The sequence below is a fragment of the Grampus griseus genome (genome assembly GCF_964374135.1).
Source record: "Grampus griseus genome assembly, chromosome: 10".
Taxonomy (NCBI): Eukaryota; Metazoa; Chordata; class Mammalia; order Artiodactyla; family Delphinidae; genus Grampus; species Grampus griseus.
Genome location: NC_139004.1, coordinates 1771374 through 1913915, shown reverse-complemented (window position 1 = coordinate 1913915; position 142542 = coordinate 1771374). Strand labels below are relative to the sequence as shown.

Genomic DNA, 142542 nt, shown 5'->3' with positions numbered 1-142542 from the left:
AACAAGAGCGATCCTGCCGGCAACATCTTCATCTCCCCCTTCAGCATTTCATCAGCGCTGGCCATGGTCTTTCTGGGGACCAGAGGCAATACCGCAGCGCAGATGTCCAAGGTGAGCAGAAACTAGCTCTCCCAGCTGGTGCCTACCGCACAGACCGTACCAGAAAGTTGTGCCTTTGAGCTCTTGCAGCGCGTTTGTACAAAACTGTATTTCGGTGTTCAGCATTGTGTGTTATATTATACATTATACTTCATGAAGTCAGACTTTCAGAAAAAGCCCCAGGAAAAATCCACTGGGATGCAGGCTGTCATTCATGACCCAGTCTTTACTGAGCACCTGCGATGTGCCAGGCTCTGCTTTTAGTGGGACTGAGGACGGAGCAGGAAGAAAGCCGACAACCCCCTGCCGTGGGCTGCTTCCGTTCCCGCAAGGAGTCTGCAGGGCTTTCCTGTAAGCCACGCCCTCCCCCGCCCAGGACTGTCCAGTTTCTGCTTTGCCTGTGATACTCAGCGACTCCCGTAATGTCGGCTGTGTCTTGATACTTTTGAGCATAATGACACCTAGTCGAGAAGTCAAGGGGACACGAGAGCCTGTGAGTCCGTGTTCCTACCCCTGGGCCTGGCACCAGGTGTGCCCTGGTGGGCTGTGACCCCCGTTCCCGTGTGAACAGTAGGGCCCTGCAGGGAGAGGGGGCGGGGATGCTGAGGGTCCTGCCTGTCCTTGGTGGGTGTGGAGGGCACCTGTGTGCGGGGCGTGCTTTATGCTGAGTGGGGAACTCTGGCTTTCCTTGAAAAGAGGGGTGAAAGTGAAGGTCTTTCTCACACACGGGTCACAGATTACGCTGCAGTTAGAGCCAGGGAAGGTCCAGCCCGGATCCACGTTTATGGGCCTGTTCCAGCTGCAAAGCTGCTATTTCTGTACTTTAGGAAAAACCAACCTTTTTCATCACTGCAGATACAAAAGCGTTTGAAAGTTTTTTAGAATCCACTTTAAAAAGAACCCCGGTTCTAGTCATTGTTAGTCGTCCCCTGCAAGGTAAGCTGAGCTTGTGTTTTGAGGCTCTCCAGGAACTTTATAAGCTCAGTAAAGAACAGTCTTAAGTTTTTACCCCCGTTTCCAGTAAAGAGATCCGTCACAGCACCCCCACGCACATTCCACATCTCAGTGAGTAAGCGGCCTTTGTACACGGTGGCGGTTCTTCCTTGTGCCTTAAAAGCAAGGAACCAGCCCAGGCCTCATAAAACCAGAAAGGGACTCTAGATGTAACTGATGTATGGGAATTCAACTTTGCCCCATGTTAAGTTTAAGGAAATTATTTTTAAGTAAGTGAGTTACTGATGCCAGTACTGCAAGGAAAAAAAATAAAAACCTCTCAATCTGTACCATCTCTGTGTTCTTACATAGCTGATGATTCTTATCTTTACTGTTTATTTCTGAGAACTTTAAGTAAAATTATATTTGTATAGAATATACATATGAACTTACCACTTCTGATTTTGGGGAAAAAAGCGACTTGTGTAAATATTTAGCTTGTTAAGCACTCCTATTTGTGGAACTCTAATTATACCAAAAAAGTGATGGGAAAACGGTTTCCAATGTCCTTATTATGTTTCACCAAGCGATACATTTTGGATTTTCTATTACTTGTTCTCCAATGAAAAATGGAAAATGAAGATGGCTGGGGATCATCAATAATTAGTAATATTAATTTGATTTGATGGAAGCAAATGCCAAGGAACCAGCTTATAATTTCAAAAGAAATGGTTATAGAAATAATGTGTTCTTTCTTTTAGGCTCTCTATTTCAAAGAGGTTGAGGAGATTCATTCGGGATTTCAGAGTTTGAATGCTGATATCAACAAACATGGAGCTCCCTACATTCTGAAACTTGCTAACAGGTTATATGGAGAGAAAAGCTATGATTTCCTCCCTGTAAGTACTTTGCTCTTCATGTTCCAAAACTCACTAGACAATGCAGACTCTTTTCCAGCACAATCAAGTCACAGAAGTCAGCTTTAAGTTTTATAAACATTCAGCAAAATCATCCAGAATGAAAACACGACAGACAGTTTTCCCGGAAATGGATGTGATTTCATTTTCTAGTCTCCACAGTGAAAAGATTGACCCTGGCTGTTTTGCTAAAGCAAGAGTGAATTCCATGATTCACTTTCAAGTACAATCAGTATTTGCTTGTTTATGAAAATGTTAGTCAAGGGGTAGAAAAGAATTGGTAAATTTTGTTTTATTTTATTTGGGCTGTGCCACGTGGCATGTGGGATCTTAGTTCCCTGACCAGGGGTTGAACCCCTGCCCCCTGCAGTGGAAGCACAGAGTCTTAACCACAGGAGCGCCAGGGAAGTCCCCAGGAGTTGGTAAATTTTATACAACACTGAAACTACTGAACTGTACACTTAAAAGTGCTTAAGGTCGTCAGTTGAATGCTGTGTGTTTTTCACTATAGTAAAAAATGTAGAAGGGTTAGAATTTTTTTGTTACAATGAAATATGCCTTTTGGGACAATTTCTGTTGCTTTTAAGGATTTTACAAAACGATTTCTGTATGGAGTAGGAGTTACTCACATTTCCTTTTTCTTTCCTTAAACAGGAGTTCTTAGCTTCAACTCAGAAAATGTACGGTGCTGAACTGGCCAGTGTGGATTTTCTGCAGGCCGCCGAAGACGCAAGGAAGACCATAAACGAGTGGGTCAAAGGGCAGACGGAAGGTGAGTGAGGGCAGCCCTGATCGTACACACTGATGCTTCCTTTCGTCCACCCGCCTGGACCTTGCAGGTGACTCCCTCTCCCCTTCCCTAGCCCCTCAGCCTGACCCTGGGGTCCACCTTGCACTGCCCAACTGCCCAGGGCCAGACAGGGCCAGGCCTTCCTTTCTTCTTTCTTCCTTCTTTCCTTCCTTCCTTCCTTTCTTTTTTCTTTCTTTCCTTCCTTCCTTCCATTTTAAATAAATTTGTTTATTTTATATATTTATTTTTGGCTGCGTTGGGTCTTCGTTGCTGCGCGCGGCTTTCTCTACTTGAGGTGAGTGGGGGCTACTCTTTGTTGAGGTGCGTGGGCTTCTCACTGCGGTGGCTTCTCTTGTTGCAGAGCACGGGCTCTAGGCGGGCGAGCTCAGTAGTTGTGGCGCACGGGCTTAGTTGCTCCGTGGCATGTGGGATCTTTCCGGACCAGGGCTCGAACCCTTAGTCCCCTGCATTGGCAGGCGGATTCTTAACCACTGCACCACGGGGGGATGTCCCCAGAGAGCTTTCAAATGTAGGAATTCCTCAAAGTGGAAATGTAAACATGATTTAACTGAAGATGCTAAATGTTTTCTACCCATAAGTTCCCCAAACTACATTTTAAAATGAAAACTAACATTGAACGAAGACTGAAAGAGATGAAAATCTTGTGAATCAATATTTACAAGCTACTGTGGTCATAAATACTTTTCGCCAATATCTTGTCTAAGACACCAGGGTCGGGAGGTGGGGCTGCGTCTCCTCAGGCTCTCTTTCTGGTTTGTGTTACTGTCGTAGTCACGGAACGGTTGAGGCACCCACAGGACACCTGTGTTCCTTCCATCAGGGACTGTCACGGCCATGCCACATCATGAGTGGGGCCTGTGTTTCAGGGGAGGAACTGTCCTACCTTTTGAATATTTGTTAAAAGCTTTCCTGTGAGAGTTAGGCATCTAACTTGGAAGATTTGAAGAAGGGAGCTATTTATTAGTGACAAAACATTTTGGTTAAGAAATTGTTCTTTTCCTGAAGAAGAATGGCCAGTCACAAAATGAGGCCACTACTTATCCCACGTTCCAGAAAAGACGAGTTTTCCTGGTTTTAGCCTTTAAACAATTGACTTGTTTTGAAGCATCGGCCCTTTGGGGGCAGATTGTGTCCCCCTGATCTGCCCCTCGAGCTGGTTTATTTAAAGTAGAAGCACCCCGGGGGCTTGGCTGACTTAGTACCATGTTAAAGGAAATTAAATAGAAGGAAGAATTTGAGTGGCATTTCATTGCTAATCAAAGGTCAGTTCAAATGTGGAATTCTGATAGGTGGATTTTTAAAAAGCTAACTTTGTCTTTTTAGGGAAAATTCCCGACCTGTTGGCCTCAGATGGGGTTGATAGCACGACTAAGCTGGTGCTGGTGAATGCCATCTATTTCAAGGGAAACTGGCAGGAGAAATTCATGATGGAGGCCACAGAAGATGCAGCTTTCAGACTGAATAAGGTGAGGGCAGGTGACCGTCTAGAAGACTGTGCACTCTAAAGCCACGCTGAGAACAATGTTAGTGATCTGTGTTTTAATTGTTTAGAAAGACACAAAACTAGTGAAAATGATGTATCAGAAGAAGAAGTTTCGGCTTGGCCACATCGAGGACCTTAAGTGCCGGGTGCTGGAACTGCCCTACGAGGGAGAGGACCTCAGCATGGTCATCCTGCTGCCGGATGACATCCTGGACGAGTCCACGGGGCTGAGGAAGGTGCGCCTCCCCACCCCGAGTGATGCGCGGACCCTGTGTGTGTGTGTGTGTGTGTGTCGGGTATAGGTGCTTGTACTTTGTTTAGTGGGGTGACCCGGTGTTCCTTCCCAGTTTCCCATCACTCCTTTGTAAATTAGCCCATCCACGTGTGCCAGTGTGAAGCTCCACATTTATTTATTTATGTTTATAGAGACTTTTATTATTGAGGTATAATGACATGTAACATTATGTTAGTTTCAGGAGTACAACATAATGATTCTATAACTGCATATGATGTGAAAGGGTTACCATAATAAGTCTAGTTAACATCCATCACCACACAGTTATAATTTTTTTTCTTGTGATGAGAACTTTTTTTTTCCTGTGCATATAATTTTATTTTATTTATTTTTTTATTGTATGTTTTTTAATATCATTATTGCAGTATAATTGCTTCATGTTGTGTTAGTTGCTGCTGTATAACAAAGTGAATCAGCTATACGTATACATATATCCCCATATCTCCTCCCTCTTGCGTCTCCCTTCCACCCTCCGTATCCCACCCCTCTACGTGGTCACAAAGCACCGAGCTGATCTCCCTGTGCTATGCAGCTGCTTCCCACTAGCTATCTAGTTTACGTTTGGTAGCGTATACGCCACGCTACCAAATGCCACTCTCTCGCTTCATCCCAGCTTACCCTTCCCCCTCCCCGAGTCCTCAGGTCCCTTCTCTAGTAGGTCTGCGTCTTTATTCCTGCCCTGCCCCTAGGTTCATCAGTACCGCGTTTTTAGATTCCATACATATGCCTTAGCATACGGTATTTGTGTTTCTCTCTCTGACTTATTTCACTCTGTATGACAGACTCTAGGTCCATGCACCTCATTACAGATAACTCAGTTTCGTTCCTTTTTATGGAAGGCCCACATTTAAATGTTCAGCTACTATCGGTGCACAACGTGGCGGGAACATCTAAGGTACAGACCGAGTGGAACGCTGGCCAGGGGCAGCTCGTGGAGACTCCCTTAGATGAGCTTTGGAGGCCCGTGCCATAAATGGGGACTGTTTCATTAAAACAATTTTTTTAAATGAAAAACCCTCGACCATTATAGTTTCGCCATGTGCTGTAAAATCTGGTCATTGTCACCCCAGTTCACGTAGGTTGTGCATTAAATGTCCAACTGCTACATGACAGGAAAAGATCCACGTGCCCCGTTAGTCTGAGAGATAAGCCCGCTGCCTAACCTGAACTTTGTCTGCGGTTTCTCTTATTGTAATTTAAAGGCAATCGTATCTCTTGCCAGGGCCAGGAAGAGGCAAAACTGTGAAGAGTGAGGTTTTGCTTCAGTGTCTCTGGCCTGTTGTGTGCTTTTCCCCTCCCCCACCCCTAACCAAACTTGCTGTTGGATGGTGTTTATATTAGCCATTTGCAGCTCTAGAGCATAAGTTAAAACCACTGTGTTCCTTCTTTCAATTGTATTTGCATACTTGTCCGTTCCTGATTATCAAAAAGAAAGTCTGGAATGACCAGCACCAGTAGAAAAGTGGAATGTGCGTCTGTGCCAGGGCAGTAGCAGTGATAATAGTAATGACAGTAGCTGACCTTACACAGCACTTGTGTAGGGTGACTCATTCAGCACTTACAGCGCTCCAAGTATGTGCTACTGTTATCCCATTTTAGATGAGGAACTAGGGCCATTTCTGTGTTTACCAATGAGCTACATCTATCAGAGATAACTTCCGCTGTGTGAGGTTCCCAGATAAACACAGTGATCACTGGGGTTCAGAATAAACAGAATGAAATAATGGAAGAAAGCTTTAAAATACCCTCTTGCATCACGCGACCAATTAGGGCAATTTTAGCCAGGACGGCCCGTGACCCATGTGGCAGGGGCCTGGTGAGTCCTGGGTGGATGGGCCCTTGGTGGCTGGGAACGCAGCTCTGTTCATTATCACCAATAGCCAGAAAGAAATGAAATCCTCCAAATGGAATCTCTGTTGGTACAAAACATGAAGGAAGCTAGGGAGCCCGTTCATTCAAACAATGCTTCATTAACTTCCTTCTATAAAATGATTTCAGCTCTTGTTTTTGCCCATTCCGAATCCAGATTGAGCAACAGCTGACTTTGGAAAAGCTGCGTGAGTGGACCAGACCCGAGAATCTGGATCTCTTTGAGGTCAACGTCCAGCTGCCCAGGTTTAAGCTGGAGGAGAGCTACGAGCTCAGCACTCTGCTGGCCTCCCTGGGTATGCAGGATCTCTTCAGTAGCAAGGCTGACCTGTCCGGCATATCAGGAGCCGGAGGCCTCTCTGTATCGAAGGTGGTCCACAAGTCCTTCGTGGAGGTGAACGAGGAGGGCACAGAGGCGGCGGCTGCCACCGCGGTCACCGTCAGCTACTGCATGCTGTTGACAGAGGAGTATTTCACCGCCGACCACCCGTTCATTTTCTTCATTCGGCACAATCCGTCCACTAGCATCCTGTTCCTCGGCAGACTTTCCTCCCCGTAGAGACTAGAAATACAAGGTCAGGCTTGCAGCATTTTACCTGCCCTTTCAATGGTGACCATTTTCATAGATCTTTACCAGTATAACTGCTATCCAAAAATGAATCTTTAATCTCCTTTGTAAGCTCGGTCCTGTTGGCTGCTTACACCCATTAACTTGGCATGGGTATCTGTTCTTCTTTGTTTTTTTTTTCTGCGGTACGTGGGCCTCTCACTGCTGCGGCCTCTCCCGTTGCGGAGCACAGGCTCCGGACGCGCAGGCTCAGCGGCCATGGCTCACGGGCCCAGCCGCTCCGCGGCACGTGGGATCTTCCCGGACCGGGGCACGAACCCACGTCCCCTGCATCAGCAGGCGGACTCTCAACCACTGCGCCACCAGGGAAGCCCTCTTCTTTTTTTATGCTAAAAATATCCAGTGATTTCTTTTGAATGCATCAAGTTAAAAAAGCAAAGAAAAAATCAGATGTGTAGATTCTTGACAACGTAGAAATCTATGAAGTTGCTATACTTTCCTGAGAGCCGGGGGGAACACGGTCACTCTGTCATCTGTTTTATAGATAGACCTTTGGAAGCCGTAATATAGAGATACCCTGATTGTTGAAGGGCGGCTTAAAAACAGATATTCAATTGAAATACCGCAGAGCGCAGCAGTTAAGGGTCTGCGTTATGAAGACAGACTTGCCTTGGCAATGTCTCTGAGCCTGTGTTCTGCAGGATTTGTATCCCATTACAGCCCTCCAGGTGTCAAACTATCAAAGAGCCACCTGGTGATAACCTAACCCCTCCTTTTTTTCTGTTCTCCCTTTTCCTTCCTGATATGAGTTGGTGTGGGATCACAAGGAATCAAGCAGTAGGTGTCTCACCATGAAAGATGCCAAGAAATGACAAAAAGAAAAATGTCGTAGGAGATACTATTAAGCGAAGAGGTGGCGCAGAGATCTCATTGTTAACCGGCTTCTGCCGTGTTTTCTGATAAAGGCTCTTGACGTCCATAGTATGGTAATGGTACGGCTTTATGCAACGCTGTGGTGGGAGATGGGGTGAGGCTGCACTCTGATTAACATAACCCTTCGTTAATGCACTCCTTGGAAGGGGGCGTGAAATGCTGCACCTCTGTGCTCCCATAAAGCTGGTGGGCTGGTTAATAAAGTTTCCTAAGATGCTGCAAACCAGACTGACCTCAGTCGTCTTCTTGTTTCTCCCTGATCTCAGACAAGCCAAGACTGCAAAAGGGGGTTCTTGGCCTGACCAGCGATCACGTCTGTCCTGATAGGGAGTGACTCCACAGCACAAAACAAAATTTCAGCAAATCTCATGTTGGCAAGCATTTCTTCCTTCTTTTTTCCTTAAGATACTTACTAGCACCTGCCATGTCCCAGGTCGTTTTAGCTACAGGGACAACAAGAAAAGCCACAGTCACTGCCTTCTGCTACGCTTTTTTTGTTGTTGTTTGTTTTGTTTGCAGCACGCAGGCCTCTCACCGTTGTGGCCTCTCCCATTGCGGAGCACAGGCTCCGGACACGCAGGCTCAGCGGCCATGGCTCATGGGCCCAGCCGCTCCGCGGCACGTGGGATCTTCCCAGACCGGGGCACGAACCTGTGTCCCCTGCATCGGCAGGCGGACTCTCAACCACTGCGCCACCAGGGAAGCCCTCCTCATCCTAAAATCTACTCAGTGATTTAGACTAAATCGTGTTAATTGAGTTACATGGGCTCCAAGCCCATCTGCTCAATCCTCCTTCTTGTATTTGAGGGAAGAGGCCCATGGACTACCAGTCAGTTGTTGAAATCAGAAAAACTAGTAAATTCAAGAGCAGAGACTAGATGCAATTCTTTCTTTCTTTCTTTTTTTTGGCCTCCCTGCATGCAGCAAATGGAATCTTGGCTCTCCACGCAGGGATTGAACCTGGGCCCTCAGCCGTGAGCGTGCGGAGGCCAAACCACTGGGCCACCAGGGAAGTCCCCCAGTTCATACTTTACGTGGAAAACGTCTGCTTCTCATAATGGTGAAGTAGGTAACTCAAACCTCTTAAGACCAACTGAAAAAGCAACCAAACAAAATTAGCATCAGCCCATAGGAGGAAGGTTGACATGATCATCACAAATTACTGGGCCAAGATCCAGGAGAAACAGGTGCAGTTGGAAATCACTTTTGCCCCATGTGCATTTCCCAATCCAAAAGAGATAAATGAGGTGTGAAGCAGGGATTCTGGCAATGTTCTAGGCTAGGCAGGCTGAGTTTGGATCTGTCAGGAGCAGGGGCCCCGTTATACTTCCTGTGCTTTCGTTTGACACCCTACAGGTATGAGTGAACCGTTTCGGAATGCAGCCCTGCTATAAGTTGTCGGACAGCCTGGAAAATTCCAGCCCCTAGAATTGGATTACATTCATCCTGGTTTGCTAAAACCCAGAGGCATATGGCAGAAGCAAACAAAAATCATCTCTGGGGAAAGATTACCCATAAACCTCAAATTATTTTTTCTAATCAGCTTTTCTTATACAACACCCAGCATACAAAGATAACTGAATGGGTGAAGAGCCATGACAATGTATATTAAAACCAGCAAAAAAAGATAAAAAGCAAAAAAACAGTCCCCCCCCCCAAAAAAAACCCCCCAGATAATAGAAACAGAAGTACTGGGGGCTCCAAATATTAGAATCATCACACACAAATTATAAAACAACACGGTTTTCTATGATCAAGATGACAAAAGACAAGGTTAAACATTTCAGCAGAAAACTGGAAACCTAAAAGAGACACTGCCATCTTTGAATAAAAATGAAATAGAAATTCCAGGGCTCAAATAGACAGTAATGGATGAAGAACTAAATAGATAAGATTTATTAGCAAATTAGATATAGCAAAAGAGAGAAACTGAATTGTCATGGTCAGGAGAAATCATAATTTCTTCCGGAAAGAAAAAATAAATAAAATCCAGAAAGACGAAAGGATGGAAAAATACAAAAGGGAAGATAAAAAACTCCAATGAGTCAGTAAGAAGACACTCCACAGGAAAAGAGAAAAAAAGAGACAGCGTGGGGCAGAATAATGGTCAAAGAGCTAACTATCAACATGAGGGTTCCAAACTGATACGACATCAATTCACAGATTCTCCAAGTCCCGCTCGAGCCCCAAGCAGGATACTACAGAGAAACACATCTCTAGATGCGTCCAGTGAAAACAGCAGAAAACCAAAGACTAAGAGATGATCAGAAAACAAAACAACCAAAGGCAAAGGACAAAGTACCATCACAGGAGCAGTGGTTAGGAAGATAGCGCATGCATCAACAGACATGATGAAAGCCAGAAGATCACAGAACGATTCTTTTAATATGCTGGCGAAAATAACACCAGAAAACCCTGCCAACCTAGAATTATTCCACACCCAGTAAAAATATCCCTCAAGATTTTTTCAGACAAACAAAAACTGAGAGTTCACCACCAGCAGACTCAAAAACAATTCTAGAGTATATTCTTTATGGAGAAGGAATGTCAGAGTTATAGGAAAGAATAAAGAGGAAGGAAAAAACTGAAAATATGGTAAATTTAAACAAATATTGACAATATTAAACAACAGTAATAATGTCTATAGACCTTCAAATATATACAGAATTAAAATATAGCATAGCAGTTGGGGAAGAAAATGGATGTAAAAGTCCAAATGTCCTTGCATAGTCTGGGAAGAGAATAAAAGTATAAGTACAATTACATTAGATTTTGTTAAGTCAAGGATGCATGTTGTGCTGTCTAAGGTCACCACTAGAAGAACAGCAAACGGGTTTATAATTTCCCAAATAAACCAGAGAGGAAAAAAGGAATAACAACGAATACACAACCAATCCAGAAGGAGGAAAGAAAACAGAGAAAGAGATACACAGAACAGGCATGACAAAGAGCAAGATGGTATATTAAACTCCAAATAATTAAAAATGGAAGTTGACTAAATGTTCTAGTTAAAAGACACAGATGGTTAGGCAGGGTTGAAAACACACTAGATGGTGTCTGCAGGACATATATCTATAACATAAAAATAGGATTTGAAAGGAAAAGAATGGAACAGAATATCATGCAAATGCTAACCATAAAAGTAGAGGTAGCTAAAAATACTAGGCAAAGTAGTTTCTCTTATTCCAGAGATAAAGACAGACGTTTCATAATGGTAAAAAGATTCAGCTCACTAGGGGAACATAACAATTCTAAATTTGCATGCACCCAACACCACGCCCTCAAAGTGAAACTAGCAAAAATAGAAAGAAATAAATGAGAAATCGGTCTGCAATTTGAGAAGAATGTATGTTGCCACCATTTATACAATAATTTAATGAAGATTCTCGCTGATACAGTAACTCGAGAAAAATAAATAAAATATATAATGATTTGAAAGGAAGAAAATAGTATTTTAGATCTTTTTTTAAACTTATTTATTTACTTATTTATTTTTTGGCCCGTGCCTCGTGGTTTATGAGATTCTAGTTCCCCAAACAGGGATCGAACCTGCGCCCTTGGCAGTGAAAGTGCAGGGTCCTAACCACTGGACAGCTACGGAATTCCCTATTTTAGATTATTATTTTCATAAAAAGTCTAAATTATTAGAATTTAAAAGTGAGTTAAGTAAGATGTCGCTGGTTACAAGTGCAATTTAAAGTTGATTTGTATTTCTATGTAACATCAACAGTTAAAAAAAAATTTTTTTAACAGCATTTACAAAACTGTCAAAAAATGTTCAAGTGACTGGTAATAAAACCAACAAAAGATGTTCAGGACCTCTATAGTACAGAAAGCTATCAACAGTATTGAGAGAAAATAAAGATTTAAATAAATGGAGAGCTATACCATGGTCATGATTCATTATTTCAAAAGTGTTGACTGATCTACAAAATCAATGCAAGCCCAATAAAAAACCCCAGCTTTTGTTTTGTTTCACTTTTGGTGAAACATGACAGTTCCTTCTAATATTTATACAGCAATGTAAAGGGCCAAGAATAACAAAGGCAATCTTGAAGAAGAACCAGAAAGGCAGACATACTTAATCGAATCAAGACTTACCTAAAGCTGCATAAATAACATAGGGCGGGTTTTAGTGCAAAGATGGTCAGAAATAGAACAGATCAGAGAGCCCAGAAACAGCTTCACTCAGCATGAGCCCTGCTTTATGATGTGTGCCTCTCGTCCCAGCTCAAAACAGCGTGTGTCCGATTCTACTGGAACTATTAGCAATGCCCTTTTTACTCTCAAAACTGTGGCACAAATCCAGCACCCTGTCCCCCTCCAGGGTCACTGCCAAGAGCCGAGATCTCGGCACAAAACTGTACATCGGTTGGGGATAAGAAATATACTGGAGGATGAATCTGTCATTTAAAAAACCACTCGGGACTAAGGAAGGATCTGTTGTACTTCGACCTTGGAGAGGTCGATGGCTCGTAGACATGTACAGGTTACAAAGTATAAAAGCATTTCTTGCAGGGTTCTAATCACATGTACAGAATTGCGACACCAGATCCTTTCTACCTGAATAAATAGTCAGTAGCTGGTGTGACGGGAGCCCAGCCTACAGGGTGTGGACAGAGCGTGTGGAGTGAATGAATCTGTCAAATTACTCTGCCAAAAAGGATAATTTGTAGTGTGAAATCCCACAAGTGTCATGGAACACAGGTGATTTTCTAGCACACAGGAGACAGCATTTAAAAAACCGGCCTGCATAGCAAGAGGAAGTTACTGAAAGAGTTTTTTCCGGAACTTCTGACGACAACCCTTCCTTTATTTTGTAAATCTGTTATAATAAATTCTGGTAGTAAGAACTTTTGCTTCAGCAGATACCTAAGAGTTTCCCGTCAATTAGAAATGTAAATGTTTTATGATTGCACAATATTTTAAAAAGTCAGTTTTCAAAGAATAAATGCATCACAAATTTTAGTCTTCTGTGAAAATCTGATACATTAGCTGAAATACTTAGGAAACTGGATAAAAATTTTCCCATTTTTAAGTAAACCCAGATGTTTTCTATAAAGGCAAAACAGTAGATACTTAAAATTTTCGATTGCTTTCATATGACCTAAATATATTAAAAGGTAAGGACTTACGTGCCTTTTAAACTTATTAATTTCTTACTATATTTTATGTCCTACACTACTTGCTGTTGTTGCCTGCTGAACTAATTTTCAAAAATTGATGATTTTTTTCATCATTGTGGGTTTTTTAAATTAACATACGTTAACTCCAGAAATACTGTTAATCTGGAACAAGATTCACAGTCTTCCCCTGAACAACAGCATGAGGCACCTCTTCCGATTGTTCAAATGAATTCTCTTTGCTCTGATTTCAAAGTCATTCACTGTTAATTTGCGTTCTCTTAGCGTATGCTACGCGCTAAGCTCCGAACCAGGCCCTAAGGATGCCACAATGAACCACCCAAACAAGGTCCCCGCTCTAGGGTAGCTCATGTCCAGTTCATAACTCTGGTAAACTGACCCCAGTGGTAGCTGCAGTACCGATCTTTTAATGTCACTATAGATTACTTTTGTTTGTTCTAGAATTTTATATAAATGGAATCATAAAATATGTGCTTTCTTGTGTTTGACTCTTTTCACTTAGCATGTTTTTGGGGTTCATCCACGAGGTCCTATGATTCCACAGGACCCACAGGGAAAGCGCACCCAGCCATTCGTCAGGTGGAACATGAGAACCCAGTGTGTGCCTCTCCTTGTCCTGGTGGCTGAAGACAGAGGATAAACAAGGCGGCGTGATTCTCTTGGAGGTGGCCATCCACTTAGGAAGACAATTACCACAAGGAAATCGGCGCCACAAAGCCTGAGAGCTGAGGACAGAGGCAGAGGCACAGTGTCGTCAGAGGGGGAGGTGATCAGTGACGCCCCGGGGGTGGGGGTCAGGTGATCCTGGAACGGGGCGACTGTCCACGCAGTACCATCCATTCTCTTCATTGCTTTTGGATAATGTTTGTTTTGTTTAATCATTGCAACCATCTATTTTCCTAACTAGGGATCACCTTTATTTGACTTTAGAAAGCTTATTAAGCTTTTGAAAAATGTCTGTATTTTGATAAATGCCATTTGCTAGGAATCAACCAGCGTAAGTAGGACAGCTCAAAAATGTTTCACGAGATGAGCTCACCCACGTATTCAGCACCCAGAACAAGAAGGAGAATTCTCCCAGCCCTCTGGGTGTCACAGCCCTGCCAAGGTACCCTCTCCTCTACTTCCTAAAGACCTAGAGGAGTTCTGTCTGTATACTCTCGGAGTTTCCTTCATGTTACATGTTGTGGATATATGGACATTGTGTGTGGAGCCTGGGATGAATCTGTTTTGAATGACAACTTGCCTTGTGGAGAAAGCCCCACTCTGGAGGAATGAGGCTCTGCAGGCTTTGTGTGCACATGTGATGATAACATATGCCCCCAATAAACAAGGTCCTAGCACAGGGAGCTGTTCAATATCCTGCGATAAACCACACTGGAGAGGAATATATGCATGTGTAACGGGGCCACTTCGCTGTACAGCAGACATTAACACATTGTAAACCAACCTGACTTCAATACAAATTTAAAAATCTATTCATCAGATAAAGTATTTGGCTTTTCTATCCCTAGCTGGCTCTTCTCTGTTAGGTGTTAAGAAAAAGCCTCTCATCTTGAGCAAGGCTGTGACCAGTTACACAGGAAACCGCTGTCTTTCTGAGCGGTTCCACCACAGTTTTGTTATGACAACGAATAAAACTCTTGGTAAGGCCTCTTTGCGTGCTGCTTTTTAGAAGAAATAAAAGTAAATCAAAATCAGCATGGACATGGAAAATCCCAGTGAGGGAAAGCCGAACGATGGCTTAATTTATATTGCTAAGAACCACCAACCCAGCGATCAAGGTTTCACGTGGGAAAACCTCAAAGAAGAGGGACGGGGCCTGTCCTCCTCCACCACGTCCCCATGCACCCACCCTGCCCACTGGCACAGTCCTGCCGAGTTCCAGCCTGTGACCTGGGGAGATTCTGCTTTGACGTGATTCCCGCAAGGGCCAAACTGTAAGAGGAAGGTAGTGTCTCACTTTAGAGTCACGGTGCTCATGGGACGGGAACTTCTCCAAACTTGCTATGAGCTTGCTTAATCCCCTAGACGATCTGATGAGTTGGGTATAACCGGTATCCTCATTTTACAGACGACAAAACTGAGAGACAGAGACATCAGGCAAGTCAAGGGTCGCAGAGAGCCGGGGTTCAGGCTGGAGTCTGGCCTGCAGGGCCCTTCGCCCCTGTACTGCACTCGGGATAACGCAGGGCTGGGATGTGCTGACCACGACTTACTGCTTGTCTTGAAGGTCACTGGTCAGGCGGAGGTATTAGTGCTCCTGTGTAGCGACGTTTGAATGTACTGGGCCGGCGGCCGGGGACCAGGAAGGAGCACGGCAGAGTCCTTGCTGTCAAGGAGTCCTTTTACGGAGGAAAATAGGAGCACGAGGTCAGCTGCAGAGGACTCAGAGCACAGAGACGGGGCTCTACTTCAAAGGGCAGACCCAGAGAGCAAGAGGAGGTGGGCAATGGTACATCCATCATAGGAGTCACATCCCTCACCTGGAAAAGTGATGAATGAGGCCCCTGTTCCATAAGTTTCCCCCAAACCCTAACATCCTGCCATCTTCATGCCTGGTCACCATCCTGCTCAGGAATGGGCCCCACTGGCCACATGCTGGTGATCAAGTCAGCAAGACTGTGCCAGGCTTGCAAGGCAAGATACTGGGGACAACTGGGTGCTTCCTGTGACTGCAGTTCACTGTGCTGAGTAAAAATATAATGTGCAGACAGGGCTACGACCATAAGAAAAACAAAAGCCACAAAATGTTCCAGGTAGCAGGGACACTACCCTCCTCAGATGTGCAGACCCCTGGGGCCTGTGTTTACAGCATGGTCCACATTCATGGAATGGAACGAGGGAGCCGTATGCCTTCGTTCTCTGGAAGAGTATCTGCTGTCGCCCACTCCTGACATCGACGCTTTCTAGCTCAGAGCTTTACGGGCTGTTATCCAAGATTGCTTGTGGGTTATTATTGAAGATGGCTCTGTCGCTCTGACAACCAAGCATGTTGCCTGGCAACCGTTTTCTTGTTGATTTCATATCTCCTCTTATCATGGTTTCTATATCTTCAGCAAATCTATCCCTATTCTGCTCCCTCCTACTCAGAATAAGTCTCTTTACATTCCTGATTACCAGGCACAGAAACAGAGTGACAGACTCACCAGGCTTAATCCTGAGAGGCTGAGTGAGTTTCACTGCTATGACTGCGTCTCAACTTTGAGTTTGAAGCATTGCGGGAAAAATCCCTGCTGACTTTTAAAATGTGACCTGTGAGGCTGGTGGTGGAGCGCACAGCTGTTCTGGGGGAGACGAAGGTGAAGTTCACGTTGGGGCTCAGGGTCACGCGCTGTAAGGAATTTGGTCAGAGCTGGATTTTCCTGGGGAATAGGAGGAATGTGGTGCTTTGAGTTTTCAACACAAAGCAACAAGGCATGTTTCCTTTTTCTAGTGGTGAACACGTTGGCAGATTCTTAAGCAGTTGTCATTCAAACTTGGAGGGCGCTGAGCATGTACTGTACCTGAAAGAGGGCCGGTCTGAGCCAGGGAGACATGTGACCATCTGCAGCTGTTCCTGGGGGGGCTCCACGTCCTCTGCCCCCACAGACCCTCTCACTAATGCCTGAGATTCCATGGCTAAGTTACATCCTGTTGCCTTAAAGAATCAGGCGTGCTTTAAAATAAAAATGCTTGCTACAGGAGTAACTGTCTTCAGGCACCACTGATGTCCTAGTGAAGATCAGTCATCACATTTTGTAGGGCTGAGGGTCTGAGAACAAGCTTGATGGGAGAGAGACCACGAGAACACTGGGCTCTGGGGAAAATGACAAAATAATGGGCCCCAGTGGGTCTCTGTCTGCAAGGACTATGAAAGTCTGGGGGCAACATCGTCCTCCTCCGTCGTTTTTTGAGATCTCAATCAAATGCAGCCAGGGTCGTCAGCTGCTTCTCTCCTGCATCTGTCCTCAGTGATGTAAACACACCTCCTCATACACCTGCCTCTCTGTGTCTGTGTATGTTCTCCATCAGGGGTCTTGACCGAGGCGGTCTTGCCCCCAGCCCCAGGGGCATGTGGCAACATCTGGAGACATCTTCTCGGGGGAGGTGCCGGGGCATCTAGCGGGGAGGTGAGAATGGCCTACAGTGCATAGGACGGCCCCTCGCAGAGAACGATCTGACCCCAAATGTCAACAGTGCCGCACGCGGTTGAGAAACCCTTCTCCACGTGGAAGCAGAGCTGTGCCCTTCCTCGTTCCAGAATGCTGGTTTCTACACCCGTACCTGTGGAAATACCACTCAACCTTCAAGCCCCCTGTCGATACGCCTCTCCCTCACGAGCCTTCTCCTGATACACTGACGTTCTCACCCGCACGCTTAACCTCTGCGGCTTCCTTTAACACTTACCAGATACTTCTCTGAATCATCACTTGTGACCCCGGCTTAAAGCTGCTAGTAGACTGTAAGCTCCTTGAAGGCAAAGACCCATTTCTTTCTTATTTCTGTTCCTTCTTCAGATCCTAATAATACAACTAAAATACAAAACAGACCATGAACGGTACTATAGTACCGAAGATGCTGTATGAGCCCTGCTGGAGTGTGAAGGACAGAAAGATGGATTCTGATGGTAGGAGACGGCACTGAACCAAGCCTGCCTATTACTAGCAGATTTACTCTCTGACGTAAAGCGCCAACTCTTTCCCAGTTACATGAAGTATTTTAATTACGAGTACATTTGGCCTCTGCCATTAACTTACCTTGGAAGTTCTCTCACTGATTTTGATATTCCCAGAACTTACACGTTCAATCTCTTAATGAATAAATGAGTGAATACAACTAGGTAACCAGGTCCAGTGATCACAAGGGGTGTAAGTCGAGACGTGATGCCGCGAGGTCTCTGAAGGGCAGGCTGGTCCCCACTCCTTCCTTCTCCACTCTGGACCTTTCTCCAGAGAACCCGGAACACCTGTAGAAACTCGGACGGAACTAGCTGGTATTGTAGGAATTTGATTCAGTGAATCACACGCTTACTGGGCGGAGGCCGGTCTCAGGCTAAACCCTCCATGACCATAACCTACTGTTATTTATTTTAATGCGTTTTTTTGTTTGTTTCAAGCAGCGGTATTATCAGGATGACTGAATTAGGAAATGGTGTTTGTTAGGCGTATTGATGGAGATAGTTAGGATAGAACAAACGATCCATCAGAATAACTGACTTTGCTCTGTTCTTTCCCCTCCACAGCTGAGCCTCTGTCACGCAGGCAGAGTGACAGCTGGTGATGCACGATTACTGCAGGAAGTGGATTAAATAACTCAGAAGGACTTCCCTGGTGGCGCAGTGGTTAAGAATCCTCCTGCCAATGCAGGGGACACGGGTTCGAGCCCTGGTCCGGGAAGATCCCACATGCCACGGAGCAACTAAGCCCGTGCACCACAACTACTGAGCCCGCGAGCCACAACTACTGAAGCTCGTGTGCCTAGAGCCCGTGCTCCGCAACAAGAGAGGCCACCGCAGTGAGAAGCCCGCGCACTGCAACGAAGAGTAGCCCCTGCTCACTGCAACTAGAGAAAGCGCGCGCACAGCAACAAAGACCCAATGCAGTCAAAAATAAATAAATAAACTTATTTAAAACAAACAAAACAAAAAAAACCTCAGAAATTCCTTTCCTGTCCTACGATGCCTGTGAGACAGCACTGATTATCTACAAGTGATCTGATCTTAGGGCTGAAACAGACTGTCACCCGGCTCTACGTAATTATGTGTTTTAACCACACAAGGAAAAGGATCTCCAGCACTAAGTCGTAAGAAGGAATGTCTGGCACACCTGGCTTCCCAGGTGGAAGGAAAAATCACACCTGGACTGGTCCCAGCAAACAAACAACACTGGCCACTTCTGAAAACAGCCAGGATCAGAAAGAAAAATCTGTACTTTCAGTAGAAAGGGGTGTTACACGGGGGTCTTTCGAGAGCTCTAACGAAACACCTTCTATGTGCCAGGCGTTTCAGAGTTACTATTCTCACTCCCCTCTGCCTTCTAAGTGGGACCCCTCAGCTCAGCTTCACCGGGGAAGAGGCCAAGGTGCAGAGTGCACACTTAGGGCACCTGAGTCCACCCCCAAGCTCCCCTCACTGGCCCTCTGCACCTCGGGGTGAGCGGTGGGGTGTCGGGGCTCGGGGCAGGGCTGGGTGGACAGGCCCTGGGGGAACAGGGACCGATGCCAGAGGGGTGCGTCAGCCAGCACCGGCTGCTGTTGACAGATCTCAAAAAATGACAGAGACAGAGGTTCCCAGCAGATGTTATAGTTCTTGGAGACAAAGACCCTCTTTTCGGCCCCCATTTCAAAATAAATTAGGAGCCTTTTCAATAGGAAACTGGAAATCCCAAGTTACCAGTGAAGGACGGGTGTGAGGTCTCAAGAGCCGCCGTGCCCCCTGCCCCCTGCCCCCCGCACCCTGCGTCAGGTCCGAGCCTCCATCCTGCCCACATCCCAGCCGCTCGGCTTCCGGCCCTCCTTAGCCCTACTGGCCATCATCACAACTCTTGCTGCAGGTTGTTGAAACCCAGCTTCACCTGGTTAAGAGGAAAGAAGAGGGGTGTCTACCGGCAGCTTGAAGAGATGGCCAGGGTGTGTCCGGGGACGCAGCTGGACCAGGAAACACCTGCACTGCGGCCCGGAACGCGCCCAGGCTGCTGTCCTCGGGGTCAGCCATTTCCTCACCCTGCTTTCCACACTGGCACACCTGGGCATCACGACCAGAGGGGCGCCCAGGCCTGTTCTCTCTGGCCCCAGGAGGAGCTGGGCCTGGAGGAGAGGCGCCCACCAGGCCACTGGATGGAGTCTCGCTCCCAGCAACCCTGCCATCACACGCTTAGAGTTGAGGCAGCAGGAGGTTCCCACAGGGAGGGGTGGGCGGGTCGAGCACACAGGATTCTAGGTGTCCACCCAGTGTCATGACACCAGAGTGTCCCCGAATAACTTAGAATGTCATTTCTCCATATGCAGTGGGTGCAGAAATCCCGAGAGACCTTGTTACAACCCAGATTCCTGGGCCCAGCCCTTAGAGATGCTGCTTCACTGGGCTGGATTCTCTGCTTCCTGCACTTCTCACGGGCCCCAGGGAGGCTGTGCCGGCCGGGAGGCTCACCCGAGTGGCCCTGACGTAGAAGGCAGAGCTGGGTCTGCAGAATCCCAGATGACGCGCCATCCGCCCCGGGATGAGACGCCACCTCCGGGCAGGCCTGGCTTGGGAGAAGGGCTGCAGGGAGCTCCGAGCCTCTGTGCCGGGACGGTCTCTCCCCGGTTCTGCCTTCGTACGGCTGTGACGGTTACCTGGCAGAGGGGCTGGAGGAGGTTCCGGGTAGCAACCGGCCTCTGGCCTTCCGTGGTTTCAACACGCTCGCAGCGTCCTATCCCAGGAGCGGTGGGGTGTGGGCAGACGGGCGAGGAGAGACCGGCTGTGGCTGCTAAGAGGGCAGATGAAACAACAGCAGAACTCCGTCCAGCCTGTGCCCTCAGGGCTGTCCTCCCTCGAGAAAGAAGCAGCCGGCTCTGCAGGGAGAAGAGGCTAAGAACCGGAGGACGGTTTACCAGCTGGGGTTCCGTCCATTCCTGCGCGAATGTCCAGCGAGCAAACGAAAAACATCTGTCTTCCAATCGTCAGGCCTCTGAAACCTTGCCGATGATCCCTGACCCTTTCCTATATAAATGGCAAGAAGGGTCCCTCACTTTTAGACAGCACCTATGTCACCTCACCTGATTTTCATAAGAAACTTCCAAAGTAAAAGAGAGCCCAGCGGCCTCTCTTATCCTCACTTTATTTATTAATTTTCGGTACGCGGGCCTCTCACTGTTGTGGCCTCTCCCGTTGCGGAGCACAGGCTCCGGACGCGCAGGCTCAGCGGCCATGGCTCACGGGCCCAGCCGCTCCGCGGCATGTGGGATCCTTCCGGACCGGGGCACGAACCCACGTCCCCTGCATCGGCAGGCGGACTCTCAACCGCTGCGCCACCAGGGAAGCCCCTGTCCTCACTTTAAAGCTGGGAAAATTGAGGCCCAAGGGAGTGAAGTGACCTGCCACCGGCTGGACAATGGCTTTGTCTCAAATCTAGTTTTCCCATCATGGACGGAGGCTGGAATTGAACGGCTCACCAGCAAAATGCGGAGTTTCCTTTAGGTGGCTTTGTGACGTGAACACAAACCACGCATCCTCAAACTGCGCGTGTTTTTAGAGGTTGTTGTAACCCATCCCCCTTCGAGGAATGAGGAGCCTGAAGCTGGGAGAGACTAAATGATACCCTGAGATTCCAGAAGCCGTCCAGCTCTGTCTCACGATTACGACCTTGAGCATGTTCATTATATCCTTTTTATTTCACTTCATTAGAACATGGACAGGTAAGGAAGCACTGGCTTTGCAATCAGTTTATTGCTTCAATAAAGATACTGCAAAAGGGACATGGGTGGTCCTGCTTTTAGTGCAGAAGTAGAAAATTCGTACCATATCCTACACGGTCACTCCCAGCCGTTCCCCAGCTCAGCGAGGCAGCCGGGAGAATGCCCCCGACACGGTGATCCACTCCCCGAACCAGGGAGAGTTCGCACCTGCCCGGCTGAGACAGAACCACGCCTCCTAAATGTGTCCAGTACACAAGTGCTTGCTGAGAACCTCCGAGGAGCCAGGCGTCGTGAGGTTACCACCGTCATTCCTACAGCTGCCCTCAGGAGGCTTAGCATCCGAAGCCGAAAGGCCAGAACCTCTGCAGCGCCAGCTGCCAGGCAGGATGTCAGCACAGGGGGAGCAGAGTCTGTTCTAACTGGATGGTTCAGTGAAGCCTTCACATTTTTGCTGGCTTGAGGCAAGACTTCAAAAAATAGATAATGGAAGAAAGGTAGGATTCCAACTCAAATACTTTCTGCTCCAGGAAACGGCTGAACAGTTAGAAGGTGGCCGGTTATGTAACTTCCCTCAGTAACTGAATTACCAGCCGGGACTCCGCCGTTGCTGAAGCAGAGGCTGCCCGGACCCGGGCGCCCCAGGCGTAACCCCTGGGGAGCAACCAGGCATCTTCCTCCACGCACTTGGACTCAGGCTTTCGATGCCCATGGGCAAGTGTGCGGTTTTCCAAGCCCTCGGCCCGAGAAGAGACTTCTTGTTTTCACAATACTGGTCTCCACGGTGTGACACGGAGGAAGTGTGGCAGCGAGGAAGTGGCAGGGCGGGCGGGGACCTGAGGGCCGCAGGCTCCTATTCCTCCGTGAGAAGCCAAGTGAACAAAACCCGCGCTCTACAGTGGGAGTGAAAAGTTAATCAAAGTCGGCAAGCAGCACAGAAATCGAGTTGCTTGAAAATCTGTCTTCCCGAGGGCCCAGCTGGCCACCGTGGCGCCTCCGTGAGCAGCAGAGAGGTGCCGTTTCCTCTGGCGTCAGCCGACCCTCCCCTGCCTGGGGGGGCCTCGCCAGCACAACACACGCGAGTCCATTTCAAGGTGGATGATTTAAACCAGCCCCGCTGGGGAAAACCAGCAGCCGCGGTTTGACGGGTCCGACAGAAGGGAGGTGGGCAGGCCCAGGTGACACGGGGACTTGTCCTCCCGAGTCACCGAAGTGGTTGGAACCAGAAAGGAAAGATAAATGAGTGTCCAGGTAGGAGGCAGGCGGGGGCAAAGGCAACAGTGCAGTTGTACCCACATCTAGGGGAGCCCACTGGCTACTGGAAACTTCCTCCTGGGCACTGATGGCGGTGGCGCGGGGGCTCTCCAGGTGTGGTCTGCACGCACCGGCAGCACCGGCCTCACGGGGAACCTACTAGAAACACATTCTCAGCCCCACCGCAGACAGACTGAACCAGCATTCTGGGCTCTGATGCGCACAGGAGTCCGAGAACCAGGGGCAAGGCGGCTGAGCACTCAGGCTGCCTGGGTTTCAACCCGCTCTGTGGCCCCGGGACGGTCACTCAGCCTCTCTGAGTCCCAAGTCCTCTTCTAGATACAACACAGACGAGGCTCAGGTGGTCATTTGGGAAACTGAGATGATAAATGTAAAACCCTTCCAACAGTGCCTGACGTACAGCAGGCAGCACACACGTCAAGTGTCCCTGGAAGGCTGCAACCCTCCCTATCCCCGGGCTGGCCTCCTGGGCTCAGCCCGGCCCCTCAGGGAAGGAGATGAAAGGAGCTGCAGGCCGGGCGCTGGCCTCGTACCCTGCGCGGTCCAGAGGGAGAGCAGTCAACATCCAGCAAGAGGAGCAGCGCTCCCTGAGCTCTGAGCACGAGGGCACGGGCTGTGCGAGCACATCCGGGTGGGTGTGCAACTGGGGTGGGGCCTGACGTGGCCTGAGGGGTCACAGGCCTCCCGAAGGGAGTGACGTTTGAGGTGAGATCAGGAGAACGAGAAACGCTCATAACTCACCCTTCTTGAGCAGATGGTTCTCAGCAGGTCATTCCCGCTGCGATTAGGTAGTATTTTGATCCCCATCCTACAGATGAGGAGAGTGAAAACAAAGATGACGACCCTGACCGAGGTCACCCAGGGGAGAAGTGGCACAGCCAGGACTCGCACCCAAGCAGACAGATCTGAGCCCTGGCTCTTCACCACCTGGGGGCAGGGGCTGAGGGCAGGGAGGGAGGGAGCGAGGTGGGAATGCTGCTGCACGGGTGGCGGGACCCGATGGGTGAGACCAGGTGGGCAGATGCGGTCTTGGGGACTAAAGCATGGACTCCGTCTTTATACTGAGAGTGTGGGGAGTTTAGGTGGGCGGGGGGTGGGGCGGGGAGGGGTTGGTGGTATGTGATCAGACCCTTCCCTGGGTGGGCTTGAGGGCAGGGGGAGGGTCCAGGTAAGGGACGAGGGTGGGGCAGTCCAGGCGCTGGAGAAAGTAGCCCGAGGTCCAGACCACATCTTCCTGGTTCTTAGGAGCCCGACGTCACAGCCCGTGCTCTGCGTCACACGGAACAAGTGGCCCCTCGGGGTTCTGTGTGCAGCCACTGAGAGTCACCGCTGAGGCCAATTCCAGGACGTGACAAGCCACACGGCGAGGCGAGAAAAGGCAAGCAGGCTAGGAGACGGGTGACGCTGCTTCCAATTCTCTCACACACGTGGGAAAAGATACCCCAGAGACGCATACTAAAAAGCTAGCAGTGGTTACTGTTGAGAAAAAAAATTAAAGTTGACTTTTATTATGTTTTTTCTGTGTGCTTTCTTCTGGTTTTGGCTGCATCTCCTCTCGTACCTTTTTGGCCACGGTCACATTGCCAAGTGTGACGGTACAGATAAACAGTAAGCTTTTTAAAAACCTGGTGATTGGCCCGTGAGGTCAGCTACAAACGCTGAACCAGTCAGCTGAGTGTGGTCACGGGCACCAGGCGGCCGCTGTGCTGAGACCGGCCATCGCGGTGGAGCCCGCCTCCTGGTGGACACACACGTCGAGCGAGGGCAGCCCCGCCCCCGCCCCCCCCCCCCCCCCCCCGTCAGACACCGACATAAATGTCTCAGTGACAGTTTATTCACTCATTTTGTCAGTCAACAAATACACACTGACCACCTTTTAAATACACACTGACCACCTCGCCCGTGTTTATATTCCCAAGCATGGTGGGAATATAAAACCGCATTTAAATACTGTTTATACTAATGATGTTTATAATAAAATCATGTTTAGGAATACAGCTTACGCCTGCTTCTGTTCGAGGCTTTTGTCTCCACCTTGGTCCTATTCCTCGGAAACTAGTACGTTTACCTCCATGCTGTTACTGAGAAGGGCAGATTTTTCTTGGTACATTTCCTGATTACAATTATAGTCCAGAAGCTACTGATTTTCATAAATGGTTTACATCTGACAATTTTCCCGGTCCTATTATTAGTTTTCTCAAGGTACACAATCAGGCGGAACTTTGGTTCGTCTAAGATGTAGTCGCTACGCGTCTGGGCTCAGAGATCTGTCCCTTCTAGGTGTGCCCGCCCCGCCGTCCCTCCAGACCCACGCTCCAACCCTTTCCGTCCTGTTTTACCAGGGAGCATCTGGCAGGTTCTGCAACGGGGGCACCAGCGAGTCAGGCGGTAGGGCGCGGGGTCAGGCACTCACCTCCTTCTCCCACCCTCCCCCCACTCCTGCCAGGACGTGCAGCGGAGGCTGAGTCCCCCCTGACCCCACCCCGTCTACGTACGGCCTGCCCACTCTGGTCAGAGGCCAGGCCTTGAGTCCCGACGGTTGTGAGCTGCAAACCTTAACTATCCTGAATATTAGTCACGGCGATGGACTGACCCCATGTCTCACTTCAAGTCCTCCCAAGCCCCTGCCCACCGTGCAGTAAAGGGGTCGTACGCTGGACACACAGCAGCACAGTGCCGAGCCCGGGGACAGGACAGGCACCTGGCAACGCACTGCGCAGGTCCCGGCGGGGACAAGAACCCACCTCGCTTACGCGGCAGGCGTCTGCAGGGCTCCAACGGCACTGGTCATCCTCTCCCACTCCAGGAGGATCTCTGAACTGGACCCCAGTAGAGCTGGGGGCCTGGGTCCCACATCACACGCAGAGACCAAGGGGACACACACACACACACACTGCTCGCTGGGAGACGTCTGCCCACGTGGCACCTAGAACGCAGGGAGCAGACTTTTCCCCACTTGGAGAGAGAACAGAAGAGGTTCTCTGGGGCTCTAACCAGCCCCAGAGGAATAGCCCTGAAGACCCTGGCTTCCAGGGTTTCCAACAAATGGCTCCTTGAGGATCAAAGCCACACCCCGTGCCCCGTCCCCGACCCATGCTCCGAGCTTTCAATCTGCTCTCGAGCTGAACGTGAGCACACCTAATCCGGGGCTGCTGGACATCTGAGGAAAAAGTGCTGCGAAAGAGGCCAAAACGAACAGAAAAAACCGTGGAAGCAAAGAGAACATGCAGGGAGAAAATTAAAAACAAACTTGATATCCTCACGGAGATAAGTAATCACCAAACACACACAGGCTACAACAAAAAAAGACATTACCAAAAAAGTGAGCTCTCGGAAATTTATAGCACGATGATGGCAAAGAGGAAAAATAAAGTTGAGGAACTCAGGGAGAAGAGCAAAAAGACAAACGATGGGAAATGAGGAAAGAAACATACACAACGTCCAAAGAGCAAAGCTCCAGCGGCTATCCAGAAAAGACGGACCAGAGAGGGTGGAGGTGAGAAGAATCCACAGGTGAGAGCGGGCCTCTGCGTCCGAGGCCCCCCCATGAGCTGGGGGACCCAGGGCAAGTTAGCCTCCTTACCCCGAAAATGTGAGTAAGGGTAGTTTACCGGGTTATTACGAGGATTCAAAGGAGCAGTCCCTGCAAAGCGCTAAGAACCAAGCTGGTGCCTATCATGACCTCAGTAAACGAAAGCCACCGCCAGCTCCTCTTTCACACATACACGACCTGTCACCAGATTTTATTGGCTCGTCCTTCAAGCGCCCTCACCACCAGACCAGCCGCACCATCTCCGCCACCACCGCTTGCGCACCAGCACCGCCCAGGCTTCACAGACGCCGCCTGGCCCTTGGCCGCCCCTCCTCCCTTCCGTCCTCTCTCCGGGCCACAGCACAGGTGACCCTCACGACACCTAAGTCCCACCACATCACTCCTTTGCTAGAAACCCTGAGTAGAAGCCAAGTCTCCCACGACCAAGAAGCCTCCACACTGTCATCTCCCGGCGACGCCACTATCTCTGCTCACGTGCTGGACCGGCCTCACCGGACACCGAGCCGGCCAGGCACCTTCCCGCTCAGGGCCTGTGGACTCGCCCCTCCATCAGCCTGGCAGGCCCTCCTCCGGGCCACACTCCCCCTCTCGTTCTCGCGGAGGTCTGCTTGGCCACCCGAACATCTGGACCACACCCGCTCCTGTCTTCGTCCATCCCGGGGCAGCACTTCTTCCTTAGCACTTATCCCGCTGCCATACTGAAATGCTCTTTTCCACGCTGTTTCACGAGCACAGGATTGTCGTCTGTTGCTGTTGTTTGTTCACTTATGTTCCCAACGAGAGCCCAGTGTGAGGCAGGCACTCAGTGTTCACTGAATGAAAAGAAAAGAAACTTTCCCAGGACTCAAAGACCTGAGCTTCCAGACTGAAAGGCTCCACCTAACGCCCAGGAAAATCATCGCAAACTTTCCGACCCCGGGAACAGAGAGAGACTCGCTCGGCCTGCAGAGGTCAAACTTCTCGACAGCAACGTGGGCAGGAGGGAGGCAACTGGCAAACGCTGCCCACCGAGAACTTGTTCCCAAACCACCAGGCGAGTCTGAAGGTAGAGTAAGAGCACTTCCAGACTCTCAAGGTCTAAAATCATGTTGCCTTCCAGGCATCCACGCTCCTTAAAGCGACTGCAGGATCTGCACCACCGGAGCAGAAGGGAGAGCACAGGATCCTGAGGTCAGATGTGACACACGGATGGAGCAAAGGTGCCCAGGAGGGGTCACAGCGCAGGGGAGACCACCGACAGACGAGTAGATGGTAGTGTCCTTGGGAAAATGGGTGTCAGAGGAGTTGGAGAAGAATCAGTGAAACGGAGCAGGGCCCTACGGTCCTTCCCCCCACGTCCTCAGCCTGCCTTTTGTCTGGAAAAACTTTAGGCAAGGAATAAGCTTAATCAGAGAAGCGAGAAAACGCAGAAACAAAGAAAAGCGGCCAAACAGGACAAGACAATAGTTGAGTCGTTAAGCGCAGTCAAGGCCCTGTAGGTCCTCCTCAGGGGCCACAGATGATATTCTGAGCCACATCCTGTGAGCCATCTTGCAGATACTGAAACCCCACCAGGTGGAAGAAGTGAACTGCATGACGACCAGACTGTAGCCGCGACACAAGCTGCCACAATTCTGAGAACTGGCCTCAAGGAAATGGGAACCAACCGACCTTGGAACTGAAGACTAACTGCACTTCATCAAGATGACGCCGGTCAGAGCACCGCGTGGCCAATATCAAGACGCCTGTCAGAGCTGCCTGTGCTGTTTCTGCGTGTAGCCCCCTCCCTCCACCTATAGAAGCCCTTGCCCCCTGACTGTCAGGGGGGAGTCGGCCTTTGGACACGAGTTCACCCTCCCCCAACCCTGGCTGCCGGCATCGAAAATAAAGCAAACTTTCCTTTCCACCAACCTGGCCTCTTTATTGGCTTCTGCACAGTGAGCTGCTGGACCCCCCTTTGGTTACATCAGCAGTAGATACAAAGGAAACGAAGCTCTGTATGTGTGTGTGTGTGTGTGTGCGATGTGTGTTTGTGTGTTGTGTGTGTGTGTGCGATGTGTGTTTGTGTGTTGTGTGTGTGTGTGTGTGCGATGTGTGTTTGTGTGTTGTGTGTGTGTGTGCGATGTGTGTTTGTGTGTTGTGTGTGTGTGTGTGTGCGATGTGTGTGTGTGTGTGTGTGTGCGATGTGTGTTTGTGTGTTGTGTGTGTGTGTGCGATGTGTGTTTGTGTGTTGTGTGTGTGTGCGATGTGTGTTTGTGTGTTGTGTGTGTGTGCGATGTGTGTTTGTGTTGTGTGTGTGTGTGCGCGATGTGTGTGTGTTGTGTGTGTGTGTGTGTGCGATGTGTGTTTGTGTGTTGTGTGTGCGCGATGTGTGTTTGTGTGTTGTGTGTGTGTGTGTGCGATGTGTGTTTGTGTGTTGTGTGTGTGTGTGTGCGATGTGTGTTTGTGTGTTGTGTGTGTGTGCGCGATGTGTGTTTGTGTGTTGTGTGTGTGTGTGTGCGATGTGTGTTTGTGTGTTGTGTGTGTGTGTGTGTGCGATGTGTGTTTGTGTGTTGTGTGTGTGTGTGCGATGTGTGTTTGTGTGTTGTGTGTGTGTGTGCGATGTGTGTTTGTGTGTTGTGTGTGTGTGTGTGCGATGTGTGTTTGTGTGTTGTGTGTGTGTGTGTGTGCGATGTGTGTTTGTGTGTTGTGTGTGTGTGCAATGTGTGTTTGTGTGTTGTGTGTGTGTGTGTGCGATGTGTGTTTGTGTGTTGTGTGTGTGTGTGTGTGCGATGTGTGTTTGTGTGGGGTGTGTGTGTGTGTGTGTGTGTGCGCGTGCGGGGGCATATTTAGCTTTAGCAAACACTGAGGCAAAACCGGATATATCATTTAGAAACACGGGGCTTCAAGAGTCTGGAGAAGTGGGGAGGCCCGGGACGGGAGGCTGCTGATTCTTTCAGAAGCCATTTACAATCCTTCAAAATGGTTAAAAGTATAATTTTCGAAAGATACACGGACTTCCAAACTTTCCAACGTCACCTATGAAAATGTTTCTTTCACGGCGTTTACCTACCAAACTGTGATGGTGACAGATGCTGGTACCTTGGATCCCAGGTGGAAAAACAGGCAAAAACTGAAGTACTTTGAAATAGTTTTATTGGCTCATAAGACCTTTGCATATAAAAAAAATACCCAAAACACTATGCAGTATTAAATCACAATTACATTTCTTTGCCAATTGAAACTACCCAGAATATACATCTTTTAAAAGAAAAAAACCCTACAGAACTGAATTCTGAAATGACATTATGACTTAAATACTATGACAAAATAGATAATCCCTCCTAACGTTAATTAATTGCACAAAGCTGCCAGACCGTTTCATGAGCATAATGTCGCACAGGGTGCAAACGAACACAATTTCGACGCCACACGTTCGGCTGAAGGAAGCTTCCCCCCCTCCAGGAACGCTTACACCTCTGGCACGGAAGGTCGGCCTGTTGTAACGCCCGCCAGGCCACCCACCGGCGATCCAGGGCCTCCCCTCCCTGGCCCAGCCTCCGAGTCAGCACCGCCGCTGCTTAAAGAAATCCACGCCCCTCAGTTCCTCGGGCAGGTAGTCCTGGTCTGCGGGCTCGCTGTACACGGGGGTGTACTTGTAGCCCTGGCCGTAGCCTAGATCCTTCATGAGCCTGGTGGGCGCGTTGCGCAGGTGCAGGGGGACGGGGGGCAGGGGCCCCTGGTGGCTCCGCAGGCAGGCCTTGACGTTGTTGTAGGCGCTGTACACCTCGATCGACTTCGGGGCTCGGGCCAAATAGACGACGCACTGGGCCAGGAGCACCTGGGCGAGAGGGCACCACTGTCACAGGGGCGCCGCCCCTGGTTAGTTGTGAGAAGACCCCCGCCCCATCCCCGCCCCCAGGCTTTTACTCCCCCGCTTTGCCCACAGTCTGGATCACCTAGGACAGAAAGAAGACATTCCTGCTTGAGGCGAGAGGCTGAACCAGACCACTGGTTTTCTTTTTTTTTTTTTTTTAAACTGAAGGAACATTTTATCACATGAAATTTTTCTTGAAAGCCGAATATACAGAGCTAAGCAGAAGCGGCCCTGTTTGTGGGTGAACCTGCGGAGGTTTCCTGTTTGGCCCCTCTGACACTTCTGTCCCCAGGAAACCCCGGGCACCTCCTCGGCACTCAGGACTCCCCCAGTTTGAACACATGACCCTGCTGACACCCGAGGTCCTCTCTCTAGAGTCTTAAGCTTCTAAGATGCGAGTGAGAAAGCCAAGCAGCTTCTTCAGCGTCCCAGGCACCCACGGTGAGGGACCACGAAGGGACACAGCGTGAGAGCAAGGGACCGATCTGCAAAGAACGGAGCGGGTTCCCTTACCTCGCACTCGGGCATGCCTATAAAGTGACAGCCTTGGTAGGCGGCGACTGCTTGTGTTAATGCAGACGGGTCGGCCAGACCTGCCACACACACAGAGACAAAGGCACGTGTAAGTCGTAACGCACACCCCCATCCTGACCCATCACTGCCTGCAGACTTTGACCAAAAGAATCCACTCAGCAAAATCTGATCTCACTAGCATACTGGAGACATTTACTGAGTGGGTACTGTGCAGAGTCAAGAATTGTCTCCTCATGGATAAAAACTCTACAGCTAGTAGGAAAAACAGGAGACTACGTACAACCCACATAAGGAGCCGAGGCCGTGAAGACAGCCACAAGGACGGACACATTAAAAGCAGAACATTTACTAAACCAAAGCAAGGTAGAGCTTTCTGGTCGTTTTCTTTAAATAGTGTCCAGAATCTTCCATCTCTTTCTCAGGAGCTGTCTGATGGAACCAGAACACCTGACTGCAAAGCAAATTTAAAATGTTTCTTTTATTTCAACACAGGCACCTCAGAGAGACTGTGGGTTTGGTTCCAGACCACTGCAATAAAGTGAATACCGCAATAAAGCAAGTCGCATGAAATTTTTGGTTTCCCAGTGCACATAAAGGTTACGTTTACATGCTACCGTCACCAACGGCATTATGTCTAAAAATACTTTATTGCTAAAAAAATGCTAACCATCATCTGAAGCTTCAGTGAGCCAATCTTTCTGCAGTAGCGGCATCAAAGATGACTTGTCACACATCTCCATAACAAAAATATAACGGAGGTGAAGAAGTGTGAAATACCACGAGAATTACCGAAGTGTGACAGAGACGCCATGGGAGCAGCTGCTGTGGGAAAAAGGGTGCTGCCAGACCCACCTGACGCAGGGATGCCACAAACCTTCACTTCGTAAAAAACGCACTATCTGTGACACGCAGCAAAGTGCAGATGAAACGAGGGGGCCTGTCCTCCTGCGTGGTCCACACCGCAGAGGAAGCAGAAAACGGTGACTCTGGGAGACAAACACCCCGAGCACACCCCCCGCCCCCCGGGAATAAGCGGCTGTGCTCACACTGACTCTCCCCCTCCCCACCTGCCCCACATGGAGCCAAGGGATTCCCAGGCCGAAAGGCAGCAGCACCGCTGGGCCCGGGCCCCCCGTCACTCACCCACGTCCTCGCTGGCAAATCTCACGAGCCGCCGGGCCACGTACAGCGGGTCCTCGCCCCCCTCCAGCATGCGCCCCAGCCAGTAGAGGGAGGCGCTCGGGTCCGAGCCCCGCATGGACTTGTGCAGCGCGGAAATGCAGTTGTAGTGCTCCTCTCCTGGACACCAGAGAGCACCGCTCAGCTGTGGCGGGACGTGGGGTCCGCGCCCACACGCCATCCGAGCCACGCGCTGCTCTCACTCGGCTGACTTCAAGGAAGCCTGAACTAGCGCGGGGCCCAGGAAGGCCTGAGGAGAGCGAGGTGGGACAGCCGCGCTCAAGCTGCCCGGTGACCGGTGTGGGACGCTGAGCCTGGATGTGGGCGCGAGGCCCGGCAGTGCGGGCCCGGCCCACCGCAAGACACGGAGCACGCAGGACAGCTCTCCTCCGCCCGCTTCGCCGACTGTGAGCAAGGAGGCGGCCCCGATTCTCCCCCGCTGCAGAGGTCCTCGGGTCTCACACTTCTACTAGGTCCACGATGAAGGTAACACGGTCGAGGCCACGGGCTCTGGAGCCAGGCGGCCTGGGTTTAAATGCCAAGCGCACCGGCCACGTGACCGTGGGCAAGTCTGACCCCGTCTGTGTCTTGGTCCCTCACCTGCAGAATGGGTGCAACACCAGCTAGCTCACGGGGCTGTATTCATAACGGCCGCCAGGCACAGGGCAAGCGCTGTAGGCACGTGTGTGAGTTGGACGTTCTACGCTAGCTTCTATTTCTGCTTTTACCATACACCACTTCACAGCCTAGAATTCCACACTATCTGTGTAGAACCTCAACCTCAACGCAGGGCAGAGAACCTGTTCTCATTTGGAAATCTCTTCACTCTGACACAGAAATATCGGAGCTAGCTACCAAATCCCATATATGCTAGATGACATGAAAAGAAATAAGTAAAATCCTGGGGGTGGCGGTCTTTGTCTCAGCAGAGTTACAAAAAAGGCCAAGAGTACCAGCGAGCAGGTTCCAGGGCGAGGCCGCTATCATCCGTATTTATGGAACAAAGCCCGTGAGAGGATGATTCTCTAGGTTCTGAAGTGTATTTGTGTCTGCCGACCCACTGTGGGTGGGGATGTGACAGCGGGGGCGGCACGAAGGGGAAGGCTTCTAGAATGTGCAGGTTCTCAAGGCCTGGCCCAGGCGGGCAGCAGAGAGCTGTGGAGAACGGGGGTCCCCGTTGTGCGTGGCTCCCCGTGATGGAACATGACCCCGAGAAACAGGAACCCCCGGCTGGGATGTGTCTGACAGCGCGCGTGCGTGTGTGCGTGCACGTGCGTAGGTATGTGCTGCAGGGATGAGGCTGGTGACCGTGGGGCGGGCTGGCGTGCAGGCAGCGCCGACACGGGGGAAGGTCCTGTCCTCAGGATCCGTCAGACTTGGATTTGAGGATGAGTTTTAGCACTTGCTTTGTGAACTCAGGCTTTGCCATCTGTAAACTGGGGTAACATTAATAGTTACCTAACTGCCTAAGGTTTTGAAAACTAAAAGACAAACTTCCACGTTAGCTACCGTTACATTAGATGGCAGCTCTCTGGTTTTTAGCTGACAGTCTGATGACACATGAGAGCAGTTCCACGGGGTCCCGTCAGAATGAAGTATCACCTTAGTACAGCCACAGAGGAGGGAGACCAGAGCCTCCAGAAACAACGGGAGCCCAGCACGCGGGTGCATCTCCACCTCTGGAAACTACATTTCAGTCACGTCGCCAATCCTTACGCCTGGCCAGAGCGAAGCCATGCTCCACACCCGGAACGGCTTCCTGTCCAGATTTTCTGAGCAGTCATACCACTTCGGGGCACAAAGTGCTGGGGGCTGAGATGCCTGGGCTGCAGCGGGACGGAGACGGGAGCGGCCATGACAGGCCTCCAGCACGTCCCGAGTGCCCCCAGTCGGCCGAGGCGCTTCCCAGAGGCCACATGGCCCGCTTGGTGGCCTCATCAGGAGGCCATGCCCGGAACCAGTCATCGCCAAGCTTCCCCCATGCCCCGCCCCGGACAGCTGAAGGAGCTTCCATCACCAAGAAGCATCTGGAAGCACTGCAGACACGGCATGCAGTGACAGCTCGAGCCATCAGCTTCCTCTCAAAGGTGTAGAAGGCTACTCCGGTTCCTGCCGCGGCTGCCGAGAATCACACAGACCCAGGTCTACCCTACAGCCTCATCTGCAGGAGACTCTCTTCAGCACCTGCGTCTTTTATAAAAAGACACAAACGGGCTGTGCTTACGACATTTAATATTGCCAGGTCAGGAATTTAAAAAGAGCCGGGATCATATTTGGTACCTGTAAATACGGTTCTATGAAAACAGATAAATACACACGTCAACTTTAATTTTTTAAAAAGCTATTATGAAATGAAAGCACAAATTCTATGTAAACTTAATTTTGCGTGAAGACTCTAAGAATTAAAGATTCTAACTCATTTAGCTAACTCTAACTGAACTGAGCTTCTGAAGTTAGAGGCGCACCCAACTTCCCGCAGTTTCATCCCCGCTCTCAGGGCCGCCCTGCTGTGCACCCGAGGAACCGGGAAGCAGGTTTGCGACACGGGGCTCTGGGCGGGAGGTGCCTCTATGACCAACACGGAGCTGCCCGGGGGCCGCACAGCTCGGGCGGTCACTCACCTGCTCGGTCGTACAGGATGTGAGAGCGCTGGAGGCCTTCCTTCACGTCGCTCTCGGTGACCAGCACGCGGCTGGGAGGGTAGCTCTGCCCGCTCTTCTTCCCGAACGCCTTCCTGGCACTCAGCCTGGCCAGCACCGCCAGCTGCAGCCCGTTCAGTCCGGCCCGCGCGTCCCCGTCGCTCAGGCGGGCCAGTGTGTCCACTGCCTTGTCCTCTATGAACACGGAGGGCCTGCAACACCACCGAGAGCGCGTCACACGTGGGGGACACGCTCACCCCACAGCACTCTGTGACCTTTTGTCCCTGCAAGGCCACTAACGAGGCACCCGAGGTTCAAGCCTCTGCCCTGGATCCCAAGCCACTGTGTTAAAGCGGGTCCACGGTGTCACACGGGTTGGCATCAAGACTGAGAACTGCCTTGCCCTGGAGTCGCGAGGTGATTTCACTGGACGCTCTGCCCTCTGCATCCGTGGGTTCCGCATCCACGGATTCAACAGCCTTGGATGGAAAACGTCAGGGGGAGATTCCAGATGGTTCCAAAAGGCACAGCTTGAATCTGCTGCATACCAACAACTATTTACAACAGTCTACGTGTCACTTACATTGCGTGAGGTATCACAAATCCTCTAGAGATGATCTGAAGTATATGGATGTGCTCAGTCCCTATGCAAACACTACGCCATCTTGCAGAAGGGACCTGAGCATCCGCCACCCTCGGATTTTGGTATCTGCTGGGGCAGGGGCCCTGGAACCGTTCCCCCGCAGATACTGAGTGACAACTACATAGGCCTACACGTGTTCCTTATTTTACAAACGACCCACCAGGTCCCCAGCCCCTCTGGGCACAGCAGGACCCAGAAGCAGGGCTCTGGGATTTAGGCCTGGGGCATATGCTGCCACGGGGGTACTAAGCACACGCGGACCTTCGTAAAGGTGGTCTAACCACGACTCCTTTTCGACTCTAACTGAACTACTTTTCCTATTCCCAGTCTAGTCACACAAGATGTGTGACACATCTAGTTACCTAGAGGGGTCTTACTCTTCCCGGCTAGGTGTCAGCTGCGCGTGCGCAAAGCAAAAAGTAACCGTTCAAAGTGACGGCTCACCCGTGTCGTCGGCAACCTTCATCAGCTGCTTGAAAAACAGCTCCTAGGCAGCCGCTGGGCTGGGCCAAGGCGGGGAGTGGGAGGTGGCCACAAGAGGGGCCCAGCTTGTCTACGAGGTCCATGCAGAGTTCCTGACCACACACCCACCCCCCCTCGCTCTGGTGAACAGCCTGAACGACCCCGGTCTGCACCTCACTCCCTGACGACCCCGAGCCCCTGCCCCCTCACCAAAGCCAAGCCTTCTGGGGAACGCCTCCCACCCCAGGGGTTAGCTGCGCTGTGAGTGACTCTCCCAGGACCCCTCACAGCTGCCTGGGCCCCAGAGCCGTGCGAACCGCCTGCAGGGCCCCCTCTTCCCTTCCTCATCTGACACTCACCACACACACCAAGGCCACCTCACTGGCTCTTTGTAAAGCTGACGGCCCGCTCCTGAAGCAGATTTTTTTTTTTTTTTTTTTTTGGCAGTACGCGGGCCTCTCACTGTTGTGTCCTCTCCCGTTGCGGAGCACAGGCTCCGGACGCGCAGGCTCAGCGGCCACGGCTCACGGGCCCAGCCGCTCCACGGCATGTGGGATCTTCCCGGACCGGGGCACGAACCCACATCCCCTGCATCAGCAGGCGGACTCTCAACCACTGCACCACCAGGGAAGGCCTGAAGCAGATTTTTGATGATTTGGAAAAAACTAGACAACCCACACTAAAGAGAATGTGTTGCACAGGCCCACACCAGAGGGGGTGTGGCAGCCCAGGTATGCCTGAGAGGGAGGGCAGTCGGGGCTCGGTGACGGCACATCATCTGTGTGTGTGTATACACGTGTGCATGTGTGTATACATGTGTGCGTGTATATATGTGTGTACCTGTATACACGTATGTGTACGTGTATGTATATGCATCTGGGTGTGTTTGGGGGGGGCAGGGAGACCCAAACGGCCTGAACATCTCATTTCAGAACTAATAAAAGGCTTCCTAGCAACAAAGAGCCCGCAGGGCCACCTGCAGGAGGAAAGGGATCGAGCCGCAGCCCTGAGCGAGCGTCACCTGGAGCCGGGCCATTTGGTGGTGACATGCCGTCTCTCCACCCCCGCCACCGCCGGGCCGCGAGGACGGAAATCATGTTTCATTCTTTATGAATGTGCACTCCACATCTGCACAACGAACGGACTAACTTCAATCTTCCCACAATCTCAGAGTGAAACATGTATTTTTAAACATGGTGACACATGGAAAGTACAAAAAAACCAAAGCCATAAAAACCCCTTATGCGTACCACCTAGAGAATGACAGCTACCAGGTCATTTGCTGGATCTGCTCTATGGGCCGTCCACCCACGTCTCTGTCAACCTCGCTGGACCTGGGTGGTGTGACCTGCAGCTCCGGACACACCGGCTGGCAGAGAGAGCCTTCTGAACACCTTGTGAATTTCTATCCTATAAATATCCAGTCTCGTTTTTAAAACAAAATTGGGGCCATACCATATAGCGCTTACAATCTTACTAAAAAAATTATTATTTTGAAATACAAGCAAGCTACTCAGAACTCTGAATATTACTTGTTTACCAAATGGGATTATAAAAAATGTAAACACCAGCAACAAAGGGGTAAAGTCCCCTGTTGCTCTGCCACCTTCAGGTCAGGGCTCTGGTGCACGCACCTCCCGCCTGTGTGACTGTCCACCGGATGCACCGAGAGGCATGAAGTGCTTTGGGGCAGAGAACAGGCAGACGGGTGGCCTCACACCCCGGCCCTCCCGCTGCTCCCGCGTTTCCACACCTCCGCACGGGCCTCGCTAACTATGAGAGAAGCCGACTAGCAGACTGCGAGCTAGCCTTTAAAAACGGGGACGAGTTTTACGTGGGTGGAAAAGGAAATCCTTCCTTCGCTGTTTAGACTCTTAACCAAAGTCCACACTGTTCCACTGTCACCCTGTCCATCAGGTCTGGAGTCAGGGGACGGGAGGGCACCCCCCCGGCCGCCAGTGCGCCACAGCCCCTCTTCCATGTGAGCCACACCCCAATTTCAGCCCCGCCCAAAATGAGTCTTTGTAAACACAAATGAATCTGTCAGCACCTGGGCTCCACTAACCAAGGTGCCACTTGGGACAGTCACGCGCCGAGTCTCTGATGGGAACCGGCTGCCAAGAAAGCCGCACAGGACGGCCAGAGGTCCCTACCGCCGCCAGTCCATCCCAACCCCCGCCGACTCCAGACGGCCAGAGGTCCCTGCCGCCACCAGTCCGTCCCAACCCCCGCCGACTCCAGCCAGCTTCTGAAGAGGAATAAATGCGCCAGAACACCTTGAGATCTCAGGAGAGGGAACGGAGGAGGGTCACGCGAGAACAGAGGCAGGGACGCGTGCACCGCCTTTGGCAAAACCCCTCAACAAACAGTCACTACTGCACAGATCACGGGGACCGTGCTCCGGCTCGAGAGTTTAAGGCTATTGTAAAACGGAAGCGTACACTTCTACAATGTTTTTCATTTGGAAGTAACTTTCCAAAGTCATAAAAGAATTAAAGGAGGCACAATCTACCTTGGGTAGATTGCCTGAAATTGCACAGCATCCCACAGAGAAATAAGCAGTAGACCATAAACTATATCGTTATAATGTGATTCAAAAAACGGTGCCATAATAAGGGAAAAAATGGTTTAAGTGCACTGGGAAAGATCACATTCCAAAGTAATGAGACCCAGAGAGGAAGGAAGTGACAGCCTTGTCCTCTAGCTGGAGAGCAGCATGGGGTCTGAGCCGGAACCTGGGCGCGAGCGGCAAGGCCAGCGCCATCCTTCCCCCTTTCCTTCCAAGGCCTGCATCTTTGTGCACCTTGTTTTCCTGCGACCTGGAGGATTCTACAGCTGGATGTCTAAGCTGCAGGAGGAGTGAAGTAAGTGAAAAGACGCCTATTATTTCATGCAGAAGCACATACGTGGCTCAGTTACCCGCTCCCTGAATGACAAAACAATGCTCTGTGACTCTCTAAGGAAAAGGAACACTCCACGGTCAGGGTGACAAGAGCGACGTGTGTCACGTTACAGAGAACTTTTCTAAAATCCAGGTGTGTGGATCTCAGCACAGATTTACTGACTCCACAGCCTCCAGGGCCTGACCCCGGGCACATGCCTTTTCAAACTATATCCCTGGTAAGCGTGATGTGCAGATCTGGTCAAAAGACACAACTGCTAAATTACACATGGAAGCCTTTGGTTCCTAATCCTTTACAAATTAATACAGTCTGCCTGGACACGAAGAAGCACAGAGAAAGGTTAGAATGTTAATACTCACCAGCAGCACTTTCACTCAGTACCAAGGAGGTACTAAGTAACTCCTTGAACTTCAGGTTCCTTCTTCCAACTGGGTTAGAAGCACGCTTTCAAAATCCAGCTCCATCATTCAAGCTGTGTCATCTGGGGCACATGACTCGGCCTTTTTGCGTCTCAGCCTCCTGAGCCAATGACCTATGATGTCTCCCAACTTAACTTCTTGTCAGAACTGCTAACGAGTAGACCCCTGATCGTCTGCACCCTGCCTGCTGCTCTGGTCCTCGTTTCACTTAAACTACGGCATGGCCGTGATGGGGAGGGGATAACCTGACAGTCATCCCGTGAATAAAATAAATAAATGACCCTAGATACACACAAACATGGCACAGAAAGTTGCAGACACATAACGACAGCCAGTACATGCACAAAAAACACACACACAAAAGTCAGGATTGTTTCCCTCTCAATTTCCCTTTATCACTCGGTTCCGCGAGTCTGCAGTGGACGTGCTGCTTGGAGGAAAGCTGGACTGGACGCACAGAGCGGGCAGCAGCCCTGCAGACCCCGGCGCACGCCCCGCACGCAGAGGCCCCTCCTGGAGCTCCCACCGTGGGTGGCGGTCCCGCCTCGGCTCTACCCTAAAGCCACGCAACCTGAGTGCTGATGGGGTCCTCGGCCACATCCAGGGCTCTCACGAGGCACCACATAGCTCCTCCGGCATCCAAGACAGGAGCGAGCGGAGGAGGCCGGACACACGGGGAGGGGCAGCTGAAACCCACGCCCCGAGCCTGAAATTCGGTCTTGTGCTTTAATCGTCACAGAGGAGCAGCCCCAGAGCAGTGGAGGTGAGGGTGCAGGCGCCAGCCCCAGGCAGATGGGCCTCGCCCCCCAGCGCTATGGCTGCTGACGCGGGACCCCGGGGCGGCTGAGGAATGCGCCCTAATACAAAGAAGGTAAAACCTCTGCCCCAGGTAACCCAGCCAGTCATCCACGATACACACCCCGAAGGCATCATTTTCAGCTAAAATTTCTTTACTTTCACGGAACTGAGTTTGACTTCTAGAGTGCTCAAACGTCATCCTAAAAAGACTTAAGGAGTTTTATGGTAATATTTATACTAATTCTTAGTGTCTTAAAAAGAAAAAAAACTGCAAGAACAGGAAATTGGGATCTGAGCATAAACTTCAAAAGATTCATAAGGTAAGTGTATCCTGTAAAGAAAATAATCAATAAGGCTTCTCATGGTCAGTCTTCCAAGCCTTAAAAAAGAAGTGTGCTAGGAAAAGACCCAAATCTGTCAGCACAAAAGCAAACACCCAAGAACTAAAGCAAGAGGCTAAACAGTTAAAGCTGGAAGAACTACAGATGAGCCCGCAATGGGCTCTAATGCGCATGTGAAAAGCCAGGAGCCCTTTGCAGAGACAAAGCCACACCTGTCTGCCTGTCTGTAACCCAGCACTTCCCTCCTCCATTCCCTTCTCTCCTAGGAGGACATTTCTCCACCCCGCCCCTCCAGCCCCAGCCGGGGATTCTCCGGGAGGTGTCACCCCAGGGCCCTGCCAGAGCCGGAGTCACTTACTCAGAGCCGCTGTTGCTGCCGTGGCCCAGAGGGTCGGCAGGGCGGCTGGAGTCCAGGACGTGGATCCCCAGGGAGTTGATCGCCCGCATCAAGACAGTCACCACAGCCTCCACCGGAAGCTTCTCGAGAACGATAACCCGGCAGCGGCTCAGAAGAGCAGCGTTGACCTGGAAGGAGGGGTTCTCCGTGGTCGCCCCAATCAGCGTGATGGTTCCACACTCCACGTGAGGAAGGAACGTGTCCTGATCGTGGAGGAAAACAAAAGAAATTGACCCCCGTCGACACCCTGCAGGATCCTGGGTAAGTCGGCTGTTCCTTCCTTTTCCTAATTCTGCGCTCAGGATTAGGTTAGGAACTTAGACTCACCGTGAGTCCTGACGTTTAAACACTTACGAAAATTGGAAGCTTGACCCAAAGTGGTGTTTCTGATATGTATAGCTCATAAGTATACCAACAATTTCATTTATCAGATAGAGGAAGCATTTTCTGGTCACCAAAAAAAAAAAACGCTAAGAAAAAGTGAAGGGACACAGGCAAAGGAGAAGGGCTGAGGGTCTAGGCTTCTGCGGACGGAGAATTATCATCACCCCCAGCCCCGAGCATTTATGCAGTGACCTCACGGGCTTTACACTCAAGTCAGCATTCACAAGGACCACAAGAAAGTAAAAAGAAGTGAACATACCTGCTGGGACTTATTGAACCGATGAATCTCGTCAATAAAAAGGATGGTTTTCCTCTTGAAAAAGCGCTTCTCGTTCTGAGCTTGTTTGATGACGTCGCGCACGTCGGTTGTCTTGGCGCTGGTCGCCGACAACGTCACGAACCTCACGCTGTGTTTCTTGCTGTTGTTAGCTATGATGTGGGCCAGCGTGGTCTGCGACAGAGGGCAGAGCGTGGAAGCTGGTGAGATGGAGGGACGCGCACCTAGGCTGCCGCGGCAGCGTTCACCCGCGGCCTGAACGCTGAGGCGCGCTCGGCAGCAGATACGCTCGGAAACAGCGCAGCGCGCTTCCAAGTGGAAAAGAATGTTACAAAGAAAACAGGAAAGCAGCTGAAAGTTCGCCGATCCTGATCTCCTCTCCTTGGTGTCTAACCCCATCTGATGGCTTCCTGGGGACGCTAAGATCTCTGGAACCCCCGGAAGGAGCGGCCACCTTGAGGCGGCAGAGCCTGGCGACAGCCGTGACCTCTCCCAGCCAAGGACACAGCATCACGGACGGCTGAGGCGCAGACCCACGGGGCTGGCGGGGCCACATCCGAAAGCTCCGCAGGGCAGCTCAGAAGAGGAGAGCCAGCCCTTGAACTGAGAGCCCAGTGATGACCCCCGGCGCTCAGGGCGACCCCCGCCCCGTGGGACTGTCCACTGAGGACAGAGACGGAACAGCAGCACCGCGACCCTGTCAGCGCTTCCCGGGAAGCGACGCCCGGCGCCTGGCATTTAGTAGGTGCTTGATAAACACACACACGCTGTTATTAACTTTATTATTACTGTCAGCAGTGAAGTATAGCAGTTAAGGACGGAGGTAAAGAAAAACGGAAGACCGTGTCACGAGGAGCAAATGTGCTCCTGAACGAGTGGGAAGGGGGCGTTCTGTTTTCTGAAGTCGCACAGCACCATCATGCACTGCGGCTGCTCCTCTGCAAGCCCGGCCACAGGCCACATCTGCCTCGCTGTGACCGGCGACCAACCACTACTCTGAACGGTTCGGCCCACTGGCTCTCCTGCCAGGCATGCGCTCTGAGCGCCCCTCCGCAGGGGCGTTTTTCTTGCCATCTGCCTCTACGCCCGCCACCTGATTAGCTGTTCTGACCGTCTTAAGAGCTCTAGGGAATCACTAAGAATGCTACCGCGTGCTGCCATGCTTCCTGGGTCAACTCCGATTGTTCCTGGCTTCAGAAGCTCCAGTGCAAACAAGAAGGCACACCACGAGCAGGACGCACTCTAGGAACTGGAATAAACGGAGATGCGATTAAGCTGTGGGAGACGAAGCTGGAAAGAACAACTGGAGGAAATCCGTAAGAGCCCTTGTGCGCTGAGGGCTCTGGGCCCGCTCACAGCTCTGAGCCCCTTCGTGCCTCGTCCTGGGCTTTGCTATTCGCTCCCTCGTGCTCCTCTCCTCCCTTTCCCTGAAGACAGGAAAATATGTATTTCAGCACCTCCTCGCTTTCTCTTTTTTCCGTCTAGCTCCTGTCTCCTTAGGGCTCCTTCCCAGTCTCCCCAGCGCTTTTCCAGTGACGTGTTCTCTAGACCCCAACATCCTAAGTGCCCTCCTCTGGGCTTGTGCCCGCCCCTAAGAAAACACTGGCCACCAAGATGCACCGATGTTGCTTCTTTAAAGGATAAGCCATCCTAAGGACAGTTATGGAAACGGCGGATGAAGGCGGCTCGCAGGGGCAAGGAGTTCTCCTGTCAGTCCTGTTAAGCGAGCACAGTCTCAAGTTTTAACGAACACCCGTCTGCTGAAAAAAACAACGGCTACAAGGAGCCGGAAGCAGCACAACAGAAATTCTACAATTCCCGGCTGCTGGCTGCACACCTGACTCCACCCGCCCCCGGAACAGGATGGACCACGGCTCTGGGCGGCCCGCCACGGGAGTCCCCCGATTCCCGCGCACCCCCCGCATTCAGACACCTTCACTCTGTTAACGCCCGGAGAACGCGCCTGCGGCCCGCGGGCGCTGCGGGGCGGGCGGACGCGCTCACCTTGCCGCAGCCCGGCGGCCCCCACAGGATGAGCGAGGGCACCTCGTTGGCCTCGAGCAGCGAGCGCAGCAGCGTCTCGGGCCCCACGGCGCGGCCCTGCCCCACGAAGTCCTGCAGCGCGTCGGGCCGCATCGTGTCGGCCAGAGGCTTCCCCTGCAGCAGCTGCCGCACTTCCTCGGCCGCAGGGACCCGGGCGTGCGGGCGGCCCCCCGGGGCCTCGAAGGTGGCGGCGGCGTCCGCGTCCGCGTCCCAGCGGCCCGCGTCGTCCTCGCCATCTGCGTCGCCCGCCGCCTCCTCCTCCTCCGGCGCCTCCGCCTCGTCCCAGCTCCGCGGGGACGCGCTGCCCGCCGCCGCCGCCGGCCGCTGCCCCGCGCCCTTCCCGCCGGGGCTGCCGGGCCGCGCCACCGGGAAGTCGGGGATGAGCCGCGCGCCGCTGGGCGTGGGCGGCGCGTCGTAGCTCTCTCGGCTCTCGGTCTCGCCGCCGTCGTCCGGCTCCTCGGCCTCGCCCTCGCTGCTCTCGGCCGCCGTCGGCGTGGCCGGCTGCTTGAGCGCGGAGCTCTCGGACGGCCGGCGCCGCTTGGCGCGGGGCGGCGCGGGCTCCGCGTGGCCCGCCGGGTGCAGCAGCAGGCAGCGGTCTAGGTGCGAGTTGATGTGCGCGGCGGGCATGGTCTGCTGGCACACGGGACACTGCACCCGGTGCAGCTGCGCCAGGAACGGGTCGTCCTCGGGCCCGCTCACCTCCATGGCGGCCGCCGCGCTAGGCCCCGCGCCGCGCGACCCTCGCTCGGGGAGGCGGCAGGACGCGAGCGGGCCGGCGGAGGGCGCCGCTCATGCCTCACGTCCGGGCTGCCCGCGTCGGCCCGCCCTCGGCCGGCAGCCCCGGCGCCTCGCGCGGCGCGCCGGGAAGCAGAGTCCGCGGCCCCTCGCCCGGCAGCCGCTGGCCACGGCCCGCGCCGCCTGACGGGAAACGTAGTCCGCGGCCGCTCGCAACGGTTCGCGCGGCCTGTCGGGAAATGTAGTCCACGGAGGTTCGCTTGGCCGCCGGGGGCAACGGTTCGCGCGGCCTTTCGGGAAGTGTAGTCCGTGGACGTTCTCCCGGCTGCAGTGCGTTCCCTTCCGGCCGGCCTCGCGAGAGGCCAGCGGGTTGCGCGTGCGCAGGCCTATCCTCCGTGGACGGGGCGCCGGCGGAGCCGTGGAAACGCGCCGCGGCTGCGCGAGGGGAGTGGCTTTCCGCACGTGGCGGAGGTCAGGGGGCGAAGGGCAGGGGGCGGAGAAATGGGAGAGACGCGGGACGCGCCGGCGGGGAGCAGGGATGTACGGAGCAAAGGGAACACGAAGGTCCTCCGGGTGGGCGTGTTCGCCTGGGCGGCGGCGGCTGCGGCCGCCAGAGACAAGGAAAGGGAACCATCCGCCCCAGATTGTTGGCCTTTTACCCGGAACGCGCGCTCGCACACGTGGTGTCTCACGGCCGTTTTGTAGTTAAATGTTAGAAATGGCCGGGCATCTCGAGGCGGCGTCAGGCTCCGCCGCGCGCGCCGCCCCCGGGCCGAGCGACGTCGGGTTGAGTCCCGCGAGGGGTCTGGCCTGGGGCGACGGGATGACCGTCTCTGACACGCGTTCCTGCTTTTCTCTAAACTTCTCCTTCAGAAATGTGACACAAACCTGCATTTTTGGTATTTAAAAGAAGAAAATAGAAGGGGAATGAAAACAGAAGTGAGACAGTTTTAGAAAAGAAGGGACTTTCCTAAAAGTTGACAAAACTGGGATGTTTATTTAATCTGCACAAGAACATCTCCTTGGAACTTACCCAAACGCAGACCCCTAAGGGTTAAATGAGCCTCTTCACATGAGATGATTTTACAAAAAGGAATGCCTCACAAAGAACTAGAATTAGGTAAAAGATAGTATGAAAGGAAAGGGCAAAGGAAGTGTTTTTTTTTCAGTTGATACTGGTTGTGAAGCATGTGTCCCAACCTGCTGGCAAGTGTTGAGAGGACTGAAATCTGACTTTCTGATAGTTTTTCCAACTACGTATGTTAGGCTCAAAAGTAGTATTAGTAGGGGCTTCCCTGGTGGCGCAGTGGTTGAGAGTCCGCCTGCCGATGCAGGGCACGCGGGTTCGTGCCCCGGTCCGGGAAGATCCCACATGCCGCGGAGCGGCTGGGCCCGTGAGCCATGGCCGCTGAGCCTGCGCGTCCGGAGCCTGTGCTCCGCAACGGGAGAGGCCACAGCAGTGAGAGGCCCGAGTACTGCAAAAAAAAAAAAAAAAAAAAAGTAGCATTAGTAGAAAAGGTAAGTAAGAATGAGTTGTGGAGTCTTTTATTGTTTGGCCATCATACAATTTGAAATGTAGGATCATGAGCTTTTATATAGCCTTTTACTTATCGCCCAGAGCATCCAGCCCCCGAACTTCACAAAAGCAAGTACTTTGCGAAGAGGTTTGCGGGCGGGGAAAGAAATCTTCTCTCCTTGTCTTAGGGTTATTAGCTCGGGCCCTGTGAATGTAACCGACAAAAGACAGATTAAAAAGAAAAACAGACTGTGAACATTTGCAGCGCCCCTACACACGGAGTAACTGGTGATGGGCGGGCTTACGTAGCAATTTATCAAAAGAACAAAACATTTGTAGAGAAGCCACAAGACAAAGGAAAAGGACCTTGAGTTTCTAGGGCGGCCAATTGTGGGAAGGCAAATATATGGGAAACTGATGGGAGACAAGAACTAGTTAGTAAAGTTGGTTATGCAGATTCCTCCAGTGCCACCTCTGGGCTGATGAGGGTCTAGAGTTTTCTCCTGTGATTGACTTCTGCCCTTTCTGGTAGATTGGGGGCGGGGGGGACACCTTTGCAAACTTATGTCCTGCTCTTAAGAAGTAGGGAGAGAGCAGCGAGCTTTTCTTGTATCAGCTTAATTGCCTTTAGCTCAATATAATCCTTATGCCAAACTGGCACGGTTTGGTGCAGCGTATTCTGCTGCCCATGAGGTTCTAGGGCTGTCCTCAAAATGAGTTGTGAGGGAAAGTGTTACTAAGTGTGGAAATATACACTACGTATAGAAGCAGATGGACATGTGGTCTCCTCTGACACAAGCAAAATGTTTTAAAATAATGACAACAAACTGGGCAACAACTCTGAAGCTTCCTGAGTCTTTTAATAAATGTAAAGCTTAAAACTTATTTTTTTTTAGAAATGATATATGCTTATTATGGAAAATCTGCTCAGAGATTCTCATTGTTAATATTTCAGCACCCTATTCCAGTCTTTTAAAATGTATTTCAAAAAGAAAAATATATCTCAGGACTACACTGGGTATTTACATATAAATGTAAACCTAATATATATTTTCAAAAGTTTTTACTGTAATGGGAAAATATTCATTGCATAATATGGAGTAAAAGTTAGAAGATACAAAGCTATATAGTATAATCACATTTTTATTCAAGTGTTCTGCTCGTATATATAATATATAAAAGAAAAAATAAGAAAAAGGAAACATATGAAGAAAAGACAAAACTCTCCATACACGTATATGTACTTTACTCCCATGGTGTCATACATGAATAAAATCGCACCATTTGGATAGACTGTGAGGTGAAAGTGCACTGGACTTGCCCTAGAATCTGGGCTTGAGTTGGACATGGTGTGACCTTGGGCGAGCTCCTTCCCCTCCCAGACTCAGCTTCCAAATCTAAGAGGGGAACAGTAACGCCTCCCTCTCAATCTGTTGTGAGAATTAAGTGATCTTATGAATGTAAAGGTGTTTAGTACCGTGCCCAGCACAGAGTAAGCCCTCTATTACTCTGTTTTCCTGAACCCCAGCTCATCCTGCCTGAAGTTCAAAGTTTTCTCCACTAGATGGTGATGGTAGAAAAATAAAATGAGTAAACCATACCAGCCTCTAACCAGATTTAAACTTTCTTTTTAAATCAGCGTAAATACAAATAAGTGTAAACTCTGTTATAAGGTTGCAGGAAATGAGTTCAGTGTAAAGCAGTAAGCCCTCGGCTTAAGTGTCCTCCGCTAATCCCTCACTGCTTTCTTGTCTTCAGCCGGACTTGGCGCTCTCTTTGAGCAGTGTAACCATGTCTGTTCTCTGCCCCAGAATCGCAATGGGGATGACAGATGCCGTGTGTGGCTCAACTCTCAGATCAGCCATCTATTCAGTGGCCACCGGGAAAGTCTCAGCCTCGTGCAGGTCCCGCGTGCTGCCGTGTAATACGCCTCCTAGTGTTATCGAACCTCGGGCGTCATCTTGGCCCTCGTAATCATACCCAAGGTATGTTGGACATTTTGAGTTCAGTTAATCCCACCATGATGCACATCCCTGCCATCTTTAGTCACCATCCTAAAAGTCAGCCCCACGGCCGTCTGTTCCCCTTCCTGCTTTGGGAGTCCTCTTACCTAGCCTAACCTCATATGCCTTTCTTTTCCTGACTTTCCCTTGTGTCCCCTGGAATCTATGCCACGTTTCTATTAACTTTAGTAAATTGAATACATTTTCTTGCTACTGTAATAAGACTGCCTGATTGTTCTATTTTATTACTGGTCTTACTGGTATAAAAGAAGTGCTTTGACTTTTATAATTTATTTCATATTTGGCTTTTTGGGGGGAAACTCTTATTAGTTTTAAGTGATTTTCAATTGATACTCTTTGTACAAAAAGAATACATCTGAACTTTGTCATCAGTTCTTGGCACTGAGCTTCAAAAATCCTTGGAATTTCCTGAGTGACTGGAGAGCCAATGAGGCGACTCCTGGTGGGTCCCCGGAGAGCTTCAGGATGGGAACTGCTCACCAGAAACACCAAGCACACAATTAGAGGTTGGAACTTCAGGCCAGCCATCACTGGGGAGGGGAGGGATGTTGGAGATGGCCTTCAGGCACATGGCCGGTGATTTAATCAATCGTGCCTGCATAGTAGAACCCCAGTAAAACCTCCGGACACCAACGCTGGTGGAGCTTCCTGGTTGGTGAATATGGCAGTGGGGGTGGGAGGAGCCCTGTCGCCATGCAGAGGGCATGGAAGCTGCGTCCGGGATCCTCCAGACCTCGTGTTATGTGCATCCTTTGTTAAAAAACTGAAATGTTTTTCAGTGAGTTCTGTGATTTCTTCCAGGGAATTATCAGACCTGAGGCGGGGGGGTTGTGGGACCCCCATCTTTGTAGCCGGTTGGTAGGAGTGCTGGTCCCTGAGCCTTGAGGCTGGAGTCTGAAGTGGGTCATTACTGTGAGGACTCTGCCCTGATCCGTGGGTTCTGATGCTAACTCTGGTAGGTGGGCGTCAGAGCAGAATCAAATTGCAGGACACCCAGCTGGCGTTGGAGAGTTGGTATCAGAACAGTGCTTTTCCTCTTTCCAACACATTTATCTATTATTTTGTTTTCTTTCTGAATTTCATTGGCCAGTACTAGTTATTATTACACTGTTGGAGAAAGCAGGTCTCTTCACCTTATAAAGTGAACAGTGAAGTGACAGAGCCAAAGTTCTACTTCAATCCCTGACTTTAAAAAACTTCTAGTAAAATAGAGAAAGGTACCTCCTTAACATGATGGTTTTTGTTTTGTTTTTCCTCAAACTGGCAGCCACCATCATATTTAATGATGAAAACACTAAAGATATTCGTCGTTTCTTCCCACACTTCTCACCCTGGAGAGCTTTCCAGTCCTTTGCTGCGTCTGGGTTACTACTTACTCTTCAGTTTAGAGAAGTCCTGTTAATTGTCCCTGACCCTCCAGGCTGGTTTGGTCCCTTTGCTCATTTGACACCTTGTCTGTCCCTTATGACAGATGCCTCATAGTATTATAACTGCCCATTGCATGTCTGTTTCCACTCCTGCCCAGCTTCCATTATAGGACAGTGCAGGCCCCATGCCTGACACGTAGGGAGCGCTGGGCTGGGCTTGAACGGGACCCGTGACTGGCAGGTGTCAAGTGCAGGCTTCACCCTTTCCCCTGAGGTTCACAGCAGGAGCATTCTGTTTCTTCCAGAAAGACCACCTGAATGGGGCTTTTAGTTACGGAAAGATGAGATGAAGACTTTCTGCCGACATGGAGATATTTAGAGAACCCTTCCATAAAGAGAAAGGGCACTTTTTGGGAGGCGAGACTAAGATGGTCTCCTAGGAACAGTGGAGAATTGCCACTGGGAGGAAAGACTGGGTTGCTCTGGGGAGAGATGGATTTTTCATAGAAGGAAGAAGAGAAAGTGGAGGGTGAGCCGTGACATCCGTTTCCTTCTTGTCCATCAAACTGAATTTGAAACCCTACGGGGAGAGGGCTGAAGACCAGAAGATGAGCTGATGTTCTGGGCAGGAATCTAGATCTGGAGGACCCAGCAGCGCTGCGTTGGAGGGGAGGCGACATCCCCTAGTTCTGCCCTCCCCCGCTCAGACCCTGGTGCTCGCACCGAGGCCTCATCATCAGTGCCGGCGCCCAGGCTTCTTCCAGGAGGGTCTTGACCATGGTCTTCGCCTGGCAGGGCAGGGGGACCCTGCAGACACACGTGAGGACTGCAGCCCATTCCAGCAACTCTTCGAGGAATTTCCAGAAATGAGTCGGGGATACACTGGGAGCTGCTAAGCAACTGGGTAGTAGAATGAGGCAAGGGTAAAGAGGATCTCAGAGATGTTGTTGAAGAAGCGTATTAAAAGTTAGCGTGGAGTCCAACGGGTGATCCCGTCCGAACAGAATAAGTGAAAGAGAAAAAGCAAACCTTGGTTTCTACCTTACACCACAGGCAAAACTTAATTCAAGATGGCTCATAGGCCTTGATGTAAAGGCTAAAAGTATGAAGCTTCTACAGGGAAACGTGGAAGAATATCTTCATGGCTTTGGGGTACGTGAAGGTTTCTTAGTGAGGGCGTAAACAGCACTGATCATTAAAAATATACATATGAATATATATGTATAAATTGAACTTAATTAAAAGTTTAAAAACATCTGCTCTTCAGGAGACATCTGTGAGGATGGAATATTACTCAGCCATAAAAAGAAATGAAACAGAGTTATTTGTAGTGAGGTGGATGGACCTAGAGTCTGTCATACAGAGTGAAGTAAGTCAGAAAGAGAAAGACAAATACCGTATGCTAACACATATATATGGAATCTAAGAAAAAAAAAAGGTCATGAAGAACCTAGGGGTAAGATGGGAATAAAGACACAGACCTACTAGAGAATGGACTCGAGGACACGGAGAGGGGAAAGGGTAAGCTGTGACAAAGTGAGAGTGGCATGGACATATATACGCTACCAAACGTAAAATAGATAGCTAGTGGGAAGCAGCCGCATAGCACAGGGAGATCAGCTCGGTGCTTTGTGACCGCCTGGAGGGGTGGGATAGGGAGGGTGGGAGGGAGGGAGATGCAAGAGGGAAGAGATATGGGAACATATGTATATGTATAACTGATTCACTTTGTTATAAAGCAGAAACTAACACACCATTGTAAAGCAATTATACTCCAATAAAGATGTTTAAAAAAAAAAAAGACATCTGTGGGAAAATGAAAACACAAGCCATAGTCTGAGAGAAAATATTTGTAATACATATATCCGCACAGGACTCATTTCCGGAGTATATAAAGAATTATTGCAACTCAATGAGAAGAAAAAATACCTCCATTTTTAATCTTTTTTTTAACATCTTTATTGGAGTATAATTGCTTTACAATGGTGTGTTTGTTTCTGCTTTATAACAAAGTGAATCAGCTATACGTATACATATATCCGCATATCCCCTCCCTCTTGTGTCTCCCACCCTCCCTATCCCACCCCTCTAGGTGGTCACAAAGCACCGAGCTGATCTCTCTGTGCTATGCGGCTGCTTCCCACTAGCTATCTATTTTAAATTTGGTAGTATATATTAGTCCATGCCACTCTCTCACTTCGTCCCAGCTTACCCTTCCCCCTCCCAACACCTCCATTTTTAAATGGGCAAAAGGTATAAAAGAATACTTCACAAAAGAAGATATATGGAAAGAAAAACACATGAAACAGGCACAGTGAAATGCACATTAAAACCACGGTGAGATGCCACTACACTCCCTCTGGAATGACTGAAAATAAAAAGACTGACAACATTACATGTTGGCAAAGACAAGGCACAGTTGGAACTCAAAGCATTGCTTGTGAGAACATAAAATGGGAAAATCATTTTGGAAAATCATTTGGCAGTTTTCTTAAAAAGGGAAACACACCCTTGCCATGTCATCCAGTAATTCTGTTCCCAGAGAATTTACCCGGGAGAGATGAAAACATGTTCAAAGTGTGTCCACAAAACGGGTTGTATGCAAATGGTTAGCGCAGGCTTATTCATAATAATCCCAGACTGCAAACACTGCAAACGCCCATCAACAGCGAATGGAAAAACAAAGTTTGGTTTACTCATACAGTGGAATTCTACTTGGTAAAAAAATTAAACTGCCGACACACAGAGCAATGATAAATCTTAGAAACATTGTGCTGAATAAAGGAAGTCAGAGACAAAACAGTATATGTGTTGTATGATTCCAGTTATGCGAAATTCTAGACCAGGCAAAGCTAATCTGTAGTGTAGAAATTATATCAGTGGGTGAAGGGATGGGGATTATTGGTGGCCAGGGCATGAGGGAGTTTTTGGCTAGTGATAGAAATGTGGTATAAATTGAGGAGATGGTTACACCATTGTATGCATTTATCAAAGCTCATCAAACTGTACCTTTAAAATGGGTGCAGTTTATTTATGTAAATTATATCTCAATAAGATTGATTTTAAAAACCACAGCAAGATCCTATTTCCTGCCCATAAGAATGACCAAAATTCACGTGACTGTCAATACCAAATGTTAACAAGGGTGCAGAGCAGCTGGAACGCTCACGCATCGCCGGTGCATTGCTGGTGCAAGCCTAAAATGGGCTCTTTGAAAATCTTGTTGATTTCTTATAAAATTAAATATTCACCTGCCCTATGACCCATCAGTTGTGCTCTTAGGTATTTACCCCAAGGATACGAGACCATGTGTATAAAAAGTCTTGTGGAAGAATGTTTATAGACGCTTTATTTGTAGTAGCAAACGAGCAAACAAAAGCCGGAGACAATGTAAATCTGCAGGTGATGGATAAACAGATTGTGGTCTGTGAAATGCTACATGAAATTAGAAGAGGATGAACTGGAGACACATGCAAAACCACACATGATTCTCATAAATACTATGTTGAGTGAATGAAACCAGACACAAAGAGCACAGATGGTGAGTCCATTGGAAGGAAGTTCAAGAACAGGCACGTCTAAGGAAACTGGAGTGTTAGAAGTCGGTGTTGCTGAGACAAGGGCATTGGCTGACAGGGGGCGTAACGGAGATGTCCCGCATCCTGGCTGCGATGCTGCTTAGCTAGGAACACACATTTCTCAACACCATCGAGCTGTAGATCCAAGCTCCGTGCGTTTCACTGGTAGCAAATTTCACCTCAATTAAAAAAATTAACTCAAGGGGTTTCCGTTTCCAATAATGGCAGCTAGGAACTTCAGATCAACACAAGTAACTGATGAAAACACGTAAAAATGCTGAAGCAAATGGTTTAGAAATCTTAAAAGTATCAGAGACCTGATGAAATAGGAACCACCTGGCAAAAATCCAAAGGAATCCAAATCCAAACAGGCCAGAGGGACCTGAGCGCCAGAGCTCCTTTTGCCCCGAGGGCTTTTGCTAATTGTGCGCACCGTGGGCCTGGCCTCGGGTGGCCTCTGCAGGCGAGGTGACAGTCATGAGCCCAGGGTCTACCTGAGCCAGGGGTCTAACCTCAAGTGGAGGGGCCTAATAGACGTCCCTTCGTGGAGCTGTTACCCGGGGCCGGCGCCCCCTGGCAAGGCTACCCAGAAGTAAACCTACCCCAACAACTACTTCCCCGAGCACCACACTCACTCTTCTTCTGACGTTGTTAAATATTCTTCTGCACACGACCTAACGGAAGCATAACGTTCTTCTTACGGGAGAACCACAGCTATTCAATCACCTTGGACTTCGGCTTTATTTCAACGTTTTAAATGTAGTAAATAATGTCATCGTGTATTACTTCAAAGGTAATATTTTACAATTCTATTTCTTAGGGGCAAAAGTCTTAGAAATGCAAATGGGGTCAAAGAGAATGGCCAAATTGCCCTCCCTAAAGATGAGGGCATTTACATTCCAACCAGAAGTGTAGGAGCGTGCCACCCTGTGCCCGCCCAGGCTTCATTTATGCTGGAAGTGTTTCCCATATACGAACTGGGACTTACAATGCCCTTTTACCATTTTACCAGCTGCCATGGTCCTTTTGTAGCACGAAACATCAATACTTTTGAATATGTAGCATAAAACCTAAAAACCTATTATGAACCATTACATAATAGCCAAATTTATCTTCTACCTAAAGATACAACTTTTACCTTTAATAAGAAATAACCCAAACCTGAGAGTATGCGGAGTTTTCACCCACCTCCCCTTCAGCCACTATTACCCTCTCTGCTGTAGCATTTCCCCATGGAAAATTTCTCTACTGAACCTTACCCTCTTGGGAAAAGCAGGCCAACATTTGGTCAGAAGAGCATGTCTTGGGCTTTGCACTTCTGTAATTTCATGCCTTGTTCCTGTCATAAGCTTCTTCTAGCTCCTAAAATTCACTTCCAATTTAGAAGGTAGAAAAGGATTCTCAAGAATGGAAACATAAATATACCCTTCCTCAAATTCCAACTGGAAAAAAAAATGATGATTCATGCTGTAGAATGGAATGTTTTAAATTTGAGCATGAATGCTCTCACTTTTCCCAATTGTTTAGAACAATCTCAACAGAAGCATGAAGTTTACCTTACAGCAGGCATTTTATTTTGTTCTTACATTTTCAGACTTAATGAATTAATGGGAGGGAGGTACATTTGTGTAATGGGGGAAGGATCAGAGAGAATCCTATGGTGCTGGGTTGGAATTAGGAAACTATAAGAATGAACTCAGGATTTAAAAAAATTATATTTCCAGCTCTGTCCACTGCAAGGACTAGAAGCAATGACACCCCAGCAGCAAAGAGCACTCCCATTGCCCTGGTCTTGGTTTCTAAATACCATTCTTCCCTAAGAGGAGCCAGGGCTTCTCTGAGAAATGGCAGATTCTAGAAACAGGGCAGGAAAATTACATGGTGAGCTTCGAACATCTCATTATGCCAGAAAGCAAGGAAGTGCGCCCCCAAACAATAGTGATATGTCAGAAGTACAGAGGCTCCCATTGACCAAATCTGGGACAGTTTGAGCATCCACATGACTGACACGGGGAATGTGTGTCATGTTTAGAAATGATACTAAACAGGGACGGGGATCCGGATGGACTGGAGCACTCTTCTTAATAGAATATAATACCAGTTACTAAATGTAGAAAATCATACAATTAGAGAATTACCACTGAACAATCACTGTGGTAATAACTGATTCATGCAAGAATGGATACTAAAGTCATGGAGTGATAGACTGTTGTGGAACAGGATACCCATAAAAATCTCATAGGTTCCTTATTAATTACAAAAGAAATAAGGGTAACTTTACTGTGGGGAAATCTGGCAGACACCATCTGAATCAGGATACCAAATTATATGAATCGTGACACAAGCTACATCACGTACCACCTACTGAGACATTCCCAGAAAGACGCACCATCACTGATGTGGTTTTCATGATTAGAGGTTTACCTGGTTCCAAATATGAAGAAACAATCAGGCAATTCAAATTGAGGGATATTTTATGAAGAAATTGGTCTGAAGTCTTCAAAAATATCAGTGTCATGAAAGGTTAAAAAAAAAAAAAGACTGGGTTATTGCTCCTTGAATAGATAAAAAGAGACTAAAAAGACATCTCAACGAAATGTGCTTGTGTGATTTTTGGTTGGCTCCTGTCTTTGTTCTCAAGGAGCCATATGCCAATGTATTTAGGGATAAAGTTTCACAAAGTCTGTAACTTACTCTCAGAAAAGAGAGAGACAGCAAATATTGAAAACATAAACATTTGGTGAGTCCACGTGCAGGGTGTATCGATATTCATTGTACTGTTCATGCAAATTCTCTGCAGGTTTTAAGTTCTAAAAAAATAATTCAGAGAAAAGGAAACATATCTAACAAAAATTATATAGAAGTCGTATGAGCTTTGGAAACGTATTTATGAATTTATGAATAGGATTGCACCGTGTACTTTGTTCCTATTGAATATCACACATGGTTTCTAAGCAGTATATTAACTCAGGGACATGTATTTACATTTTACAAGAAAGTAAAAAAGGCTATAATTAGATGAACAAATTGTGCAACCATTGTAGAAGTAATGAACAGAAAACACTGTTTAGTACTTCTGAGGAGACTCATTTTTAAATGGCCCCAGCTATATTTTTATCTAATTGTTTTCAATCCTCCTATTTTATTTTCATTTTTTATTACACAAAATTTAGCTACTTACTCACTGTCACTTGGACATTCTACGGGTCTAATATCAGCTAGGTTGTAAGCAAGTCTGAATGTTCCGTAACGTCACTGTCCTGCCTTGGAGTTTCCTATCTCCAAATAGAAAGTAAGAGGTAGAAATTAGTTTTAAATTTCTGTTCATTTTCTACTAATTACAAAATCATACACTATGTGGTATTCCTACCCAGAGAAGAGAAGAGTGAGAGTCTTAACTCTTTCCCACTCACCGTTTCCTCTTCCTTTTCTCTGGCCCCAGGTGACCCGGCAAGCGTCGGGTATGATTTATGACTGCTTGGATCCAGCCTGGGTCACCTGGAACAGCCGGCCATAAACTGTTCACTGGTGCTTTTCTTTCTTCTTTTAACAAGTTTACCTTTCATTATTCATATTATTGGGTTTTCTGCTTTCTTAATTACTTTATTGAAATGTAATTTACGTATCATAAAATTCACCCATCGTAGGTGTACAATTCAACTACGTGTTTGGAAACTTAATGAGTTGTTCAAAATGTTTTTGAACCTTTCCATCGCCCCAATACGATTCTGTTTACAGTTAATGCCTGTTCCTGCTCTCAGCCTCAGGCAACCTAAATCTACTTCCTGTGTCTATAGATGTGCCTTTTCTGGACATTCCATGCAAATGGAACTTTACAGTATACGGTCTTTGTTTCTGGCTTTTTTCTCTTAGCACAATGTTTTTGTTTATCCAGCTTGTAGCAGGGATTTAGTGCTTCATTCCTTTTTATCGTTGAGTAGTATTGCATTTGAGTGGATGTATCAATTACCTTTCTCCATTCACTGAATCCATTGCTGGACATTTGGGTGGTTTCCAGTTTGGGGCTGTTGTGAATAATGCAGCTGTGAACATTTGCATGGGAGGCTTTGTGTGTTCAAATGTTTTCATTTCTCTTGGGAAGATACCTGGGAGAAGAATTGTTAGGTCATATGGGGAATAACTTTTTAAGGAACTATTTCCCAAGGCAGCTGCACCATTTTACACTCCCTCCGACCTTTGTGCTGAGGGTTCCCGTGACTCCACACCCTTACCAGCATTTCCCTTCTGCTGCCTTTTTATTATAGCTCTTCTGGCGGGTGTGAAATGTTATTTAATTGTGATTTTAACTTTCATCTCTCTAATGACAGATTTCGGAGCATTTTTTATGTGCATATTAACTTCTTTTATTTATCTTCCTTGGTAAGCTAGTCTTCAAATCTCTTGTCCATTTGTAAAATTGGGTTGTCATCATATTGTTGATTTGTAAGAGTTTGCTTCAGGATATGAGTCGTTTATCAAATATCAAAATCGTTTATCAAAATGATTTCACAGTATTTTCTCCAAGTCTAGCTTGTTTTTCCATTTTCCTATGGTGTCTTTTGAAGAGCAGATTTTGAATTTTGGTGAAGTGCAGTGTATCAGTTTTTGCTCTCACCAATCATACTCAGTGGTGCTTTTTGAAAGGAAGAAAATTCAGTAGCTATGTGGATAACAGGGATGCCTTTCACCTGCATTTTGGTGTTTGTGAAGATTGCTCCACTTGTGTGTGTAGACGTTTAAGAACCCTTGTTCTGAGACATTCCGAATGCTGTGCACACGCAGAAACCATTAGCGTTGTCCAGGCTGCTTTGGACGCCGACCGGCACACAGAGGCACTGGCAATGCCTGCCTCGCCCGCTCCTATGACAGCACGGTCTCTTGCTGGTCAATGTCCCTTGAAAAGCATCACAATTTCTATGGCTCTGTGGAATGCTGTTTTCCTGAGGTTAGTGGTTTTTTTTTTTTTTTGCGGTACGCGGGCCTCTCACTGATGTGGCCTCTCCGGTTGCGGAGCACAGGCTCCAGCGGCCATGGCTCATGGGCCCAGCCGCTCCGCGGCATGTGGGATCTTCCCGGACCAGGGCACGAACCCGTATCCCCTGCATCGGCAGGCGGACTCTCAACCACTGTGCCACTGGGGAAGCCCCTGAGGTGAGTATTTTTAAAAAAGGTTTGCAATTCCAGAATATGAGGGCAATCCAGGAAAAGTACCGCTGGGGCTGCTTCTAGCCTCACTGTGAATTTTTCCACGCCTTAGAGCGGGGGTCCCCGTTAGGAACGGGGCCGCACAGCAGGAGGTGAGTGGCGGGCGAGCGAGCGAAGCTTCATCTGCCGCTCCCCATGGCTCCCCATCGCTCGCGTTTCTGCCTGAACCCTCCCCCACTCCCCGGGTCCCTGGAAAAATTGTCTTCCACGAAACCCATCCCTGGTGCCAAAAAAGGTTGGGGACCACTGCCTTAGAGCATCTTTAAAGATGTTCCAGTGATTTTATGGGTATGGACAGAGGGTGCTGAGGCTAGGTGGGTAGACCACAGTGGGTATGCATGCACTACCTGTTCTTCTTGGTGGTCAATATTGTACCAGGCTGCTTGTCCTCTGTGCCGCCAGAAGCTAGAAATAGTGTGACACAGCAGAACTGCACTTCTGTCGTTTAATATTAGAAGACAAGTAGCATGGGTTCTTTTAATTGACTTTTCCTTTAGGACAAATAGACATAATTAAAAACCTTCTCTCTAGTAATCAATTGACAGATGCTTATTGAATACATATTGTGCTTGAAACTTATCTGCGTGTGATGACTTCCAACCTGGACCTCTCCCCTGAAGCCTAGATTTCTATATCACAACCTGTTCAACTCGGACGTCTAATAGACCTGTCAAACACTGAGGGCCTGACTTTTCCCCCCCAGAGTTACTCCTCCCATGACCTTCTCCATCCCAGTCAATGTCAACTCTCCTTCACGTGCTCAGGAAAAGAGATGGAAAGTCATCCTTGCCTACCATCTTTCCTTCACTCCCTGTATCCAATCCATCATAAATCCTAGAGTTTCTAAATGGAATATGAAATCCTGGATGAGATTCCAACAGAGAAAAGGGACATTAGGGAAGAACTCATTAAGTCTGAATAAAGTATGGAGTTGAGTTCATAATAACGTATCAGCATTGATTCATTCATTGTGACAAGTGTACTATACCCATGTAAGAGGTGAAAAATCCGGGAAATTGGGTGCAGAGCATAGGGGGACTCTCTGCTATCCTTTCACTTTTTACCTTTTCTGTAGATCTTAAACTACTCTAATATAAAAAAAAATTATTAAGGAAGTACGCAAAGGAGCAGTTTCTGCTGACTTCTAGCTGATTAGAGCCTGCGGCTGGTTTGCTGGAGCCGAGGGGACAGAAAGTCTGCTTCCACTGATTGGATGGTCTGGGTAGAGGGTACTGTCAAATTAGCCAAAGGCCATACACATGGTTTTCTTTGGGTGTGGGGATTGGTCACCTTATCAGTACTTTTTCACAGTTTAATTACTCCAAGGAAAATTGATAACCTCAAATAAGTTCAGTCTTTTCATAACAATTGTGTCACATAATTTATCTTTCACAAATACATAATATTGTTTAGGTATTCTTCCTGAAGAGCAAAGTTCTCTAATCCTAGAAAAATACCTAACGTTTGGCTTTTTAAAGATCTTGCTATAATTCTTTATATGCTACTCAAAATGAAAACGTATTTTTATTTTATATGGAATACATTGATCTGAATTAAAAGTAAGGACTTTTTTTTGGAAAAGCAAGAGGGCACTAGAGGCTGGTGTTGGGTAGGGAGTGGAGGGGTTGGCAAAGGCTCTGAAGAGGTGAAAGCTAGAGAATTGCAGGATCGCTTGTATCATCCGTTTGATTTTCTGGGGAATCAAGGCTTTATGCAACTTCAGGAAATCCAGGCATCCGCTGCTGTTGGGATCAGGCAGGTGGTTTGCCGGCACTGGATTCTCTTTCCTTGGCCTGTGATGGAAGGCAGGGGAAGGCAGAGTGTTGCTTGTAGGGAGAGTTTATTAGTGTTCTTGTGAATCCCCTTCATGCCTGTGCCTTTGAACTTTCCCTGCAGCTGTAAACAGCTGGAGATGTTGCAAATAATTTTAAGGACTTGCAGAGTGCTTTGGCCATCAGAAGCTCTCTCCCACTGTAGTTGGATGTGTTCAAAGTGTAAGGTGGGCAAAAAAGGTGGCTGTGCGGTTCCCTCACCTAAACCCTCTGGCTGGAAGCGTGCCCTAAATGCCGAGTCTGAAACGGGCAGGAGAGCGGGGCGTCTGATGGCAAAGACAAATGCAGCGTTGTAGTCCTGAGTGTGTTGCCACCCTGACGGGACAAGAAGGTGAAGGTGATATTTCATCCACTGTTACGGTCTGTCCTCTCCTTACCTGACCTCTGAAATGGAGCCGTCAGCTTTGAAAAGCCTGGTGTCTAAAATTAATATTCTTCCCCATCTGACTAAGAAGGCAACAGCTGAGCAACATGAGATCAAGGACCATCTGAGTTTAAACAGGGGCTCAAAGTGGCATTTGAGAGAGAGGATACTTCCTCTCAGAGTGGACACTTGTCTTTTCAGAAGACTTACTCTGACAGGGAGTCAAGACTTTTACCAGGGAATTGCACAGTTGTTTTGAACTCTGCAAACTCCATTTTATCTGCTGGAACTTATACTCTGCACTTGGAATGGTCTGGACCCCAGCATGTCCTCCTATAAATGGTAATTACTCTTATTTTCTGTCTTTCTACATCACCTTAAACAACAAATTGTACCAAACTCCAGGTAGAGCTTAACGTTTAATATTTTCTCTGCAAAATTTTTATATCTTGGACCCAAGCTTTTGTTTTAATATGTTAATTTTATGTGGCTTCCTGAGCCAACTTGAATACCATCTACAATTACATATTAGATTTTAGTTGTAGTTTGTCTTAGACGTAGTCATGAAATCCTTATTTTAATAATAACTGTTTTCAGGGCAACTTGTAAGAACACTGATGACGGTCTATGGTGTATTTTACAGAGCTCTGGCTGACCCTGCTTACATTTGAGTGTGTTTAAATGTAAGGTCTTTGTGTGGTTCAGTAGAAGTTTGTAGAGCATTGGATTTTAAATAATTTGTAACTCAAGGTATTATTTTTACTAGCTGAGTTGAGAAAATGAAAGACGACGTTTTGTGGAGCTAATTACAGATGATTTCAAATTGAGAAAAAGCTGGAAGAAGCAATTTCCAGAAAATCTCCAGCAGGGGGCCTCAGGAGGGAACTGGCCACAAGTTCTCATCAGTCTCCCCTGATGATCAGGAGATGCACAGGCACATACATCGCGTGGGTCTTCAGTGTCAGAGCAGTAGAACATGTATCACCTACATTCGTAAGGGAAGTAGTTCAAGGAAAGCACAAGGGTGTGAAATCTTTGGTACTTAGCTGCTAATGAGGATGCAAAGAAAGGTATCTGGGAATCTTAATCTGTGTGAGAGGATTATTAGGAAACACAGTTCTTTTTAAAATAAGCACCAAACATTTTAAGATGTAGGCAGAGAGGGGCTCTGGAAATGGCTCATTTGGTGGAGAGCACTCCTCCGAGGGCACAGAATTCCCGGGGGGAGCGCCAGAGAGCCCCTTCCTTACACAGCAAGCCCTTCCCACCAGGGCCAGGAGGAGCAAAACCAGCAAATCCAGTTAAACCCAGAGAAACTTTGTATCCCATACTTGTACCAGCCACTTAACATAAACACTTATTTTAGGTAATGAGGGAAAATTGTAGTTGCCCAGTGAAACTTAAGGTGGCGTCTTACTGTTTGCTTTTGTAGAAAAAAGTGGGGAAAGAAACCTTTTTCCTTTCAGAGTTCCAGCATTTGAAACTCAGTATTGATATTTGCATTTCTCTTCCTAATTTTGGGTCCCTTCTGTTTAAATAGAAGCGACTTCTAAATTCCCAGTGGTCATTTTCCCCCAGAGTCAAATGTGTGAGTCGGTGATGAGAACTCTGTTTCTCCTCCTTGCAGTCAAGGGGAAGGCAGACTCAGAAGTCACGACTGCGTCCTGATTTACAAATCGGAGGCGGAGGGGCACGAACACCACACACCAGACAGGAACTTAGTCGGACTCACCACCAAGATGCTGAAAGTGAAGCGGCTGGAAGAAATCAGCACGTGTTACCACAGTGACCAGCTGGAGAAAATGGCCTTTTTTCAGTGCATGGAAGAGGTGGAGAAAGTGAAGTGTATTCTGGAAGAAAGTTCTAGTGAACAGGATTCGAGATCTGGGAAGAGTGAGGTAACTGTGCTAATTTAGTCTCCTGAAAAGTGTCAGTTCTACTTTATCTTTTCTCACATAAAGCAATACCTGTCGCCGTTTATACGACCGTTTTCTGACTCTGTTTGGTCACTTGAGTAGAGTTAAGGAAACTTCATGAACAGGCAAACTTCCATTTGTTTCATGGAGGTTTGCGTATCGGCGGGTGTGGGAAGTCAAACTTCCATTTGTTTCATGGAGGTTTGTGTATCGGCGGGTGTGGGAAGTCAAACTTCCATTTGTTTCATGGAGGTTTGCGTATCGGCGGGTGTCGGAAGTCATTCGGAGGCCTTTGAACGTGCACCTCTCCCTTGCAGGCAGCTCCTCAGCCCGGTGGCTGGTCTACAGGTTACGATGGTGAACGTATGCAAACACACATTTCTTAGGAAGGATGGTTTAAAAGGATAGGTTTGGGCATGAAATCCAGAGAAGCACTGCGAGGGCCACAATTGCCCTGCAGAAGTTTCTAATTTCTTCAGGACCCTGAGGTCCTCGCTGTTGACAGTGGCGGTCAGAGTCAGGGACAAGCCCTTGCCGACGGCACACCTCATGCAGAGCCCCATTCTGGCCACTTGCTCTTTGGGGCAGTTACTAAAGCAGCCCAGGGGCTGCCTGTCTGAATAGTGGGGCCGTAGCTGTTGGAACATTGCATGTATGCAAAGCACTCAGCACAGGCTCTGTCACCAGGGTAGGCGTTCAGTAGGTGTCGGCCAGCAGCACCCCGTCCCCTGTCTGAGCTCGCTGGGTCTCCCTCACCATCCACGGAGCACCCTTCCTGCCCGCCTGGCGTAGGCCTCGCTCTAGCACCTGCAGTTGTTTGGAACTTGTTTGTCACCCTTCTCTGGATGCCCTCCTCAACGTCAGGACTTCACCTCACTCCACCTTGCATTCTTGGCTGCTTTCCTGGTCACGGCACCAAATAGGCCCCAAGAATGTTTGCGGAACAAACAGGTCTATTTACGTGAGTCCTGCATTCTGGTTGAGGGCTGGGGGTCATTATGTTCAATAATCAGAGCAAGTGATCCTTAGGTCGGTTTGGGGTACGTCCCTCTTTGTCTGGCTACTGTTCTGAAAACCCCTGTCCAGGTAGGAAGGGCATTTCTAACGATGCAGTAGACAATGAACTAAAGCTGTTAGATGTAAGGGGCGGAGGACTCTTTTCATCGTGAATGTGTAAAATGTGCTGGGTAGAAGAAACGAGTCAGGTGGAAACGTGGGTGTTTTGAGACTCCACTTTCCTGATGAGCTAACATCTTGTTCAGCAAACACCAAGAAGAAACTTCCACGGGCAAAATTTAAGTCAGATATGAGGGCTTCCTCATTAGAGCTGCTTACAATACAAATGCATACAAATGAATGAAATCTTCTGTTCACTGATGTCTGTAGAACAGAGGAGACACAATATTCTTACAGGATAACTGGGAAATAAGCAACTACTGGCAATAGTTTCTACGAATTTGATTATGTTTCCAGGACTGTTTTTCTTCAGGTTCTGTATATAATTTTTGTAAGTAGAGGCCGTATCTTTAAAGAGCGAAATGGTGCTTAGCAGAAACATGAACATTTTTAGGAAGAATTGTTTTTGTGATGAACCACTCCAGAATATTAGAAATCAAATGACTGGGAAGTTAAATATTTTAGGATATTTTTGAGGGAAGCACTGAGAATGTTGTTCCTCAGAGACCCTAGAAGAACGTCCTTTGTGATTGGTCTGATGTCCCCTGTGTCACCTGGGCCCTGGTGTGGACCCTGCGGTCACTGCTGTGTGGAAGGTGGGGAGGAATGACCGTGTGTCCCATTCAGTTTCTTCTTGGTAAATGGCTCAAGGCCCAGAGATGTCGGCAATCTCCCCGGCTCTCTGTCTCGCCTTGTGGAGGACGGATGGGCACATGGTCGGGAGGCGCGGAGCTCTTCTCTCTGCGTCTGCCAAGGCCCAGGCCCCGGCCCCAGAGGCCCTCACTCGCCCAGTGGGTGGATGCACGGGCGGCCAGCAGGCCTCGCAGGGGTGGGCAAGGAGGGCCTTCCAGCGGCTCGGATGTCCTCCGGAATGCAGACGGAGCTGGACTGACTCGGCTCAGTCTCCTGCTGGGCCACGGGAGATCTTCCCAACACCACACCCTCCTCCCAGGAACCATAAAAATGCTCGCATCATTTTCCCACCTGGCCCCCTTTCTCTTTACCCCTCCTCTCCTTGAGAAGCTTAGCTCAGCTAACCGTAGTCGAGACCCTCCCTGCAGTGCACTGACAAGAATTTACACTGAATTTCAGACACTCGAGTGACACGCAAACTGTTCTGAAGGCTTGAGGCTCAATTTCTTTCTAGAAGAGTCTTTTCTCTCCTAAGAGGAAAAAATTATCTATGCATCCAACAACTTATGTTTGTTAACATCGTTTGGTGAAGCCCAGATTCTTCTTTTCCTGCTCTTAACCAGGTTTTTCTATTTCACTCATTTTTCTTCCTCTGGGTTTATTTTGAACTCCCTTCTTTTCCTCTGCTTTATTTTTTGTTGAATTGATTAAATTCCACATACTCTACTTTTCTACTATGTTTTGTTCCTTTTGTTTTCCAACTTTCCTTTTGATTCTGTTTTCAGTTGACTTTTCTCATTCTTTTATATTCCAAAGGCTGTTCAAAATCACCTAAATAGTGTAGAATTTTAAAGGCTTTTAGCAGATAACACTATAATAAACTAGATCTAAAGCCACATAATATGGTGTTGAAATAAAGTAAAACTTAAATAACTAATGTGGCACATATGAGTGATGAGTTTAATAGCTACTGTGTGTGTACCATTAACTTGTAAATGATAACGGCTCTCATAACTATAATTAGTATTACTTTTACACAGTCAAATCCAGGTTTTCCTCTTTTGTTCATTCTCTATTAGCTATATAAATAAGCCCTGTGCTGCATTTCCCTCAGATCTAATTTGCTGTTTTGATACACACACACAAACACACACACACATTCTCTTTGCTTAATGGAAGGCCAAGGAGCTTCCGTTCTCAGACAACCCGAGGCCAAATCCCCGCGGTTCCGTCCGCCTTCCTCGCCGCCCCCATTTGCTGTATGCATCCCTGCTTTTTGTGCCCGGGGTTATCTGTGCTCATCTCCTGTCCTCTGGTTTCCCCCGCTCTCCTGAGACCCCTAGCCCTCCCAGGCACGGTCCCGAGGGGAGGGTAGAAGTGAGGACGGTCCCAAGGGGGCGGGATCACAGCCCCTGGAATGTTTAACCGCTCCAAATGCACCAAAGACCAGACAGAGCAAGGTAGCCCTCAACAGGGTGTGAGCAGACTAGAGTGCGTTGGGGCAAAGCGTGACGGCAGTTGGCACATTTGATCGCAGGCGGCCTTTCCTGCCTAACCGCTATGAAATTGGACCCTCAGCGGCAGCCACGGTGACTATAACTTAGGTCTCAGAATAGCGTAGCTGCGGGTGGAGGGGTTGTGATTTTAGGGCTGCGTGTCCCCACCCCGTCTCTGTGCTCCTCGCCGGACCGCGAGGGCAGGAGAAAGCTCCCTGGCGGCGGCCCAGTTTCCGTGGTGCTAATTGTCCTTGAACTGGAGACGAGCACATTCTCGGGGGTGTCACTTGTCGCCAGCCCGTCTCCCTCTGCCGCTGCACCTGTTTCAGGTCTGTCACACGGGCCATCCTATTTTCTCCTTTTAAAGAGGCAGATTGCCCGCTGATGGCGTAACTGGAAGAGTCTCCCTTGGGGCCCTGCAGAGCCCTGCGGCTGGGCAACGTCTCCTGCTCAGAACAGAGTTTTGCTTGGGAACGTGCTCGCGCTGGGTCGGGGAGGGAAGGCAGGGATGGACTTCTCACTTAGAAGAAAAGACGTCTGGATCGTAGGCAGCGTGTGCCTTCTCTCGTCTCCCATCCTCTGGCGTGTGCTCCGGTCCGTGATGACACGGGGAGGTCGCAGACAGGCGCCTGCCCTTGAGGACACGCAGGTAGTAACGTCGTCACTTTTAACTGTGGCGGATCTGTGTTACTGTCCTATTTGAGTGTTTCCAACCAGGGAGTGGGCTTGCCCTGCAGAGGGGAGGCATGTCCCGTCTCAGTCCTCGCCCAGGACGGCCTCCTTGGGGGTTGGGATGAGGAGAGGCAGGTGGCACACTTCATATGTCAACCTTTCCACCAACTTTCGGGGAATCTGGAGACAGCCATCCCTGACGTGCACTATTTTTGTCTGTGAGAGCTAAGAATAGTGTCAGCATCTCTTCTTCTCTTACCTGTTATGTGACTTAGGAAAACAAAATAGCACAAAAGCAAAGCATTGTTTCCCCTTACAAAGAAGCCTATGCAAAAGCAGTGTCTGAAGAGTGATCACCTCTTCTGACAAAGCTACCGAGCACGGCCTGCCGTGACTTTTCCTTTGAACCGTTGCCCCATGATGCCTTTCCTGTGATGCCGTAGCTGTCCTAGGAATGGAATTCTGTCAGGAAAACAGTGGAATTCTGTAAGCATTCAGATTCTAAGGAGTTTAGCTCTTCCCAGTAGAGGGTATTCATATCTGGGAAATCAGTTCTTTCTACATATTTAACTCTTTTATCAATTAACATAGATGAATTATTTTTAAGACGATATAAGGCAGTTTAGCAAGTACTACAGGGAGCGTGTTGGATCCTTGTTCCCACAGGAAGTGGACTGACAACAGCGTCCCCCATCTTTCTCATCACCATCTCCCCCATTCCAGGGACCCCTCCCATGAAACCTTAATACCACAGATGCACTGTATTCATGTTCGTGTATTATAGGTGTATCTGTGCTTTGCACATAAGAAGAGTAAGATTTTTTTCACCCCTCCTAAAGAATTAATTTTTACCTCCTTGGATATTCCCTGTATTGAAAATGCCTTAATTTATGGTTAAAAAATTTCTGCAGGGGAGTTGGGTGATATATCCCTATACCCGCATATAAATGCCTGAGTTATATCTTATTCAACAAGAAACCACCATGGGGACTTCCCCGGCGGTCCAGTGGTTAAGCCTCCGCGCTTCCAACGTAGGGGGCCCAGGTTCGATCCCTGGTCAGGGAACTAGGATCCCACGTGCCACGTGGCACGGCCAAAGCCAAAACAAAACCAAACAAAAGCAAACAAGAAACTATGAGCTCTTCGTCCTGGTGGTGCGCAGAGGACCCAGAACTCAAGGAGTCAGGCTTTCGTGGTGGCCCTGCGCCTGTCCGTGCACCTGACACGATATCTGTCGCTGTTGCCCAAGCGTCAATCATTTTTGGCTGTTGAACACACCTCCAATGGGAAACACTGTGCGCTTTCATCATGCACGTGGAAAAGAATGGGTTACTCCCCCGGCTATGAGACGTGGCCTCCAAGTGTTTCCCAGAGGAGAGGCTGACAGATAGCTGGGCTAATTAGGAGTGCTTTGGGTGTGTTTTTTTTTTAATTAATTTATTTATTTATTTATTTTTGGCCGGGTTGGGTCTTCGTTGCTGCGCGTGGACTTTCTCTAGTTGCAGTGAGTGGGGGATACTCTTTGTTGTGGTGCGCGGGCTTTTCACTGTGGTGGCTTCTCTTGCTGTGGAGCATGGGCTCTAGGCACACAGGCTTCAGTAGTTGTGGCACGTGGGCTCAGTAGTTGTGGCTCACGGGCTTAGTTGCTCTGTGGCATGTGGGATCTTCCCGGACCAGGGCTCAAACCCGTGTCCCCTGCATTGGCAGGAGCATTCTTAACCACTGCACCACCAGGGAAGTCCCTGGAATCATGTTTTTGATGTGCTTATTCTAGATTTTCAAATACACAATAACATACACATATATAAATTTTAAAAAGGGTTTGTTAGTTCACAACCGAAAATCACCCCAAACCCCTAGTAAGGAGGTGATGCCATGTCAGCCGCTGGACGCTGGCCTCGGGGCGCTGTGTCCAGGTCTTTGTCCTGGGCCACTGGACACTTTGGGCTTTATTTCTCACTTTCTGCCCCAAACATAGAGATGATGACAAAGATGGGGGGATGATAAGCAGACAGCAGTGGAGAGAAGAGAGGCCCAAAGTCTCCGCTCTGGACACAGACACATAGAAAACCCCTAACAGGTCAAATTCAGCCAGTGCCCCTCACGTGCTGGCCCCGGTTCTCCCTGCCATCGCTCCTGAGGTCCCAGCGGAAAGCGGCGCCGAGTCAGGAGCTCGAGTGCAGATGCTGGGATTGTCCTGGGAGTCGGCTTCGGGCAGTGGGGGTGGGAGCGGGGGCGGGGCCCGGGGGTGTGGAACAAGGGAGCCCCGAAGGCTGCATAGCCCCCTACCACTCCAAGGGCCGTCCGCAGGGTGACAAACCCCCAGCATTTTCAGTCGCGTGCGGGTGAACGGCACCCGTCATTTACAACTTTTGATCAGGGAAAGACGTCTGATTGGCTAGTCCACTGACCGTATGCAGACGACAGGCTGCCAGCCCAGACCTGCGGCGAGAGCGTGGCTCCTGGCTCCGTGCACCCGGGATTCCAAGGAGCGCAGGCCACTGTGGCGTTTCCATGATGGATGGGATGTTAAAGGAGGTCAGGGGCCTGGGAAGCATAGCTCCCGAGAGACCTTGGAGGCCAGCTGACCCAGGGCCTTCTCTGAGGGAACTCAAAGCCCAGGAGAGGTAAAGGGGGCCTGTCCCAGGGTCGCTGCATCGAGACTGTCCTTTCCCCACATCCAGCCACGTCCAGGTCAGAGGCCGCCTTCTTCACAGGGGCCTGGGCCACCCTAGGCGAGGTCGCTGTCAAGTTCCTGCTGGCCGTTCCCACGCGGACCCGGCACGGCAGCCGTGGGGCGGCCCCTGGGTCAGCGGGCAGAGGTCCTGCAGGCCCCTCGCAGGGTGGCTGCCCGTCAGCCGGGCCCTGGCCTCTGGCCTCGGTGCCACCCCTTCCTGACTTCCCTGCTCTCCAGCTGCTGCCCTGGGAACAACACCCCAGGCCTCAAGCTGGGAGCTGGGCTCTGTGTGACAAGGAGCCCGTTGGAAGCTCAGGTCGTGACGGGGTAGACTGATGCCCGGTCCGTGGTCAGGAGTCAGGGAATTCTGAGAAGAGGCAGAGACCAGGCTGCGAGTGAGGGCGTGTGAGCTCAGCCTCCGGTTTGCCGAGTGGGCCTTCAGCTTGCAGGGTTTGCGTTCCAAATGTGAGCGGCGAGCACGGATGTCACCCTTCCTCTCCTTATGTTTGCTACACCGTTTAGGGCTTATCCAAACTGAATTAGGGGAGGAGTAAGTGTAGAAATGAGTTATAAAGATAAGATTTTAATTCTTTTTTTTTCTGTGTCCCAAAGAAAGTTCTCTACCTTCTGTACAACGTAGACGCTTATGATGGTGCATCCCCTTCCAGCCCTACGATTCTAAGTTGAGTTGTGCTGTGTTTGGGGCATGGCAGCGCACAGGCGGAGCCCTGGGATGTTGACCGCGGAGATCTGACAGGCAGACTGTAACCCCTGCCAGGTGCTGCTCTACCCTGGGCCTGTCCCAGGCAACCTGTCAGTTCTGGGGCCCACGTCCAGCTTGGGTGTCTTTGAGTCCAATGTATATATGGTTTGCAGGGTGTTTCCCCAACCTGAAAGGCGTTTGAGCTCCCTCGGATGCCAGGGGACAGGAGGGGAGGTAGCAGGAAGTGAAGAGTTTACGCGGAGCTTCCAAGTCTCCTAGAATCTGCCAAAGAACCTGGCCCTCCCCCGAATCTCTCAGGCCTCTACAGTGCTCTGCAGAGAGCTGTGGGAAGCGCCACGGGTGTGGTCTCAGAAGACACTCACCACGCTGTCCAGCCTGAACCCTAAGGAGGGTCCCAGCAGCCCCGGGGGTTTTCACGAATGGTCCAGAGAAGGAGAGGCTGGGCCCGCCAAGGGGAACACGTGATGAATCTACGCTGTCCAGCTCTGTCTCTCCCTGGGACCAGCAGTTCTCAGAGTGAGGTCCCTGAACCCACCAGGGGACCCTAAGACTCTTCTAGAGGTCTGCACGGTCAAAACTATTTTCTGTTCTACTCTAATATTTTTGCTTTTTGCACTGCCTTGACATCTGCACTAGTGACAAAAAGGCAGTGGTGGGTAAAGCTGTTGGCACCTCCACACAAAATCAGGCCGTGGCACCAGAGTGTACTAGTAACCACAGCACTTTTCACTGCCAGACACTCAAAGCTTTAGTTTTCGTTTTTTAAAGAGCCAGGTTTCCTTAAGAATGTACTTGGTGAAGCAGGAATATAAACGCATTTAATCAGCCTGTAGCGGAGTCTAAGGATTCATGTAAATCTTTGTGCCTAGATTCTGTATTAATTTACTCAGGGAAGAATCACTGAGCTCCCACTGAATGAAGGATTTCCAGTAGTCGTTGCCGAATGCAACTCCGTTTGGAGGGCAGACACTTGAGCCCCAAGGACCAGGGAAGTTTCCCTTACTGATGGTCACTGATGGTCTCAAAAAGAGGCAGAATCTGATGAAACGAGACCATTTATTTAAAGGGTACACATGGTCTGCAGCTCAGCACGCCTACACAGAGGTGTTTATGTCAGGGTCTTCCTTTAGACTCCTTGGCGATCTCTACTTATTTCGAAATTTAAAAATGGATAACGACAAGCGTAAGGTCTCATTTCTTCCTAACCTTCCGGAATGAGCATGTTTAATTGATGGGATAATATAGGTAAGTTTCTATATTCTTAAGGCTGTGTTTGCACTTTACCTGCTTAGGATTTATGCTTTAAACTAGGGTCTGTGTATTTACCTATTTTATTTAACAAACATGTAAATGGCCCTCACTGTGCGCCAGACCCTGTTTCAGGCACTTTACGGATATGAACTCATGTAAACCTTGTGGGCACTACTTCGATCAGCTCTAAGGATGGTAGGATCACTAGCACTTATGTTGTGTTTGTCATGTTCCCGGCACTGCGCTGAGCACTTTTCATCCCAGTTAATCCTCACAGTGATCCATGAATTTGGTATAATTATCATCTCTGTTTTGCAGATGAGTAAACTGAGGTCAGGAACTTGCCCAAAGTTATGCAACTATATACCACGATCCCTCTTTTTGAATGGATTAGTTAGCCCAGCACACGAAACAGAGAGCTAGGTTTATTTGTAGACCATTTAACTGGAATTTATTTTTCAGAAATTAAACATTAAGTATTTGAAAACCACCTCTGATGAATTTTCTAAGGACAGTTTGTATTATCTTCACATTATCTGAAATACATTTCACCTTTGGTGATTGTTTTGTTTGGTTGTTCTATTCCTTAATGCAGGGGTCCCCAACCCCCGGGCCTTGGCCCGGTACCAGTCAGTGGCCTGTTAGGAACCAGGCCGCACAGGAGGAGGTGGGGGGAGGGGCGGGCGAGCGAAGCTCCATCTGTATTTACAGCCGCTCCCCATCCTCGCTTTACCACCTGAGCTCCACCTCCTGTCAGCATTATGGTGAGTTGTATAATTATTTCATTATATATTACAATGCAATAGCAATAGAAATAAAGTGCACAGTAAATGTAATGCGCTTGAATCATCCCGAAACCATGCCCCCTCCCCCACCCACATCTGTGGAAAAATTATCTTCCACGAAACTGGTCCCTGGTGCCAAAGAGGTTGGAGACCACTGCCTTAATGCAAACGCAGCCAGACTGGGTAGATAGACAAAAACGGGCTAGTTTCTTTTTCTCAGCCAATTGAGGCTCTTCTCTGGAACCAATGTAACAGTGACCTCCAGTGGGAAGAAGTTACAAAAGTTACTGCAGCCCTGCCATGAGGCCAGAGCAGCTCTGGGTAATCCAGTTGGTTTTTAAAAATTGTTTAAGTAATTATTGATTTAACTGAAGTATAGTTTGGTTTACAATATTAACTTCAGATGTACAACATAGTGATTCAATGTTTTTATAGGTTATACTCCATTTAAAGTTATTATAAAATAGTGGCTATATTTCTCTGTGCTGTACAATATATCCTTGTTGCTTATCTGTTTTATACATAGTAGTTTGTTAATTCCATACCCCTTATTTGCCCCTCCCCCTTCTCCCTCCCCTTTCATAACCACTAGTTTGTTTTCTATGTCTGAGAGTCTGTTTCTGTTTTGCATATCCATTCATTTGTATTATTTTTTTAGATCCCACATATAAGTGATATCATACGGCATTTGTCATTCTCTGACTTATTTCACTAAACATAATACCCTCTAGGTCCATCCATGTTGTTTCAAATGGCATTATTTCATTCTTTTTTAAGGCGGAGTGATACTCCATTGCATATATATACTACATCCTCTTTACCCATTCATCTCTTGAGGGACGCTTGGCTTGCTTCCATATCATGGCTATTGTAAAAATAATGCAATTATGAACATTGGGGTGCATGTATCTTTTCGAATTAGTGTTTTTGTTTTCTTTGGCTGTATACCCAGGAGTGGGATTACAGGATCATATGGTAGCTATATTTTTAGCTTTTTGAGGAATCTCCATACTGTTTCCCACAGTGGCTGCACCAGTTTACATTCTCACCCTTCCAATTGTTGAAACCAATGTCTTGAGGCTGCTATCAGCCTGTTCTCAGCCTGTGATTCCTGGACAGAGGAGAAGCCAGGAAACAAAACATTGGAACTAATGATTTTCTCAAACATATAACAAGGCTGAAAAATTATACACTAAATGCTGTTTGTCAGCATGCCATAAGATACTTAATTTGTTTGTTATACAATACACGACAGTTTCTATACTCTCTGTACTTTATTAATCATAGTTAAGTCCTGACTATTGAGTGGAATTGAGTTTCCACTGAAGATAGTGGATGACAGATCAGGAAGGTGGATAAGCCGGGCTATCTTGTTTAGCTTTTACAGTAGAATTGATACGTGGTATTTTTGCAGGTGCTTGTACTTAATAGTGAGGCGCTGCAAGGTGAGCCGTTTTTGCTGTGCACATGGTTTAGTGTAAGACCACAAGCTTGGATTTCATTTCTGCCTTGTGCTGCCTTTATGACACCGCGCATGTTATTCAGCCTCTCTCACCTACTTCCTCTTCTGGGGTTAACAATACCGACCCCACAGGGTTGTTGTGTAAAGTAGTTAACACAGTGCTTGGCATAGAGAGAGGGCACCACACACAAAGCAGTAAATGTTTATCGTTAGCAGCAGCTGAGCCTTTGCACAGCACTGGCGTCTCTTCTGCGGCCTGTGACCTCTTTCCTGCTGAGAGCCCCGCACTCCAGGTCCCGAGGGACTTTTCCCCTCTACTGTCTTCCCACCCAGAATTTCCTTTCAGGTTTCCTGGTGACTCTGGGTTGGAAACCTCAGTGATCTTGACCTCACTGTCTTGTACTATTGACCCTTCCTTCCATTGTCACATCCTGTCAAACACCAAATTCTGGACGTGACTTCTTGAAAGGTTTCTTACATCTGGGATGATGGCAGAATGGGTTGGTATTTCTCTCACTGTCATCCAAGGATGTGTACAGATAAGATGCGTGATCTTCAGAGATCCCAAGGCAGGAACAGCACTCCATCCAGGCTGCACGAATCCCCTCTCGAGAGGCCCAACTAGTCACAGGACTAGTTGGGAACGTGACTTGGAAAATCACCAAATGCTTAATGGTGGGGTTGTGTTATTTGAAAAACACAGAAAGATTTAGCAACATGGGCTTAATAGAACGTGAGAGAAAGCAGGACTATTTATTTTACTGAACATGTTTTCCAACATGACATGGGAGCGGGGCAGTGCACAGGTAGTTCAAGCCTGACATAGCTAGAGTTTACAAAGATTTATAAACCCTCAGATTAGAACAATTATGATCACCGGTGTGATAAAAGGGCAGGAGGGATTCCATTGGTGTCCTGTCAGGAACCTTTGTCTCTTGATATTTCAAATGGTGATTGACCAGACCCCACGGAGCCAGCTGTTGCACACCCTGGGGGAAGCTGCGCTCTCCACCTCCGCACCCTCTGTCCCTTGGCCAAGCTCAGTGGGCCACACAGAGTTTATTACAGAGCTGTGTATTCTGATGAAATTATCTGGGGATTAGAGGGAAGAGTGGACAGTCACCTGTCATGACGTCTGAAGCGTCAGCTTGTCCACCAGCAGATGATGACTTAAACTGAAGCCCATCAGCCCATTTCCAGTTATTCTATTTTAATATTATGCGTTTGCACGATCAACATCATCTTATGTGGGATTATTAATATTATTCCCAACACATAATACTGGAAATTCTCAATGCACGTTAGCACATTAAAGGCTCTGAGAGGTCCCGCTGATAAAACAACAGCAACAAAGCCGTTTTTAACCAGGCACATGGGAAGCATTCAATAAACGTTAACTCATATCTGAAATGTTATTAGTATTATTTATCCTAAGAGCTTTCAAAGTTTATTTGACCACTGAAGTCTCTGTTGCCTGACTCATAACCATATCGCAGGGTGCCACCAGGGGCACCTGTGGGAAGGCTGGTTTAGAGAAAACCGATTAATGACTTGGGTATCAGAGACCCAGATTCAAATTCCCTTTGGAGCCCTTACCAGCTGTGTGACCTGAGTCTCCATCCGTGGTTCACCAAAGTGGTGTAATGATGCCAACCTCGAGGAGAAGTTGGAGGATGAAATGAGCTAATCCACCTGTTAGCAAGTGGCTTGGTGCCTGGCACAGAGATGTGACCCAAATGTAACTTCTGTTCCCACTTTTTTACCTTTCACCACACCTTTCCTCATTCTCTCTCCTCTCCTGTGCCTTTTGGGATCCTTCTGTCCTTCAAGGTCAGATTCAAATCCCAGCACAGTTGATTCTAATCCGACCTCCCCAGTTTGCACTGACTACATCATCCTTTAAGTACACCGTTTAAGTACCCTGTGCCGTTTGTGTGGGTAGCTTTGATGCCCTTTCTGGTAGTTACTCAGGTTTGGCCTCTGCTCCTAAAAAGCTGGGGCTCCTTCCCCATGGGGATCGTCCCCTGTATTTCTTTGTAACCTTCACAGCACCTGTATTACGCATGTCCATTTTCATTTGCGTTCTAGTTATTACCAGCGCAGTTCAGGGACAGTTTCGTATTTTAAGCCTTTGAAGTGAGGATAATTATTAGTATACTTATTTCAACTATTCAAACAAAGTAATGAGTAGGGCGAAGCTCCAGATAGCAGAATATTTGGAGTACTATTGGAGCTGGAATTTTCCCCACGAGTTCCAAGAGGATGCGCTTGAATGAAACTTGAATCATTTCTAGACTGGCAGAGTCGACTTTGAGAGGTCGGTGTGATCTGATACACCCGGGCTCTCTTCATTCACCCACGGATCAGAGTGTCCGCAGGAGCAGGACACCTGTGGCTCTGGCTGCCTTTTGCCTCTTTCTCTCAAGTCAAAATTTGTCTGTCAGCTTTGTTCTCTGAAGTGGCTCTCATCAAACTGAGTGAAGCGTGTTTACAGTTACGGCCAAGAGGCCTTGTGTGGACCCTGAGTTCCATTTTGAGATTATCCAAGAAAGAGTAAGTTAATCTGAACAGTTTTTGTTTGTTTCTTTTATGTATCCTAATCTTTGACAGTTGCTGCTTTCCATGTTATGAAGATGGTCATTCACCACAAACTGGACTTCTTTTCACTCAAAGAGTGGTCCATGGCTTGCCAGCATCACCTGGGAGCTGGTTAGAGATGCAGACTATCAGGTCCCACCCAGACCTGCTGGGTAGGAATCTGCATTTGAACAAGGTTCCTGCTCACGTGCGCATTAAAGCGTAAGAAACAGTAGAATGTTTGTTATCTTCTGCAATTGAAAAATGAAGGGTTAATTAAAGTTTAGTGTAAAAACATGCTGAAAGAAAAACATTTACTACCACAGTTGTGAATAATGCTTACGTATTATATATATACATATACACACAAACATATCCAGAATGCCTGTGTATATATGTGTGTGCATGTGTGTGTATATAGTGCATATATTCTTCCAGGAGTCTGTCAGGCTGTTTCTTGGGAACCAGGCAAAATCCTTTCTTGAACATTTTAAGAGCATATTTTCCTTGATAAAATAAATATGTCTAATAATAGTTCTTTCCATTAGATTTCCCAGCAGACAAAATACAAAACTTGTACTGTGGCCAGTTAGATAAGCTGGGGTGAGGGACGTGTGAGGTGCTGAGCATGGCCTGTCTCCCTGTGAAGGTCACTGGGCCCCTCAGATGGGTCTGGACCCCGAGCTCCTCGCCCGTTGGAAAGGTGGGGGCCCGTGATGAGCCACCGCGTCATGGAAAGTCCTTGGTCTGCCCTTGTCTGCGAAGCAGCAGGTGGTCTAATTGAAAGTGTGCTGAGTAAAGCGGTAATCCGTGAGATTCATCTTGTGACTGAGTCCCTTTTGCGGGCTTTCTAGTGTGTAGACGTGAGCGCGTGTGTGCGGAGCGGCTGGATCCATTGCATGTACTTAGGACGGCACTGCTTCCGAAGCTCCCGGCCTCAAGATCGCTGTGTCTGGGGCTCGTGGGTCCATCTGGGCTGGGCTCCTCACATTGGGTAAGGGGTCTTGACTTGGAGCGAGCTGTGTGACTCTCTGATGTTTGTTTATCCAGGACAGTGTCTCTCAACCTCTCCTGCGGGTGAGCAGCAGTTGGATGCTTGGCAAACTCCGATCCCAGGTCCCTAAAGCCACTGCAGCAGAATCCCCATGAGGGAATCTGTGCTTCTAACGGCCATGCCGGGGATCCTTGGGAGAAGTGTGGTTGGCTGGGCCCCTTCTAGGGACCCCATCTGACTCCTGTCCAGCTCACTCTCCTCTCTCGGAACTTGTTATAACTGGCAACTAAAAAGATGCTAATGTGTCTTTGCTGGGGGTTGGTTAGGCCATAAAAAATATATTAAACTTGAAATATTTGATCTCTTTGTGCAATGAGTACTCATCACCCACCTCTTATAACTAAGTTAGTCTTGTGACCACTCGAGTTTCCTCATCTGTGGAATAAGGCTGATCACAACACACGTGTTAGATGGCTCTTGGTTCTGAGGATTGCATGAATGTTGGCTGAGATCACCAAGTTTCTTGCCCCTCCAGTGCTCGTTTGGTCTCCGGGGATTATGAATTCACGGGAAACTGTGGCAACGCTAGTTTAGGTATTCATTTCCGTTCCCACCATAACTCTTTTATCTTTGAGTCAGTTGTATCAATAAATGTTTTGTGGGATTAGCTGGGGTAGCAAAAGAGGTTTCACGAGGGTAAAACCAACAGATTAAAAATCATCTTAACAGAAGGAAGATGTTACACAAGGTTTGAAGAAGAAATGACAGTCCTGTTGCCATGTGTCCAAGCAGGAAGGGCCCGTTTCTGTGAAGAATTGCAATAAAGTGGACCTTCCTTGAATCGACTTGAGAACCTGAATGAAATCCAACCCAAGAGTTCTTACTAAACGTGTCCACAAATAGATGGAGAGAGCACATGGGGACAGAGGGTCAAGGGAGGGTGTGAGTGAAGGAATGTTTGGGAGGAACACGTTTGGGAGAGAAGGCCAAGCTTTCTGCAGCCCGAGGTCACTTTGAGAAGAAATGAAGCACCAGTGCTGTCCCTTTGGCCATTCTTGCAAAACCCGCTCGATTTCCAGTTTTAGGGCCTTAGCTAGCAGCAGACTCTGCTCCCCTCCCAGAATGCTGGCCCACACCTGCCCTAGGTGCTGGTGGCCTCGGGGTTCCCTCAGCACGGCTGGCACAGAACAGCAGTCCCAGGGTGCTTTGGAGCTGGCAGCAAACTCTGTCAAGGCCAGGGCCCGGCTCAGATGGTTGCTCAGAATGTGGGACCCAGCTGGGAACTTCTGTGACCAGAAATGCAAGGACTTGTACCGTTCTGCTCAGGCGAAGTGGAAGAATTTATTAAATGCCTCCCAAGTGCCCAGATACCCCCTAGGATCTACACAGGAGGACAAAGAAATGCCCATCATGCTTAGCTGTCAGACCTACAGAGATTCCCGCGGCTTGCTGAGCGGGTGGCACAGGGAGTTAGTGACGTTGCTCTCCTGAGGGCTGCTGGGCAGATACACCCAGACTGTTTAGGAAACGCTTAGCACTGTGCCCGGTGCACAGCACGTGCTCAGTAAATGGCGATGACACTACTGTTCCTGTCACTCTAGAAGCTCACCATCTAGTTGAGGGTGAAGTGTTGGATTGTATGAATCAGGAAGAAAACAAGATGGGCAGTTCAAGCGTGGTTCTTGGGGACAGTAGTTCTCCAAGAATGGAAATTCGGGCTGGCTTCCTGGGACAGTCCTGCAGATGGGCCCGTGTAGGGCTTTCTCTGCTGTCACTTAGGTGAGCAGAGTGGGTCACTCCAGGCTGTCCGGTGGGTGCCTGCTGACCCCTCACTGCTGTAGGAGGGTTATGTCATGGCCAGCTACCTCGACAGTCACCCTGTCTTTGCTGACACTTTTTCTTGGCCAGTCCCCTTAAAAGGCTAACCTCAGAGCCGCATTTCCAGGTCCTTTTGGAATGAAAGATAAAATAGGTACACAGAACTGAACTCACAGAGTCTGGCATTTATCCATCTCACTAATATTCCCTGAGCACCCAGTGGGTGTGTGGAGGGGGGGGCGGTGAGGCCCGACACCGTGGTGAGAAGCATGGGGCTCCCCTCTCCCCCGCAGTCTTACAGAGAAGCCAGGCGATGGAAGGGGTGCAGAGGGCTGAGAGCAGAGCAGATGCAGGGGGTTTCCCTAATCTGTGGGGAGTAGGGAAGGCCTCTTAAGCTCACACCTGAAGCGTGGGCAGGAACAGAGCCAGGGCAGCATACAGGAGGAGCCCAAAAAAGGCTCAGAGTGAAGGAGGAAGGAAGGCGGTGGGAGATGGAATAGACGCCCTTGCAGACTGACTGGCCCGAGCCGAGGCGGGGGTACCTCTGGGCTGGCTGCAGAGCCCATACCAAGGGGGCCCGTTTCCACCCCTTGGTCAGGCCCACTTCCTGCTAATACCCCTGCCATTATTTTATCACCCCCGAAAGCTAATTCTGGTAGTTCTAGGCCTCGTTCCTAGGACTTCTTAGAAATGAGGTTATGCTTGTTGCCATTTCCCTTCCTTCTGAAGTTACTGTTGCTATATTTTTAGCATGTTTTAGGGGAGTAAAAAGAATTACTTACCTCTAGTTTTCCATATAACCACTTCTGATGACTACCCCTTAAACACTCTTTTTCCAGGCGCTCCAGACCGAATTAGCTTTTCTGTGAGAAAAGGTCTTTCGTGGTTTATAAATTTTAATGCAGGCCGCTAACTGCCAGGATATTTCTGGACCACGACCAGGGGTTTAACCAGCCTCTCTTAACGATGAAACGAGTCAGGCCTGCGCGGCACCTGGACACAGTGGCTCTTTCATCGTCCACGTTCAAAGTCATGACACCTCCTGGCTTAACCTCAGGATGTCAAGAATTTTCTTTTAAAACCTGTTTCCTGGAAATAGGTCTTTGCTGTGCCAATGGATAATTTTTCACTTCATATTTTTTTAAGGTGCATAAATTCTATTTTTTTCCCCTTGCAAAAAAACCCAAAACAAAACAGGGTATGTGGGGGGCACGGTAAGAGCCTCCTTTGTATGAAATAGTACAGGCCATCCCTGTCCTGGATTTTTAAATATTTCATTAGCAGCTGGGGACTCTTACACTGCCCCATTCATTCCCTGTTCCTCCTCAGACACTGGACTGATTATTTTGATGAAAAGTGCTGAGTAAGAGAATGTGGCCTGAGAATTAGCCTCTCAAGTAGATGCCAGAGCCTTCAACCACGGAGGGACCTGCTTCTGTGGCTGTTTGGAGTTCTCTAGTCGATGGGCAGTCAGGGAAAGCTGGGTGTTTGAGACTTGACCCCTTCCTCTGTGTTCTCAGCCTTTCTCCGCCCACCCTCCCAGGAGGATCTCCAGTCCAGATCCTCCTGGACTAGAGGGTCACGCCAGGCTGGCAAAGTTCTTCGGTACAAAGTTTTCCAAACTGCTCCCCCCAGGGCAGTAGCTTTGTGGGGACATCCTTCTATGTGCCCGGTGGCCTGACATCCTGGTCAGCCGACGACGCTTACGGGAGAAGAAGTCCCTTTCGTGGGCTCAGCCCCGAGGCGGAGAGCTCAACCACAGCTGGCTCTCGGCCCACCTTCCTCCCCCAACCCCGGCAGCTCTGCTCAGCGTGCGAACCACACACCGTGCATGTCTCGCTGGCACGACGAGCTTTGTTCTTAGCCAGCTGTCCACTCATGCCTGTTGAACTGCTGAGAGTTTATTCCTAAGACTCCAAGTAAAATAACGCATTTGCGAAAGACTGTGGTGGGTTTCCTGGGAAGGCGGTGCTCGAGAGGGGAGGAGAGGAAGCATCTGAAGGTTGCCGACCGCGTCCCCACCTGGACGAGGTAAAGCTGCTTGGCCCGGAGTTCCTGCTGGGAGCAGTTGCTCCAGTGACCCTTCTGGGTTATGTCAATGAAAAATCACAGAGCCCACTGCCCCGGGGTAGGCTTTAATAGGCTCCTTTGTAGTTTGTCAAAAACTGCTTTCCCAGGGGTCTTGGTGCATAAACGCTGAAAAATGCCCTGGAGGAGGGAACAAAATGAGGCCTTCAGCGTCTCCCCAGGAGGTTCAGAGTCACTAAAACACATCAGATGAACTGAGCCCACAGTCCAGAAAGTGTCCCAAGAGGCCTGACGAGGGCGTCTGGCCCAGGGCTGCAGGCGGGGGCTCGGGCAGGGCTGCCAAATAAAGTTCAGGACCTCAGTGAAATTTGAATTTCAGAGAAATAATGCATCATTTTTAGCGTAAGTATGTCCATGTAATATTTGGGACATACTTATACTCAGAAGCTACTGGTTGCTTCTCTGAAATTCACATTTCACGGGGCCTCCTGTCTTTTCAGTTACATTGTAACAGGGCACAGCCTGAGAGCAGGCTGCCCACAAGGTACTTTGCCCCTGTGGCCGTGAGCTGACCCTGGAATCTGGGAGCCAGGTGTGGGCACAGCTGGTGGGCTGGAAGCGGAGGGAGTGGAGGCGCCCGTGCCCACTGCTGGGACACCGGTGTCCTTCCAGTTCTGGGGGCTGTCACAGCCCAGCAGAAGGCAGGGGCAGGGGCGGAGCTCAGGCACCGGAGGCCTGTGGGCACCATGGGTGGTCTCTCGCCTGGGTTGGCGGGGGCAGAGAGTGGCTGACTGGGAGGCGGGGGCCTGACAGATTGATTTGAAGGTCAGGAAGAAGGAGATGTGACTGTCCTGGGTTTCCACGTTGGTGAAGAGAATCCGGCGGGGTACAGAGGACTTTTGGTCACCGTGATAACCAGAATGGAAGAGAAATGCATTGGAGTGCCCCCCGCTTGGTTCTGGAGTCCCAGCCTAACCTGGTGAGAAAGTCACAGGTAGAAGAAGGGGCCCAGCAGCTGCTGGGTATGACGGGAGGTGGCAGGAGGTGAGGATGGAAAGGCAGGCGGGCCCAAGGCCCCAAGGGCCTGATAAAGGGCTTAAATTCCTCAAGGCTGCGATTGCCAAACTTCCTTATGTTTAAGCCCTTTCTTCAAACAATACAGGATGAGTTAAATTAAAGAGATAGAAGTGGCCCCTCCAGAGTGGTGGGGTGCAAACATCCCTTCTGCAGAGAGCAGTAAGGTTTCACTGACTCCCCACGCCCTACGTACGAAGACCGCCTTCCCACGGCCTAGGACCGCTGCCTGGTGCCCGATGCCCCTTGTGGGGACCTTGTTGTTCAAACTGCGGTACCTGGTTACCTTTAGAAACAGAGATCTGGGCTCTGCTACCTACTACCCAAGTGACGTCGGAGTCACCGCAGAACCTTTCTGAGCCTCAGTTTACCTGTGTAGAAGGGAGGGGGGACGTGAGCGCTTAGCGGACTAAACAAGGGCAGCCAGGCCGTGGTGAGTCCTCAGAAAGTGGTTGCTATTAATGATAATAACGATGAGATGTGACCCAATCACTTCAGACCTATGAAGTCAAATATCTAATATGCCTGCTTCAGTGATTCTTAGGATTCTAAAACTTTGGAAACACAGATTTTGTTTTCGGTGAAAGAATGCCTGACCTCTGGGGGTTTCCCGCCCACCGATGCGGGGGGTTGTGCTCTGAGGCTCTGGGGGAGAAGGGGGAGCTCTCCATCGGCCCCGCCTCCAGAACTTGGGCAGCCCCTTTCCTGGCATGTCCCCCATCTTAGTTTCCATTTTTACCCCAAAAGCCTTGTAGGGCTTTCCAGTGTCTTGCTTCTTCCTTGGGTCCAGAATCGTAGGGAAACAGAATCCAAACGCCTGTGTTAGAGCTTGTGTTGGATCCATTTCGTTTTAAAGGGCAGCAGCCTTTGACTTTGATTTAGTTAATGGAGCCAGTTCTTCAAGATTCGTGAAGGTTGACCAGAAAGAGCAAATTCTCCAAGCTCTTGGGCTGCCACCCATCTGCCTACATCTATGTTCTCTGAAGCCCCACAGGGACTCTACAAGGACCCCATTTCAGAGGACAATAGCCTGTGACATGTTTACAATTCAAAGTATCATGAAAGTGGTCTCTCCTGCCACAAGGTAAAAATCCAGTTTTAAGATGTGTACATAGAAGTCTGTTTTAGCCTGAATTACCATTTGGTTAATTACATAGTAATTACATGGTAAGGTCTGAGTCTCCTCTGAGCCTCTCCTGCACTTCACTGTGTCTCCTGTAGTCACCTGACAGCCCTGGGCACGGCTTTTGTCTCCTCTGAGTTGGTGTGAACGGCCACAGGGAGAGCACATCGAGGATGGAATTTACTTAAGCGGACGCCTGACACTGAGACCTGGTTTCCCACAAACCACTTAAACCATTTCCTGGCAAATGGCAATGGCTTTGTGTGCCCGGACCCCCTTCCTCTTTCTCACCTACTACATCTGCTCTGCTTTTTATTACATCTGTCTGTAACCTGAAACATTTTATGTTTTTTTGCAATTCTGCAGCTACAGTGTCTCAGTACCAGTTGTGGACTTTCACAAGCAGTGTACATTTCCTAAGTACATTGGAGATGCTGATTTCTTCCTAGCCTTTTCAGAAATGTCCCAGTGCCCTTAACTCCAGGTTAATGTGTGCAGCTGACAGTGAGAGAAGCCCTACTTGCTCCTGGGTGGACCCTTGAGGCCGGTGTCTTGAAGATAAGACACCAGGAGTTCGAACCTTGGTGGACAAGAAGGACCTTCAGATACTGAGATCATGCCCTCCCAGGACAGGCTGGTGCAGTCGTGGGCTCAAAGCTGGAACCACGTGTCAGGATGTTATAAAAGGAGCTTGGATGAGACACGCTTAATGCCACTCCCAACTGTAGGAGTCTTCTATTTTGTTTTAATACTGAATCCTGACGTATGTTGAGTTCTGATGTATATCCCTCAGTACACATGAGGTTAGCAACTGACCACAGAGGTCTGAAGGATGAGTTTCTGTAGTGTGATTTTTTTTTTTACTTGCTACCCCCCACCCCCCCAAAAAGCTATCTTCTTTCCTCCACAATTTCTCAGAAGGCTCTCACTGACCCTTTGCGTTTTTGTTCCTCAGCCAGGGTCCCTAAATGCCGTTCTGCTTGAGGTAGGTGTTTGTTTCTCCTCAGCTGGATCAAAGCTGAAGCACTTTTTTCAGAGCCCCTTTGGACGTGAACCCTCTGGGATTCCTGTTGTTTTTCCTTAATATACCCCTGCCCAGAGCAAGCCCCTGCTGGACCTTGAGGAGCAGGGACACCAGGATCCATGGCTTTGGTGGTGATGACTAGGAAGTCGCCACCTTGCCCCTTGTGAGCCTAGCCCATTGGCACAGGTGCTGGGTGAGGAGTAGAAATGCTGTTCTTGGCTGCAGGGCACTGAAGGGGGGCAAGGCCGTCTTCAAAGTGATCCACCAGCGAGCCAGGGTGACGGGTATGGGAACAGACAAAATCACTTTGTGGAGAAGAGCCCAGAAATAGCAAAGCTCCGACGAGTGCTAACAGCCTCATGAAGGGCAGCTGTCTAGCCAGGGATGGCTGGAGCCAGAGGCACCCACAGCCCGACCACTTCCACCTTAGCTCTTATTGAAGCTGTGAAAAGCCAAAACCCTAACTTTATGAGGTGCTTTGGCTGGGCCACGATGAAGAGGAAATATGGAAAATTGATTCTAAATGAAAGAGCAAACACAGCCCCTGGGGTGCCAGTGAGGGCAGGAGAGCCTCAGGAGCGCCCAGGCCAAGGGCGGTCCCCCAGCACTTCTGAGCACCTTCTGTGCCTCCCAGTGTTTGAGTGTTGGATTGCTTGAGCAAATCTCTTCCAACTTCAAGCTTTACAGTAGACTCTTTCCAATGCTCTGCAGGGATGGGCCCTACCTGATCAGTCTGATAATTATCAGAGCTCACGTAACTTTTCTGTTTTTAATTAAAGAAGTGAAAATATGAGAGGTTGATGTATCATTGAAAAAAAGGTGAATTATTCAGTATAAAAACAAATTATTAAGGTGATATAATAGGATTTCAATTGTCATGCTAAAAATTGGGACAGCCCACTCATAAGTAAACATTTTTTATATAAAACACATAAAATATTTTTACATAAAAATCTTTAGATTTTTCATATAAATTTTTTGTATTCATTATACATTCACATACTCTAAAGATCCGTAAAGTTCCTCACAGCTTTTCATGAGACATAGTATTTCTACTACTGCTGTGCCCATGTCCCCCCCTCACCAGAGGTAAATATTTTCATTTGTTTTAGCTAATTCTTTCAATATCTCCATATATCTAAACAATATGGTATGTTCTTTTTCCTTTTTCATATTTAAGCTTTTCAAATCAAATGGTATGGAGAGAAAGGTAAGGATTGTGTCTCTTTCATCTCTACCTTCACCCCCACACACACACACCTTTTATGTTTTGCTCCTTTTCCCCATTCTCCCAACATAGTTATATTATAATTTTTGGTTAAATAAAAATTCAGTGTTTCAATTATTGTGATTTTGAAAATTCTATTCATGACTGAGAACAATGTAGAGCATTATTATGAATTTTCATTTTTTGCTCAGCCCTTCTTTTCCCTGGAGTTATTGGTCGCCTTGATTTTTAAAATTTGCTTAGCTTTTAAAAGTACGTATCATGAATTCAAAACGAAACCATCTTTTTTTTTTTTTTTTTGCGGTACACAGGCCTCTCTCTGTTGTGGCCTCTCCCGTTGCGGAGCACAGGCTCCGGACGCGCAGGCTCAGCGGCCATGGCTCACGGGCCCAGCCGCTCCGCGGCATGTGGGATCTTCGCGGACCGGGGCACGAACCCGCGTCCCCTGCATCGGCAGGCGGACTCTCAACCACTGTGCCACCAGGGAAGCTCCAAGCCATCTATTAATTGTCCAAATCTTTTCTACATACCTTTAGATACATTAGGTGTCCTATCAAATTTATCTTCTTGAAGAAATTCCTCCCAGAGACTTCTGACCAATCTGAATTTTATTCTACTCTACAGTGATTGCCCTCTAAGCCTGAAGCAGAGCTGATGTCCTAGCATTTCTACTGGAGAAACCCTGTCTCCTGTCCTCTGTTGGATAGGGCATCCCCTGCTGTGTATCCTTTGCTTCTCTTTCTTGTTTTACTCCTTTGTTTAGATGGAATACACCTTCCAGTAGTTTCCTAATGTGATGTTTTTGAGATCTTACACATCTGAAAATGTCTTGAGTTTACACATGCACTTGGATAATAGTTTATCTGGCTGGGTTCAAAATAGTTTCTTTTCAGAATTTGGTAGGCATTGTACCGTCGTTTTCTAGCTTCCATGTTGCTGTTGAGAAGTCCAAATGAGTTCAGAATCCTGACCCTTTGTAAGTGACAGATATTCTTCTCTCTGGCAGCTTGTGACACCCTCTATTTGTCCCTGATATTGTGAAATTTCACAATGACAGACCTTGTATGGGTGTTTTGTCCACTGTGCAGGATGTTTACTGGCCTCTCACATCCTTCCATCTGGCAAACTGTCTTGGTCAATTTCATGTCCTCTTGTTTTTGTTCTGGAACTCCTAGTATTTGAGTGTTAGATCTCCTCGCCTGGTCTGGAAATTTCTTATCCTTTCACTTCAAGTTTCCTCCTCTGCTCTGCTTTAAGGGAGATTCCTTTATTGTGGAAGCTCCTTTAAGTTCTCTTGTCAACTATCAGAGCAATTCCAGGAACTCTTTCCTATTCTCTGAGTGTTTCTTTTATGCGAATCCTGTTCTTGTAACCGAGACTTAATATGTTTTATGAGGATACTGATGAGTTTTTAAAAGAGTTTTCTTTTCTCTGCATCACCTCTGCTTCCTCCAACTTGCTTTGCTTCATTAGTTTTAGCCTCTGTTTTTCGTATTAGGGCAGAAGTCCCAAAATTTGTCTGCATATTATGATCACATAGGAAATCTTTAAAAATGCCAACATCCAGACCACATGGCAGACCAATTAAATCGTAATCTCAGGGACTAAGATGAAGGGATTCGTAGTTTTTGAAGTTTCCAGTGTTTTGCGGGACAATTCAAGCTGCTTTTCAATGTTCCTCCTCTGTTGTCTTAAGATCCAGCTTTCCTGGCTGTGCCCAGTTGATGACCACTTATCCATCTGCCTCCAGTTTCCAAAATTCTATTACTGCCATGTCTTCTCTTGTTATTTTTTGACCTTGTGCGTATGTGTGTGTGTGTGTGTGTGTGTGTGTGTGTTTGCCGTTTCACAGATCCCTTTACTGCTATTTTAATAGGGTCTGAAGAAGGAGCAGAGCATAGAGTAAGATAGGGAGGAAAGGACACTTTGAGGAGGTCAGTTTTAAACCGGAAGGGGCCTTCTATTTCAGTTCTAGTGTATATTGACATATGTACAAATATATCAGCAGAAATTTTTTTTTTTTTTTTTGCGGTACGCGGGCCTCTCACTGTTGTGGCCTCTCCCACCGCGGAGCACAGGCTCCGGACGCGCAGGCTCAGCGGCCATGGCTCACGGGCCCAGCCGCTCCGCGGCACGTAGGATCCTCCCGGACCGGGGCACGAACCCGTGTCCCCTGCATCGGCAGGCGGACTCTCAACCACTGCGCCAGCAGGGAAGCCCCATCAGCAGAAATTTTAACTTCACTTCATTTATTCAGAAGGGGCTACGAGCTCAAAATCAACCCAAGTTTTCTTTAAATATGAGAGCACTGGCACCACAGTCAGCTATATAGTTAAAACCTCACGTAGTCAAACTTCACTAATTTATAATTCGTGATAATAGACTTGGATGAAGTTTGCCTTTCTCCATTTTTTTTAATTAAAAAAATTAGTGTAAATGACACTGCAGATTGGTAAACTGGTTAAGAGAAAAAATATTCAAGGATATTATTAGAACTTATGCAGAAAAACAGAAAGTTCCTCTGATTACAAATGCTGCTACTGATGTGAATCTGATTTGCTATGCCCTGAACTGCACTTTATTAGCTATTAATCTGTATTACTGAATTAACAGAACTGAAATAAAATCCTTGTTTCTCTTTAAGCAAATTTCATAAATTTTTCTTTTTACAGGCTTTTCGTCTACCTGAACTTGGAATTGTGGAGGGTTTACTCTGATGAAAAGAACAGAAAGACAAACTGTGAACTGTAACATGTCATTTACAATTAAAAAACCACTAAACACAGGCAAGGAATTCAAGGGCTATAAAATGCCATGCATTTTCACAGTCAATTAATACAAAATTATTTGGCGCGTTCAATTCTGTAGCTAGATGGGAAGTTACTATATTTAATTGCTTTCAAACTCGCAAATTCACCTGTGAGACTGGCCCTCTTTTCGTGCTCTCAGGGGGAAATGGTGCCTCAGCCTTCCAGTCCCCGGAAGTGCCATTGGTTTGTCTCTTTTTATGATGACCCATTGCTCTGTCCTCCCTCCCACCCTCCCTCCCTCTTTCCTTCTTTCCTTCCATCCTTCCTTCCTTCCTTCCTCACTGATAAACATCCAGTGTGCTGGTCTTTATGCCTGAAGCTGACTGGAGTGCTTTCTCCCATGTGTGGGTGGATGTGACTCAAGGATGTAAGCCCAGATTTAGCTGCACATCCTGCCCTTTGAAGAGCGTGTGTGTGTGTAGAGCACCGGCTTTCCCTTAGAAGCCCTGGGACTCCGCTTGCGCCTTGCTGGCCTGTCTACAACAGCAGTCCTAAGTGATGTCAGTGGAGTAAAAGAGAATGCAGAGAACTGGCCTTCAAAAGTCACTTTAAGGCTCCGATGAGACTAGTGACATTCAGCCTTCTGAATGTGAAATCTGAAAGTTCACAGACTCCCTAGTGATCGCAGCTCTACCTCTGCTGTTTTCTCTTGAGAAAATACATGACTGAAAGCTAGCTTTATTCACTGATTCTTTCAAATAGGTTGGACTTTTACTAACCACGCCAGTGTAAACATTTGAACAATGGTAAGAGTTAGTACGTGCCCATGTTTAGTCAGTGTATCACTTAGGAATTATATGTGACTTCTAGAAACAGAATTCTAACTCTGGTGAATTAAATACCTGAAGGTTTAGACCCTGACAGGCAAGAGGTCCAGGGGTGTTGGTTTAAAGCCAAGGTCTCTGAAATCCTCTGGCCTTTTCTTCATGGTCCCAAGGAGGTTGCTGGAGCTCCTGCCACACACAACATCTGATTTTGCTGCAGCTTGAGGAATGAAGGGCAAAAAGTTTTCCTTTGAAAGCCTTTTGCGCTTTCATGCTTACATCTCAGTGGTCACCCCCTCTGCAATGGAGGCTGAAGAATGTAGTTTTTCAGCCGAGCACATTATCCAGGGGTCTCTTAGAAGGGAAGATGGGAGAAGGACATTGGGTAGGCTGCTAGCAACCTATGACATGGTCAGTCCAGACACGAGGCTGAGAGTGTGTCTGGAACCATGGGCAGCGAGGGGGTTCTCAGCGTGTGGGTGGAGACCACAGGTCAGACGTCCCTAACACTCTATTCTACGGGGCTGGCATCTCGGTGTGCTGGGTTTAAGCATTTCTCAGAGGAGGCAACTCGAAGCAGTCAAAAGAGCACCGAGTGTGGAGGCAGAAGAGGTGGACACAGTCCTGAGCTATGGGTCAGGAACTTGGACAAATGGCTTTACCTCTCAGAAGTGCAGCTTTCCCTGTACAAGGAGGAAATAGTAACATCTGCTTCTGGGAGGGGGATGGAGACGAGGTCTGTGAAAGCTTCTCGGCGTGGAGTCTCCCACACAGAGATGCTTAATGTGGCTTTAAACTGAGGAACCCAGGGTCACAGGCCAACCTCGGACTTGGGGACAAGCAGGCAGGTGTGAGGTGCTGGACCTTCACCTGGAGTGCCACGTGGTGGATGCTGGGGTGAACGGCCACAAGATCATTTCCAGTGCCAAACGGCATCTTGTAAACTGCTCGACCCCAGAAGCAGGTGCAAATTGGATTTCGAAAAGTGCGAGTTCCCTCCCCGCTGCCCGTCGGCTCTGGAGGTCTGCGTGCGCGTCCGCTTTGTATTTCAGGATTTTCATTTTTTATACTGGCTCATTTACAGATGTTTGATCAGGTGTGAACGTCTACCAAGAAGACTATAAAAAAGCAATTTAACAAGTGAGTCTGAAATGCCACACCAAGGGTGGGACTTTACACAAATTACGTACTGGACTTTAAAAATGAACAAAGTTTCTCTTTCTTTTTTATTTCCTTGAGAAGCTCCTGGAAGGAAAGTTCAGGAGTTCACTTTGCCTGTTTGGGGCGGCTGTCCAGACGCCCACATCGCCCTGCGTTTCCTCAGACTGTTCTCTTTTCCTGAGATGGCCTTTCCCTCCTATTCACCTGGCAAAAACCTATTTATCTTTTCAGGCCCGGCTCAAGCAGCAACTCTTCTTCAAATCCTTGATAACCCAGGACCCAGGCAGGAGGAATCCCTCTTTCCCCTGTGCTGGTGTAATTCCTGTCTGTATCTTCACTGTAATAGCATTAGGCGTTTGTTGAGAGCTTACTGTGTGCCAGGCACTGGTCTAAGTGCTTTATATATGTTCACTTAATGCTCATGAAAACTCTGTAGGGTAAGAACTGTTATTATCCTCATTTTACAGAAGAAAATTGAGGCATGGAAAGATTAAGCGGGTTGCCCAAGATCATACAGCTAGGAAACGGCCAAGTCAGGATGGGAATCCAGTTTCTTAAGCAACTATAACACATACATGATCATTATTTTAATAATGTACTTATCAGTTTTTCTCACTAGATTATAAGAATTTTCTGTCAGGGGCTCTGTCTTATTCCTCTGAGCATACCCAGCATTCTATCCTGAATGAATGAATGAATATGTGTACACACACCATGGGGTAACAAATTTGAACTGTACAGGAAACTCTAAAATGATGAGAAATTACTGTATGCCCCCAATTCAAGTTTCTTTTCACAGTGAGCCCTGTTAATCATTTCCTGTGATTTCTTTTAGAAATACCAGCATATATGTATGTGATTTAAAGAATTTACCCAAACAGGATCACTCTTAAACATTCTGCTCATTGCTTAGTACATCCAGGGCTATTTTCAACTTATCAAAAATGAAAAGTGATTCTGATATTTTGGTTAAGTGTGACACCTTGAAAATTCCATTGATTTTGCGTCCGTAAAACTTGTTGATCATTTAAAAGTATTGATCATAGCTCCAAATCCAGTTTTTAAAATGTTCTAACCACATCGTAGCAACCTCAGCTACTTTGGGGAACAGAGGAAGACATGAGATAATTAGTCTCTTGGCCGGTGCGCCCTCAGCAGTGCTCACTCAGAACCCTTTCATGTCTGCTATTTGTCGACAATGACAAAGAAGCATTCACTGGAGTGTTTTTCTAAAGGAGCAGAGGAGGGGTGCTGATGGGGGGCATGGGGGGCTCCGAGCAGAGCACAAAGGCTCTATGGCGGCCTCGGTCTTGGGAGCCTGGGAGGTGGGTGTAACAACCCGTGGACCCCGGGCTAGCACAGGAGAGGGTCCACACATCTTGGGCTTCCCAAGGGACTTCAGTGCGCTGACGTCTTCTACTGTGTGGACAGTTCATCTCCTCCTCTGGCAGGGAAAATGCCTTTATTTTCCACATGGTACAAAGGTGTACCTCTCTCCGAAGCAGAGCTGAACCTGAGCAGAACATGTTTGTTTGTGATTTCGATCCTACAAGCTGGACACTGGATGCAGGCCTAGTTCACTCTTAGTAGTCAGCAGAAGGCCTTGATTCAGATGCCCTTGAGGGTGTGCTCTTTCCCCTTGGTCACTACAAGCTCCTGTGCTCAGACCTTGGACGCTGCAGGAGAACCGTCACCCGGTGCTGTTCTCAGCCCACGATGGTCTGGATCAGCCTACTTTCTCCTAAGAAAGTTCTCAAACAGTGAAACATATGAAATTAGCTTCTATTACTTTTTTAAAAATCGCAGTAAAATATACATAACATAAAACATAAAAATATACATAACATAAAAAAAAAAAGGCTCCAGGTCGCAGCCTGTATCAGAATTTCCTTCCTTTCTGAGGCTGAACAATACTTCATTGTATGGATGGACCACATCAGCAGACACTGGGGCTGCTTCCACATCTTGGCCATTGTGCATAATGCTGCTGTGAACGTGGGTGTGCAAATATCTCTTTGAATCCTTGCTTTTAACTCTTTTGGGTGTATACCCAGAAGAGGGATTGCTGGGTCATGTGGCGGCCCCACGTTAAATTTTTGGAGAAACTGCCACACTGTCTTCCCCAGTGGCGGCGCCATTTTACGTTTCCGCCAGCAGAGCACAGGTTCCAATTTCTCCACATCCTCAGCAACACTTACTTTTGTTTCTTTGATGGGCTCCGTGGTGTGATGGGTGTGGGGTGGTATCTCGCTGTGGTTTTGGCGTATGTTACCTTTCACTCAAGAAAAAGCATTCTTCATTCCGGATCTGGTGGGAGTGTTTTGAGGAGGAACCATAAAAGCAAAGTTCTCCACCGAATGGTAGCTCAGGGCCCATTCATCAACCTACGCCTGGGCCCAAAGACGGGATCCGACCTTTAGAAGGAGCTGGCTGGGAAGCCCTGCATCGCCCGGCCGTGCTGAGCCCCAGAGACGTCCCCAGGGATTCCTGACCATTAAATCGTGCCCTGACTCTGGGGTGGGAACGGCCCTCTCTAACGTAACACTGCTGACAGCTTTGTGCTGGCCCTTATGTAAATGGCGGAGTGCTCTTCCAAGTGTCAGGGTCAGGCACGGACACTCCTATTTCAGTGTTGGAGGTGGACTTGACCGAGGCAGCGGAGGAATCCGAGCAGACACCGTTTGTGCAGACAGCTGAACAGGCTTGTTCCAGGAGACCACGCCAACTTAGTGTCTTTGTTGCTTTTCTTTTTCCAAAAACACGTCCACGTTTGTTACCGTACCTTAGCCTCTCAGTAATCTTTGGAACTAGCGGAGATCCGCCCATTTGACGGCGAGAACCATAGTCTCTGAGACGTGAAGTACCTTCTGCAGGGGACGCAGCTGGTTAACAGAAACGCCACTAGAACCCAGCATCCTGGCTGTGGACCAGTGATGCATTTCACAGAGATGATCCCCGCTGAGAGTTAAGATTTCGTGCATCTGAATAGCCTGCTTTCTTCAGGACTTTTTACGGCTCGAAGCAAAGTATTGCGTGGAGCAGCGGCAGAGGCGCAGCTTTGCGTCTGGCCCTTTCTCCATAGATCCTGGTGGTAAAGCCCAGCTCCGTGAAGATGGGCGCACCGCCCCCGCCCCCGGGCCTCCCTAACCTCAGCGGGTACCACCCAGGGCTCCTCACAAGACTTCGAGACTCAGTCTGGTTAACTGTGCTTAGCTTCAGGTTAGAAACCACTGCTGATGACTCTCATGATCATTAAAATCAGCTTCTCAAAACATGAATGTCATAGACTAAAGAACTTCCCGGGCCCCTTGTTGTTGCCCTGCTTAGCTCAGGTGAGAGATCATGTGAAGTTCTGTGCCACTGGCGGTGGTCTCTGAGTGACTGGTGTTTTCCTTCTGGAGTTTAAGTGGCCTGAAGTAGGCACACAGGTCTGGGCAGCCCTCACCAGGCTATCTGCAAATGTGCAAGCCCACGCATAAATGGTCCGTCTTCTGGAATTTACTAGCTGGAGACCTGAGTGGCCAAGAGCACAGGGGCTTATGGACACGGCATGTGGATGCCACCGATAGACAAAGGCAACCAGCTGACTCTTATGGCTTCTCTCCACGGAGGTCATTCCTCAGCTCAGGTGGCCTGTGCCGAATATGAGCCCAGAGCATGATGAAGCTGTCATTACGGGGACGGCAGAATCAGTGCCTGAGGGTTTTAGGTTACGGTGAGTATTAGTGGGAACACGGTGACGGTTTCCTTAAATAAACCAGTGAACAGCAGGCCCTTTTCTGCTTGAAAACAAAAGATGAGAAAAAGCTATCTCACGTGCCAACTCTGATATGTATTCTATTGTATATTTACCGGAAAATGTATAACTTTGATTTATTATTTATGTCCTTACAGAAGCACCTTTTGTCAAGGATACCATGACTGGAGGAAAGAGCTTTTGTTATCATGAAAAACAATGATCAGTCTTATGTTGCTCTTTGGAACGAAATCCTCAGAGCCTACTTTAAAATTATAGACCTTAAAAGTTGCCTATTTCTTTTAAACCAAAGATACCCAACGTTAGCATTACTTAAAAATAGTTTTTAACTAGTGGATAATGTTACGTATGAGATGCCCTTCCAAAGCATCTTTGCACTTTACAGCTTCTCAGATGATACCACCCTGTTAAAGCCTGTTCATGAACCATGGGGCTGACACCCCACAGAAAAGCTCATGCAGGATAGCCAGAAATCTCCTTCCCGTGTCATACTCAAACAAAGTTTGAAAATAAAAAGTCTTTCCCTCATTTCATTCCATCTCTACTGAGCCACAGGTAAGAGAATTTGATGAGAAAATTTGGAAGTAACTGGTGGCTAAGAGCATGTAGGATAGGGACCATCTTGGGGTAAAGATAGGGGCCGCTATCACCAAAAATTTTGTAACTTGCATTCATCAAGGAAATGTCGTGCTAAATTCATCTTATTCCTTTTTCTCCTGGGTTACTAAACTGGCTGATGTGAGAGTGCCATGATTTAGATTAATTTCTGCAATTAAGTTTCTTACCATGTCTTGTGGGAAATTCAGAGGCATGTAAACTGGATAACAGAAGAGCCGGGTGAAGTTGTGGTTAATTAGAGAACCATCCTCAATACATGTTAACTGTGCATTGATATGAACCTGGAGCCATGGTCCTCAGTTGCTTTCTGTTGTGGCACACGTGGAGGACGGCTGTGCCCCTCCTGGACTTGTGTCCATGGTTGTGTGCGGGGTACATACAGTCCAGCAGACTGGCCACAGGTCCACCCTGTCCCTCCCACTCAAGAAAACACACCTGGAAACTGGTTAGTGCAAGAGACATTATTCTGAGAATAAACTTACCACTCTGATCTGGAAAATGAAAGGCTGGCAGATTTCGGTACCTGGGACGTTATTAGTAGCAAAGTATTTGTGCTACTATGAGCTATTGTAAGACAGTCTGTGCTATGACTTGGCCCCTTGTCCCTTGCGTCATCCTGTTGAACATTTTAAACTCCATCTTTAAAGAACACTGAGAGGTGTGCTTCGAATCTCCTAAGGAACCCCATGGCTTGGGAGCTTCCACCTCCACAGCTGAGAGCAGCCTGCAGGAGTGAGGCATCCTTCGAACCTGGAGGTGGCTTTCGGTGCCAGAAAACCTATAGACGGCAGAAGCTTTAAATCAGTATTTCAGAGTGGTTAATTTTTTTTTTTTTTTTTTTTTTGCAGTATGCGGGCCTCTCACTGTTGTGGCCTCTCCTGTTGCGGAGCACAGGCTCCGGATGCACAGGCTCAGCAGCCATGGCTCACGGGCCCAGCCGCTCCGCGGCATGTGGGATCTTCCCGGACAAGGGCACAAACCCGTGTCCCCTGCTTCGGCAGGCGGACTCTCAACCACTGCGCCACCAGGGAAGCCCCAAAGTGGTTAATTTTTAAGAATGAAGTTTTGATGCTCCATCTAAAAGGTTCCAAAAAGGTTTTATTTCTGTAAGTCTTGCTCCAAATAGACTTCTCTCATAAACAGAGATGTCAACATGATCAGTTAGTTACTAATTGGGTAAATATTTTAAAGAAATTATTTCTTATTTTAATAAGAAATAATGTATTATTTTATTTCACCTCTGGACGGCTAGTCCCTGGAGGACAGCAATACTGTCTTGCTTACTTCCCTGCTGTTGACCCTGGCTGTCTCCTGCACACACCACTGAAGTCTGGTGAATTAAACCCTAGTTCATAAACCTCACAGGGGAGTCTCGTCTGTGACAGAACTCACTTTCCACTTAAGACAAATTTTGCAAATTAGAGGGCAACCAACCCCAGGGCAACTGTCCCCAAGCCTTGACTGTACCTTACTCAACATGAGTTGCCCCAGAAAATATACAGGGCGCCACTTAAAATGGAATTTCAGGTAAACAATGAATGATTTTTTTAGTATGGGACATACTTATATTAAACAATTATTTGTTGTTCATCTGAATTTGAAGTTAACTGGGCATCCTATATTTTCATTTGCTAGGTCTGACAAGTCTAAGCCTTTAGAAAATGTGAAGTGAGGGTCCCACTCCAGAGACTTGGATGCAGTTGGCCTGGAATGGGACACCAGGGCTAGTATTTTTCAGAGGCTCTCCAGGTGATTCTATGGTGCAGCTGGGGTTGCAAGTCACTGCCCTGTAATGTGCATTTCGACCTTGAACCTGTTCTCAGGGCCTTCAGTTGTAAGCGTCCGCCTCCTTTCCAAGGTATCCTGGCCCTTAGCTTCCCACAGGCTGACCTCAGGGATCAGTGGACCCACAGGCTTGGGGTGAAGCAGGAAATGCTAGGCAGCCTTGACCTCTCTGCCCTTCCTTAGACAGAGGAGCTTTATTCTAGGAAATTCTCCCTATTAGAATTCTTGGGAAATGAAGTGTCTCTGCCCAGCCACTGGGCTCCTTTCTGTACATCAGGCCATTGCGTGAAGCTGCTCCTGACCTCTACATGGTTCTCAGATGTGTAGCTCCCCCCGTGGGCACCCTGAGTTCTCATGTGAGCCTCCTACGCCTGAGTCGCCATCTCCCAAGGAGACCCCAGATATTAGGACCAGGCTTTGCTGGTCCCCATTTCAAGTTTCATTGTGTGTGTCAGAGCCGAGTCTAGATCTTGACCTTGTTGGGCTCCCCCCTAGAGACTATTGCTGCACCCTGGGACCCAAGCTTAGCATCGGGGCCCTATTCGCCATGAGCAGACCTTTCAGGATTTGTTTTCCCATTTGGTTTTCTGTGCTCACCTGTTGGAGTCCTGGTACTAGTCGCATGCCTGAACGATGGAGCTTGCCGTGGCCTTGGGTCTAAGGTTGGTGAGCCTCCTCTGAGGACTGCACCCGGTGGGAGGATGGGGGAGTTTAGTGCAAGGCTCAGGCCTGGCCCTGGCTTGTTTTCAGCCGGACCCTGTGGCTCCCTGGCAGATCTACACTTAAGACCGTCACAGCACTGTTGACAGAGCCTGGAATCACTGAAGGCAAGCCAATGCAGGTGTAAGATGTGGGGTTTTATTTTAGATTTGTACTGTTTGAAAGCCTTATAGCATGGCAAAATGTTGAGATCTAGCAATCATTGGGATTATGGGATTAGAGACAGAATTCTGAGATCATTTGTATAGAGTTTAGCTGAAAGTGTCGGTGAGTTCTCCAAGGAGAATAAACCAGGGCTCAGTGCTCATAGATGTCAAATACACCAGTGGACGGAGAAGCCTGGTAGATGAAGGCCAAAGCAGGAAGAAATGCCAAACACCTCTCAGTTCCTGGTCACGCGTGAGTCACGAGGACCACTAAAGGGATGAGGTGAAAACGTATCGTCTAAGAGAAAGGGCGTCATCTGAACCCTGAGAGGCACATGGCTTACACAGGGAGGGTTTAGATTTTAACTTTTAGATATTTTTACAAGTGCCCTACCAGAGGTGCTCATTTAGAAAGAAACCAGATAATGTTTTCAAGGATGTGAGCTGTGTAGGGAAAATACCGCAGTCAGAAGGCAAACCCAGTCTTAATAAAGACTTCTGCACTGAGGGAGCCGGGTGGGGAGGAGACCAGAACTTTTCACTGGAGTTGGAGTACAAAGTAAGAAGCCAAAATATTAAGTGGAAGGAACATATAGTCCTGAATATAAACAAGACACAGCCTGTGAGAAGCTGAGAGCTGGTATAATCCCCGAGCATCTTAGTACCTAATTAACTCCCGGGCTACCTGAGGCTAATGAGACTGATGGCTTAGGTCACAGCACATCTGAGAGTGGACAACTCCTTCTGTGCTGTCACTGGAGGGAATGGGAAGGTGAGACGTGATTTATTTTCCTTTTTTCACAGCCAAAAGTCATGGTGACAAAGGCTACGTTGTATGGCAAATCAGTGACGTTAAACTTTGATTAAGAAAAGATCAACTCTTTGGTAACCTCTGAAAAAGTGGTTTGAAAAACTATTGAAAGAGAAGGTAACAAAATGTGATGCTTGAAGGCAAATTTAAAAAACAGAGTTTTCATCAAAGAATATCACTCGTAAGAACACATTTCTATTATCTCCAAGCACAAGTATGTTTATAGATTCAGTCAACTTTCCCAAGTTTTGTTTTTAGTTTGGAGCTGGTGTTCTTTGATTAGTACTTGAATTTAGTAAGGAAACTTATTTTAACATTATTAATTATTAAAATAAAACATTGTTTAGAGGAAGTATATTTACATATAGGGTTAGGATAATTCTATCAAAATTCTTATTTTTACATTTTAATAAAGATTTTAGATCATCTAGGGGGAAAAGGTTATGTACACTTTGAAGATGTGAATTTGGTTAAATCAGTGTTGATGGGACCAAGATTTAATAAAAATATAGATGATTATGAAATGCATATAAATGGTATGCTATTTCATTAAAAATTATATATCCGTATTATAAAATAAACTAGTCTTAGTTATTTAATCACTTGAAAAAACCCCTAGATTTTAGGATTTTGAGTTGAGGAAGTTTTTGCAGCTGGAGTTCTCGTTTTATAGAATGTGGATTTTTATAGGAGTTGTAATCCTCATCTGGTTAATTTTCTTTAAAATTAAAAAGAAAAAAACCCCTGCATTTGACTTTGACATTAATTGTCATAACTTTTAGTAGAGAAAAAATTTTGAGGTGATACTAAGACTAGAAGTCATAAAAAGTACTTAATATTTTTTATAACATCTACCTGGAAACTGAACTTATTTATTTTTAAATAATGCTACTTCTCTATTGAATAGGAAAATTTGGTGCCAATACGAGTAATTTTGTGGGAGTGAATAGAAAATGAACAGCAAAGTAATAGCATGTAAAGGAATTTTCATGTTCAGATTTGACCGATGTTGCTATAGTAAGTTATGTATTTGTGTAAATGTACTCCACCAATAATGAGGTCAGTTTGGAAAATATATTGCTTATAACTGAATTAAATCAAAATGAAAAATTTTACAGTGATTGTTAAATGCCAAATTGAACTGGTCTCGTTAAATGTGAAATTCAAGTATATTTAGACTATTGCCTAAATTTTAATACATAAAAATAATGAGATGTGACCAGAATAGATGGAAAAAGTTACTTCTATTTTTTTTTCTTTTCTCTTAGCAGCTTCTCATTTCACAGTTTAGATGTATTTTCTGGAATTTGATGAGATAGCCTAGCCTGTGGGCATGAAGCATGCCGTGCCTCTCAGTGAACAGAGGAAAAGAACAAACGGGTATCGGCCCCTGTGGTTTTATATGAGCATTTTGCTCATGACTTTTACCTAAGGGGGTTACCTTTGTGTGTCAGTCAGGTTCACAAAGAAGAAAGAGTTCATTAAGCACGTTGAGGGGTGCACAGCTGAATGGAGGGAATGTAGATGGAGTACGGTTTTATACGAGGTTCCTAACTGAAAACAGACTGCAATCCTACTCTTGGAATACCCATGACTGCACTTTGCAGCTGTGATTGTGCAGTGCTGCGGCCGAGGCCAGCTGTCACCTCATCGGAGCCACTCAGTTATTTACTGCTATTCCGGGCGTAGTCTAGCAAACGGTCTCCAGGAAGGTGGGCGAGCAAGTGTGCACTGTTTTTGCTTCCTACGGCAGTACACGACACAGGGTTTTGCTCTCCTGAAACCCACAGAGAATTCCATGCGGGGCCCCAGCAAGCCGAGGAAGGCAGACCAGCCCCTTCTAGTCCTCAGGCCCTGTACACTGCAAGCCTAGAGACTCTCTCGAGATGCCTCCTGCAGGTGCTGATCGAGCTTCCTCAATCCTGTCCATTATTGTGTCTTATTTGAGAAGAAGTTTTTCCTCCAAACAGAAATAGGCACTTGAAGTTTACTTGACCTAACTATGTCCCTCTCACTCTGGCAAAGCAATACCATAACACAGGTTAGTGCTTATGCTTATACCAATTCCTAACATAAATTCATCTATAGTTGCCTATTTCTAAAAGTCACAGAAAACTGCTGTGTAATAACAAATGGGATATTGAGAACTGTGTGTACATTTGGAATTCGTACTGTGGTGGGTGGATGTTTAGTGAGAGAAAACGAGGACAGAGTCCGTACTCCATGGAGCCCTGTTAACACTTTTAAGGATGAAGGTGTTGTAGGAAGAACCACCAGTATTATCCAGAGCCACGCCTTTTAGCAGAAACGTTTCAAATATTATTAAAATCTCCTATATTTGGGTGGAATTGGGAAGAATCTCATTTTTCTCATTTTCAGTTGATCTGCTCGGGCTACATGCCCTTCAGAGCCTCTTCAAATGCTAAATAGATTTTATGATTTAGTAAGTTTTCTATTTCTTTGTCTTATTTTGAACTGTTAAAATACTGGGTTCTTTTGTGGTAAATTGTGTGGTTGGGAATACAGAACAGTTATGTATCTCACCCACCTGACTGTGCAGTAAACTACTTCCATTATCTTAATTTCTTTTTAAAATCTAATTTAAACCTGTGATGTTTCGTCTAAGCTGATTTTTCCTATTTCTCCTGGTTCTGCCTTCAGCCATTGTGGAAAGTAAAGAGCTGATTTCCATAATGAAAAATGCTACCTTTTCGCTTGTATTGGTTTTGTTCACTGACGCAGCAATCTCTTACCTTGGCAAACAAGCGAATGTTATTCTTATTTGAATCAGTGAACGAAGCTCCCTGTTTAAACAAGGAGGACAGGCTCATTGCCAAGGCTGCCCGAGACTGCAAATTTGCAAAGGAGCTGACGATGTGCGCGTCTTACAAGCCCATCCCCGCATCACTGCCTCTGAGCGATGCTGGGGAAGAAACAGGACTAACCCACCACACTCCCTTCCCCTTGGAGAGGGGGAAACGGGCCTCTGTTGGTAAAGTTCCCAAGAGACCGCCCCCTCCTCGTGTTGACAGGGCCTAATGCAGTGGGGAGAAGCCAACGCCATTGAAGCAACGCCCCACCAGCTGAGAAATGGAAAATTAATATCACGCAGCCAAACAGACAAGCACACTGCTTTCCACAATCTGCCCTAAAGACATTTCCGCGCAGGCATCTGGTTACTACTAAACCATCATCGCAACAGGACGTAGATTCCAAGGGTGAAGGTACTTGACAAAGCTCCCAAGAAGCGTCTTCGTGCCAGCAAAGATTCGGAGTGTGCGCTCTAACTCCACCGAGCTGCCGTCTAGATCCCGTGGCATCGTGGACTTTGAGAGCTGGGGGAGCATTAGAATAACGAACAGGCGGGCTCCTTAATCCCAGGACAGACACAGTGAAGGACGGCAGTGGCAAAGGCAAAGGCATTCATTTAGCACCTATTTTAGTGTTGGGCGACGTGATGTACAAAGAGATTTAATCAGACTTTTCAAAGGAAATAGCTGCTGCTCACTAGGCAAAATTGCTCCATAATCCTACTGAAGTAAAATGTAGCAGTGCTGACACCCTAACCTCTTCTCGTTTCCGTCGTTGGAAGTGTTCATTAAGTGTCTCTGAAGCATGTTAAGGAAGTTATGGGCAATACAGAGGTATGAATAATAGGTCTGAAATATATACGTAAAGCAAATGATTTTTATGAGGTATGAGACGTTTGTTGGGAAAGTGGTAAAATGATACATAACAGGTGACACAGCGGTGTGAGCAGAGCATGGGCTCTCTGTCAGAGGTGCATGCCCGCAAAGCCCACTGCGTGAGCGTGGGGACTTCTAGGTGGCCTGGGAGCTGGACGTCTAGCCTCATACTGAGGAGGATGTACTAAAGGATATAATAAATAGCTCATCCCTCAAGATAACGTTTTATACAGGTGACTGAGGTGCTCAGCACATACTGTCTGGCATCAGCACCCCCCCACTTACTAATCGATCGATCGATCAATTAATCAATTGATCCAGCACAGAGTTAGATGCTAAGGATACCGAGGTGTCTAGGCAGGGTCGCCATGATAAATGCATGATAGATGCACAGCCAACACACACGGAAGAAAGACTGATTCCTCTCTCAGTAAAAGGCTAAGGGAGGGAGTGTTTCAAGGCAGAATTCACAATGGGAAACCTTCTTGGGTACAGTGTTGAATAATGAGTAGGAATTCCGTATGGTTCCTCAAAGTATGGCCCCTGGACCATTTACATCAGAATCACTTACAGAGTTCGTGAAGAGTGTTCTCGGACTCCAACCCAGAGCTACTAGTTAAGGCTGTCTGGGGCAGGAGCTTAGTGACCTGCAGAACCACTGCCCCAAGGCCTAAGGCAGCAAAGGAGGTGCTGGTAGAAACACTCACGTCCTCTTCACTCATCACGCACGGCTCTCCCCTTAACTGTCAAGGTACACTTTCCAATTTCCCACTAGTGATAACTCGTAGGGGTAGCAAAAATAAAATTACGAGCCTTTATTCAAATAGTGAAAATTGTGTAGCCAGGAGTCTGCCCTTGTGTCCAGGGGCACTCATATGTTATCCCTGTTCCCTGTGCAGGACTGAGTTGAATAACTGGGAGTTCAGTCACTCGCCCGTCCGAGCAGGGACACAGAGGTCCCCACCCCGCCAGGTACGGACTCCCGAGTTGTTGGGTCTTAGGAAGGTCCAGAGGCTGGCAGGGCGGCTGGGTCAGGAGCTGGGGGTGACCCCTGGAGGTCGCAAGACACCCACTATTTACCAACCAGTATTGAAGCATTTCCCTATTTTAATGACTGGTATAAGTGCTCGCTGAATAGTTTCCCGTACGTCCACGATAAGACAAAAGACAGTGAGGTAAAAACACCAAGGGTTCGATAAGGTATTTATGTTCTCCGTAAATTGAGGGTTTAAGGCTACCTTAGGAGTAAGAGCACAGACAACTAGACCGTATCAGAGGCCACGTACCGTCTGTGGGCTTCTAAATTTTGTTTCATAAGAACTGGGCTAAATAAGATAACTTTTGTTCCTTTTAAAGTTGACAGTCAGCTTGCTATAACCAAGTTAGAGCACTTGTGTTAATAATCCTAACTGTTCTTTGCAGGTTGGAGCTGAGCAGAACATATCCCTAACTCTCTAGAGTTTCCACTGTGACAGTTTTCATTGTCCCTGTCTTAGCTGGGGTGGCTGTAACAAAATGCCGTGGCCCGGACGGCCTGGACAACAGATGTTTGTCTGTCACAGTTCTGGAAGCTGAAGGCCTGAGGTTGGGGGCCAGCACGGTCGGGCTCCGATGAGGGCCCTCTCTCGGGCTGCAGACAGCCGCCTTCTCCGTGTCCCCACGTGGCAGAGGGACAGAGGAAGACCCTGATACCTTCCTCCTCTTATAAAAACACTGATCTCATTGTCCGACCCCGCCCTCAGGACCTCATCTAAGCCTGATCACTTCCCAAAGGCCCCGCCTCCTAATACATTCATCCTGGGAGTTAGGGCTTCGGTATATGAATTTTGTAGGGATGCAAAGGTTCAGTCCGTAGCAGGACCTTTACACCTCAATGCTGCTTTTGTCTGTGGCCAGAGCTCCCACCATCAGTGGAGACCCCAGAGGTGAGTGGCCGGTTCTCGGCACGTGGTATCAAGTCTGGCATTCTCTTCTGAGTCCCTGTGAGGACCCCTGGGTCGGCGTCAAGATTCTGGACATTCTGCGGAAGTCACTAGTGTTCAACACGGTGCTGGATTCCCCCGCCTACGCCCCTCAAGGCCACTGGTTTCCAGACCAGCTGAGCTGTGTCCTGGCTCCGCCCCCTTTCCCTCCCGCCCCCCTCTGAGCTTCCCCAAGCGTGACATTCGCTCATCGTGGATGGAGGCAAGATTCAAATCAATACAAGAGGCCGTGATGAATATTTTGTGAAAAGTTTCTTTACACCAAGTCCTTATGTGTGTTACCTAGGCCAGCGCTTCTCAAATGTTAGCGTTCACGGGAGCCTTGCGGGATTGGTGAAAGCACAGATTCTGATCCAGTGGGTGTGGTGGGGCTGACCGTCTGCATTTCTAACAAGCTCCCAGGTGGTGGTGCTGGCCACGGACCTACTTTGAGTAGAAGGGACCAGGCAACTAAATGTTTGGGGATAGTCATAACAGATGGGTTTATACTTACAGAGTTTGTATTACATTCCACATTCAGAGACTTTTTGAGAGCTTTGCGGCTTCTCACTGTTTTTCAGAGATAGCCTTTGAAAGCCACTTCGCTTTGTAGTGTGCTTTCAAAATTTGCTGCCCTGGGGAAGCTGTGGAAAGGCGAAGCGCGAGGTTAAATATTTCATTCAGTGAATCTAAGTTCAGACCTCCGAACTTCCCTTACCGCCACGGGACCACACAGCCCCTCCCTTGGGGAACACTGGGCCCCCCGGGGGGTGCCCGCCTCCAAGAAGGCCCGTGGGGGGCGTGGGCTGAGCCGCCCACCGCTTACTCGGAGCAGGAGACAGGGGACGGGGTGATAAAAGCGAACCTAAAATAAAAATTAACAAGCAGCCTGAGAATACCATGTGAAATGAATCCTTACAAAACTGTCTGCAGCGCGGAGAAATCAGGGAGTTTTATTAGGTGATGATAAAACGAAGTAAACTTCATGTGAAAACATTCCAAGGTCGGGTCTTGTGTGGTATAAGAGAGGAATTTACTAAGTAAGGCTCATTTAAATCAAATGAACATCAAGGAGCTCTAATCCCATTTATACCTGCGTTTGAAACTGGTTACACACACACACACACACACACACACACACACACACACACACACACACACACACACACACACACACACACACACACACACACACACACACACACACACACACACACACACACACACACACACACACACCCCGCCGTTCCTCAGTGACTTTGCCGCCCGGTCTGAAGTGCACGTTCTGTTCTGGGAACAGAATCCAAGAAGGCAGAGGCCTGCGCTGATTCGGGCTGTTCAGACACGCTTCTGCGTGCAGTGTGTCAATAGTTCTGCGCCCTGGAAGGTAGTGTTCTTCCACTTCAGCCCGAGTCTCCTCTCTTTTGCTCACCTCCATTTTGGTGGAGGAATTAAATCACTTGCCATGACTACATTTTGACCAGCAGGCCGGGCGGAGGGTCCAGGCGGAGGGTCCCGGGCGGAGGGTCCCAGGCGGAAGATCCGGGCGGAGGGTCCAGGCAGAGGACCCCGGGCGGAGAGTCCTGGTCGGAGGGTCCCGGGCGGAGGGTCCAGGCGGAGGGTCCCGGGCGGAGGGTCCCGGGCGGAGGGTCCCAGGCGGAAGATCCGGGCGGAGGGTCCCAGGCGGAGGATCCGGGCGGAGGATCCAGGCAGAGGACCCCGGGCGGAGAGTCCTGGTCGGAGGGTCCCGGGTGGAGGGTCCCGGGCGGAGGGTCCCGAGGGGCGCTTGGCAGCACGGGCTTTTTCTCGGCTCCCCCCACCCCGATCCTCCCGAGGTCAGCCTGGGGGGGCTGTGGTCTTCGGGGCTGTGCCCCAGACCCATTTCCACACGTGCCCCTGGGAGGCAGTGGTCTGCTGGGTAATCGTGCACCCTGGGGAGGGTCAGACCCTTGAAGGTGGGTGGGAGGCGGCAGGGGTAAAGGGAAACACGAGGAACATGGCCTCCCCGGGGTATTGCTGGCCTCCACACTCTGGTGGGGCCGCCCGGTGGGGGAGGGACCAAAGCGCCTCCAAAGCCAGAGGGGCGGGGCCGGCGCTGGCGAGCCGCGGCCCCCAAACCCGGCAGAGCCTGACGGTCCGTGCGGGCCTCAGAGCCTCCGCGTCCGGGCTCCACCCGGCCAGGGTCGTGAGATTCCCTGGTGGGCCCCGGGCGCTGATGGCTGCCGGACGTTCCGCCACCCTGGGTGGCCGAGAAGCACCAGGTCAGAGCGCGGGAGAGTCTGGGCAGGTGGGAAGCGGGGTGGCGCGGGGCCACCAGGCCGGCAGCTTGTGGGAGAAGAGCAGGTAGGCGTCGGAGGGCTGAGCGGGGAGACGGCGGTGGCTAGGAAATCAGAAAGTACGGATCTGGTATGAGATGTCTCAGGTGAGCTCATCCATCAGCGGTGAGACGAGGGAAAGTCAAATCCTTATGACCCAAGTACCCAATGTGACTGGATCTTTTAATTTGTTCCAGGTTCATTCTAACCAGTTCTTTTGAATCGACAAAGCCAGGCTGGAGAGGAGGGTGGAGGAGGCCTATATTGTCAGTAGTCTGCGGCTCTGGTCCACAGCCTGGCCCCCCAGGCGGCAGGGCAGACCAAGGGCCGGCCTCTCGCGTAACCCTGGGTCTGCACAGCCCTGCTCAGCACCCCCGTGTGGCCACGGGGCCTTGGCCGCAGCAGGGGTTGTGGAGCTAAGAAAACTCAAAAGTGTGTTTAGCTTAAGTAAAACCTGTGGTCAGTGAGGAGTAGCCTGACAGCACCTCTGAGCAGTGCGGGCCCCCATCCGTCTTCTCTGGCTGGAGGGGCTGTTCCCTGTGCAGTGTGCCGCCTTTTTGTGGAACTGTCCGTGCATCTTATAATCAAATGAAAGCGGGATTGCCCGCGTCTCTTCCCTTGACAGAGCCTCCGATTAGACTTTCCTGAACCAATGCCTTTGATTCCGGGCTCTTTCTTGACATACACCCGTGAGGAGTCCTATTTCCTTGGTTTCTGGATGAAGCCTGTCCCTGGAATTGTGGACACACCGAGAGGCTTTAGTCTTCTGTCCGATTATCCCCGATGTTTCCGCAGCCTGGGGAGGGTCCACTCGCTGGGCTCTGAGGTCAGGGTCAGCACTTGCCTTCCTGCCAATGTCAGGTCCTGTCCTACCAGACCCTGCACATCACAAAGGGGGTTGTACCAGCCAGGGACTTTCGGGGCCTTCGCCTTAATGCCCGGGGAATCTGAGTGTGCCCTGAGGATGAAGAGAAATAGATTGCTCTCACAAGTGATCTCTACAATCATCTTCTGTGCTCAGGCGAGGAAACACGGTTTTAATATTTCTTCTGAAAATTCCTCTCTTTGTCTGCTTTTAGCCTCTGTTTTTCTCTCTCCCCCACGAGGATTCTAATCAGAGTTTAACAAGGTCATTACAGTTGTTGTAATTTTGCTTTTGTATTTCTAAGGCATAATGTTAAAATTACCAAACATGTTCATCTTGGCACCTCCATAAGCAGTAATATACCCTCAGCTCAGGATTTATGCGGTTAGTTTAGTCGTGGCCCATTGTGATGTTAAGAAAACAGTTTTCTGAAGCAACTGTAGTCCCCGAATGCAGGGCTGTGGGTGTCACTTAACATCAGCTAAGTGATGCGAAGGATGTGAGAGTTAGTGGCAGGGTGCACGTCAGGTTGTGCCTGGGGGGTCCGGCTTTTCAGTGATGCAGCCTGACACACGGGTGTTCTCGCCATGAGACCATTCCGGAAAGCACTTCTTCCTTCGTGCACACGGGCTCACCAGGCACTTCTAGAACCCTGACCCTTTGTGTGGTGCTGGGGAAGAAGAGGTGTAGGGAAAGGTCCATACCCCCGGGGCGGGGACAGTACCATAACCCAGGAAAGGATCGTCCAGAGAAGGCAGCAACCTTCTCTGTCTCAGTCTTTCTGTTATTTCAAAGTTAAAGCCATTTCAGGCCTGCTTTCTAAAATAGATTTTTATTGAATGGGAATGAAAGAGGGATTGGGTAAAGTTGTTCAATCGAATGAATTTCGCTTTTGGTTATCCCACCACTCAGGAAAAGTAGGGTTTTAGTGTTGGGCTGGTGAGGCTGGTGGTACACGGCACACACCTGTGCACCCGTGTTGCTTCCTCTAAGGGTCTCGATGCCACGGCAATAAGCGAAACCACAACAGAGACAGGAGTATGAAGTGGTTTACTCTGTCACAAAGGTCATTTGGAGAACGAATCCTGACCTCTTAAAAGCAGTACTTTGTAGAAGGTGGAGAAGAGTTTGCAAGAATTGAGCTGATAGCTCTCATTAGGTACTTGCCCTTGAACCTGCTAATAGAATGATTCTTCTCTAAAGCACATATTTCAGGAAAGCAGAATGTGAGAAACAGTGTTACCTAGAGGGACGGTCTCCGAAGTAGTTGATTGTTCACTGCTATTGGCAAAATATTTCAAAGCATGTGGCAATATTTTACTCTATTTATAAATGATATAAATGGATAAGCAATACATGTATACATAGTTTTATAAACATTTCATATATTACAGACATAAATTATATGTGCTCAATATTACTAATACATATTTTAAAACGTAAGTAAAATATACATTTGAAAAGAATGGAGAAAGAATAGAAATTAGTTCTAACATTTCCTCCATGCCCCTCAAAGACTAGCTGGACAAGCTTGGGAACACAGGTCCACTCAGGACACCAGCCCAGGAAATGGGACAGAGTAGAGAGAGCAAAACTGTGTTTTGAATACTTGGGTATTCGGGCCAAATCCCCTTTCTTTCCTGAGTCATTCTACATCCACTGATATTATAAAAGGAATGGGGAAATGGTTACAAAAGGAATCCACGGGGCTTCCCTGGTGGCGCAGTGGTTGAGAGTCCGCCTGCCGATGCAGGGGACACAGGTTCGTGCCCCGGTCCGGGAAGATCTCACATGCCGCAGAGCGGCTGGGCCCGTGAGCCACGGCCGCTGAGCCTGCGCGTCCGGAGCCTGTGCTCCGCAACGGGAGAGGCCACAACAGTGAGAGGCCCGTGTACCGCAAAAAAAAAAACAAAAAACAGGAATCCATGTGCAAATATATGAGTAATGATTAAGTGAACAAATTAATGAGTGACTGTGAGTGAAATGGGGCCCTCGTGCTCGTCTGGTCCGTCAGCATGAATTCAGCAAAGGACACAGTGTCTGGCCTGATTTTTTTATTCCTTAGCAGACCGTGATCATAATCCTTCCAGCACTGACCAGTCCTCTTTAATCAGTACAGAATACGTTTGTTTTTGGAAAACAAACAAGATGTGCTTACACACCTGTACTTCCTATTTTAGCAACTTCTACATATAACTTGGAAACACTAAGAACGAACTTCATACTGAAGTCGCTGCCCAGAAACAGAAGAGGAGAAATACGTCTTCTGTTTTTCGGGAACTCTTCAGTTCAAAGTTCCTCTAGATGTCAGTATGACCTAGGGAAATGAAAACATAATAGCCTGTGGCAATGAATAAAGACCTTCTTACGTTATCTAAATGGTGAATCATATCTGATATATAATTAAAGGAAAAAATGGTCTGGTTTGGAAGCTTGTTTCTTACCTTCCTCAGAATTGATAGTTCTCCTGTTGGTCAAATCAGAACACTGCACCCAGAGAGCGTCAGCACATCCTGTGGGCACCCACCACTGACACTGAGACGTCCCTGGAGGCAAACGCTGGAGGCTTACAGCCAAATTCTCAATTTTACATATTTTGATAGATTGAAATTAACTGACACACCAGTTTTTTTGTTTGTTTTTTTTGGGTTTTTTTGGCGGTATGCAAAAAATTGGGAAAAGTGGGAAATTGATGAGAAAAAATGTTTAAGAAGGGCTTCCCTGGTGGCGCAGTGGTTGAGAGTCTGCCTGCCGATGCAGGGGACGCGGGTTCGTGCCCCGGTCTGGGAGGATCCCGCGTGCCACAGAGCGGCTAGGCCCATGAGCCATGGCTGCTGAGCCTGCGCGTCCGGAGCCTGTGCTCCGCAACGGGAGGGACCACAACAGTGAGAGGCCTGTGTACCGCAAAAGAAAAAAAAAGAAAGAAAGAAAGAAAAAAAATGTTTAAGAAAATGTTGCAAGCTATACTGGGGTGGGAGTATGTGCTGATTGCTGTGCAAGTATAGAGCAGGGAAACTAAAGGACATTTTCCTGCCCTTTCACTTAGAAAGTTCCAAACTCCTGGGCTCTAATCTCTAGTTTTGGTTTTCTGCAGAGTTACTAAACATGCCTCTGTGTTTGAAGGTCCTTATCTGAAAAATGGAAAGGCTCTGAACCCATGGGACTGCCCTTCGGATTGTTTAAAAGCACATTTATAATTTGTCTTGATATCTATGACCTGCACTTACATGGTGTTTCATGCTTGCAAGTCACCCTCAGGCAAATTTTACTCTCTTTCCAAAGAAAAAAAGACTGGTTCTTTGGACATCCATACAATTTCATTAACTTATAACGTATAACTTCAGAACTTATGATAATTTGGGTGGATTTATGTGGTATTTGAAAAGGGTTTGCTTAGCTAATTCAGAGAAACCAGGACTGTGAAAAGAATGTTTATCTCCTTAGAAAGGGGCCATCTGTTCTAAGCAATGTAGAAGCCCCTTTTATAAAAGCTTACTTTACTCTCCTACTTTCTGGTTTACAAAACCCACTGACATATAGCCTCTCATTTTTATTTGATTTATATGTGAACTATATCAAGACAATGCAAACAGAGGTCAAGGGTGACAATCGCGTTACAATATCCTTTATCTATCCATGAAGATGGGCCTTCTTCTACAAACAATGCCAGAGTTTTACAAAATTTCTTTGAAAATAGTGAGGTCATTTGCTTTCAAATACTCTAGTCTGTACAGGGCTTCATTAATTCAGACTGTTCTGCCCTCTAAATTACTATTTATTTTGGTATTTTTTTCTGTGTTTGAATTGTGTAATATAATGGTTCTCAATATGGGGTGAGTTTGCCCACCGGAGACATTTAGCAATTTCTGGAGGCATTTTTTTGGCTATTACACCTGGGTGGGGGAGAGTACTGTGGGCTTCGGGTGGGCAGAGGCCAGAGATGTTGCTAAACATCCTATAATCCTTGTGACATTCCCCATAACAAGGAATTCTCCAGCCCCAAGTGTCAGAAGTGCTGAGGTCGAGAGAGCCTGGTGTGATGTGTAACCCACATTACTCATTACTCAATCGTGTGCCCACAGGCTAAGGAGCAGGTGTGCTCACACCCTGGCCTGAAGGAAGCAGCACCAGACAAAGGCAAAAGGACGGCACCTCCCACAGGTAACCTTTCTATAAGACTAGATATTTGTGGGTCAAGCTCTGTTATACAAGTCGCGAGGTTGTTCTTGTTCAGAGGAAGTTACATGTTCGTGATGCCCTGGGTCGGGTGAAGTGCTGTTTGAATGGCTTTGGGTCCTACTAGTTACAAACTAGAAATTCTTTGGAGGCCCAGCTGTCAGTCCACTGGTCACGTTTTCTCCTACTTTGCTTCCCCAAAGCTTTTATCTGCCAATAAAGAGAAGCCTGTATAGAGATGCCATTCTGTGAAGCCAAAATTACACCGATCACATGCGTCCTCCGTTAAAACACTGTGTCCTATGGTGGCTTTTAGAGAGCTCTTCCCCGAAGAACAATCTGAGAAAGAAACGTTTAATAAAGCTCAACACGAAATAGGCTTAGAAGACCCCTGCCTCTAGTTCAGAGAAGTTTCACCGCATTTCATACAGAAAGACCACAGGATGAAATAGAAGATTTTGCCGTAAGAAATTCCACAGAGCCAAGAGAAAGTGAAGACGGGAGAGACATTTCATGCCCAGAGAGACTGAGCTGACAAGAAAATAATAGCTCTGGGGATGATAAGCAAGGCTCTGCAGATAAAAATGAATGGCCAGTGTTCAAAGAAGAGAAAAATGGGCTTCGTTCTAAGGAAAAGCCTGGTGACCGAGAAGCTAAGGAAAAAGGAGAATCCGAAATTCCAGATGAAACAGGGCTGGACAAGAGTTCAAATAAAGAGCAGTGTGTTTATAGAACTAACAGTGGTCAATCCTATGAAAGGTAGGGTGTAAAGCATTTGCTTCCACAGCTGACGTTTTCTGCAGATCTATGTGCCGTTGCAGTTTAAGTCCATATCGAAGGATAACTGAAGTGACTGCTTTAAAGCAGGGGTTTAGAAGCCACTTTCCCAGCTGTGTGGAGTTTTCTTGGCCACGTTTTCTTGCCGTTATTTTTTCTTCTTGCCTGTGACATTTTCAGGCATTTTATTGTTTTCTAAGTCTTCTACCAAATGATAGATGGATATATTGATTAGTAGTAATCACATCCAGTACTTTTAAAATATCAAGTAAAAGTTTCCTATTTTTAGCAGTATAGAGCACATCCTTCCTGAGATCGATAACTGAGCAATGATCAGATTGATCAGATGTATAAATTGGCTGCTTCCCAAATATTGTGAGGATGGAGTACACAGTAGGTCATTGAATGATTCTTCCTCAACCGTGAAGTCTCACATATAAATTCAGGCAATTATGTAGCCAACTCAAATGAATTAGTCTACGTTATGATGAGCCACAGGATGTCTGGAACAAAGACCATCCCAGTTCAAACATCTGTGGTATTTTTTAGGGATTTAAGACATAACTCTTATTTCTTATTTCTTTTTTTTCTTTTTTTGGCCGCCCCACGCAGCTTGTGGAATTTTAGTTCCCTGACCAGGGATTGAACCCAGGCCCTCAGCAGTGAGAGCTCGGAGTCCTAACAACTGGAGCGCCAGGGAATTCCCCTTATTTCATTCTTAACTAATGTATTTTGGAAACTAATTGTAGAGAAGTCTAAGTTTCCAAGAATTAAATGTAACACTAATGTTTACTAAGAAAGTCCATCACTGCAGAGATGTTTTTAGTAAGGTCTGGAGCTGTTGGGAAACTTGTTAGGTCAGTTCTTTCACCAGTAAAGGCTGACTCTCTGCTGTTACCACTCAGAGACCACTGCTCCTTTCATTTTGCTTTAACGTGGTCACTTCTATCGTCTTTAAGGAAAGGAAGTGAAAAATGGAGATCAGACTAGTTAGGCAGTCATGAAATGACTGCCTTTGTAAAGGGTCCGTGGACTAACTTGGGGTCATGAGGTTGTTAGGGAGGGTCCCCGGGATGCTGGTCATCTCCGCCTGTAACCGTGCTGCTTGGGATGACGGGGCTGCATCCTGCTTCATCTCACCCCGAACACTGACATCGCCAACTCTCCATCGCGAAGCTTACCTCCCTTCAACAAAGCATCATCTTGAGGACGCTTTAGTGCTCAGAAACTTGGCCATCTGAAAGTTTTCTCCCGGAAACTTTGAGAGCTGTGGCTGGATTTTATATTCCAGGTAAAATAATGGCAGCAGAAAAGCCATTTTCACATCACGAACCACAGGAAAGTCAGCGACAGGACCTGTTTTGCAGAACTCTCATCCAACAGAGCCCTCGGGCGGCAGTAAGCGGAGAGGGGCAGAGGTGAGCTTGGTCCAGGAGGAGAACAAGAAGAGCAGAATAGATGGGGCAAGTGCAGGTGACAGATGCACATGGAGGACACAGGAAGCCGGAGGCACCGGGGGGACCAACAAGACAAAGTCCTGGGGTTCCCTGGAGCAAAGACCCCCAGGCAGCAAGATCTGGTGACCCCCCCTGGGTAGGAAACGGCTTTTCTTCAGCCCTTTAAAGCTCCTTAACCTTTCCAGCAAACATTTCCGACTAAATTTCACTTAGCCTAACAACCTGGAGGAGACATCATGCGACATTGATGCCATTTGTGTTCATAACTCAATCACTTTTGGGGTTTTTTTGGTCTGAAGAGACGAATGCCACCAAGAGAATTCTTTCATACCTTCTTCACTTTTCAGCATATTTATGGTGTGAAGGGAGAACGTCCCCATCAAATCAACTGCCCAGAGATTTATATTATCTGAATCTTAAAAAATATGAACACTTGGCAAAGTACCTAGCTCAAGATAAGTGCTCAAGTATAACATTTTGAATAAATGTAAATTTTTGAAAGCGAAGTTATTATCTACTCACTTCCCTTCGTACCCTTTGTATGCACGTAAGAAGCTGCACGCAGTAGATGTTTAAGTAATGAATAAATGGGGAAATGAATAGGTTCACGGCAAGTGACCGTGGAAAAGTAAAAAGGATACTGGAGGAATATTAGTGAGTAACGATGTATTTTAGAGCTGAGGTGGCCTGGAGGTTAGATGCTTAGGCTGGAAGGTAGAAGGCGGGAGAAATTTGAGAGCTGTACAATATATACTTCGCCAGTTTTACTGGGTGTTGGATTTCAGCCAGGAAAAATGCACCTTTGCGCCTTAAATGTGTCTTGAATACTGGCTAAAATATTTTGGCAAGTCATATATAGTAATATCAAACCTTTCAATGACATGAAGAAATTTTTCATCTTTTTCTTCTGCCTTAAAGAAAATAATGGGCTTTATCAGTGGTGCTTTTAAAAAAATGGGTCAGTTTCTGGGGTTTATGTTCAGATATCTCCAGTTTGAAAGTACTACCTGTTTGGACTGTACGGGGCTTGGAGATTTGCAGTTGTTTGACGTTTCTGAAAGCTGCCCTGAGGGAGATAGGTGCCACGGTGCAGAGGCCCTGACACCCTTTCTCAAAGGTGTTGCGCGTCACCTTCATGAGCCGTGTATCCTAACACGAAATGAAAACTTACATTCCCTGGATCATTAGAAATCAAACAGGTGCCCACTGTGTTTTCTTATTAAATGAGCACGTTTGCACTCAGGCCCAGGCTTGGCCCTCGGGCCGCTTCTCACGCGGCCCTTCTCTCACCTCCAGACGAGGCCTGGGCACCACCTGCGCCGTTTGATCACCGCATCGTGACAGCCAAGCAGGCCGCGGTCAACAGCTTCTACACCGTGAGCAGAACTGAAATCCTAGGAGGGTGAGTAATGCTCACAGCTTCAACACTCGCGCGACAAAAGAGGAAAGAAGAGCGCTTTCAAAGAGACAGGTCTTTTCTGTTGTTTTAATTCTTATAAGTGTTCTTATTTTTATTATTTATTTTTATTATTTTATTTTTATTATTTTAGCTTTCGTACTGCTTCTTCATGTTTTTAAATTTTTATTTTATATTGGAGTATAGTTAATTGATAACGTTGTGTTAGTTTCAGGCGTACAGTATAGTGATTCAGTTATACATATACATGTATCTATTCTTTTTCAGATTCTTTTCCATTATAGGTTATTACAGAATATTGAGTAGAGTTCCCTGGGCTATACAGTGGGTCCTTGTTGTTTATCTATTTTATATATAGTAATGTGTACATGTTAATCCCAAACTCCTAATTTATCCTGCCACCTGCCCCGCCTTTCCCCTTTGGTAGCCATAAGTTTGTTTTCTTTATCTGTGGGTCTGTTTCTGTTTTGTAAATAAGTTCATTTGTATCAATTTTTTAGATTCCACATAGAAATGATATCATATGATAATTTGTCTTTGTCTGACTTACTGCACTTAGTACGACAATCTCTAGGTCCACCCATGTTGCCACAAATGACATTATTTCATTCTTTTTTATGGCTGAGTAGTATCCTATTGTATATATGTACCACATCTTCCTCATCCATCTGTTGATGGACATTTAGGTTGCTTCCATGTCTTGGCTATTGTAAATAGTGCTGCTATGAACAAAGAGATGGATCTTGAGAATTTCATAAGTGTTTGCCAGTCTCAACCAGAGAACCGGAAACATCATAAGCGAACATTTTAAGAGATGAGAGATGTTAACCATTTCCGAAAATCATCACTGATGCCGGAGAGGTTGATGTGGTGACTACCCTCCACATTTAACATCCGCTTCACTTCCTGTGCTGTCGTGTCTGGAGTGAGTCCTCAGAAGGTTTAGAAGCTTGAAAACCGAGGAACAGAATGTAGAATTGAGCGAACACTGTATTTCTCATGGCACGTGTTTGTCATTGTTGGTTTCCGTTTATGCTGTTACCGTATGAATTACTATCATTACTGTATTTCAGTCGGTGACTTGCCTCCCAGAAGGACTTATTGGCAGGACATCCACATCTCCCTGAAGTAGGAAGAGTCAAGTCTATCGGGGGCGGGTCGGTCACTGGGGGAAGTTCCTTCTTCTTCTACCTCAGTCACAATAATCCCCCTGCGAGATCTTGGAACTTAAGGCTTAAATTATTCAGTTGACTCCCATCAGCATATCTATGTAAAATAGGAAGAGGAAAGCAGAACATTTATACAAATATATAGAAATTTACTTACCAACACAGGGAAAACACGCATGGCTACTACAGAGCGCGTTCCCGCCTATGGTCCTGGGGGTGAGGTTGATTTTGCAAAGCCCCTCCCCCCCTTCCAATCCCATTTACCTTTTGCCCTTTGTCACGCGGACACACATGAACTTCCTCCTCCTCCGCTGGCCAGCTGATCCATTGTGGCGAAGGCCCCTCAGGCCTGTGAGGATGGGCTGAGGGGGAAAGGGGTGCTTGGGTGGCAAGCCAGCGACTGTTTCTCTAAAGGAGAGAAGTTATTTGCAGAAGCAGCTTTGAAACAACCACCAGGGTTTGCGTGTGCTTCCGATCGAGGTTTGTCAGTGACTCTTAGAGTTTCCTTCCTGCCCCTTTGGGCAGCGTTGACTCTTCTTTGTCATCCTGCAGGCAGGACCAGCTGCCCATCACCCCCTGTTCTGGGCTCAGTAAGTAAGTTAGAGGAACACAGTCAGATGTGTATGTTTGCCTCAGAACACAAAGAGGTCATCAGCAGGTGGCCCTCCTTCTCAGTAGTAGGAGCGTCAACATGCAGCAAATTATCCTGCACTTTGGGCAGAGCTATTGCACCATGGCAAGGATCCCTGGGCCCTGCATGCGGTGTCAGGCCCCTGAATTTTCCTGGGGTTCATCTCCCCCGTGGCCTGTAGGGGGATTAGAGTCCCCGCTCACCCCGTTCAGTTAGCATGACGTTATCAGCCTGGTGGACCAGCAGGGACCCTGTGAGGTCACCTCATCACTCAAAGCTTTGCAGAATAAACCAGGCCAGAGAGACAGACGGGGTGGCCCTAAAGCAAAACAGCCACGAGGCACCACTGCTGGGCCAGGCCGTTCTGGGGGCCGTTGCTAATTAAGAAACAAGCCTTTTCGTAATGAACAGCCACATCGGAAGCGCCTGGGGCTGTAGGTTCATGAGCTCCAGGAAAGAGACCACGCCTGGGCCGGTGGGCGGGATTGAAGTTGTGCTCGCCTGTGCTCACGGACCCACCTGCTTCTGCTCAGGGAGCGTGGCTGAGTCGGGGCGATGCGGTGCCCTCGCCTCCACTCCCACCCCTTCCCTGTTGCAGCAGCCCTCTCCTCTGCTGTGGGCTTCTGGCCACGACGTTGGGGAGCTCTCCTTCCACTCCTGCATGCGGCCAGCGCGACACAGGCAGGCACGTGGGTTCCAGTTATTTCACTAAATCAGGCATCACGGCAAGCAAGTCAGATCTGAAGATTGTTCTTGAGTGTGCCTTTTGGTGTGTGAGGATATTTGAAAGAAGCTGTCTTAAGAAGTATATTTAGGACTTCCCTGCTGATGCAGTGGTTAAGAATCCACCTGCCAATGCAGGGGACACGGGTTCGAGCCCTGGTCCGGGAAGACCCACATGCTGCGGAGCAACGAAGCCCGTGTGCCACAACTACTGAGCCTGCGCTCTAGAGCCCACGAGCCAGAACTACTGAAGCCCACGCACCTAGAGCCCGTGCTCCGCAACGAGAGAAGCCACCGCAGTGAGGAGCCTGCTCGCCACAACTAGAGAAAGCCCGCACGCAGCAACAAGGACCCAATAGATCCAAAATTAAATAAAATAAAAATAAATAAATTTATTAAAAAAAGAAGGATATTTAAATTTATATCCAAGCTAAACTGTCAAAAAATCTCACAGGTGGTTATGGAATACGTATTTTGATTAAATGTGTCTACATGCAATTTTGTTACTACTTCTTACTTATTTATATGCAGTTTCCAAAAGTAATCTGGTATGCCTGACCTACAGCCTGTACCACTCGTATGCTTACGAAGCCTAGCTTGTTACATTCCTATGTATTCAGAAAGATTCTATTGTTTCTGTGACGGAAGTTCTCAAATTTTAGGGTTCATATGAACCACCCAAGGGGCGTCATGAAAGTGCAGCTTCTGGGGCCTCCCCCGGCCTTCCTGTATCAGTAGGGCTGGGGTAGGGCTGGGACATCGCCCCCCAGGGAATTCTGATGCCAGTGGCCTGTATCAGAACTTGACGTGTTCTAGGAGATATTTTTAAAAGTTAATTAATTAATTAATTTTTCTCTGCGTTGGGTCTTCGTTGCTGTGCGCAGGCTTTCTCTAGTTGCAGTGAGCGGGGCTCCTCATTGCGGTGGCTTCACTTGTTGCAGCGCATGAGCTCTAGGTGCGCGGGCTTCAGTAGTTGTGGCGCACGGGCTTATTGCTCCACGGCATGTGGGATCCTCCTGGACCAGAGCTCGAACCCGTCTCCGCTGCATTAGCAAGTGGATTTTTTATTTTTTTTTTTTGCGGTACGCGGGCCTCTCACTGCTGTGGCCTCTCCCGTTGCGGAGCACAGGCTCCGGACGCGCAGGCTCAGCGGCCATGGCTCACGGGCCCAGCCACTCCACAGCATGTGGGATCCTCCCGGACCGGGGCACGAACCCGCGTCCCCTGCATCGGCAGGCGGACTCTCAACCACTGCGCCACCAGGGAAGCCCCTGTTCTAAGAGATATTGGCTACAGCATGTGCATAACAGGCTTGCTCATTCAAAGTCAAAAAGAGGGGTGCCGGGCAGCTGTATTGTCCACTGGGCAGTGACTGGAGCAGGGCCCTGGTGGGAACAGACCCTCATGCTGGGCCTCGTCCTCTTCTCTGGCAGGGGGCGCTTTGGCCAGGTTCACAAGTGTGAGGAGAAAGCCACAGGTCTGAAGCTGGCGGCCAAGATCATCAAGACCAGAGGCATGAAGGACAAGGTGAGGGCTGTGCGGTGTGGACCCCACCTGGCCGTTGTCCTCACGGCGCTAAACCAGCCCTTCCCTCTCCCAGGATGAAGTGAAGAACGAGATCAACGTCATGAACCAGCTGGACCACGTGAACCTCATTCAGCTCTACGACGCCTTCGAGTCTAAGAACGACATGGTCCTGGTCATGGAGTAGTATGTCCCCCGCCGCTGCCCCAAACCTACCCACACAGCCAGGGCCCCTTTGTATGCGGCTGCGGCTCTGTCCTGCCTCGGAGCTGCTGGACCATGCTGGGGCGCCCTGATTCTGACTTGCATGTGTCAGAATCTCATCCACTTCGGGAAGGAAATTACTCGGGAACTGACACCTCCATGTGAGATTTTGTTGATAAGTAGCAGGACGACAACAGAGGTTTAGCTTTATTTCCAAGCTGTGCTGTCAAAACCCCGGCTTAACTCTTGTTCTGGGTAACCTGGAGGAAAGTGATTCTTGAACTGCATCTCACCTTTGACCTAATTGCTAATACAAAGTTCATGTCAAACTCTTACAAGTAAAGCTAAGAAGCTTCTGTTTCAAATTACTTTTATAAAAACGTAGTAAGTGTTTAGTTAGAAAGTGAGTCATTCTGACACTGAATTGGTGTTTGTGATTCACATCATTTCCCCACCCCAGCCCCCGTTTGGGGTTTTGTTTATCACTGTGCGATGGGGATTTTGGATAATAAAATATCCAGCATCAGCCACTTAGAAGCATTTTATCGGTGAAATTAGTCTAACCTTCCCGTGGTATTTGGAATCCCTCTCCCTGCCTTCTTAGCATCCTCTTCATCCTCCGTATATGTTAGGAAACAGCAGAGATGGGCCCATCCCAGAGCTGTAGCCACTGGATGAGAGGGCTTTGAGACTTTCCATCTGTGAAAGTGGTGGTGGCTCAAATAAGGGCCTTCAACGTAAGAGGCATCTCACTGAGAAGGTAGAGACATAGCTGCCCACACACCTGTTGGAAGAGTCAGAGAGGCTCAGACACGAGAAACACATGCTCATCAAGAGGTCGTGACTCAGGACGCCCCCCTCTTTCCCTGCAGTGTGGATGGAGGGGAGCTCTTCGACCGCATCGTTGATGACAACTACAATCTGACCGAGCTTGATACCATCCTGTTCATCAGGCAGATATGTGAGGGGGTAAGGCACATGCATCAGATGTACATCCTCCACTTAGACCTGAAGGTAGGGTGTGTTTTGCATCATCTGAAATGTAAACCCTTCCCAAACCCTCCCCTCAGTGAGTGGACTTGGATCAGGGGGCCCTGTTGGGTACTGTACACCAGCTAGGGAGATTGATCCTGTCACTAGGTACATATTCAGGAATTTGAAACTCTGGATTCTTGCCTCATCTCCCCATTCTCAACGTCTCTCACCTCCTAATATGTGCATGTCTCCATCTGTAGGGAACGGCTATTCAGATTCTTGTAACTTGCCTTTGTTAAAGGAATTCACATGGGAGACGGTTTCCACCACCACCACCCTCATCATCGCCACAACCATCACCATCATCACCACCACCATTGCCACCATCACCATCATCATGACCATCACCACCACCATCACCACCATCACCATCACCAACACCAACACCACCACTACCACCACCATCACCAACATCACCACCATCACCACCACCAGCACCATCATGACCACCAGCACCACCACCATCACCATCATTACCACCACCACCACCACGATCATCACCACCACCATCACCATCATCACCACCAATACCACTACCACCACCATCACGACCATCACCACCACCACCATCATCACTACCACCATCACTACCATCACCATCATCATGACCATCACCACCACCATCACCATCATCACCACCATCATAACCATCACCATCATCACCACCATCACCACCACCACCACCATCACCATCATCACCACCATCACCACCACCATCACCATCATCACCACCAACACCACCATCACCATCATCACCACCATCACCACCACCACCACCATCATGACCATCACCATCATCACCACCACCACCATCACCATCACCACCATCATCACCATCATCACCACCAACACCACCATCACCACCATCACCATCATCACCACCATCACCACCACCACCACCATCATGACCATCACCACCACCACCACCACCATCACCACCATCATCACCATCACCACCACCACCACCATCACCATCATCACCATCATCACCACCATCACCACCACCACCACCATCATGACCATCACCACCACCACCACCACCACCACCATCACCACCATCATCACCATCACCACCACCACCACCATCACCATCATCACCATCATCACCACCATCACCACCACCACCACCATCACCATCATCACCATCATCACCACCATCACCACCACCACCACCATCATGACCATCACCATCATCACCACCACCACCATCACCATCACCACCATCATCACCATCATCACCACCAACACCACCATCACCACCATCACCATCATCACCACCATCACCACCACCACCACCATCATGACCATCACCACCACCACCACCACCACCACCATCACCACCATCATCACCATCACCACCACCATCACAGCATCCGTGTTGCATCCTCTCATTATTAGGATGAGTAGGTGGGAAAATTTTAGCTAACTCAGAATTTCCTGGTTGTAGCCAAACTTTCCAGCTCTCCAAGAATCCCCAGCACTGTCCTAAAACCTTTTAGGAAAGTGAGGACTTTAGGGATTGTTTTTCTACAGGCATACTAGAGCACAGAGGAGAAACCTATGGCAGAATGGGATACAGGGCAGCCAGGGGGAGGTGCTAAGAGGGCGAGGGGCAGAAGGGGGTGGGTGGGGCTGGGCAGCACCCTGGGAGCAGTGGAAAGCCTGTGCCAACAGCAGGGAGCCAAGCCTTCTTTCTCCTCTTATTTAATGAGCCTTTCCTTTCGCTCTATCGCCCATTATGAAGTCCCTAGAATTGGACGGTGCATAGTTACAACCAGGGAAGGACCAATAACTCCGACCAGCTCTAATTTCGTAAAGTGCATCTTCTTGTGTGGCTCAGTCATTTTCTCATTTCCCTGTTTGCACAGCATGACAGGGAGATAAAATATATATTCTGTATAACATACCATCTACTGCAAGTCATCAGGGATTGCAGAGCTAAATAAATGTAACTTCCTTAAATAGGTTTCCATGGGCCGCTGCTCCTCTAACTTGGCTTCCCTTACTCTCTTGATTTATGTCTTTTGCCTCTCCCATTTACAGGCCAGAAGGAAGTGATATATAAAATGACACAGCCAGAGGTTAAAAATCATTAGCAAAGCCCGTGGCTATGAGCTGGTTTGATAATGCATGTTTTCACGGAGCATTTTCATTGAGGGTAGATATTCTTACACATATCCCTAAAGGGCTTTGACTGGCAACTGAAATGAGGACCTGACCTGTCAGAAGTCAAACAACTCCATATGTGGCTTCATATTGTTGATTGAGGACTTGCAACGGGCAATTTTAGCTGTGGCTTGTACGTAAAGATCGTAATAAAAGCGACAGCTGGATGAGTCATTAAGGGTCAGGCATCCCTTCCAGAAAGCTCCTTGGAAGGAAAGGGGCCCAAAATATTGAATGCTTGTCACTATGTAGGGGAGATTATAGGTGACTTAAGAATGATCTCCTTTTATATATTTTTTGTGTTTTGCAAAACTTATTCAATGAATATGCTTTAATTTCATAATTAGAAAAAAAATGTAACTTTTGAAAGTGCCCTCAGAGCTGTTTCTTTACATTCTGCAAATATTTTACGTCACGGTGCTCCTTGGCAATCGGACAGCTTTATACATGATCGACCAGTTATTTAAGCATGAGGCCAAGTCTTCTTGTATAGCACCCACTTTTCCATAAGTCGCCTTTTCTTATAGACTTCTGTTTTAGAGATATTTTAGAAAAAAGGCTTCCAAAGACATTATGCCCGACCAAATGGACTATTGATTATTGGCAAGGTGACACTAGGTCATTTCATGAAGTGTTTCTGAGTTTCTGATCTCATTCCAACCTCTTCTCTACCTAGACGGGCAGGGGAGGGGCAGCCATGATCCCACCTAAAGGATGGGACATGAATCCTGGGGATTTGGCAACTTGGCCAACCTCCCCCTTCCCCCCAGCACTTAGGGAAGAGTTGGGGTTAATTAGAGCTTGAAAGTTTCAGGCAATTCTTTGAAATTTTTATTTCTCTTTTATGGATGACCTGGACTTTAAAACGAATCCCTTATTTTTCCCAGACCTCGGTTTTTCTATCTTAACAAAGGTAGGTACACTTGTAAGACATTCTGTAAACACTGAGCTGTAGTGCTACCTACCTTTCTCCTCGTCACCCTGAGACTGTCCGGTTGGCGGGGCAAAGTCTTTCCAGACTCAGACTCCAAGGGAACACTTAGTCAAGGGTTTTAGACACTGAGACCAAACTCAGCACAACTCTGGAATTGCTGAGAATGGAGAGTGAACGGGGGTGAGGGAGCCCCTCCTTTCACATATGACTTTCCCACAGACTGAGCGCGAAGGGAACGTCCGGAGGTTAGAGCCGTTCTCGTTACAGTGCATGTTCAGTGTGGCTGGTGGAATGAATCAGGCCATTTCTCCTGGAACTCATAAATCCTCAGGAAAAATATTCCTCCAAGAAGGGGAAATTCATACTTCATAATTTTAGGGGGCAGATGTCAAGGCTGAGACGGCCCCCACCAGTCCGTTTGGAAAGGCCTGAGCAGGAGGCCTCGGCCTGAACTCAGGCGTGATCGGCGGCGGCAGAGCTGGGGGAGGGACGGGCAGGGCCAGGCGAGCGAGGCAGGGGACCTACAGCCTTGTGCACCACATAATTAAAGGAGAAAATACCCACGCAGACAAGCCAGCCCCAGAGGGAAAGGCCCGATCTGTTTTCCCGAGCATCGTTGTATTTTTAGTTGTGGTTCAGGGACAATTTGAGTGAAGGATGGTTGTTTTCATTGCTAATGTGTCTCTTTCTCCTGGCAGCCTGAGAACATCCTGTGTGTGAATCGGGATACTAAACAAATAAAAATTATTGACTTTGGATTGGCCAGAAGGTATGTCAGTTTGGACATAGGTGTATGAACTGAGTTAGGGAGCACGGTGGTGCTCGTTCTTTGCAAAGAAAAATCTGACGTACCCCTTGGTTTCATATCCCCATTTAGAATTAACCAAAGTTACGTTTCAGCTTTACCTTGCTGGCTTCGGAATTTGAACGTTTAGGAGTTTGCACAGTGCACGCAAGAAAAATATGGAATATTAAAACCTAATACAGTGCAGTTATTAAACTTGAAGACATTAATTCAGGATTTGTAAGAGTTTGTCTTAGTCTTTTATATTTGTTCCATGTGTAAAGAGAATATTTACTTAAAAAAATTAATAGTGTGACCAAGATTGCAAAGGGTTCTGGCTCAGACCAGCCTCTTAAGGGAGCAGAGACTCTGCATGGACCTCAGCGCATTAGTGAAAATATTAAATGGTCGTAAATTACCGCATCTTCTTTATTCATTAAAACAGGCTCGTTCAAGCCATCAACATGTCACAGTCTGTATCACTGCTCCTTTTGTCGTGTTCCATAATTTGTGCTCGAAATTATTCCAAGTGGCTTTTCTCACAATTATTTCAGATTATTAAGGCTTTCTAGTGGGAAGCTTCTTTACAAGTTGTGGACACTGTCTCTTCAGTATGGGATTTCCTTTATCGTCTCTTTATTTTAAATTTGCTGTGTGGCTGCAGTTCTTTTGCTCGTTGACCGCCTCCTCTCCACTTCCGTGCTTTTTGACTTTTGACTGACCTTCTCCATTCCTCTGCACTGTCTCCTAAATTTCAGATACAGACCCAGAGAGAAGCTGAAGGTGAACTTCGGAACGCCAGAATTCCTCGCCCCTGAAGTTGTGAACTATGATTTTGTTTCCTTTTCCACGGACATGTGGAGCGTGGGAGTCATCACTTACATGCTGTAAGTGGACCCCCAGCCCCTCTGACGCTTGTTCTCAATCGCCCCGCATATTCTATTTGCTATTTTGAATAAAAACCCTAATTTATGTCTTTCGAAAATAAATAACTCTGTTCCATAGTCAGATACTCCCTAGGTTCTGTTGACTCCCGTGGGTGAGAGGAATAAACTCTTTCCCTGTACATCCCCTGAAAAAGTAAAAGGATGTCTTCTTCATTAATCACCCTAACCCTAGGACAACACCTAGTGCCCCCAAAGAAACTAGAAGAACACAACCGCCCCCAAACTTGTGTCCTGATCCCTGAAATGACTCAGTAGCTTTACTCTTCAAAAGTGACGTTCCTGGCGGTTGCCGTCTGCGGATGTGACAGCACTTTGCTAGCTGTAAAGTGCTTTAAAAAGGCAGTTTTACTCTTCTCTGAGATTCATACCTGAGGGTAGCTGCCGCCTTCATTGTGACCTTGTTTAAGTTAGGAGTTGGGTGGGAGACATAGCGTTTTCTCGATTGCAAAGACATATTATAAAATTATGCTTAATTCTTGGTGATTTGCCTCCTTTCAGTTTTAAAGGACAGAAACAAGAAGGCAACTTATCTGTACAGGGTTTGAAGGTGTTTAAAGACTACTCAACCCGGACTCCGTGTCTTACAGACTCAGCGGTTTGTCCCCCTTCCTGGGAGATAACGACGCCGAGACCCTGAACAACATCCTGGCCTGCAGGTGGGATCTGGAGGATGAAGAATTTCAGGACATCTCGGAGGAGGCCCGGGGGTTCATCTCCAAGCTTCTGATCAAGGAGAAGAGGTGATCACATCCACTCTGTGCTCAGGAAGAAGTAGGGGTAACAGAGAGGCATGCTCCACCAGGGTTGTGAGAACTCATGTCAGAGAACTACCACCCCCTCGGTGACACCTGTGTTGCACCTGCAGAGTCGTAGTTAGAATGAATTTGATGCCCTTGACCCCGTTTCCGGAGATCTGGGACTGCCGTGGTCACGAGGCTTGAATGGGGCTGCAAAAACCCATCCTTCTGCCTTTTCCAACAAGGCAGTTAGGGTCTCTTGCTGGGCCTCTGTGCACTCACCCTCCAAATGAAGGGTTCGGGACAAGTTATTCCCATGATCCCCTTCACATCTACGAGGCATATGTGGCTCCATGCAGGTGAACACTTGACGATCATTTCATTTGAGAGTCTGCTATGGACCAGACTGTGCCAACTACTTTACAGACATTATCTCTTTAACCCCACACAGCCCCATGGGTGGAAATTATCAATAATATTCTATGCGTGAGACTCCAAGATCGTACGGCTAGCTAAGTGGCAGAACCGACGATCAACACGAGGCCGTGCACTTAACTGTTATGTATTACATGGACTTTTACTTTTCTGCCCTGCTAAAATCACATAATTCAAACTTCAGTGGACGAAGAATAGTGATACTGAAATATAGGGGCTTGCATTTTAGAACCATGGGGGTGATGGGGGTCAGGGAACGGCAGGGGTAACGGGTCTGGTGCAGAGCCTGACATACTCCTTCATGCAGCACTTCACTGACTATCTCCAAACTGCCAGGAAATATGTCTGGGGCTTTGAGAACAGATGCATAAAGCCCAGTCCCTGCCTTTAATTAAGTCATGAGCTAATAGAAGACACGGGTATATTTTAAAAGAGGCAGTGAAATGTGGTTAACATTTATTAAAGATGGAGTATATTGACACGGGCCAGAACTGAGCCTGAAAGGTGAGGAGGGCTTAGCCCGGCTGGAGTGTCAATCGGAGAGCTCTTTAGAGCCAAGAAAGATAAGGAAAGACAGCATCACTGTCTGTATATTGTACCAGCATCGCTGATGATGTAACCGGCATCGCCGTCTGTACATTGCTGAATGCCAGCAGAGAACAGATGCAAAATGTCATCTCCGTCAAATCTTTGGAGGCTGAGAAATCCACGCTTACTGAGAACCTATGTTACACACGTGCTCTTCTGTGTCAGCTGGTTAATCCTCCAGCTGATCCGGTGGCATGTGGATGCTGTCACAGTTACTTTACAGATGAGGGAGCTGAGGCTCAGAGCAGGGAAGCAGCCGCCCAGCTGGCTCAGGGGCTCCAGCACCCTTGCTCTGCCCACCCTCAGTCTGAGGGCTTCGTTCTTTACCTAAAGAGCAACAATCGCATGTTTGGGCAGAAAAACAACTGGCTGAGCATTCAAGTCAGTGCATGAATGAAACCAAGGCCAATGGCGACCATTACTATCATAGAATACATTTCTGGGCTACAGAAGTAAACTTGAAATTGTATTAAATATTTAATTATTAGTACAATGTTATAGTTAACTTTTTAATAGTCGGCTCTTGAAAGTTTGACACTGGAGTGCAGGGATAATTTTTTAGCACTGTCAGCTGTTGGAATGCTTCTGAGGTCCAACATGGAAAATTTATGGTAGTCAACAGACTAACTCTTCCAACTGAAGTTGATGGAGGTCCAGAGTTGTTTTTTTAATTATATCTATTCATTTAGGGTCCTACTGGTGATGTTGTCACCGAGTTATCCTTCATTGACTAAAGTAAAGGCTTCTCTCCTCTTCTTCCTTTTAATTGAAGTGTAGTTAATTTATAATGCTGTGTTAGTTCCGAGTATACAGCGAAGTGATTCAGTTATACATATATATCCTTTTGCAGATTCTTTTCCATTACATCCCCTTCTTATACTTAAATATTTGGTGTCTAATGACGCAATTTTATGGAAGCAATTCTGTAGACTGGACTTCACGGGCTTGGAACTACTTTCCTGATGCTGTTTCGGAAGCAGGCTTCAGGTTATGGCACTCACTCATGATGTTTAAGTTTGAAAGGTTATTTTGTTTAATGTGATAAACATTAGTACACAAGACAGGTTTACAAAGCTTAAAATTACGGTATATAATCTTTATGATTCTTCCTCATGTATTTTTTAATTGTATAAACCTTTGTTGGCTCAAGACTTCCTAATATACTCTCTCTCAGTACTTACATTGACGTTCCATCTACTTCTCCATTTATTTGACTCTCAAAACTTAATTCAAACACTAGCAATACATATTATTCAAAAGTTTTGACACATACATTGCTTTTGCAATCATCAAGAATCATAGTAGAATTTTGTCTTATATTAATAAATATATGTTGATTCTTCAACTGACTGATAGAAGTTCAATTTATGAAGCTCAGACATTCCATCAAGAATGGTTACTTCTATCTGAAGATAAATGTTCAGTTATGAACAAGAATTCTGAATTATCTGCCTTGCTTTGTCCTGGACATTCGGCCATCTGGTCTCCCAAAGGCAGTGGTCAGAGCCGAGGTCTCTTTTGCCGTGTTTGGAGCCTGGAACCAGGCCAGCCCTAGACTATCATGTGAGAGGGAGATACATTTCTATCTCGTTCAGAGCCTTGGGTGGAAGGGGAGGATCCAAACGCAGGGGATACAATAACCCCCTGCGTTTCCCTTTAGTTGGAGGATAAGCGCGAGTGAAGCCCTCAAGCACCCTTGGCTGTCGGATCACACGCTCCGCTCCAGGCTCAGCGCGCAGGTAACCGTGGCTCCCGGCTTTCCCTCTTTTCTAGTCGGCTTCAGTCTGCTGACGAGCAGATGCTAGAGGCACCTTAGCCTTGAGTGAAGTTCTCTCTAATTAATTTCTCTTGGGCTTCAAATCTTGTGCTAAAGTGTTAAATTGCTTAAAATGTGTTTATTGAGCAATTTATGTTTTTAATGACTGCTAATTACATTGTTTAGTAGAGCATTATTTTCAGCAGAACTATTTGTTACATTTATTATTTAATTACTGTATCCATTGCACAGTGAATTGTATCACTGTAACTGTGCCCACGCCCGCATATAGCCTAGGGTCTATAAACACGTAAAGCTTTGGAGAGCACGTGTTAATGTACATTCAAGGTAAATATGCTCCTTCAAACACAACTCAGAATTCCAGCTTCTGTGCTTACCTGGTTTAGTCTGCTTTGGGTGGCAAAACCCTGCGATATTCAGCTTGGTCAAGAGATGAATACAAGTGCGTGTGAAGGTGACTCTTGCCAAAGACTAGATGAAGGGGCCTGGGGTGCATGTCCAGAGTAACTGAGTGCTGCCCTGCGGGCAGTTCCTGAATGGAGTCCCCATTGGCTCTCTTTGCCTTAATTACTGTTTACACCCCAACTTCCTCGTCTGCCTCTTCAGCACAGATTCCTTTCCTAAGCTTCAGATCCGAACAGCCACCTGTGCGCTGGGCATTTCCACGCGGATGTTCTCAGCTCTAAATGGAACTCACCCCGCCCCGCCCCGCCCTCACCTCATTCTCAACCATCCTCCCAGAGCGGCACCTCCCCCGAATGGCCTCAACTGGACCCCAGCGCATCTCTTTGCTTCCTTCCTCTCCCTCAATCCCCTCATCTCATCTGTAGTTTATTTCCAAGTTTCTATACGTGATTTCCCCCAATTATTTCTAGAATCTGTACAATCCTCTCCGTCTGAGTGGTTATCTTGCCCGGGACGCCTGTCACCTGAATTACTGTCACAGCCCCCTTCAGACCATCTCCATCCAGATTCTGTGGAATACACCAATAACACAGAAGCAGATGTGTAACGTTTAAGTAACTTTGCTGAATACTCAGGGTGGTCCACGGGGCAAGAACACAGGCCGTCAGGCCTCTCTGGGGACGCGGGCCTGGCGTGAGTAGCAGCTGAGACGGCTGCTGTCGTGTCCTGGTGCCGGATGTGCCTGATACACTCTCCTTTCCTCCACCTTTGCTCCTGCACCCCCTGGGGCTTCGGAATGGAGCTTTTCCACTGACCAGAACCCTGGGATGACTGTGCTCCCAGTACTCACTTTTTCCACATCCAGTTTTTATTGAAATTAACTTCACTTCTAAATTCAGCATGGGTAGTAAGTTTTCTTTGTGTCTGAATATACCTTTCCTTGATAATTGGTACTGATGTCAAGTAAAAATAGGCTTATTCCCTAGCAGGTGCCTCACCCAGACTGCGTAACCTGCTTATTAGGGTTACCAACCTATTCTGGGCCAATTTTCCACTGATGTATTTTTATCCAAGCTTATTGGTGTCCAAATACACTTTGACGTGGTCGACAATATGGAAACCACAGCAGATAATTAATGACATTATACAGTTTAAAAGTGTTTAAAAATATTTTTTAAACCATATAATGACAACAACAACAAAAATCCCCTTTCTGTTACTCTGTCCAACTGCCGGTGCCTCAGGTGAACAGACATTTCAAGAACAGTGAGGACTTTTGAAAAATTCCACTGTATAAGTCCAGTTAGTTTCCATGAACGTTATAATTACACAGCGCCGTGCCAGGCACCGTTTTAACTGCTTTATGAAAATTAGCTCATTTGGTCCCCAGGCCAAGCCTCCGAAACGGGAGCTGTTATCATCCCCGTTATGTGGATGAGGCCGCCGAGGACAGGGTTAGGGGCTCATCCAGCATCCCACGCAGGCAGCAGGCTCGGGAGTCGGACGAGGGTCCCCACTCTGCCATCCTGCTGTGACGATGCCGGAACCATCCTTGTAGGACATCGTTGCTGTTCCTGAAGGCCAACACCCAAGCTCAATATAGTTTATTCTTCAGTGAAATACTGAGACTAATTTTTCCCAGAAGACTCACTTTCTGGAATCATCTTGGTTCTATGTTCTATAGAATCAGAATTCAACTCTATGTTGAAAAGTTAACGCTTACCCAAACTATTTAAATCTAAATTCTATTTTTAAAAGTTTTCTTAATAAACTTTTATCCCTTTTAAGTATTTCGTGCTTAAAAGCACTTCCTGTTTCGGAACTGCTGCGCGTGACTGTGGTCAGTGAATTTAGGAAGGATTTTCCTTCTTAGACGCTGAGGCCCTGGAGTTCTCTGCCTTCTCTGTTACGCTTACAAGACTGAGGTTCCCACCTTTGCTCTGTGTCACCATCCACACGTAACCCATCTTCCATCAGAAACAGCTCTCACCTGGGACGGAGCAGAGCCTCACTGCAAATCTGTGGGAACTTAGCCAGCACCTCCTGTATTCCATGCTTTGTGGCCAGAGGAAGGAAAACTGAACAAAGGCGACGTGATTCTTTCCTCCCAGAGCTAATGACCTTCCACCTTTCCCTTCCGCGCCCCCGTGCACCTGCCTCAGCTCTCGTCCTTCTTCCCATTCAGTGAGCTAATAAGATAACGTTGGAGCTGATATTCAACCTCCGCCCACTCTCTTCTCTAATTCACCAAATCATCATTTCATTAATTACAGCTCTGATTATACGATTCCCTGATCAGGAACTCTTCCGGTCTTTCCCCTCGTGCACCATGAACACACACACCCAGCAGTTCGGCCCCAGTGAATCCCGAGGTCGGGCTCCCAGCCCCATCCCCACGGCTCCGTCCGGATCAGCCCGAATCCCAGCCAGTGTCTGAGGCCCACTTTCACTGCCACCTCCTCCAGGACGGCCTTCTCAAGCCCCAAGCTGGGGACGCTCTCTCCGTCCTCTCGAGACTCTGCCCTGGCACTTAAATCTTGCCAGCTGGATTTGAGAACATCCGGGAAAAGCAGTGTCCGTGTCTGACTCATCCTTTGGTCAGTCTGTCTTGACTTCTGTGCTTTGTCGAAGTGAGCATTTGTTGACATGAGTTTTGACAAAACACACACGTGTAAAAGTCAAGCGTCATGAGGTACAAAGCTCTTTGTCTGTGACTCTGAGAGGAAGGGTGGTGATGACGGAGCTTTAGGGGAGAGTGGGGACGCCCTCGAGCTGGACTCTGGGGCCGGTTGGTGCGTCTGTAAGAGGCCGTCAGCCGTTCAGCCTCCAGGGGCGTCTCTGCAAGGGCAGGACATACCCGGTGACAAGTCACTGCCTCTTCAGGTGTTGTCAGATCTCAAGTCAGGAGCTGATGAAAGGTTCTAATCCTTCTCGAAACTCACTTCTTGGTTTCCCTAGAAGAGGAAGAATTGCTGCTCTGACGCCCAGGACCTGGTGGCCAAATAGTCCCCGGAGGCGTCCTCTTGAAAGGTTGGTCTCGGGCCTTTTCCTGAAGAGGCGTTTGAGCCTAGGGAGGGGAGGGGAGGGGAGGGGAGGGCCTTCTGACTGTGTGGGAAGTGGGGCAGCGTTTCCTCTGGGGAGACCCTGAAACCGGGCTGCTGTGTTTGCACCCCGTCTGCCATTTTCTAGTGCAGAAACCTCCGGTTCCAGATTTGTGGTCCAGAAATAGTCTCACTTCCTATGCTTGTTGAGTGGCTCCAATGAGATCATCCAAGAAAAGCCCGGAGCCCAGGGCCTGGCACACAGTAGGTGCTCAGGAAGTAACACCTGCACAGAAACGGTCCTTGGGAGTCTTTGCAACAACCGTGTGAGATCAGGGGAAATAATACCTTCTTTGTAGAGATGGGAAAACCTAGGATTAACCCCCCAAGACCACGCCCCTAGTCAGCGGTAGAGCGAGATCCTACCCCAAAGCTCACGCTTCTTTTCCCCCTGAGCTGCCTCCGGGTCTGGACCCACTCTGGGACCCCAAGGCCCCACCTCTTCCTGCAAAGCCTCTGCCCTGCTTAGAATTTTGTCAGAATTATTCAGAGAGAGAGTTTTACACGTGAATATCTTCTGTCATATCAATAAATGGCCTGATTTATGGCCTAAAGGAGAGGCCTAGGGAAGTGTACTTATTACAGAGGACGTTTAGAAATCCCAGCGTTTGCATCCGGTGCGGGAGACATTCACCCCCAGCCAGCTCCCTCGTCTCGGGCAGCAGGTCCACGGCCGGCTGTGCAGCTTGGCGTCAGCATCTCTGCTGGACTCGCGCCTGTGAGGCTGCATTCTCGCTGCCCACTCACCTTAATCTCTGATTCTGATTCATATTCTGATTCATAATCATGGTAAAAGTCGCGAGCCAGCATGAGGCAAGCGCTCAGCCTTTGGTGTGAGGGCCACTTACTGAGGATTCTGTCGCTTATTTAGACACTGATGAGCAGTCAGCAGGGATGCTTTTGCTTTCTACGTACAGAGACCATTCTTGTCTGTCCAGAATAGCAAGGCCTCAGGGTTTGGGCACAGGAGGAAGTCTTGTTTTGTGTCTGGTGACAGTGTGGACAAGGGCGCCCCGCACCCCGGGGCCTGGGATGAGCTACAGCCCGGCCTCGCTGTGAGCCGGGAGCCCTGGTGTCCGCACACAGCTGGGCCTGGTCGGTCCTTCTCTCTCCCCCCCGCCCCGTCCCTCCCAGAGGCAGCTTTGTCCCCAGCGACCACAAACCCCAAGGGTTGACCACAAACCAGCTTCCCACCATAAGCACTGGGGTGACTCTGGAGGCCTGGAGGGAAGAAATTCAGTGGGGGACAGAGAGGCAGGCCTGTTGCCAGGGTCTGGGGGGGAAGGATGAGGGGAAAAGGCGGTGGGAGATGGCTGAGTCCTTCCAAGGAGGTTGGCTCTTAAGCCCAGGGCGATGGAGTGTGGCAGCAGCCGGGCAGTGCCACAGGCATGCGGAGGACAAAGACAGAAGCGTTGATCTGGTCCCCCTGGCACAGAGAGACGGCATCCTTGTGGGAGATGCTCGGGGAGACCTCGCGAGACTTGGCCGGGTCCGCCTCGCGCCAGCCGCTCGGGCTGACTGCCTTCCTTTCCCAGGTCCCCCCATCCCTCCAGGGGCCGCACAAACCCACCCGTTACCACTGCATGTCCCTGCGATGTGGGTGCTTCCTGGTTTACTTTCCCACTGGTTTTTCTTTTTCAAATGAAAATGTAAGCGTCAGATATTCACTCTGCGAGCAGAGTCCTTTGAGAAGAGTGTCGTGTTAGAAAAGTGGCTCATTCTTCACAACCTTTCCCGCCAGGCTAAGGTACGGCTTTTGGCAACATACGACATGAGGAAAACCAATTTTGAGATAATATTGATTTTAAAAATCTGGTGGCTGAAAATGATTCTTTGGATGGGTTGAGGAAACGCTCTAAAAATCAACCAGGTGGCGTTTTCGTTTCTCGTTTCCGTGGCTCTGTGCCAGGCCGTGAGACGTGCACTGGGGACACGCCCTCAGATCTATAGGAATGATGTATCGATAGATGCGGCCCTGGGTCACATGTGGTCGTAAAGCACATGGGAAGATTCCCACGCGCAGCCCAGCCTGACTTCGAAGCGAATCAAGCTGGCGGCAGCTTTGGCGCTGGCTGTGCTTCAGGTGAAACAAAGAGGTCTTGTCCTTCGCCACGGCAAATAGTATTAAAATAGCTTTGCGTAAACTAAATCAACAACAACGGAAAAAACCACCCAGCTCTGGTAAGCAGTGGGATCCTCCAAGGGGTTTCTTTTTATTCCCTCACAGACACACACACATGATAAAAAGTCATCTGTGGTTTTCCTAAGGGGCACAACCAACTAATTACAATTTTAAAAGCCCTGCTGAATGAACAAGACTCATATTTTGTTTGCTTTGCAGGAAAACTGCTGCGGTTGCTGCTGCTTTGAGAAGATGTTTGGAAAAATCAGCAGTTCTGATGCCTTGACCCCTAAGGAGACTGGTGGCTCTGGGGGAGGGGAAGCCGCCACACAGAACTCTGAGTACCTCTGCCAGGCTCGCGGGGCCGGGGACACCCAGAGCTGCGGCCCAGGGGGCAGGCAAGCCCACTCCCTGCAGCAGTGCACACCCCAGAAGACATTTCCCTGCCACCCTGAGCTTTAGAACTTTCGATCTCAGTCACTGGGGCACGGGGTGCATTATTTCTGCAATTTCTCAGATCCCTAGAGCAAAATCATACTGGAGATTTTGTTGAGATTTTAAAACATGTTGGATGCAGAGGTCAACTATCATATATAGAATGAATAAACAACAAGGTCCTACTGTAGAGCACAGGGAACTATAAACCATAACATAACAGAAAAGAATAAGAAAAAGAAACCATAACAGAAAAGAATAAACCATAACAGAAAAACCATAACAGAAAAGATAAACCATAACAGAAAAGAATAAGAAAAAGAAAGTATATATATGTAAAAAAAACCCAACCGTGTTGGATACATTTAGAGGGAGAATTGCCTTTCAAAGCGGTGAGTACGACGCCAGAAAAAATCCTAAGTCTGGTGCGCCCTTGACCACTTAGTTTCTCAGACTCTATTACCTGGATTTGGTCTGAATCAGGTGAATCCAGCTGATAAGTCATTTGCTCTCTGGAACATAAGCTTTCTTTGAATTCTGAGGCAAGAAGCATCAGACAGTCTACCTTCATTTATTCTGAAATCCCCTCCAAGAGCAGCAGTGTCTTCTAAGCAACAGATCTACTTCCAAACGAGGCACGTGTGTTGTCGCCACGCACCCCGCTCTCTTCCGAGGGAATCTTCATCCACATGGAGCACACTGGCTTTGGGAGATGGTGTATGGCTAGTCTTTACAATCAGGACCTTTGGAATAACGTTAACAGTCCCGAGAGCTTCCCTCAACGTGGCTGAAACAAGAAGAGATGGGTCTGGTGGGTCCTGAGGGGGACAGTGCTGTGCTTCCTGTGAAAGTGACCCAGGTAAATGCCAGCCCGTGTGAGGACCAGTGACCTCACCTACGTGGCGTCTCTGTGGCTCAGCCCCATGCAGGGAGCCTTGGACACTGAAGGCCAGGGGCACCTCCACTCACTTTGGGGATGTGACACTGATTTCCAGTTGGAAGCATCTTCTTGTTCCCGAGCTCGTGTGCCATTTTGTCACAGACGTTTAACAGGGGACGTGAGCCCTGCTGCAGGATTGGGCGTTGTTTCTTTACAAAGCAGAAGCGATGCAGAGGGATTACACGCCCAGCACCACGCCCACCACCAGCATCTTAAGCCTCCCTCACATTTTCCACTTCCAAGTACCTGTTGTGTTGAGATCAGCTATAATAATGTCTTTATTTTTAGCTTAAATCGTTCTAGCCTGCAGTTGTCTCAACAGCGACAAAACAAAATAAGGGCAGCTCGGGGCTGCCTGGGCCAGGGCGGACCTGACGTGCGTTGGCTTTTCCCAGCATCCCACCGGTGAATCCTCATGGCCTGCCCACGGAGAGCAACGCGTGCAACGTCCTTTTTCTTGTGTTTCAGTTACGGGGGAAGCAGAGGCAGAAGACGAGGTGTCATTAGTTCAGGCCACAAGCCAACTTACTGGTCGTGCTGGCTGTGGAAGGTCCTCCTTTGCGGCCTCTGCTCTTGCATTACGATGCACTCTTTCTTCCTTGAGCCTATGCATTTACCCAAGGTTGGCTTCTCCTGTTCCTGTTCTGTGACTATGTTTCCAATGTTTAATTTAGTTTCCTTCAAATACACACACATACACACACACACACACGCACACACACACACACACACACCACACACACACACACGCACACACACACACCCCGCACACACACACACACCGCACACACACACACGTGCGCACACACACACGCACACAGCCCTGTGACTGAAGTGTTATGTTACCGCGCTATCTTTAGCTGCTGGTACTCATCGAGTCTGGAAAAATACAAGCCGGTGCAGGCTTAATACTCAGCCCGCAGAGAGCTGGCATCCACTCAAATGCTGAACAGGACACGGGGTCTGGTGTGTTCCCCTCCGGCCCGAGCAGGGGGCCTTTGCAGGGCGTGCAGATCGCATCCACCCCGGCCCTGCTGCACGCACATGAGGGGGACGGCTTCGGCCAAATGAAGCAGTGATTTCTTTGCCGGATTCATCCACTGATGACCCCACGGTCAGTGGGTGTGATTTTTTTTAGGGGTTTAGAAAGGAGACTCTACTTCCTTAGAATTTGTAGCTATATTTCCACCTTGGATGGGGAGGTGGTCCCATGCCAGCGGGGGGCCTTTTATAGGGGAGCGGGGGAGAGTCTGCACTGCAGAGCTGATTATTACAGTCTGCAGTTACGGTGAAAGGGGAGAGTTTCGGTCTCCTGCTCGGCCGGTCCCCTCCCTCCACGCCTTGCAGTACGTGGCCGCTCTGATGGGAAATGGGCTTTGCACATCGGAAGAATCAAACCAGATGCGAGCGTGGACCAGAGGAGTGGAGTCTGGCTGGACTGGGGTTATTGTGATCAACTTTTCCAAGAAGTCACGAGGACTGGAGGCTGTATTGCTTCTCCACCCTCTTCATGGACGTGACAACCTTGCTCCCTCCCCTTAGGCCGCCGCCGTTCCTCCAGTAAATGCAGGAAATTAAGCACCAGTGGGGCACTTCCTGCTGCCTGGAGAGAAATAAACTTCACAAGCTATTAAGGAAAAAGCACGTCACATTCGTAATTCGTAAGATACCAACAGTTACCCAGAATCTGTTGCTGTTTAAAAATCAGGGAGAAAAGAGCTCGTGCCCAATTTGTGACATGAAACCCTCTGGAATGGATTCTCACCTGAATTAACTTGGGGAAACTATTTGTGGGTTGAAGTTGGGTAAGTCACATCTGTTGAGTACAGTAGGTTTGCTTGTAGTTGATTTCTTTCCTCAAAAATGTAAATTGGCCTGGGGCACTGTCACGCCGAGGCAGACGCTGATGTGATGTGGTCTGAAGACGTGTGAACACCAAGGTTTTCACCGTTTTTATGGAAATTAGTGCAGCAAAATTCTTTTCTTGTTTTAGAATCAAAATATGGATTTTGTATTAGGGAAATGAGCGAGGCTCTCATTTAATTCCTCTTTTGTTCTTCTGCTCCCACAACCCTGACGCTCCCCCCTCCCCCACTCTGGGTTGGGGTAGGGGGGCAATCTCAGACATGAGCTTCTTCAGTATGAAATGTAGGCCAGTCGAGGGGACCTCATCTGGAAACTGATTTGTGAACTGGTAATGAGGGCAGGGCGGGGACCTCAGCGGCCGAGGTCGGGGGCTCAGCTCAGCTCTGTCCCCTGGCGATTCCATAGTGGGTTCAGGGCGCTCCTCCATGTCTGCGCCCTTCTCAGCAGCCAGGATGCCACCCGCTTTGCTTTTGCTCCATCATTTTATTTTTTTACTTCTTTCTCTTTTTCTTAAGTTAGAATCAGAGTCCATCTTCTTATCCATCACCGTGCTCCTCTAGAGCCTCTTTGAGATGAAAAGTATGTTTCCAAAAGTCAAGTTGCTTCTTCTGTCCTGAAGGAAACGTGATGCGGCTCTTACAGGATGTGGCTTCCTGGATTGCGTGCCCTCCGCGCGTTGCGTGAAACGCCCTCCGCGCGTTGCAGCCCGCCTTAGAAGGTCTGTGTATTTCTCCCAGCTTCTGGCGCAGTCCGGGGTGCTTTCCCTAAGTGGTCTTTGTATGGGCAGTTTCACCTTCCGTGAAGGCTTCTCAGTCACCCCCTACTGCCCACTCGAAGGAGCGGAAGACGTCCTACCCCCGCCTGTGCCTGTGTTGCGTCCTGTGTGTTCTGTAGTTGTTCCGGCGGATAGATGCCAGCGAGCCCTTTGGATGAGGTTTTTCAGTGGCGATAAGAAATAAAGACGGAGCCAGAATGTGGTGGTTGCATATATTGTGTGTATTTTCTATTTCTGAACGTAGTTTCATTCAGCTGTACTCTTTTGCCTTATAAAGATGTGTAACAGTCATATATATGTATTCCATTGAAGAATAAACTTGGACCTGTCTATCCTTTGGTAAATGAGCTAATTTATGCAATGACATGGACATTGCAAATGGCATCCGAACGCTCTCCTTCGGACGAGGCTGACGTATTACGTCCCGCGATATCAAGAACCCAAGCTACACTTGCAGGGGCCCCAGGACCGTCCGCAGGAACCCTGGGGAAAGCCGCCCCCCTTTTGAAAACAGTGTATACGACGAACCAACACAAGGCTCCGGGCTTTTCCCCTAATTTTAACACAAAAATATTGACTGAGATATCCATATGCAGTGTCTAGTGCCAGAGCAGTGTGTGACAAATTATAAAGGCGATTAGCAGCAGCTCACTCTTTAAAGTGACTGCGGGCAGGTTCTTCCGACCCAGAAAGATGTCTGCCTCAGAAGACCTACCACTGAAAGACTCAGGACGAAACGGCCCCCCAGCGGGGGACCACCAGGTCACCTTCTGGGCCAGCATCCCGGCTGCAACGCTGCTGTGACTGGTCAGCTCTGAGCCGTGTGTCTGAGGAGGACCTGGGGCCTCGCCGGTGTCCCCACTTTATCCCAGGAGGGACGGGGTCCTCCACCCGCACCACCTGGCTGAGACGGACCTGCTGGGTTTTCTGGTGTCTCCGTCGGAAGCACAAGTGGGCCCTGTTCACACAAAGCCTCCCTTCCCTCTCGTTCGAGCCTCAGTCTTTCGTACCCAGCGTCCAGGCGAGGCCTTCTGACCTCCTCCCCAGAGGAGAGAACCTCACAGGCCGTCTTTGCTGACGCTGTGACGTAAACACAGCTGTGTATTTGCTCTTGGTCCCCGGTTCCCGGCACAGGCCCCCCAAACCCTCAGAATTTCCTCAGCAGCCACACCTGAGCTGTCGCCCCTCAGGTGACTCTCAGAGGATGAGGCTGGCGGTCAGTGACCCAACCACGTGATCAGAGGGTTGAAACCTTCAGCCCCACCCCTGCTGCCCCCACCTCCAGGGAGGGGAAAGAAGCCAGGGCTTGAGCTAGTCACCAATGGCCCCTGAGTTGACCCATCACGCCTGTGTACTGAAACCTCTATTAAAAACCCTAAATGAAGGGGTCTGGAGGGTGACGCACCCCAGCTCCATGCGGACAGAAGCTCCTGCGCTTTGGACCCTCCTAGACCTCGCCCTGTGCACCTCTACGTCAGCCTGTTCATCTGTGTCCTTTACTATATCCTTCCTGATAGACTGCGAATAGTAAGGAAGTTATTCCCTGGGTTCTGTTAACCAGTTATAAATTCAAATTATTGAAGCTTAGGGAGTCTTGGGAAGCCTTGATGTGTGGCCAAGTTGGACAGAAGTGTGTCTGGGTTGGGGGGAGTCTGTGGGCCTGGGAGCCGGGGGTCTGCACTGACGCCAAGCAGTGAAGTGTCAGGACTGTTCCTGTGAGGAAAACCCTGCACGTTTGCTGTCAGAAATGCTCCGAGCAGAGAAGCACTTTTCCTTCAGCCTCTGGTATCGGCACAAGGCAGGTCCCGGAGTCCAGCTCCACCTTTGCCAAGAACAGTCTCAGGGCTGGGGCCTGGGGCGCGGGGACAAGAACTGGTCACTGCCCTCCCGGGCCCTGTCCTCGCCTTCTCCCGGGGTAAGGGGACTGGGTGGTGTCCCTCACCTTCTCCCCAAGGGAGACACTAAACCCACATCATCACTTCGCCGACCCCTCCCTGCTCTGAAAGGCGACCACCACCCACCGTGGGATCCGGGCCCATCAGGGGAACGAGGGGCTTCTGAAGTCCCCCCTTCAGTAACTTACTTCTGCTGCCCCTAACACAGGATCTCTCGAGAGCTTGTGATCTGTGTCCCCGGACATCGCCGTGGGTACAAATAGGTTTTTGGGGAAGATACTCACCTGTGCTTAGGTGGCTCGTGGCCTCCCCTGCAGAGCTCAGTCCCCTCACAGCTCACGCAGCTGTTACTAGAGAATTCTAAAGTACCCGTACACAAGCTTAGGAGCCAGCGTGCCAGGGAGAGGCGTCCACCCACAGCTCTGGTCCCCCGACACCTGCTGCCCTGCCTTGGGCGCTGCTTCCTGGCAGCCCTCCAGGTATGCGATGTGGTGTTTCCCGGAGCCCCCGTCACTCTAAGGTTGTATGCAGAGCCAGGCAGCCAGGGGGAAGCGCGGAGAACGCTCACCGCCTGTCCGCCTCAGTCTCTGTGCTCAGACCTGAGCACACCAGGCCACCACACATGTTAGGCTCTCGGGAGCTGCTACCAGCAACCAGCAGGTAGAGCTGAGTGAGCCTCCCCCAGAACCTGGCTGCTGGGTGGTGTTTGGTCCAGTGAAGCAAGGTTCAGGCTGAATTCTGCCTTTCCTACAAAAGATGGCCGCAGAACAGCCAGAGTTATATAAACTGCTGTGTGCGCCCAGTGAACTCCAGCTCGCGGGCCTTGCAGGTGTCGTGACAGCGTCTTGTATGGGAGGGTCACTCAAGACAGATGTGAGGGCTTCCCAGGTGGCGCAGTGCTTGGGAGTCCGCCTGCCGATGCAGGGGACGCGGGTTCATGCCCCGGTCCGGGAAGATCCCACATGCCGCGGAGCGGCTGGGCCCGTGAGCCATGGCCGCTGGGCCTGCGCGTCCGGAGCCTGTGCTCCGCAACGGGAGAGGCCACAGCAGTGAGAGGCCCGCATACCACACACACAAAAAAAGACAGATGTGAAAAAATTCTAATCGCAAGATCCAAGTTGCTGTTTAGTGACATCAGATGACAGCATCCTTGATAAAGGTCTGACGTCAGCCTCAACACAGTTCTGACGCCTGGGGGCCTCTCCCAAGCGTACAGGCTCCTGAGCTTGTTGGATTCTTATCATAAAAGGATTATGACACTATTATTATTATTCTAATATTTTATTCTATTCTTATTCTTCATTTAAGAGTGGGAGTGTCTGTACAACATTTCTAGCCAATCCATACTCTAAACACTACTTATTTCACCAATCAGAAAAAAATCATTTTCTAGCATCCATTATGTCCATTTCAAACTCCTCTGGTGTTGAATGGATATGAGGATAGAAGAAGAGATTGTACAAATCAGGCTTCTTATGTTGACTTTAAATGCTACCTACTAAGTCCTGGAGTGTAAATTCTTGATTAGGGTAACATCCTTCAAATGTTAACTAACTTCTCTGTCACAGTCTTTTCCAATAAATCACAGACAAAATCATACAGGTTGGCTATAGCATTTCACACGATTCTTCCTTAAAAAAGTCTCATCCTGTTATGACAGCGGCTCAGAGTCAGGCATCTCACCATCTACATCGAGTCGGGCTGTGGATGAGTCTTCCTTAGTGGAGCTCCTTAGTGAAGCTCCTTGATCCAAAGTCATGTGAACGGAAGAGAAAAGCCACCCCTCCCCCACCACATACACACCTAACCCGCAATGGTGGACAGGCATAGGACAGCCACTAAAATTCCTATTCAAAATGAGGGCAAAGGGACAACGTACGAGAGTGACTGGTCCGTAGCAGTTGTGAAATTCCGCGGGCGAATGTTGGGAGCTCCTTGTTCAGGACTCGGCCTCACTCCTCCCAGGAATGACTCACCCTCTGGGATCTTCCCTCTGGGATCTCAGCTTCACCCTCTGAGTCCTCCTTCCTTGCCCGCGAAAGCTAGTCTGTGTGCAGCTGGGTAGGTTTCTCGGCCTTCTTCCTGCCGAGAAGTTGGAGGATACAAAGGTCTCTTTCCTCGTTGTGTTCTCTCTGCCCATTTCAGTCCAAGCGGGCAGTGCACCTGGCAATAGAAATCTCTTAAAAACTTTACAGGTCACCTGTGTATTTTATTGGGGTTTGACTCCATTAGAAAAAGGCCACACCCACAGACCTCTGCCTCACACAGGGCAGCACCCTCCCACTTCCCAGAAGCCCTGTCGTTCGGCTGAACGCTTCTCTGATGGATAGTGGATATTTCTTGGATATTCTGAGGTCTTAGCAAAGGTTCTAAATTCTCGGCTTCGCGGGCAGACCACGTTTTCTTCAGAGCGCCCTGGATCTGATCTTGACTTGGAAGCCATTCCTTAACCGTAGCATCGTTTGTTGTCTGGAGGGGCTGAGTTTTAAAATTGCTTTTTATTTAAAAGTCCTTCCTGTAGTGTAGCTGTCTCTTCTCACATTTTATTACAAGTAGCAATTACAAGAAGAAACCGAGAAGTACTTTCAACAGCCCCTGGTAGTCTCCTTAGCTAGACCGCACAGCTCATTTGGTAAGTTTTCCACCTCCCCCATTAAAACAAATTTTTTTAAGTCTTTATTGAATTTGTTACAATATTGCTTCTGCTTTATTTTTATGTTTTTGTTTTTGTTTTTAAGGCCATGAGGCACGTGGGATCCTAGCTCCCTGACCAGGGATCGGACCCACACCCCCTGCATTGGAAGACGAAGTCTCAACCTCTGGACCGCCAGGGAAGTCCCCTCCGCCTCCCCCATTACTGCAGGTAACAGTGTTGCTAAACTCTCTGCCTCTCTATATAGCAAAGATCATTTTCTTCCAGTTTCAAATAACATTTTCTTTGCTTTCGTTCAAGCCCTCACTCTCAGCCTCTTCCAAGGGCATCAGGACTTCATGAAACACTCTTCAAGGCTCTTCACGCTTCCAAGGTCACTCTCCCCAGAGTCTTTCCAGGTTCTTCCCACGGCCTGTTTCCAGAGCCTCTCCCATCTTGGGTTTTCGTTATGGTGATGCTCTACATGCTGACAGCACCGGGACAGTACACCTGCTTATGATTTGGAAGCTTTGTGCATCCTCATCTCTCTGTCTGAAATGTTCTCCACTAGTCTCTCTACCTGATAAGTACCCAAATCCCACAGTGTCTCCCAATCCAGGGCAAAGCCCTTATGTCCTTGTCACACCCTCTATATGTTTCTCATAACAGTTGTCACATTACTTTCTAGCTTCTGCTTTTGGGGTCTGGTTTCCCTCCTCCTGTAAGTTCCTTGAGTGTAGGATGTGGGGTCTTCTTTGGGGCATAATTATCCTTTTCTCTCCAAGTTTCAAGAGAGCTAATTTTTGAGTACATGAATCCTTATTTTGCTGGATTTGGAATGAGAACATTTCAACACTATTAGCCATACTTATTGACTAAATTTTCAAAAGTATTAGAATCCTAGTTTCCTTTCGGTTTAGACCCTTTTTTTTCCTTCTACAGCTCATTAAGTGATTGATGACAAAAGTACAGAATATTGTGAATAAGTAAGATTTTATTTTCCATGTGTACTCATAATTTAAAAAATGTTTCCTCTCTACATATGCTTAAAAATATGTCAACTTGAGAGAAAACAACCTAACAAGGATATTCATAATTCTTGCTA

The 142542-nt window shown here is 48.3% G+C and overlaps 3 protein-coding genes across 6 annotated transcripts in view; 2 read left to right on the top strand and 1 right to left on the bottom strand.

The window, feature by feature from the left end:
• SERPINB1 (serpin family B member 1) overlaps positions 1 to 8131 on the top strand; it is a 9534-nt gene extending 1403 nt beyond the window's left edge. Inside the window, exons 2-7 of the mRNA XM_082662584.1 lie at positions 1 to 111; positions 1794 to 1931; positions 2604 to 2721; positions 4084 to 4226; positions 4312 to 4479; positions 6565 to 8131. The exon at positions 1 to 111 is cut by the window's left edge and continues 64 nt beyond it. Of these exons, the coding sequence (XP_082518710.1) occupies positions 1 to 111; positions 1794 to 1931; positions 2604 to 2721; positions 4084 to 4226; positions 4312 to 4479; positions 6565 to 6966 (1080 nt within the window). The 3' untranslated portion in view covers positions 6967 to 8131. The remainder of the gene's footprint in view (positions 112 to 1793; positions 1932 to 2603; positions 2722 to 4083; positions 4227 to 4311; positions 4480 to 6564) is intronic.
• A 21219-nt stretch (positions 8132 to 29350) lies between these two features.
• WRNIP1 (WRN helicase interacting protein 1) lies at positions 29351 to 43917 on the bottom strand. Of its 2 annotated transcripts, XM_082663259.1 has the most exons (7): positions 43069 to 43917; positions 41047 to 41238; positions 40365 to 40606; positions 34423 to 34652; positions 31766 to 31921; positions 30602 to 30681; positions 29351 to 30052 (listed from the first exon to the last, which is right to left on the bottom strand). In XM_082663259.1, exons 1-7 carry the CDS (start codon positions 43810 to 43812, stop codon positions 29777 to 29779), a joined length of 1920 nt encoding a protein of 639 aa, XP_082519385.1. In that variant the 5' UTR covers positions 43813 to 43917; the 3' UTR covers positions 29351 to 29776. The 2 variants fall into 2 exon arrangements, with proteins under 2 accessions (XP_082519385.1, XP_082519386.1); XM_082663260.1 differs by lacking the exons at positions 30602 to 30681; positions 31766 to 31921.
• Positions 43918 to 59851: 15934 nt separating this feature from the next.
• On the top strand, positions 59852 to 137227 carry MYLK4 (myosin light chain kinase family member 4). 3 transcript variants are annotated; one of them, XM_082662783.1, is made up of 13 exons: positions 59852 to 60070; positions 61356 to 61626; positions 109868 to 109946; positions 113492 to 113597; positions 117569 to 117662; positions 117736 to 117845; positions 118736 to 118832; positions 122697 to 122767; positions 123541 to 123669; positions 124317 to 124469; positions 127150 to 127228; positions 130630 to 130701; positions 133114 to 137227. In XM_082662783.1, exons 1-12 carry the CDS (start codon positions 60054 to 60056, stop codon positions 130675 to 130677), a joined length of 1254 nt encoding a protein of 417 aa, XP_082518909.1. In that variant the 5' UTR covers positions 59852 to 60053; the 3' UTR covers positions 130678 to 130701; positions 133114 to 137227. The 3 variants fall into 3 exon arrangements, 2 of the variants coding, with proteins under 2 accessions (XP_082518909.1, XP_082518908.1); XM_082662782.1 differs by having other exon boundaries at positions 118736 to 118877; XR_014297262.1 differs by lacking the exons at positions 130630 to 130701; positions 133114 to 137227 and having other exon boundaries at positions 118736 to 118877; positions 124228 to 124469.
• Positions 137228 to 142542: the final 5315 nt, after the last annotated feature.

What these genes read in the sequence shown, in the direction of transcription:
- WRNIP1 (XM_082663259.1), bottom strand. Translation starts at nt 43,812, where the DNA reads ATGGAGGTGAGCGGGCCCGAGGACGACCCGTTCCTGGCGCAGCTGCAC. An exon ending in GGCCGCCGGGCTGCGGCAAG is followed by an intron (nt 41,239 to 43,068) that starts GTGAGCGCGTCC and finishes CCTCTGTCGCAG; the next exon opens with ACCACGCTGGCCCACATCAT. An exon ending in ATTTGCCAGCGAGGACGTGG is followed by an intron (nt 30,682 to 31,765) that starts GTGAGTGACGGG and finishes TGTGTGTGGCAG; the next exon opens with GTCTGGCCGACCCGTCTGCA.
- MYLK4 (XM_082662782.1), top strand. An exon ending in GACTTTGGATTGGCCAGAAG is followed by an intron (nt 122,768 to 123,540) that starts GTATGTCAGTTT and finishes CCTAAATTTCAG; the next exon opens with ATACAGACCCAGAGAGAAGC. An exon ending in CTTCTGATCAAGGAGAAGAG is followed by an intron (nt 124,470 to 127,149) that starts GTGATCACATCC and finishes GTTTCCCTTTAG; the next exon opens with TTGGAGGATAAGCGCGAGTG.